Source organism: Meles meles, chromosome 1 (assembly GCF_922984935.1).
Source record: "Meles meles chromosome 1, mMelMel3.1 paternal haplotype, whole genome shotgun sequence".
Taxonomy (NCBI): Eukaryota; Metazoa; Chordata; class Mammalia; order Carnivora; family Mustelidae; genus Meles; species Meles meles.
Genome location: NC_060066.1, coordinates 108,725,185 through 108,831,518, shown reverse-complemented (window position 1 = coordinate 108,831,518; position 106,334 = coordinate 108,725,185). Strand labels below are relative to the sequence as shown.

The window sequence follows — 106,334 nt, the reverse complement described above, 5'->3', positions numbered from 1 at the left end:
GCCACTATTTTGTAATAGTTTATTTTGGGGGCATCTGGGTGGTTCAGTTAAGCCTTGACTCTTTTTTTTTTTTTTTAAAGATTTTATTTATTTATTTGACAGGCAGAGATCACAAGTAGGCAGAGAGGCAAGCAGAGAGGCAAGCAGAGAGAGAGAGGAGGAAGCAGGCTGTCCGCAGAGCAGAGAGCCCGATGCGGGGCTCGATCCCAGAACCCTGGGATCATGACCTGAGCCGAAGGCAGAGGCTTTAACCCACTGAGCCACCCAGGCACCCCAAGCTTTGACTCTTGATTGGGCTCAGGTCATGATCTCAGGGTCATAAGATGGAGCCCCGTGCTGTGCCTGGAACCTACTTGGGATTCTTTTTCTCTCTCTCCCCCTCCACCCCCCGAAAAAAAAGTTTATTTATTTTTTTTTAGTAATCTCTACACCCAACCTGGAGAATTCACACCCCGTGACCTATTTAGAAATTATTAATGAAATAGTTTACGTTCTTTGGAATCCATCTTTTCTAATTTGTTATTTTACACTTTCAACATATCTCACACTGTGCTTATCACAGTTCAGCTACTTAAAGCCACACGTGACCAGTGGTTACCATATGAGGCAGCCCAGGTCTAAAGGGAAATACAGATGAGTAAACAAGTAATTTCTGCAAAATGTAACAGAAGCTATGATGAGACAAGCATAAGGCACAATGAACATATACAAAGGGCTTAGTTCTTTCAGTTTGTTCCCAGATTCCACAATTCTCTGTGCTTCTTGGCATCCTTCTCATAGCCACTCTTAAGCCAGGCCAGCATCCTCTCTTTCTCAGACTTGCACAATAGCCCCCAAAATTGTCTAACTGCATCCACCCATGCGCCTTTCTGCAGCTAGAGTGACCTTTTAAACATATGCATGTGATCATGTCACCCTCCTGCTTAAAACCTTAAATACATGAATGCACAGTGAAGAAATGTGAAATGATGGACTTAAGGGTATCCAGCGCACAGGTTCTGCTCACTTAGTTCACTACCACTCCCTTTCACTGTTTCTGTCTCTTCCCTCTCTCTTTCCTTTTTCTGTCTGCCTCCCAGGCCCAGCCCCTCCTCCTCCTTTTATCACCCAATGTCTCTATCATCTGAATTTCTTTTTCTTTCTTACTTTCCATTTTCTTCTCTCCTTTCTTTATTTTCTCCTTCCTTCCTTCCCTCAGGCTTGATGCCCAATATGGGACTTGAGTTCACCACCCTGAGATCAACAGTCTCCTGCTTTTTTGGATTGAGTCAGCCAGGCACCCCTCTTTTTCCTGCTTCAGTAGAATTTAAGTGGGTTTGAAGAGAATTTTAATGGGATTAAAATTTTGTGCTATAGTTATTTACTTCTGTGTTCAAGTTCTTCACTTAAAAACCAGGAGAACTTGACCCTCTATCAGGATTAAATTCAAGTGCTTTTTTCTTTCTTTCATTTTTGAAGATATAGTTTGTTTATTTATTTATTTATTTATATGACAGAGACAGAGCTCACAAGCAGGGGGAGCGTCAGAGGGAGAAGGAGAAGCAGGCTTTCCTGGGGAGCTTGATGCAGGACTCTATCCCAGGACCCTGATATCATGGTGGGTGCTGAAGGCAGACGCTTAACTGACTGAGCCATCCACGTGCCCTGAGTGCTTTTTTCCCCCTCAACATGGTCTTCAGTTAACTCTTCTTATAGTTATGAGACTACTTCTCCTCCTCCTTCTCCTCTCCTCCTCCTCCTCCTTCTTCTTAATATTTTATTTATTTATTTGACAGAGAGAGAGAGCACAACTAGGCAGAGCGGCAGGCAGATGGAGAGGGAGAAGTAGGCTCTCTGCAGAGCAGGGAGCCTGATGTGGGGCTCCGTCCGAGGACCCTGGGATCATGACCTGAACCAAAGGCAAATGCTTAACTGACAGAGCCACCCAGGTGCCCTGATACGAGACTCCTTTTTTTTTTTTTTAAGATTTTATTTATTTATTTGACAGACAGAGATTACAAGTAGGCAGAGAGGCAGGCAGAGAGAGAGAAGGAAGCAGGCCCTCCACGGAGCAGAGAGCCTGATGTGGGGCTCCATCCTGAGCTGAAGGCAGAGGCTTTAACCCACTGAGCCACCCAGGCGCCCCCGATATGAGACTTCTATAGAAAAATACTTATCACCTTCTCCTTCTGGGAGGAAAACGATCCCTTTTCACATTTTGTAGAGGGGCAAAGTGGTGTAGCTACTTACACCGGATCATCTAGTGATTTGAAACAAGTCAGAAAAACCCAGGTGCTTGCCCACAATGGTTATCTCTTTTAGGTAGATTGCTGCTGCCTCCTGGCAGTAGGGCAGTAGGCAAATTAATTATTCAGTGTCTGGAGAGGTCAATAAATAAATGAAATCCCTACTTAAATATACCAGGGTACTGAGAGCTTATAGTTTCCTTAGCCTTGCACATTTTCTGTGGAGCACCATTTCTCTTGTTTGAAGGAACAGCCTAACCAAGTATACAGGCTGCCTCCCTTTTACTTCTGGGAAAGTGGATTTATGTGTCCAATAGAGACAACTCTGCCAGGTGCCAACATTCTTTCTACCTCCAGTGAGAGCAAGAAGAGATCCTGTAATTATGTAAGGAAGAAAGGAACTTATAATTCAAGAAAGACTTCCTGCTGCCAAGCCACAGTAGACACCAACACAAAACAAATGAGGGAGGATCTCATCCTGGAAAAGATGTGTTTCTGTACAATCAAGAACTCCCTAAAAGACTTGGGCATTCAGAGTCAGAATCAGCAAACATTTGTTGGATATCTTTCCACTATACCATTTAAATATTTTTTTTCCATTTTAATATTTGAATCTATCTTTTTACTATACCATCTATCTTTCTACTATACCATTTTTAAAAAGATTTTATTTATTTATTTGACAGAGATCACAAGTAGGCAGAGAGGCAGGTGGGGTGGGGGCAGGGAGCAGGCTCCCTGCTGAGCAGAGAGCCTGTTGTGGGGCTGTATCCCAGGACCCTGGGATCATGATCCAAGCTGAAGGCAGAGGCTTATTAACTCACTGAGCCACCCAGGTGCCCCTTTACTATACCATTTTAATATCTGAATCTAAGAGAAACTCTTCAGCTTTTTCCCAAATGGAATTTCATCCTGAAATGATATCCTGCAGAGTGAGGACGAACTACAGGAGTACTTTCATATTCATTATGTGCCAACTACTCACAAATTAAAAAAAAAAAAAAACAAAAAAAAACAAAAAAAAAAAACCCAGACTGGGGCACCTGGCTGGTTCCGTTGCTGGAGTATGCAAATTAATCTTGGGGTTGTGAGTTCAAGCCCCACATTGGGGGGCAGATTGTACTTAAAATTTAAAAATCTTAAAAAAAGAAAACCCACCCAAAATACTTTTGTATTAAGGTACCTCTGCAACCCGAAACATTTTGACCATTGCTCCATGAACATACAGACACTGTGTACCACATTCCATCTTAGCATGTTGTTCTTACCTTCTTACTACAAAGATGTACTGATAATATCTTTCTGAACAGAATTACTTTCATGAAAGAGTGGAAGCATGTTGTATTGGGATAATTGCTATAACAGATAGATCCAAATAAGGAAAGTGGCTCCAATACAAATCTTCCTTCCTTCCTTTTTTTTTTTTTTTTAAGATTATTTATTTATTTGACACAGAGAGAGAAAGAACAAGCAGGGGGAGTGGCAGGTGGAGGGAGAGAGGGAGAAGCAGGCACCTGCTGAGGAGGGAACCCGATGTGGGCTTGATCCCAAGACTCTGGGATCATGACCTGGGCCAAAGGTAGACTCTTTTTTTTTTTTTTTTTTTAGGATTTTATTTATTCATTTGACAGAGAGAGATCACAAGTAGGCAGAGCAGCAGGCAGAGGTTGGGGGAGTGGGGGAGCAGGCTCAATCCCAGGACCCTGAGATCATGACCTGAGCCGAAGGCAGAGACTTAACCCACTGAGCTACAGGCACCCCCAAAGGTAGCCTCTTAACCAACTCAGCCACCCAAGTGCCCCCAAATCTTCCTTTCTTTCTGAAGATTTTTATATATTTTTAAAAAGATTTTATTTATATATTTATTTGACAAAGAATGAGTGAGGGGGCAAGTGAGTACAAGCAAGGGGAGTGGCAGAGGGAGAGGGAAAAGCAGTCTCCCTGCTGAGCAGGGACACCCCCCAGACATGGGGCTTCCATCTCAGGACCCTGGGGTTATGACCTGAGTCAAAGACAAACGCTTAACCAACTGAGCCACCCAGGTGCCCCTAAAGATTCTTATCTTTAAGTAAACTCTACACTCAATGTGGGGCTCAAACCCATAACCCCAAGATCATCAAGAGTCATATGCTCTACCAACTGAGCCAGCTAGATGCCCTCAACTGTTTATTTCTTGCTTCTTAGGTGGAAGAGCAGCCCTTCTCCATGCAGACATTTAGGAACCCAAATTAAGGAAGGCCCACAAAAGGCATGGAGGAACACAAGTGGGAAGTTTTTGTGGGCCTAGAAGTAGAGTACATCTCTCAAAATGGGCTTTATGGACTGGTATCAGTTTGATGCAGTTACTGGGGTGTGACAGAAATGGCAACTAAGCCTTCAGAAAATTTTATAACCATTTTTGGTACTGTTTTATGTCTGCTGAATTTAAAAACTGGAGCTTAATTTATATCTTTCTGTTAAAATTTCATTTTTTCCAGTAACTCCAGCAGTGTATTTTATAAAAGCTTTGATCCACAATGAATGAAAAGAAAAAAAAGGAAAAAACCCCACAAAAATCTGATCTAGAAGCATGAGTGTACATTACTTCCCTTCATATGTCTTCAGCTAGAACTCAGTCTCATGTTCCTGTCTAACCACAGTGGAGGTTAGAAATGTGGTCTAGCTGTATGTAAAGAGAAAGGAGGGGGGAGGAGAAAGGGGGAGAACAAAGATGTTGGTGAGCACTAGAAGTCTCTGGCACAGTTAGCTTGCACACCCAGAAACACAGCGTAAAGTGTGAATTAGAAGAAAGAGAACAGGGTGCCTGGGTGGCTCAGTTGGTTAAGCAACTGCCTTCAGCTCAGGTCATGATCCCAGAATTCTGGGATCGAGTCCCGCATCGGGCTCCCAGCTACATGGGGAGTCTCCTTCTCCCTCTGATCTTCTTCCCTCTCATGCTCTCTCTCTCTCTCTCTCTCAAATAAATAAATAAAATCTTAAAACAAAAACAAAAACAAAAAAAGAAGAAGAAGAAGAAAGAGAACAAAGTCCTTGGGGTGAGGCTGAGCAAGGAGAGGTATATTGTCCTACTTTCGTCCATTGTCAGCCATTGGAACTACTTAATTCCAAAAGGGTTTGGCTGTGAAGGCCAGAAAGGGAAATGTTTTCTTTACTTACTGTGCTCATTTCTCTTACACCCTAACTTTTCTTTCCATCTTCTGGCCATGCTTTAGTTCATCATTTCTTAAACTATCAAAATAGCCTCCTAACATTGGTCCCAACCTCTAGCCCCACATTTCTCATCCCCATCTAATGTGAACCTTGCCGTGTTACTCTTCTATGATTCCCCATCACTTACAGGCTTAGGTTAGATTTTTATCATTAAAATCCCATAAGGTCATTCACATTCCAGTCCCTTCCTATCTGTGAGGCCTCATCTCATGGCCAGATTAATGAAATCATGCCTTTTGCTATTGTGTGACTCACTGAGACTTCCCAAAGGAGCCACCATCCATCTCACCCTCTTGTGGCCACAAGACTCACTCTGAGTTTTGGCAAAGAGTGAGGCGAAAGCCAGAGGAGGGACTAAAGTCAGCAGAGGGCTTAGCTTAGCCAATCTGTGGAATAAAAATAGGGTATTCAAAGAGAAGGAAGGCAGTTAGCAAGTTCAAGAGAACTATACTTAGCTAATTCCTGAGTCCCAAGTCCATCCCCAGACCTAGGTGTGTCAACCTCCCATAAAAATGAGGTCCAGAAAACTTCAGGAGGTTTATAAGACTTTTTATAATTTTTTAAAAATTATTTTATTTATTTTACAGAGAGAGGGAGAGAGCACAAGCAAAGGGAGCTGCAGGCAGAGAGAGAGGGAGAAGCAGGCTTCCTGCTGAGCAGAGACCCCGATGTAGGGCTTGATCCCAGGACCCTGGAATCATGACCTGAGCTGAAGGCAGACTCCCAACCACCCATGAGCCCCTGATAAGACTTTCTTAAGTATGGTGAAGGTCTCTAAAGAGAAGAATGGAAGACGGAGTCCCCTCCCTGAAGGATCTTGTCATATAATACATCCATTACAGCTATCAGAAGGCAGAATTGTGTATGGTTAAGAGCATGACTCTAGCAGTCTGGGTGTGAATGCTGGCTCTGCTACTTACTGTGTGACCTTGGGTAACTAACTTAACCTCTCTGTGTTTCAGTTTCTATACTTTAAGTAGGAGTGATAATGCTACCTACCTCATAAGATCAACATGAAGATTAAATGAGGTAATATTTGTAAAGTAATTAGAATAGTGTCAGGCATATAATAAGTGCTTCAGTGCTTTTAAAATAAACATGTGTAATTAGAGATTTCTAGATAACATTTAACAACACTCATCGTGTGGCTTAGTTCCATAAGAATTCAGAAAAGGGGGGCAGGTGCCTGGGTGGCTCAGTTGGTTAAGCATCCAATTCTTGATCTCAGCTCAGGTCTCGATCTCAGGGTTGCAAATTCAAGCCCCTTGTTGGGCTCCATGCTGGGCATGGAGCCTACTTAAAAACCATACAAAACAAGAACAAAGGGGGCGACTGGGTGGCTCAGTGGGTTAAAGCCTCTGCCTTCGGCTCAGGTCATGATCCCAGGGTCCTGGGATCGAGCCCCACATCAGGCTCTCTGCTCCATGGGGAGCCTGTTTCCTCCTCTCTCTCTGCCTGCCTCTCTGTCTAATTGTGATCTCTGTCTGTCAAATAAATAAATAAAATCTTTAAAAAAAAACAAAAAACAAGAACAAAAACAGAAACGGGAAAAATTACAGGGAAAAAGAAACAAAGAAGGGTTTCAATAAGGTAGTGAAACTTCAGAATGGGCAGATTTGGGAAGACACACATGCGGCCAGATCCAGATGAAGGCATGGTGGTAGAAACTGGCATGGTTGGGGCGCCTGGGTGGCTCAGTGGGTTGAGCCGCTGCCTTCGGCTCGGGTCATGATCTCAGGGTCCTGGGATCAAGTCCCGCATCGGGCTCTCTGCTCAGCAGCGAGCCTGCTTCCCTCTCTCTCTCTCTCTGCCGGCCTCTCTGTCTACTTGTGATCTCTCTCTGTCAAATAAATAAATAAAATCTTAAAAAAAAAAAAAAGAAACTGGCATGGTATACAGGTGGTGGAGAATGAGAAGAGATGGCAGGACAGCAGAGTTGCAGTTGGGGAACAGAGAGAGCTAAGGTTGACGCCTGATTGCATAAGACTCTGAAAGACTCTAGGAGGCAACAGAGAATTGTTGGCATTTTTCAGAGGGAAATGGCGTGGCAAAAGTGGTGTTTTGGGAAGATTCATTTGACAGTGGTTTTCTGGAAAGACTGGAGAAAAGATCAAGAGGGGGAAGGACAGTTAGGAGGTAGTTATAATAATTCCGACTTGAGGTAGTGAGGACCTGATTTAATGTTGTACTAGAACATAAGATGAGGGGAATTTGTGAGATGATTGGTTTTAAATTTCTTTACAGAAAATAAAAAAGTAAGATATGCTTAGAGTTAAAAAAATTAAATAGGACATAATGGTATAAAATGAAAAATAAAAGTCTCCCTTTTCTTTGCCACCCCTAGTCTGGCTTTACCAAGGTGAATAAGTTTTAAGCATGTACCTGTGTATAAATGGTTGACTCCGGTTTTCCTGGTAGTTCTGTTCTATAAAGTTGTCTCCAGCGCTGAACTAGCAAATACAGAACAATTGCTCTTGGGGAAACACAGGCATAGGTTCTTGCAAGTCTCTGATCATAACATTTTCAACTGATCAAACATAACTTTGGTTTTGTATGTTTCTGTTTAAATATACCTTATTTAACATGTATTGTTGATTCATTAACATTGAGCTCATGGGGCGCCTGGGTGGCTCAGTGGTTTAAGCCACTGCCTTCGGCTCAGGTCATGATCTCAGGGTCCTGGGATCGAGTCCCACGTCGGGCTCTCTGCACTGAAGGGAGCCTGCTTCCCTCTCACTCTCTCTGCCTGCCTCTCTGCCTACTTGTGATCTCTCTCTGTCAAAATTAATAAATAAAATTAAAAAAAAAACAACAACATTGAGCTCATGACCAAGAAGAGCACCATGATTCATGCCTGAAGGGAGCTTATCTAATGCATACTTTCTCTGAAAGGCACATCGAAGTCTTCTTGAGCTTGGACACACTAGATAGCCCTTCAGCACAACAGTTGGTGGCCATTTTAAATGGTGAAATCACCAACACCACCAAAAAAATGTGAAAAACATGACATTACATAGACCATGAGTAGAACACTTGTTTGTAGGATCAGAGCCAAAAGAGAGAAGGCAGAGTGTTCATTTGTTGGACCTCAGCTGGGAATGAACCTGCCCTGTGACTCAAATTGTTTGCTGCTCTGTACATATCTGTGGATGACTAAGAAAGTGTTATGAGTATTGATTGGAGGGCTACAAGTAACTTTTAGTGATTTGGCAAACTGACAAATATAGAACTCACAAGTAATGAGAATGAACTGTGTTTAGAGGGAAGCCCAGCTTCACAGCCCTATGACCTGTGCGGTCACACAGAGCTGCATTCAGTATGTCTATATATAAACACATACACTCAGCAGACCTATACCCACATTACATTCAGACACTATACCCACAGTAGCATTGCTGCTAAGCCAAAGGATACTTGTATTTCAGACAGTGATCATGATTGCCTTGTTGCTCTCTAAAAAGTTTGTACTGGTTTTCACTCCTAGCAAGAATATTTTTTGGGGTGCCTGGGTGGCTCAGTGGGTTAAAACCTCTGCTTTCGGATCAGATCATGATCCCAGGGTCCTGGGATTGAGCCCCACATCAGGCTCTCTGCTTAGCAGGGAGCCTGCTTCCTCCTCTCTCTCTCTGCCTGCCTCTCTGCTGACTTGTGATCTCTATCTGTCAAGTAAATAAATAAATAAAATCTTAAAAAAAAAAAAAAGAATATTTTCGAATGTCTATTTTCTTACAGCTTGCTAACTCTGTGAACTTCCAAACTTCAAAACGTTTGCCAATCTGATTGTTGCAGTTCTTTTAATTTGCATTTATGTAATCATGTGTGAAGTTGAACATGTTTACATATTAGTCATTTTTTTTCTCTTTTGTGAATTGCCTATTGCTATCCTTTGTTCTAATACTAAAGTTGTTTGCCTTTAGTATTCCTTTATATAAATTAATTAGCTCTTTCCTTATTATATGAGTTACAAATATACTATCCCTGACTTACAAGTCTTTTGATTTTATTTGCAGCATTTGGGGGGGGGGGTATTTCTTAATTCCTTTCCCCTATTTCTCCTGGTAACCACCAGTTTTCTCTGTATTTATGAGCTTGTTTCTGTTTTGTTTGTTCATTTGGTTTTTTATTTAAGATTTTATATATTTGTTTATATATAAATATAATATATATATATATATCTGTTTATATATTTGTTTATTTTTAAAAAGATTTTATTTATTTATTTGACAGAGAGAGAGACAGCAAGAGAGGGAACACAAGCAGGGGCAGTGGGAGAAGGAGAAGCAGGCTTCCTGCATAGCAGGGAATCCAATGCAGGACTTGATCCCAGGACCCTGGGATCATGACCCGAGCGGAAGGCGGATGCTTAATGACTGAGCCACCCAGGCCCCCCTAAGATTTTATTTTTAATAATCTGTACAATCTGTACAACCCAGGGATCAAGAGTCGCATGCTCCACTGACTGAGCCAGCCAGAAGCCTCCACTTGTTTTGTTTTTCAGATTGCATATACAGGTGAAATCATGATATTCGTCTTTATCTGTGCAACTTCTTTCCTTTAAAAAAAAATTTTTTTTTAAAAAAAGATTTTATTTTAAAGTAGTCTCTACACCTAACATGGGACTTGAACTTACAACCCTGAGATCAAGAGCCCCATGCTTTACTGACTAAGCCAGCCAGGCACCCTGCTTTTAATTTTTTAATAAACAACTTAAGAATTATTTCAGATTTACAGAAAAGCTGCAAAAATAGTAAGTACCATAAGAGTAAGTGCTCTCATCTACCCTACACCCAGTTTTCCCTGTTATTAAATCTTATATTAGTACAGTACATTTATCACAATTAATGAGCCAAGGGGCACCTGGGTGGCTCAGTCGGTTAAATCTTTACCTTTGGCTCAGGTCAAGATCCCAGGGTCCTGGGATTGAGTCCCCCATCGGGCTCCCTGCTCAGTGGAGAGCCTACTTCTCCCTCTGCCACACCCCCTGCTTGTGCTATCTCTGTCTCTGTCAAATAAATACATAAAATCTTAAAAAAAAAAAAAGATTCCTTTGATTTGGAATGGTTCTTTAAGTCTTTGTCTTAAAAAACAGAAACAAAATATTTTTAAAAAATGAGTCAATAATGCTATGTTGTTATTAACTAAATTTCATGCTTTAAATTTCATGCAGATTTCCTTAGTGTTTAAATCTCATATTCTGTTTCAGTTCCAAGACCCCATCCAGGATACCACTAAGTATTTAGTCATGTCTATTTAGGCTCCTCTTAGCCATGACAGTTGTTTCCTGCTTTTTATCATTGTCATCCCACATCAGTTCATGGCTAATGGGAGCATAACCCTCTTGGAACCAGCCATGCTCACCATTCAGAATCAGCTATTCAGAGATAGATCCCTATCTCTGCTCTCCCTTCTGCTTCCAGTCCCTTTATCCCGAGGCTCTCAGGCATTCCCAGCTCCCTGTACATTCACTTCAGTGCCCTGTGCATTCCTCATTTGCCCTCTGAATTCAACATATGGAAGGTAAGTCTTCCTTTTAAGTAAAATGCTGCTTTCTAGCCTTCTTTGCCAGAGGTTGGGCTCACCCTCACATACTCCCATAAGTTTGCTTTATTTGTTTGTGTGTGGTTTATTTACCCCCTTGTCAGGGTAGCTGGCTGGTTTTCTTGGTAGCTAGTTTCTGGTACCATTCTAAACAAGGAGTCTCTCCTTCAGATCCTGGAAAGACTGAGGACTATGGCTGGCAGAAACAAGGAGGTCGAGAAGAGTTGGTGAACTGGGGAAGTTAATGCCCCTGGTTTGTATGTGTCAGAAGTAAAGGTGAAATGTGCAAGCAAGCACAGAAGGCCTAGAGAAAGCTAGAAATACAGATTTGGTACACTGACAAGAGGTCAGTGTTTAAAATACTGCCTTTGAAGGTGGCAGTAGAAAGCACGGGAATGAGGGAGAAGAGCTGAGGGCAGAGGAGAGACAGCCTTGACTACAGTTAGGGGACTGGGAGGGGGGCCGGTGATGGAGACAGGGAAGGGGCTGGCACCCATGGAGAAAAGAGTGTGGAAGACTAGGAAGCAGATGAACAAGAGACATCCAGTAGAAGGAGCACTGAAAAGAGGTCTTTAGTTTCTGAGCCCAACTGTAGAGGGATAAGGGAACTCAGAACCCCTGAGTATAAACTGACACAGGCAATGGTGAATGGAAAGGAAAGAGATAGGGCAGCAGCTACAAATTGCAAAAGGAAGGGGATATGGTTCTCCTATACATCACTGAGGTCAGGAGGAAAGTAACTCTGAGAGTGAGTTAGTGAAGATGATAGAGGGGAAAGGAAAATGGGTGGAAGTTATGTTCTACTTAGGTTCTTGTAGTTTCCCTGCTTCACCAGAATGTAAGTTCACAAAGGCAAGGATTTCTGTGTTGACTTCTGCCATATTCCAGGAGCCTAGAACAGTGCCTGGTACCTGGTAGGTCTTCAGTCAACACTGCTAAAGAACTGAGAAGAACAGGATTAAACCTAGATACCAGGAAGAGAGACTGATTTTAGAATGAAGGCTAAATATGTCTCTTCCTCTTGGGCCATAGGGAAGATTAAGGAGCTGGGAGTAGATATGGAACTCATGCCTGAAGTCCTGGGCTGAAGGACATGGTACCGAGTGGAGATGGACTGCAGGCTTGTCAGGGAACTGAGGGCAAAAATCTCCCCCTGCTTCCATCCAGGGCAGCCAAGAGCTGGCATCGGACACCATCTGGGCTCCTTTCCCAGACCTTTGCATTTTAGCTGAGTCCCGTGCACAATGAAGAAAGGGAACTGACAGTGAAGTGACATGATTTACGTTAATGAACCACTGGTCACTTGCCAAGTGGATGGGAATTTGTTTTTCTTTCTGCCCACTTTTGTAGAAAATTTTTTTTATGAATGATTCATCTAGTCTCATTACCCAAAGTACAAATTTGTGAGCTGATAACAAGAGAGTAAAACCCAGGGAGAACATATTCACCCCCACCTGCACATCTACCTCCAATTTCTGGTGGATGGATATGTCCACTGTCTTGACTACAGTGAGGATTTCATGGGTGTAGATATAGAGATAGATATAGACATAGATACCTATCTCTATATATCTCAGAGTGATCAAATTGTACATTTACATTTATGTAGTTTACTGCATGTCAATTATACCCCAATAAAGCTGTTTAGAAAAAGGAAAACAGGAATCTCATATAAAATATTTTTATAATCACAGAGTTAGGGTATTTAATTTGTGCATGTTTACTTGTGTATATCAATTTACCTAATTTATCTTTGCAATCAAAGATAAAATCATTTTGAAATATTATTTTGGAGGGAAAAAGGACAACCAGGGAGACAAGCTACAGAGAGTGTCATTGCAGGAATCCCAGCCACACACCAGGATAAACTAACCATTTTCTGAAGTGTGGAGTGGGGAGGCAAACAACTGAAGAAGAGCGTCTTCCGTTAGCTGGGGTGAGAATGTTGTGTTCTTTTTGTAATTCCTTATCTAGCTGGCTGACTCCTTGAGACGATGCTCTCCTTGTCCCCACCAATATACATAAAAACCTCCCTTTTACAACCTAGAAAGATGTTTTCTTCCCTAGGGAAGCTAGTTGCTCTGCCCTTCTGCTGTCCCAGGGTCTCATTTCATAGGCCTACTGAGGCACTACAGAACTTGAGAGATGTGAGTACAATTCACTGAATGGATAGATCAAGACCTGGTTTCCCTGACCCCAGGACTCTGTGATGAATGGAATTCTTGCTGAGGCCCATCCACTTTAAACTTTTCTGAAAATTTTTTGGAAATTATGTCCATAGGAATCAAATTCAAGTGGCTAAGGATTTAATTTACTCCCATTTGGGGCACCTGGGTGGCTCAGTTGGGTAAGCGGTTGACTTAGGCTCAGGTCAGGATCCTAGAATCATTGGGGAGTCTGCTTCTCCCTCTGCCCCTCACTCTGCTTGTGCTCTGTCTCTTAAATAAATAAATAAATAAATAAATAAATAAATAAATAAAATCTTTACAAAATATTACTTCCAATTGGTCTCTGCTATTGCATTGCCGTCTTAGGGCTTTTATGCCAAACAACATGCATGCATCAGTGCTGGGTGCTATTCTTAATCCTAAAGAGCAGGTTGGTTCTTGATCTTGACCTGAAATTCAGAAAGGCTAGAGACTAAAATCCCTGGGGTAGGGGATGAAAACATGTAGTTTTTCATTTTTCTTTTTAACATTATTTTATTGCCTGAGTGTGTCAGTTTGGGTCCTTTGGGAGAAGAGATGCTGAGACAAAGTTAGGAATGTAAGTTTATTAAGCTAACACCTGTGAAAGAGGGAGGATGCAGGACAGAGCAAAGGAGAGCCTTCAGCACCATGCACATCTGATGTGGACCACCCAGGAGAGAGGCCTGGGGGAAACCACTAGTATAGGAATCCCACGCTGAGCAGAAATGACCAGGTCCTAGAACCCACTCATGCTCAATTATTGGCTGGGGTTGCCAGGGAAGGGCATGCTTTCAACTTGAACATAATATTGAATCCTGGAGGTGCTGCAGCTGGAAGGGGAGGAGGGGGAATGACTGTACTTCTGGCAGCTGAACAGAAGGTACTTTTTTTTTTTTAAGAGTTTATTTATTTGGCAGGGGAAAGAGAGAGAGAGAGAGAGAGAGAACACAAGCAGGGGGACCAGCAGAGGGAGAAGCAGACTCCCTCCGGGGGTTCTCGATCCCAGGACCCTGGGATCATGACCTGAGCTAAATGTAGATGCTTGACTGACCCAGGCTCCCCTCTCCTTTTTCTTTAAGATTTATTTTGAGAGAGAGAAAGGGAGCGTGTATGTTCTCATGAGCATGGGGTGGGGGGTAGGGGTAGAGGTAGAGGGACAGAGAGAATCTTTGAGCAGACTCCATGCTGAGCACCCAAGATCCTGAGATTAGGACTTGAGCCCCAATCAAGAGTTAATCAGCTCAATTGACTGAACCACCCAAGCATGGCCAGCTCCCCCCAACTTTTTTTTTTTTTAAGATTTCACTTATTTTATTCATTTATTTTGAGAGAAAGAGAGAAAGAGAGAAAGAGACAGGTAGAAAGTACTTTTTTTTTTTTTAAAGATTTTTTATTTATTTGACAGACAGAGATCACTAGCAGGCAGAGAGGCAGGCATAGAGAGAGGAAGGGAAGCAGGCTCCCCCCTGAGCAGAGAGCCCGATGTGGGGCTCTATCCCAGGACCCCGGGATCACGACCTGAGCTGAAGGCAGAGGCTTTTAACCCACTGAGCCACCCAGGCACCCTGAAAGTACTTTCTTGAAGGGACTCCAACTGGGGCCCTCCATGGCTGCTACAACCCCCTTCTTGCATCCTGTGGCAACAACATTTTTGTTTTCCATGGGCCTCTCTTCCTGAGGAGGAACTCAGAGGCAGGTTAATGGAATAAACTACTGTTTATTAGTCTCAGGGCTGCAACCGGTCCTCATTGTTTCCTTCCTCCCCACTGCAAATCTCCTTCACTCTCAGCCATTCTCTCTCCTGTTTTCAGTGGCCCAAATCCTGATTCCTGAGTAGTAAGAGGTCCCTTTGCAGGTTGGGGTTGCTGCATCTTTTCATTCATGTTTACAACTACACAAGGAAGGACCATGAAGTGCCTAGATAGGTCACCACACACTTTTTTACTGGGATGCTGGTGAGTTACCGGGATCTCCATCCTGCCCCAGCTTTGGAAGGGCAGTCCTAGCTCTTACCTGATCAGGATCCCTTACTCCTGGCATCACAGTAGTTTCGTATCCTGCCTGCTACTCCCTGTACACATATAAGGAGTCCAGCTCCTTATATGTCCAAAGGACAGCTGTAGTATGTAGTTTAATGTGATCCCTGTGGAAAGAGCGTGCCTCTTTGTGGACCAGAAGTTCTAATCCTGCAGAGCCCAGAGTAGAAGGAACAGGAAGCAGAAAGATCTCCAGTAGGTCACTGAGAGTGAGATGGTAAGTGGGTGCTTTGGCCTGAATGTTTGTGTCCCTCCAAAATTCATATGCTGAAATCATAATGCCTGATGTAATGGTTTTAGGAGGTGGGGACTTTGGGAGGTATTTAGGTCAAGAGGCAGAGCCTTCATGACTGCAGTTAATGTCCTTAAAAGACAACAACCAAGTAAAATCGCCTCTTCCTTCTGCCATATGAGAACACAATGAAAAGACAGCCTTTGGGCTCCTGGGTGGCTCAGTTGGTTAAGCAACTGCCTTCGGCTTGGGTCACGATCCCAGGGGATCAAGCCCTGCATCGGCCTGCTTCTCCCTCTGCCTCTGCCTGATGCTCCTCCTACTTGTGCTTTCTCTGTCAAATAAATAAATAAAATCCTTATTTTATTTATTTATTTTTAAAGATTTTAAAGATTTTATTCATCCATTTGACAGAGAGAGAGGGAGAGGGAGAAAAGACAAGACAGCCATCTATGTACCAGGAAGCCCTTACCAAACATGGAACTTGCTGGCACCATGATCCTGGACTTCTCAGTTTCTAGAAGTGTCAGAAATAAGTGCTTATTGTTTATAAGTCACCCAGTTGATGGCATTTTGTTACAGCAGCATGAGCTGAACAAGAGTGAGGCTACTTCATTCCTGCTCCAGAAGGGGCTGTCTTTTGTGTCACCGGGTATATGGGCCAGAGCAGTGTTTCTTGAGTGGCATGTGTTGTCTTCACAATGTGAAGAGGCCTGTCAAGTGCTGTGATTCCTTCTTTGTCCTAGGAGATGCAAGATATAGCAATTTTTCTTTGACTTTGGAGGGGATGTCCTGCCATGTTCTTAAACACTGGACTCCTAAAAACTTCACTGTGGTTTTGATGCAATAGGCCGTAGAATCTTCATGGGGATTATCTTTCACACTCTGGGGCATGTGTTTCTCCACAGAAGCTTATGGAAGCTTATAGTACACAAGCTGCTCTTGCTTCTCCTGACCGATCAGCATATGTCATCAACAGATCAAAGGGATGTTCTGCAGGATGGCCCAACAGTCCAGATTGTTTCTGACTAGATGGGCTGACTCCATTGTAAACTCATTGTAAACTCAGGATTCTATTTACTACTGGCTCTCATAAGCTCCACTCAGTGGGGGTGGGGAGATAAGATATGCTTCAGGTCTCCAGATAACAATGTCAACTCAGGTCCTGCATCCAACAGTCCTCAAAATGCTTGGCCTCTTCTCCTCTCCTCTGTTTACAGTCACCTGGGGAAAAAAGTCATAAGTCCCTTTGTGGAAAGACTGGGGAATTATTGTAGTATATACTTACCATGGTATTGCTAGTCTTGGAGACCCTGCCACCTCTTTAACCAACGCACATTAGGTCTTTTCAGACTCGAGTTGGGGAACTAGATAAGGAATCAGGATTTTTTTTTTTTTTATTGGGACTTCCATCCTTGGGTTCCTGCTTATTTATTTGTGCTTTCTTTCAATGACATATATTCAGTAATTCCTGGGCTTTGCCCCTAGGGATGCCGCATTCTATTAACTATCTCTACACCTCTGTGTCAAACTCCCTGGGCTGTCACTCTGACCTTGCCAGTCATTAGGATAATTGTAACCCCAGGCTTCTGGCAGTTAAGTTTAAGTGCTGCCGCTTGGCCTCGTTGCTTTGGGACTCCTTTATTTCTGTTGCTATAAAAGAGCCAAGCTGTGACAGCATCTCTTATTGGCCCTGGCTTGCAGAAGAAAGCCACACTGAGCGATGCTGGTACTGCCCTCACCAGCACATTCCTGATGGCCTTGGTAAATGGGTTCCTCTAGACTCGAGCATGTGCCCACTTCACCCAGCCATGTAATCCTCCTTTCTTCTCCCAATTGTCATGGCGATCCAGGCAGATGAACTTCACGCAGCAAGCGTTCCTCCCTGTTTCTAGGAGCCACTGGGGCAGGTCCTTACCAGGAAGTTAAATTCTACCCTAAGAGAGTAGGCCCCAGTGAGTAAACTGTCCCTTATCCAATCTTGTATTTCAGTCCCTTGGTCACAGATACTCCTCAGATCTTACCAGTACCTGCTGGTTAGTTCTTACGCAGCACATGCAGTGCTTGGGGCAATAGTCCCTTTCTTCTCTCATTAGGACCAGCACATTCTTGCTGTACTATACTGTAACTTAACCTTAAATAAGGTGTTGGCAGTCAGGAGAGGAGGTACAGGCAGATTCTGGCAGGGGGGAGGCCTCCATAGTGTCTTTTCACGTGGAGGGAGTGCTTGATCTTCATAAGGAGGTGAGGGCCCCTTCTTAAGGCTCTGAAGGTTCAGAGAAGTATGAGAGCCAAAATTTTGGGGGGGGGCACCACTTAGATACCTCCATTCTGTGTACCAGAGTCCTGGGTTTTCACAACCCGGGCCCTGACCTGGATTACCTATCTGCCTCCTGGAACTCTATTAAATCCCAAGTTTGGTCTTCAGCTTCTTTTGCTCTCCACCTGCTACAGATAAGGTCCTCTTTGTAACCCATCAGAGAGGCTATCTGCCCTTCATAGTTACTTTTCAATGTTTGGTAACTGCTCTCAGCTTTTCATTATCTCTTGACAGGGCTCAATGCAACTTAATAACAGCCAGCCAATTCCATTGTCTCTGTATTCACTACTACCCCTCTGCCTACCCTGTATGCCTGAATTGTTACACCACAGGAACATTCTCCCACTTCACCATTAGTGAAAGCAACTGGGCCACCATCTTGTCTCAGACTGTCTGTAGCCCACATACTCTTTGGGAGAGGTTCTTATTGTCAGCCAGGCAGTGAGTACTGCAGTTCCCAAACCCTATCTGATTGCCTGCTTTTTCAGACCACTCCTAGAACCAACTTGAGTCCGTTCAGGTAGCCTGGGAAGCACATGCTGAGGCAAAATTAGGAGTGCAAGAGGCTCCGTGGGTATTAATGCCTGTGAATGAAAAAGGGGAAGGAAGCAGGAAAGGGTACAGAGAGCTTTTAGATAGAATACAGATCTGACACCCCGAAAGGAAGCAAAACTGGGCAAGCCATGATGCCGGTCCTTCCAAACTCCAGTCAACTGAATGGAAAGCTCCAGAGCAGAGTGTCTGACAGAGGAGTCCAATAGTGGACAGAAATGGCGAAGTCCTGATCCGCATACCATGCCTAGTCCTAGGCTAGGGGCTGCCCAGGGAGAGGGAGGCCTTACCTCTGACACTGTAACAGATCCCCGAAGTGATGTAGCTGGAGGCCGACAGCTAACCAGGTGCTGGTAGATGAATGGCAGATTCTTTGTCACAAGAAAATCTGAGCCATACAATCTCCGTGGCTGCCACACCAGGTATTTTGTCTCTGATTTCAGTGCTCTGTCCACATATCATCTTCCCTTTCTCTGTATTTGAGGTACATATTAAAAAAAAAAAATTCACATAAAGAATCTAAGCAAATCTAGCAATTGGTGGGACCCCGTGGAAACTTCTTGCCATAACTGACTGGGAGAGAACTTGGGGCTTTGGAAATGTGTATACAGGTTTAGGCTGCCAAGCTTCTGCCTCCTTCACTGATGAGGAAAGGAAAGCAAGATGGGAGGGCGGAATCGGCTGTTGTTTGGGTGTGTGGAGGCAAGCTGGCTCTCTCCTCCAAACAGCATCTTAACAACTCAGAAAGAAAAATTATGCAGAAGAAATCTGTTCCTTTTAATTTCCCTTGGAATTGGAAATATGTAGCCTTCTTGCTCTTTTTTTTTTTCCTTTTAAATGATACTCTTATTTTGTATATCTACTGGAAACTTTAAACATACTGGAATTTGGTTGCTCAGAGTGTTAGAGGTGGGGCAGCTAGGAGCACAAATGGGTGAGTGAGTGTAGGACAACAGGAGTTTAGAGATGAGGCTCTCCCTTGTTAGGGAGTGACTTCTGATTAGACTGAAAGGTTGCTTGGAATTCTTTGTCCAAAACAGTTACCCTGTTACATATCAGATATGGTTACACTTACTCATGTTCCCAGCCCATGATAAGAGAGGGGCTGGGAGATAGAACATGACTTTTCTTCCCTAAAGAAGCTCTAAGGAAACAATGTAATTATGAAATCTGGGATCATTTTCTTAGTTTTTCAGAGGAAACTGAGTCCCAGAGATTTAGGAGACTTAACTAATAGTATGGATTTCCCAGAAGAAAAATGAGAATACAGATCTCTGACTCCTGACTCAGTGCTCTGCCTCAATGATGTCCACTTATAAAATCTCTGTGGAAAGACTGGAACACATGGGTCAGAAAAATGAAATATCTTTGGGGAACTCTTAGAGATCCCGAACCCAAATACTGGAAGAGTGTATCAAGTAAGTATGTAAAGTGACTCTTTCTTATTGTCTTCCCTAACAATTCCCATAACGGAAATTTTACTTAACCAAGAAAAGCTCCAAGCATTAGTAAATTGCAAGTTATCATTGCTCTTGAAGAGCAAAATACTTGTAAACAAGGCTCCAGAAAGACATGAGCAGTGTGCTAAGGGACATTAGGGTGAGTGGTCCCTTTCTTTCTCCCTTTGCCACAACTCCAGTGTGGGGAATGCCACCTCAACCAAGCTTTGCCACTGCATTTATCATATTGAGCTAGCTTAACCCTCTTGAGTACTGCCTCCTTCTCCCTCAAACCTTTTGATAGTTCTCCATTACAAATAAAGCCCACATTCCTTATTCTGATATTCAAGGCTTGTACAATCTATCCCAGAATCTGCCTCTCCGGTCTTACTTCCCACTCTGTCCTGGTCTCTTTGATTAGCCTGTAGGGGCTCCTTCCAACTCCTACAACAAACACTATGCTTTCCTTCCCCAGGACCTTTGCACAGTTCTGGTCCTCATTCCTCCTCTTCCTTCACTTAACTGTTTTCTGAACACTCAGATTAGATACCAGTCTCTTCTAGTTGAAAGGGAGGCTTTCCTGGTAGCATTTCATTTGAACCATTTATTTGGCACTTACTGTATTCTTCCATAGGTTTCTGAATAATTCCAATAGTTCCAAAACTGGTTTACAAAGTCTCTAGGCCTCAGAATCACCTTTCTTTTTGGCAGGTTGTGCAATGTGGTGAACTAAAGTGATCTGACTCCACTTTATGCCCCACTCCTTACCTGGTCTTCCAATTTAAGTTCCAGAGTACAGACTTCATCTTTTCCTCTATGTCTAGGCTTTGACTACCTGCTCACATTCTCTCTCTCCTTTGCTTCCTTTCTTTTTTTTTAGATTTTATTTATTTATTTGACAGACAGAGATCACAAGTAGGCAGAGAGGCAGGCAGAGAGAGAGGAGGAAGCAGGCTCCCTGCTGAGCAGAGAGCCCGATGCAAGGCTCGATCCCAGAACCCTGGGATCCCTGGGATCATGACCTGAACCGAAGGCAGAGGCTTTAACCCACTGAGCCACCCAGGCACCCCTCTCCTTTATTTCTTGAATCTTGCTCACCCTTTTGGCTTATTCTCAAAATATAACCAAGTCTCTCCTCCCTAAAAACAAAATAAAACAAACATAAAACTTCCCCTTTTACTCTGGTTTTCTTTAAGTCAAGTTACCTTTTTCCTTCTCTTTTCTTGATATACACTTCTGTTGTTGCAGTCTGAGCTGAGGGTCTGACCTCTGCTGAAACTTACACCTGGAAGATCAGCAAAAATTCAAAATGTCAAATTTCCATTTCTTCTCCTACTTCAACACCTCTCTTCCATGGACTTTGTCACCTACCTCTCCGAATCCTCCCTCTGACTTTTGTGTTTCTCCCTTCTGTCTCATATTTCTCAAGGTTTGTTCTTTGGTCCTCTTTGCAAATTTGCATATCTCTGAGGATGATTTTTAGATCTGTTTCCAGCCCTACGTCTCTTCTAAGCTTCACTTCCTACTTTGTGTGTGTGTGTGTGTGTGTGTGTGTGTGTGTGTGTGTATGTCCTGCTTACTTCTCCAACATGGCAAATTCCAAAGTTAATTTATTATGTTCTTCCTCTTCTGGGTCCTCCCCAAATCCCTTCTGTCTCAGGTCCTTTCAATCTCAGCCAATGGCGTCACCTTCTTCCAGTTACTTACCTTTAAATTACTCGTCCTATGCAGTCTTCCCCGCAGCTCCTCGGGAACTGGCCACAGATTAACAGGTGATTTTTTTTTTTTTTTAATTCTAAGTAGATTCTTTTTTTTTTTTTTTTAAGATTTTACTTATTTATTTGACACACACACAGAGAGAATATCAGCAGGCAGAGCGGCAGGCAGAAGGAGAGGGAGAAGCAGGCTCCCCTCCAAGAAGGGATCACAATGGGGGACTCAATTCCAGGACCCTGGGATCATGACCTGAGCCTAAGGCAGAGGCTTAACCCACTGAGCCACCCAGGCGCCCCAACAGGTGATCTTTAAGACAATAATTTCAGGGGCGCCTGGGTGGCTCAGTGGATTAAAGCCTCTCCTCGGGGGCACCTGGGTGGCTCAGTGGGTTAAAGCCTCTGCCTTCTGCTCAGGTCATGATCCCAGGGTCCTGGGATCGAGCCGCCTCGGGTTCTCTGCTCAGCGGGGAGCCTGCTTCCTCTCTCTCTGCCTGCCTCTCCGCCTACCTGTGATTTCTGTCTTTCAAGTAAATAAATAAAATCTTTAAAAAAAAAAAAGCCTCTGCTCAGCAGGGAGCCAGCTTCCTCCTCTCTCTCTGCCTGCCTCTCTGCTTACTTGTGATCTCTGTGTCTGTCAAATAAATAAATAAAATCTTAAAAAAAAAAGACAATAATTTCGGTAGAGTTGTTACGGGTGGTGGTGATGGCCTGGGAAACTCAGAAAAGAACAGAGGAAAGAACTGTAGGACAGGAATTTGGTACCAAATTCACTAAGTGAAAACTAATCCAATTTACCTAGAACTTACTCTTTTATACCATTTCGCAAAAAGTATAATTACCCACTTAAATAATTTATTCCTTCTTTCTGAATATTGTATTTGCTCTGCTTTCCTACCTTTGCCATACTTGTAAATTGGCCAATTTTTCCAAATTATAACATTTCTTAAGGAGAAGGGACCACAAACTCTGTAAAAAGACTTTTTTGGCGTCACCTTTACTACCTTTGCCTGATGATGGTGTCCTTCAGAGATTGAGTGCTTCCTGGAGAAATAGATGACACTGATGGTAACTCTGAGGCCCCCTGGTTTTTCTTGTAATCTGTGTCCAGAGTGCTCCGGCGTGGAGTCTTCTATACCATCCTAACTTCATATTTACTACAAACATACTAAATACCCTAATTATTAAGGTGTTATCCATGAGACTTTAGGTGTTTTCACTTTTCTAAGAGCGGGGTCAATTACCATTCTCCCATTTCCAAAAAAATTTTTTAAAAATTTTCCCACTTGTCCGGAGATAACACGTGGTGGAAAGATACTTCCTCTTCGGATCCCCACCCCCACACCGTTCTGCCGTTCTCTCCCCTAGGCACTGGCGGGCTTGATCACTCTAATGCGGGTATAGTGCTTCGCTTGGAATGCAGAGACTTTGGTTCCTAGGTAAGGAACTGGTAGGTGGACTTTATCCTCCAGGACCCACACCTTGCTTGGGAAGGATTGAAGGGCGGGGAGGGGAGGGTAAGGAAATGAGCGCTAGCTAGTGCACCCGACTGTCAGCTGCGTTTAAGATTCCTCTTCAACCCTAAATAGATACGTGGTAAGTATTTGTTGAGAACAATATTCAGAGTCCAGCAACATAAACTAATCTTTTTACGTATCTCAATGGTTAAAATCTAGGAAGCAGATTTTAACGCTGTTTAATCACAGCTAGCGTTTAGCTGGGGCCTGTGGTTCTCTGAGCAGCCCTGACACCAATTTACTCTTCTGGGACCTGGGATCAATTCCACCATCTTGGGGCGCCTGGGTGGCTCAGTGGGTTAAGCCTCTGCTCAGATCATGGTCTTAGGGTGCTGGGATCAAGCCCCACAAGGGGCTCTCTGCTCAGCAGGGAGCCCGCTTCCTCCTCTCTGCCTGCCTCTCTCTGCCTACTTGTGATCTCTGTAAAATAAATAAAACCTCAAAAAAAAAAAAAATTCCTCCATCTCTTGAAAGGCTAAAGTGGATTCACAATCTGGGGTTGAGTCCCCTTTTATTTATAGAGCTAGGGTCATTCCTATTCATTGTAAACGTACATCCCCCTTCAATGTAAACTTAGTCATTTACCCAATTCCCATTCATTCAACGAATTAAGCGCCTAACGTGTGCCCGTACCTGCAGTAGGGGTTTGGGAAAGCAGCGAACAAAACAAGAGATCCTTTCCCCGGTGGAGCTTGACATTGGACGAGAGACAAACGATGAATATGATTTTAAAAAATTGATGATGTAACTTGGAAAATGATAAACTACTACAGAGAAAAAGGTACCAGGCTGGACAATGATTTGTGGAGCCCAGAAGATAGGGTCTGCGGCTCAGGCTGGGGAGAAGTGACACAACCCGAAGTCGCGGAGCTCTGGCGTTTGAGGACCAGGGAGATACCTTCTGCAAAAGAACATCAGAGCTATCTGATTTATGCCGAGATGGGTGAAGGGGAGAAATCGTTCTAGACAGAGATTCCCGCTGAGAATCGCGGAGGCAGAGGGCTGCTTTCTAGCAGGGGCAAGAAGATGCCCTGGCAAGCGGCTCTGGGGCCGGGCGGGGGTGGTCACACACTGCCAACCACTACGCCCCCAAAATGGCCTCCCATTACCCCTTGCCTCCCCGCCCGCCGCGCTCCACAGCCGCCGGCCCACGTGACCCGGCCCCCTCCCGGCCCGCGACCCCCTGTCCAATTCCCTGCCGCGAACGGCCCCGCCCCCCGAAGGAAACGGGCCAACCGGAGAAGGGTAAGGCGGGGCGGGTGGTGACGGCCATTGGGGGTGGAGCTCCGGAGGGGAGTAACAGGTTGGTGGGGGGAGGGAGCGCGGAGGGACGGAGGGGGAGGGCCCAGGAGCGGCGGGTGCAGCTCAGCCCGAACGCGAGCCCGAGCCCGAGCGCGAACCCGAACCCGAGGCCGAGCCCGGGAGCGCCGAGCCCGGCTGGGGTGAGTGAATGCGGAGGGGGCAAGAGCCCCTGAAAAGGCAAGCGGGCCTGAGGGGCAAGGGGCGAGGCGATCCGAGATACCCTTCTCCTTGGTACAGGTGCTGCACTGAAGAGAGGAGGAGGGGAGCTGAAGCCAGGGTGGGGAGTACTGTTTAAGAGCTGGCTCCTACTCAGGTACCAGAGGCAATTGGCTGGGAATGTGCCAGCTGAGGGGCACCTGAGGCTAAGGCTACTCTCAGGACACGAAAGCGTTTCAGCGCCTCGTTATCTCTGGAGGTCAGACGCCGGTCCTAGGGGCAAGAATTTCTGTTGACCGCGGTGTTGGGGGGGGGGTAGTTAGTGTCAGTTGAACAGGGGGAACAGCTGCCTGAGGTTCATAGACGGAAGGGGGAAGGCGTCCAAAGGTGCTGTTTCCCTCGGGTTTTCCTCCTGGCTGCCGTTCTGAGCTCACGCTGGCACCTCCTTTCAGGCTTTGAGATGTGTGAGGTGTGGAGTTTTGCTCTAACCCTTCACCTACAGATGGAGATACTGAGGGACAAAACAAGAAGGAACCCCCATCTCTTTGCTAGGTGTGAAACTATTTAAGCCTTCAGTTTCTGTCAGCCTTTGCTTTAATGCCTGGGAGATTTTTTCCTTCTTCCTCTTGAGAGAGTGCTCGCCAAGAGAGGGGTATGAGGAAGCATAGATCCCTAGGCCTACAAAATATGTAGGAATACTTTCGAACGAGGCTTCTGGCTGGGGCTGATGTCGGACCCTCTCCCCAAGCACACATAGTTTATTCTGTGGTTCTAGATGGGGCCATTGGATGCAGTTTAGGAACCTAATCCATTCGCTTGATGCCTTCCAGAAGATCCCTATTACTCCATGAAACCCCACAAGGCGTCCCTGAGTCCAGGACCATGATGGCTGTCATACTGTCAGTAGGCACCAGGGGTGTGGGAAATAGGCAGGACTCCTTAGGAGACCGTAAGACTAGGGGAATTAGCACATCTGGGACTCCACACTGGACGAGAGCTCCATCTTGCTGCCCAGACAAGGCTTCTGAGGCAGATTTCCTTGCCTTAGGCAGGTAAGGGAACCAGAGCCAGCCTTAGCTTGGCCCCTTTGATGCCCTGCCCGAGGAAAGTTGTTGTAATTGGGAAATAATTAGCAACCGCTATGTTGTCCATAGGCTGCCTACACGTGCCTCTGCACCTCTTCTTTTATCCTTGATATTTTGAGTCGGGGGCTGGCTGTAGGGGACTGCTAATCCAGAGATTTGCCCTGACCCTAAGAGGATTCTGGCTTCCTAGAACACTTTACTCTTTCCCCAGGCTGACCTGCATGTTATCAGCCCTGTGGGAGGAGAGGAGTAGGTAGGGTTGTTTCTCTTGGTTGTTGCAGGGGAGGGGAGAACTAAGGGCCAGGGAGTTGGCCAAGGCAAGTGTGGGATGAGGAATGCAGCTTCCGGAACTTGAGATGGAGAGGTGGGGGACACAAAGTCTTCCTATCACATACTGGCCTGTCACTCACCAGGTGCTTTGTGCATCTGCTTCTCCCTGTTCCCTCCCCACCCTCTGCCTCCTTCACAGCCTTGGCATCTAGGCTGGACAGTCCATGCCCATGGTTTTGCCCCCTGCCTCCTCTGTGGTGTGGAGTTTCTCTGGTCTGCTTTATGAGCTGCCAGTGGAGTCTCTCTGGCCTTCCCCTTCCCCTCGCCTCTCAAACCAGTCCAGCCAGTTTGCAGGGCCCAGTTCATATTGTTTTTTTCCTCCACTGGCCAAGCTGCTCTAGCCTGGCTCTCAGGTTTCTGCTTTTTCAGGGGACTGGGCCAGGAGTCCACTTGGGGTTGGTTCTTTTTGATCCATGGGGAACCTTCTTATCTTTGTAACTCTTTCTGAGAAAATAACCAATCCATCAAGGTCACTGAGCTGTCCTTTTCTATTTTGGCCATTTACTTCTCTTGTTCCCTCTGAGGGGAGTCTAATCTCTATACCTCTCTTTCTTCCATTTTCTAAATCTGCCAGTTATGTAGCATCTAGTATATTGCCTGGCCCAGTATATGTCAGTTCTTCCTCTACACACCCCAAACTACCCCACCCCCACTTCCTGCCAGAAGTTCAGAGACTGTCACTCCTAGTTGGAAGCCAGATGCTTATGGCTGGGTGAGGTGACGGAATTGGGGCAGGGCAGGCTAATAAGTAACTGAGGGAGAAGTGGCTGTCTGGTACAGGTGCAGCGTATTCTCCCTCTCCTTACAGGCAGGAATGGAGAGGCAGACAGATTAAGTTGAATCAACCTGTGGCCTGGGCTCTTCCCAGAATACAGTTGATGAGGAGTGCCTCGGGCACATGCTGAGGAGGGAAAAGCAGGGGCAGGCTGTGAAAGCAAAGCCTGTGTACTCCATATTTCCTGGCACTAGATCGCTGTTTACCTGCCTCTGGCGCTTACGCAAGGCCTTAGAGCTGCTTGGCTCCCCTGGCCACGCCCCACTGTCCTCTGTAACTGAAGGCGGATAGGTTTCAGGTTTTCCATGTTGAATCATTTAGAGCTCTACTTTCTGACCCACCACCCCAAAGATCACATCAATCCTGCTTGCCCCTGACCCACTGTCCCAGGACTAACAGTCCGTTGAAGTTAGGGAGTCATTGGGACTTGGGGGCACATTCAGCACTGCCTCTGAACAACTTGGTGCTCTTGGGTGGGTGAGGGGCTGTGCACTCTGCTGGGCCTAGTCTGGGAGCTCCTCGATCTGGATCTGGAAGATCAGTAGATGTACTGACAGAGTAGAGCTGTGATATGAATAAATCATGGGACTTCTGAGAGCGGGCAGTCTAGGCACATCTGGTTCCAAAATTAAGACTGAATGGGGCAGGGAGAGGTCTTGTTAGGAGGGCACATGAGAAATGGCTGTGAGGGGGATCATTGGGTAAATCTCCCCACTGCTGTTTGAGAGTGCTTTGGTTCAGGATACAACCTTTAACACATATTTATCGATACATACTGTGTCACCAGGTCCTGGAGGCCTTGAGTCAGCTGAGAGCCATGTTCTTTGCCCTCCAGGAATGTATCATCTAGTGGGGGAGACAGACAGGAAGCAAATCACTCTGATAAATATATAAAAATAAACAGTGTCTGGCTGACTCAGTTGGTACAGCATGCTGTAAATTTGAGCCCCACATTGGGTGTGGAGATTACTTAAAAACGAAATCTTTAAAAAAATAATAAACTGAGGTAGATTTATTGAAGGACAACTACAGAACATATAACATTGTTCTTTTTTTTTAAGATTTTATTTATTCATTTGACAGAGATCACAAGTAGGCAGGGGGGGAGGCGGGGGGGGGGGAGCAGGCTCCCTGCTGAGCAGAGAGCCCCATGCAGGGCCCCTGGGATCACAACCTGAGCCCGAGGCAGAGGCTTTAACCCACTGAGCCACCCAGGCGCCCCATATAACATGATTCTGATCTAGTTTGTGGGACGGGGTGGTTGGGAAGGGCACTGAGGAAGTGACATCCTTCTGTGAAGCATGTGGAGCCAGGAAGGGCCTGTTAGAAGGAGTGCATGTATGCAGGGTAAATTTGTTATCAGCTTTGTGACAGGCATAGGTGCTGCTAGCTATGTTTCGTGTTTCATGTTTTGTCATTTTCCCTCTTTTTCTTTTTTAAGATTTTATTTGTTTGTAAGAGAGTAAGTGAGTGAGTGGGAGGGAGAGGGAGAGAGAATCTGAAGCAGACACGGTGCCGAGCACAGAGGCCAACATGGAGCTCAAGCCCCACAACCATGAGATCAAGTTGAATCCAAGAGTCAGATGTTTAACTGACTGAGCCACCCAGGCGCCCCTATTTTCCCTCTTTTTTTTTTTTTTTCAAGATTTTATTTATTTGACATCCAGAGAGGGAACATGAGCAGGGGGAGTGGGAGAAGCAGGCTTCCTGCCGAACAGGGAGGCTGATGTGGGGCTGGATCCCTGGACCCTGGGAGCATGACCTGAGATGAAGGCAGACGCTTAATGACTAAGCCATCCAGGGGCCCTTCCCAATTTTTATTTAAAAAAAAAAAGGAACCTAAGTAAATTAAATGCAAGAATCTGAAATGTAGAACATGATAACATTTTTATAGCTGTATACACATGTGATTATTATTGTCTAATTCTTACAAGTATTACCTCAGGAGGTATTATCATTATACCTGTTTACTGATGAGGAAATCGAGGCTCAGAACAGTTGTGATTTGCTCAAGGTTATATACATTCAATGAAGAGGAGGGCTAGGTTCTTTTTTTACCAGATGAGTGGTTTGAAGAACCTTTGCCTTGTAGCTTCTTTCCTGATCCCATTTCTTACTTGAATTCTAACAAAGGATCCTGCCGATTTAATATCCTTTTGTTTGGAGTATCTGAGGTTGGTTAAAGTCCTCCCCAATGCTGGAATGGTGGAAGGACAGGGGTCCTTTAGTTCAGGGTGGGCTTGGAGGTCTTCATGAACCTCTTGAGATTCTGTGGTAAAAGCTTGTGTGGACTGTCTTTTTGGGGAGTGGGTGCATTACTTCATTCTCTCAAATGGAGTCTGAGAACCTTTGCCATTAAGGGCTCCTCCCTCCAGTTCCTTTCCCTGGAGGGGCAGGGCTGGGAATGTTAGGAATGTTCTTCCCACCAAGCCCGTTCTCACCTGCTGCTAGGCCACTCCCTTTCCTGCTCACCCTCGTTTTTTGGGCTCCCTAGCAAGACTACAGTCCCTGAAGGGGGCCTTGTCAGCTTTCCTTGGCCCAGAGCTCCACTGGGAGATTGAGCTGGGTATGTTTTTATGTCTCTCTGGCTCTTCAGATACTCCTCCTCCAGTTTGGTACTAGGCTGTGGTGGAGATTAGTTGTAGGGCTGCGGAAACTGGAGTTGTTATTTGCTTCAAGGAGAAACTGCCCTCCCCAATTCCTGGAGCCAGAGCACACCTGGAATATATTCCATTTGCCGACTCTAATCTTAGGCTGATGGGTACCAGAGGAGTTGGCCTATGGGTTGTCCTGGCTCTGGCCCTCAGGTGGGACAAGTCTGCCTATCCTAGGGACCTTGGAATGGACATTCTTAAATGTTACTTAAATTTTTTTTTTTAAAGATTTTATTTATTTATTTGACAGAGACCACAAGTAGGCAGAGAGGCAGGCAGAGAGAGAGGAGGAAGCAGGTTCCCTGCTGAACAGAGAGCCTGATGTGGGACTCCGTCCCAGGACCCTGGGATCATGACCTGAGCCGAAGGCAGCGGCTTAATCCACTGAGCCACCCAGGCGCCCCTTAAATCTTTTTTTTTTTTGAATAAGCAATACATCTACATGGTTCCAAATTTAAAAGGGACAAAGATACACAGTAGAAAGCTAGTTACTCTTCCATCCTTGTCCTCAGCCCCCAGGTCCTCCAACCCAGAGGCTTCATTGCTATCATCCCAGAAATAGGATGGCATATCTTGTGTGTGGGGGGTAGTTTTGTGTATCTTAAATGAACTCTGGGAATAGAGGGCCCCTTTTCTCCATTGGGATAAAGGTATCTGTTAGGCGGAGTTTGGAATATGCCTTCATTGGGGTTGAAGGAGGCACACCATGCTATGGGTGTATGTGTGAAGATCAAGCAAAATTGTTGAACTCTTGACAAAGCCAGACTCCCTAGAACTGTATTAGAGGAAATGGATTCTTCTAAGTCAATGGGTCTCAAAACCTGGAATCTGGACCAGCAGTGTCAGTATCTCCTGGGAACTTGGTAGAAATTCAGATCCAGACCTACTGAATCAGAAACTCTGGGGACAGGGTCCAGTAGATACTTTCCAGATAAAATTGGAGAACTACTATTCTGTGTAGAAGGAACGACAAAGTTATAAGCCACACAAAAGCCGGACAGGTGGAGGTTTCTGGTTTTCTGCTTCCAGTCTCTCAGCTTTAACTCTTTTCTTGATTTTATAGGACCCCCTCCCATTCATGGAGCAGGCATCCACCATGGCTGAGCCCCGGGGCCCTGTAGACCATGGAGTCCAGATTCGCTTCATTACAGAGCCAGTGGGTGATGCAGAGATGGGCACCCTACGTCGTGGTGGGCGACGTCCAGCTAAGGATGCAAGAGCCAATACCTATGGGGTTGCTGTGCGTGTGCAGGGCATTGCTGGACAGCCCTTTGTAGTGCTCAACAGTGGGGAGCAAGGTGGTGACTCCTTTGGAGTCCAGATCAAGGGGTCCAACAACATAGGGGCTCTGGGAGCGCTGAGCTCTGACTCGGAATTCCCTGAGAGCTCCTACTCTCATGCCAAGGAATTTCCTGCCTGCTCACAGGGCAGTATGTCTGATGAGGAGCCTGGGGCCCATTGGAATGGAAAGCTACTCAGATCCCAGTCCCAGGCCTCACTGACAGGCCCTGCCCCTGTGAGTCCGAGTACCAGGAGCACTAGCCTTGTGGAGCTGGCCCCCCAGGGAGCTTCCCCAGGGAGCACCATTGACACTGCTCCCCTGTCTTCAGTGGACTCACTCATCAACAAGTTTGACGGTCACCATGGGGGGCAGGCCCGGGGGCGGACTGGCCGGCGCATGCGGACTCTGCCCCCTGAACAACGCAAGCGGAGCCAAAGCCTGGACAACCGGCTCCCAAGGGATACCGTTGAGGAACGGGAGCGTCGGTCCCCCAACCACTGGACTCCTAGCACAAAGCATGACAGCCACATGGGCAGCTCTAGGCAGTCGACCCAGAGCCAGAGCTCTCTTGGTGGCTTTAGCCGTTCCCATCAGACCCAGGACTGGGTTCTGCAGAGTTTTGAGGAGCCACGGGGGAGAGCTCAGGATCCTGGCATGCTACAGGTCAGACCCTATTCCTCTGTGGCTTCCGATCCCCAGCCCCGCAGCCCCGCAGCCCCGGGACCCTGGCAGAAGGTTTCTACTTTTGTCCTCCACTTTACCCATCTTCTAGATAGATGATATGCACATGTATGTGATGCTTCCATGGAAATGGAACTGATGTGAAATCAGCCTTCACAAGCGTGAGAGTCACTTGTTACTGCCTGGCCATGGACTCTGCTTCAGTCACTAGAATTTGCTAGGTCTGCAGCATCCATAAAGCAGGCCTGGTAATATGACCAGCTTCCAGTGCTCTGGTCAAAACTCCCAACTCTGTCTCCCACTCAGGAGTTTAAGTAAGTGGGGCAGTAGCTTCTTGGAGACAACATTAAGCCTGTTCATTTATAAGTTCTAGTACATTAACTGTCAGTAGTAACAGCTTACCACAGAGCTCACAGCTAGTTGAGATCTGCTTGTTTTTTTTTTTTTTTTTTTAAGATTTTTTATTTATTTATTTGACAGAGAGAGAGATCACAAGTAGGCAGAGAGGCAGGCAGAGAGAGAGGAGGAAGCAGGCTCCCCGCGGAGCAGAGAGCCCGATGCGGGGCTCGATCCCAGGACCCTGAGATCATGACCTGAGCCGAAGGCAGCGGCTTAATTCACTGAGCCACCCAGGCGCCCGAGATCTGCTTGTTAAGGAGAATCTGGCTTGCAGCAATAGTGAGAAGTGTACCCTGCTTGGACCTCTCCTGGGCCTGCTGCTCAGACCTCCGTGGTGTTGCCTCTTTTCAGCATGTGAGGCCTGTTCGGCATGCTGGGAGGGCCTCATCTCCCACCTGCTGCTTCTGCACCATCTGAACCCCACATGTGCCGCTGGCTTCATCTTCCTGTTTCTCTGGGTTTATGTTTTGCAGTTCAAATCAACCCCAGACCTTCTCCGAGACCAGCAGGAGACAGCCCCACCAGGCAGTGTGGACCATGTGAAGGCCACCATCTACAGCATCCTGAGGGAGGGGTAAGTGGGGGCCCTCCCAGCAGCACAGTCACACACCTCCCCTCTTTTCCTTCTGGCTTCCTTCCCCATCTTCCCTGTCCTTAACTCTTCCTTCTCTCATCTCTGTTACCTCTTCCCTCTCTTAGCCTTTGCTTCTGTCCTTTTATCCTCCAGAAGCTCAGAAAGCGAAACATCTGTGAGGAGGAAGGTCAGTTTGGTGCTGGAACAGATGCAGTCTCTGGTGGTGAGTGACCACCTCCGGGTGGGACCAGGAGGCAGGGTTAGGGCCTGTGGGGCCTGGATCTGGATGTGGACCCATTCCTTCCTGCCCTTTTTCTAGCAGATGACTTCTCCTGTGTCTGCTAAGGCCCTGGCTGGGCAGAGCGAGCTCACCCGAAAAGTGGAGGAGTTGCAGCAAAAGCTGGATGACGAGGTGAAGGTGAGGGGAGACTAGATGTGCAGGAGGTACATGGGGCACGGTGGAAACGGTGCTTGGGTTGCTCTTCCATGCGATCAAATAAGCACTCGTACATTCTGTGACACAGGAGACAAGAGTATGTGCTGGTCTGCACAAGGACTTCTGGGCTTCCCTGGAGCTTAGGGAGAAGAGCACAGTCATCAGAGCTCTGACTACCTTCCATTTATTTCCTTTGGAAATATATAAATATATATGGTGTTTTATATATATATATATAACACCACGGTATGTATATATATATATATATATATATATATATATATATATCTCATATATATATGTATATGAGAGAGAAAGCATGAGTGGGGGGAGGGGCAGAGAGAGAGGGAAAGGGACAAGCAGACTCCTGTGGAGTGTGGAGCCTGGATCCCAGGACCCTAAGATCATGACTAGAACCAAAGTCTAATGCTTAACCAGCTGAGCCACCTAGGCACCCCTATTGAGTATACTTCTTGTAGTAGGTACTGTCCTGGATAATACATAATAATTATAGTAATCTTATAAAGTAGATATTGTGGACCTTTTCATGATAAGAAAACTGAAGATCAGCCAGGTTAAGTGAATTGCTCAAGGTACTAAGTAACAGAGACAGAATTTAAAAATTCAGGTCAGCCTTATGTGAAAGTCTGTGTACTCCCTTTAAAAAAAAATTGTGGGGCACCTGGGTGGCTCAGTAGGTTAAGTGTGAGACTCTTGATTGCAGCTCAGGTTGTGATCTCAGGGTTGTGGGATCGAGACCCGTGTCGGGCTCTGTGCTGGTCATGGAGCCTACTTGGGATTCTCCCTCTGCCCTTTTCCCCACCCCACATTCTCTCTCTCTTAAAAAAAAAAAAAAAAATTTAAAAAGTTTAAAAAAATATTGCTCCCACCTTTAAGAGTATTGCCTTGCATGTAGTTAGTAGTTTGGATTGTAACTCCCCTTATTTCCTGGAAAGCAGTATAGTATACTGGTTAAGTGGTCAGCTGTGGAGTCAAACTGAGTTCAAATCCTGGTAACTGTTGGCTGCGTAACTGACTTCAGACATGTTCTTTACATGTACTAAGCTGCTATTTCCTTAACTATAAAGTGGGGATAATAATTGTACTCTTATTTATCTATGGCTGTGTAACAAATTACATCAAAACTCAGCAGTTTCAAACAGTCATCTCCTGGTGTCTTGAGGGCCCAGAGTCTGGAAGCACCTTAGCTGGGTAGTTCAGGGTCTGTTAGGAGTTTCCAGTCAAGGTGTTGGCTGGGGTTCTAGTCAGGAGAAGACAGTGGTTATTCTCTGGGGAACTCACTTCCTTGCTGTGTGGAACTCTTCATGGGGCTGCTTGAGTGTCTGCACAGTATGGCATCTACCTTCCCCCAGAGCGATCCAAGAGAGAAGGTAAGGAGGAAGCTGCAGTGCCTTTTTAGGATGCGTCGCAGAAGCTACACATCATTGCATCCTTTTTCTGTTTGTTAGAAGAGTGTTCTTAAGGGTGTCTGGGTGATCAGCTCAGGTCATGATCCCAGAGTCCTGGGATTGAGCCCCGCATCAGGCTCCCTGCTCAACGGGATCTCCTCTCACTCCCCCTACTTGTGTTCCCTCTCTTGCTGTCTTTCTCTCTCTGCCAAATAAATAAATAAAATCCTGAAAAAAAATTAAAAAATAAAGAGGGGAGACGCTTCACCTTTTGAAAGTCAGACAGTTAGTGGACATACTTTATACCATCCATCACAAGTCCCAAGGCGCGTTAGGAGAATTGAATGCAGGTAATAAACACAGGGTCCGTAGTACGGTGCCTGGCATGTAGTGAGTCAGTAAATGTTAGACATTTGCATTACTCCTGGTCCTCTGAGAGGCTTTCCCTTCTCTTCAGCTGCTTTACTCTCCCTGCTTTTTCCAGAAGCGACAAAAGCTAGAGCCATCCCGGGTTGGTCTGGAGCAGCAGCTGGAGGAGAAGGAAGAAGAGTGCAGCCGGCTGCAGCAACTGCTGGAGAGGAAGAAGGGGGAGGCCCAGCAGGGCACCAAAGAGTGAGTGCAGCTGATGGTGCACATGGGGCTGCTTGGGGATGGAGGCCAGAGTTGGAGGTGTCCCCTGGATGGGAGAGACGGAGAATCGAGATATCTAGAAGCTGTAAGGGGCAGACAGAGATAGTTTAAAGATAGTACCTTTCTCTTTGCTTTCTCTGTCAGTAATGGTGATCGTGCCTGAGTTGGGTTACCTGGATTTGCTTCTCTACTTCAGGCTCTAAATGTTATTAATGTTAATTAATGTTAAATGGGTTATTAATAGTAGCTACCTCACAGGACTGTTCATTTAGTAGATGTTTTTGCAATGAATACTGTTTGGCAGGCACTGATCTAGATTCCTGGGGTATACTAGTGAGCCATTGAGATGAGGAGCACTGCTGTCCAGAAGCATAGTTTCTTGAGTGTGTGTAGGGGGGGTTGGGGAGACAGACAGTAAATAGTGAGCATATTAGATAAGTAAATCTGTAGCATTTGAGAAGGTGATTCATGGAGTAGGTCAAAGTAGATTGGAGGGCCTGGTGTTGGAGGACCCAGTTTGTGTATTAAATAAAGTGGTCAGGGGGCACCTTGGGGCTCAGTTAAGTGTCTGCCTTCAGCTCAGGTCATGATCCCAGGGTCCTGGGATCAAGCCCTACATCAGGCTCCTTGCTCAGTGCAGAGCCTGTTTCTCCCACTCCCCCTGCTCGTGCTCTCCCTCTCTCTCTCTCTCTCTCTCTCTCTCTCCCTCCCTCTCAAATAAATAAATAAAATCTTTTAAAAAGAAACAAAGTGGTCAGGGAGGCCTCATTTAGATTGGAACAAAGAAGGAGGTTTAAATGAATTAATATATGTAAAGGGTTTAGAAAACTGCTTGACACCCAGTGCTTTATGATATTATTTGTTATTAATTATTAGGCTCCAGAACATGAAGCTCCTTGTGGATCAGGGTGAAAGGGTAAGACATGGGCTGGAGACCCAGGTGATGGAGCTGCAGGACAAGCTGAAACAGGCCCAGGGATCGGAGTCTGCTAAGGAGGCGCTAAGAAAGGTAGGGAAGAGGATGGCTCCCGCAGCCTCTGTTTCCTTTCAGCTAGAACACCCTCAGATCTGTTCACCTCCAGTTTCCCCACAGTATGGGCAGAAGATAGCTGATTATGGGTACCCCTTAGTGTGCTTTCAGACAGGTTTAGTGGTCAGGTGAGGGGTAGAGAAGGGTGGGCATCCTAGAGAGCAGAGAGCACCGGGTACTGAGCCTGACAGGTCCAAGCTGCTCAATAAATATTTTTGATTGACCAAATGAACGGACAGGCAGAGTCACCTCTTTACTTCTGTCTTCCTTTCCCCAGGACCTGTCAGAGACCCGACAGCTTCTGGAAGAGGTGTTGGAGGGAAAACAGCGGATAGAGGAGCAGCTGAGACTGCGGGAGCGGGAGCTGACAGCCCTGAAGGGGGCCCTGAAGGAGGAGGTGGCCTCCCGTGACCAGGAGTTGGAAAGCGTCCGGCAGCAGTACCAGCGAGATGCAGAGCAGCTTCGCCAGAGTATGCAGGATGCCACTCAGGCATGTTACCAGAGCGGGGACTGCTGGAAGAGGGCAGCCCCTCACCCCCAGAAGGGGCTGCCTTGAGGTCTCTTGGTATTTGGGGACTTTTCATGTCATAACTGGAATTCCCTCTGAAAGACAAATGTGAGATGTAATGAAAACCTTGGCCAGGAAACCTACAAGGGCAGAGTGAGGAAATGCAGGCCAGGAGTACCATGAGAGTGTGTGACCAAAGACCCATGGGGAAATAAATAGGGGAGGCATCCTGTCAGCGACAGTGGGGGTGGGGGACACTCTCACCTGGGGAGACTTTGTGCTAGCATCACATCAGGCACCCTGAGGTCTCACAGTGTGTCACTGGTGTGGTGCCCTCTGGTCCCGAGCCTCCCCTTCCACACGGTTAGACTTTGATCTGAAGCAAGTTCTTCCCTCTGAGCCTCCTGGTCCCCAACTGTCTCCTTCCCTAGGACCATGCTGCCTTAGAGGTGGAGAGGCAGAAGATGTCAACCCTGGTGCGGGAGCTGCAGAGGGAGCTGGAGGAGACCTCAGAGGAGACAGGGCATTGGCAGAGCATGTTCCAAAAGAACAAGGAGGAGCTTAGAGCCACCAAGCAGGAGTAAGGACTTTGTCTATCAGCAATGCTTATCCGTGTTTCCTATATCCTGCTGCTTTTCTACCCATGCTGTGCCCTTTACTCTGCTGAGAGTGGGTGCCCAGCCTGTTGGCTTCTGAGGAGGTGGTTTGCGTTGTCCCGCTAACCTTTCCCAGGCAGGTGGCCTGACCTTGTTCCCTTTTCCTTTGCATTCACCTGGCTGGGCTCAGACTCCTGCAGCTGCGGATGGAGAAGGAGGAGATGGAAGAGGAGCTTGGGGAGAAGATGGATGTCCTACAGAGGGAGTTAGGGCAGGCCCGGGCTGGTGCTGCAGATACTCGCCAAATGGAGGAGCTCAAGAAGGTACTTGGAGGGGCACCTGGCTGGGACTTGATCTCAGGGTTGTGAGTTTGAGCCCCATGCTGGGTGTAGAGATTACTTAAAAAAAAAAAAAAAAAGGTACTTGGAGTTGGGGTGTGGAAGAGCAGGTTGGGGTGATGGGCACTGACCTCACCTATCCATGAGGATCTCCAGACTAGTGGCTGCCTCCTCTGTGCTTGGTTTTCAGGACCCAACTTCGTGCTCAGCCAGCTCTTTCCCCTGTACATTCTCTGATGCAGTTGGGCTGCTCTCATTGAGTGTACAGGTTTCCAGTGGGAAGGACTCCTAGTTGGGTTCAAGCCAGAGGCTGCTGGCTGCCTCCCAAGAGACCTCAGGGGAAGCAGCATTTAGATGGATTTGTGAAACTTCAGGGTCATTTTTTTTTTTTTCAGGGTCATTTTTAAAGCTTTGAATTTGGTCCGCACAGGGAGAGTGGCTCTGTCTGGAGGGTTGGGGTGATGGGGAGTAGGGCAGGGGGGACGGACTCATTAACTATATCTATGAAACCAACATTTACAGTTAGAATGGCAGTTTATTAACTTGTAACGTGAAGTGTCATCAGACAGACTGGAATATTTGCATTGGCATGACCAGCTGACCTACTGGGGAAGCCAGATGGTATAGTGAAGGCTGCTTAGAGTATAGAATCTAGACGTAGGGATTTTATCATGCATGGATGTTTTATAAATGATAAGGTCATCAGATTGAAGCGAATACAGACAATTTTTTCATATTCCTGGTATTAGTTTTTGGAGGACAAGAAAGCATTTAATTATTTTGGATGATGTAGAAACTTAGAAAATATTTTGTTAGTATAAGGAACTGGCATTTATGGCCTCCTAAGGATCCTTCTAGGTGTATAGTTCTTTGATTCACTATGCTGGATATGTAGTTGGTGCTCATTTAACAAGTATTAATTAATCATTGCTTGTTTATCATGCCTTTGCCATAAGGCTGCCTAATTATAATCAAGTCAGTCATATTTATTAAATGAGTAAAGAAGTATAGCTGTAAGTGATGATTTTCCAGATAAACAAAAGTCTGAGCTTACACAAAATTCTTGGAGAAAAACATAATGAACGTTAACCAAGTGTACTTTTAGTGATTGTGAAATGAAAAGTGCTCTTAAATTTTTACTATGTTAATATGAAGTTAACAAATTATCAAGAATGTCTGAAGTCTGTTTGCTATATTAGTGGGCATTCCTCTGGACAATCTCAGTGACTATCATAGGAGATAAAGCTGAAAAGCTAAGAAGTAACTAGTGCTTGATTTATCTCATATATGAAGTGTATTTTATCAAGTACCCACTCAGACAACATATGCATTAGGAAAACAGACCTCATCCAGTATAGACCACATGCTGTGCTGTATTTTTCTTTGCAGTTAGCTTTGTTATTTTATACTGAAAACTCAAAGTATATTAAATAACCTTTCAGCCTAATTATGGAACTTTCTGAATTTCAGAAGTAGCTGATAGCTAAAGAACGATAGCACAAGAGCTCATATCTCAAAATTTTATTTTTTTTAATTTTATTTATTTATTAGAGAGAATACAAGGCAGAGCGGTAGGCAAAAGGAGAGGGAGAAGCAGGCTCCCCACAGAGCAGGGAGCCCGATGCAGGGCTTGATCCCATGACTCTGGAATCATGATCTGAGCCGAAGGCAGATGCTTAACCAACTGAGCCACCGGGGCACCCCCTCAAATTTTTCTTTAAAGATTTTTATTTTTATATTCAATGTGGGGCTCAAACTCACAGCCCTGAGATCAAGAGTTGCATGTTCTACCTACTGAGCCAAGCAGGCTCCCCAGTATTTCAATTTAAGAAAAAAATAAATAAATAAGAGCAGCACCACTATTTATTGTGTAATATGTTTTGGTTTTCAACATAGTTTATTTTTGAAATCCACACCCTCATCTACTCTCACTTAATGTGATTTGATTTTGTTTCACATACCATAGAATTTACCCTTTCAAGTGTATGATTTAATGGGGTTTTTGCTTGTTTGTTTTTAAAGATTTTATTCATTTATTTGACAGAGGGCACAATCAGCGGCAGGCAGAGGGAGAAGCAGTCTCCCCACTGAACAAGGAGCCCGATGTGGGAGTAGATCCCAGGACCCTGGGATCATGACCTGTTGCAAAGGCAGACACCCAACTGACTGAGCCACCCAGGAATCCCTTTGTGGTTTTTAGTATATACACAAAGTTACATGTCCATCATCACTGTCTAATTGGAGAACATTTTCATCACCCCAAAAAAGAACCCCATATCCATTAGCAGTCACTTTCCCCAGCCCTGGGTAACCACCAATCTACTTTCTGTCTCTATGCATTTGCCTATGCTGCACAATTTCATATAACTCGAGTCATAATATACGGCCTTGTATGTCTGGTTTCTTTAACCTAGCATAATCTTTTTGTAGGTTTACTGATGTTGTAACATGTATCAGTACTTTTTATGGCTGAATAATACTCTATATAGATATATCACATTTTGTTTCTCTGTTCACCAGTGGATGGATGTTTGGGTCATTTCTATGTTTTAGCCATTGCGAGTAATGCTGTAATGAATATTCACGTAAACATGTTTTTTGGGAACATGTTTTCAGTACTCTTGAATATATACCTCGGAATGGAATTTATATGGTCATTCTATGGTTAACTTTTTTTTTTTTTTTTTAAGATTTTATTCATTTACTTGACAGAGATCACAAGCAGGCAGAGAGGCAGGCAGAGAGAGAGGAAGGGAAGCAGGCTCCACGTTGAGCAGAGAGCCCAATGCGGGGCTTGATCCCAGGACCCTGAGATCATGACCTGAGCTGAAGGCAGAGGCCTTAACCCACCGAGCCACCCAGGTGCCCCTCTATGGTTAACTTTTTGAGAAACTATCAGACCCCTTGCCCAAGTAGCTAAAACATCTTTCATTCCCCCCCGCAAAACATGAGAGTTCCAGTTGCTGCACAGTCTGATATCCCAGGCCACCCCTGTGCCCTGTCACTGCCCCCCTTCCCTTCTAGGAGCTACGCCAGACCCAGCGGGAACTTAAGGAACTGAGAGAAGAGCAGCAGAGCCAGGAGGTGGCTGGGCGCCACCGGGAGCGGGAGTTGGAGAAGCAACTGAAGGTTGAGGCTGATCGAGGTCGGGGGTTGGAACAGCAGAACCTCCAGCTACAAAAGACCATCCAGCAACTGAGACAGGACTGTGAAGAGGCTTCCAAGGCAAGGGGAGTGGGCACAGGGCTTAGGAGGTGAAGACTGAGGGGTCTGGAGGGCAGAGGAGCCAGAGGGCATGGAAAATTACCTATCATGGGTATGTACAGACCAGATCCTTGGTCCTAGGTGTGTGGTGAAAAGTAGCTAGGATTGGGCGGGGGGAGGCAGGGCCACAGCATGGCTCTGTAGGGGTGGGATTCACAGGGGCACTACCACCGTTTAGGTCCAGTTCTCGTGGACAGTCTTCCTGGGGGTGGCTAGGGACTTGGAGCCCTGCGGTCTGAGCTACCACTCCCTGAACTGGCCGCAGGCTCAGACGGCAGCAGAGGCAGAGGTGGCAGTGCTGGGGCAGCGGCGGGCAGCCGTGGAAACCACACTTCAGGAGACCCAGGAGGAGAATGACGAGTTCCGACGGAGCATCCTGGGTCTAGAGCAGCAGCTGAAGGAAGCCCGGGGCCTGGCGGAAAGTGGGGAAGTGGTGGAGGCAAGGCTTCGGGACAAGGTGCAGCGGCTAGAGGTCAGTGCTTCTGCCCACATTGTTGGCTCCCTGTCTGCCCCCACCCCCCGGCCCTCTCTCCTCTTGTCCCTGGCTGAATAATACTTCAGCTAAATCATCAGCTATCAGTTTTATTTTATACCAAGTGTGCTTCGCCTTCCCAATCCAGTGTTACACTTGGGTTTATTTCCTGGAGCATGCTTTGCTGTGGATGTCTTGGCCCTTGCACTGTTACTTTTGTCTCTTATATCCCACCTTGTGCTTGTTCTCTGTGTCCTGATTTTTGCTTCCCCTGAGCCTGTTTTCACTGTCCACCTTTTTCATAAATCACTCTTCTACCCTCCCGTCTATTCCCCTCCAAGTGGCCTATGTCTTCCCTCTCCCAGGCTGAGAAACAGCAGCTGGACGACGCCCTGAATGCAGCTCAGGAAGAGTCGGGGAGCCTGGCAGCTGCCAAGCGGGTACTGGAGGCCCGGCTGGAGGAGGCCCAGCAGGGGCTGGCCCGCTTGGGGCAGGAGCAGCAGGCACTGAACCGGGCTTTAGAGGAGGAGGGGAAGCAGCGGGAGGCGCTCCGGCGGGGCAAGGCTGAGCTGGAGGAGCAGAAGCGCTTGCTGGACAAGACTGTTTGCCAGCTGAACAAAGAGGTGGGGCATGGGGTGTCCTGGACTCTCAGGAAGAGTTCCAGCTCTTATGGAAGCTTGCCTGGAGGTGGGGGTGGGGGGTGGGGGGGGGAGGGGGTCAGAATGTGTGGTGTTTGCTTGCCTCAAGTTCACTGCTGGGGAGGCCAAGGCCAAATCTTGAGAGATCGGTGTCCTTCCTACCGCTCCTCAGTGTTCATGTCCTCTTCCCACATCCCATTCCATGTGGTCTTAGTCCTTGGAGAATGTCTCCTGGGATTCTCCCTAAGAGAATCTTCATTAGTAGAATTTTCTGTTTGGGGTAGGGAAAGGAAAGTTCCATCATCTCTCCCTAGCTGACTTTAAGACCTAAACATAGGAATTTTTGTGGGTTGAATTTTATATTTGGGGGAGGGCAAGAAGAAAGGAAAAAGAAATAAATTGCATTTTTGCAGGTAAGATTGTCCCTGTAATCTCTTACTTTATAAGGCTAGAGCAAACATACATATTTTGTCAGTTCTAAAGTGCACATTGCGTCATCTCTGAAGTTGACTTGGCATCTTGTAACTATGGTATGTTAAGGTTCAGTTGGCAGGTTTTTCCTTCTTAGTGGTATATCTTTTTTTTTTTTTTTTTTTTAATTTATTTATTTGATAGAGAGAGATCACAAGTAGATAGAGAGGCAGGCAGAGAGAGAGAGAGAAGCAGGCTCCCCGCCGAGCAGAGAGCCCGATGCGGGACTCGATCCCAGGACCCCGAGATCATGACCTGAGCCGAAGGCAGCGGCTTAACCCACTGAGCCACCCAGGCGCCCCCTTAGTGGTATATCTTACGATCTATTGGCATCTTGGGTTTGTTGAAATGTGGTCATTTAAGGTTTACTTGGTATCAGACACTTTTACAAGTACTTTGTATCATTCATGTAATTCTCACAACAACCTTGTGATGTAGGTACCATTATTTTCCCATTTTATAGATGGGGAACTGAGAGCTAGAGAGGATAAGTAACTTGTCTGTGATCACACAGCTAATAAGTGGTAGAGCCAGGATTTGAACGCAGGCAACCTGTATATTACTACTAGCCGTACTATAGGGACCTAGGCCCAGGGAGAGCAAGGGAGGGCTGCTTTGGCAGTAAGGAGAATCTGGGGAGTCTGGGCTCGGAGGAAGGCCATAGGTATAGTGCTGAAAAGGTTCTTTTCTCTTCCTCTCAGTTGGAGCAGATTGGGAATGACTCTAAGCAGGCCCTGCGGGAGCTGCAGGCCCAGCTGGAGGATTACAAGGAGAAGGCCCGGCGGGAGGTGGCGGATGCCCAGCGCCAGGCCAAGGAGTGGGCCAGTGAGGCTGAGAAGAACTCAGGGGGGCTGAGCCGGCTTCAGGATGAGGTAGGAGGAGAAATGGCAGGGGGTGGGAACCTGCCCAATGTCCTTGGTTGGAAGGTCATTGCCTCTTTTTTTTTTTTTTAAGATTTTATTTATTTGAGAGAGAGTATAAATAAAATCTTAAAAAAAAATCAGTACCAAAAGAACCTCAACACTGCAATGTTATTGGAAGCGTAGTATCAAAACAGAGGCATGTCTTGAAATGTGATAGCTAGTTTTATTTTTTTAAAGATGATAGCTAGTTTTAATACTTCACAATCTTTTACAGCAACAATTTGTTATAATTTTCTGTTTTGCGATTACATTAAACCCTTTTGGTTTGTTAAAAAAAAAAAAAAAAGTCCCAGTACTCTACCTGGGTCCCATATCACTTAAATCACAACTCCTAGGGCTGGGGCCCAGGATCAGTTGTCTAAAAATGACTTAACTGATACTAATTTGTGTAGGGCATTTTAAAACAATAAAGAAAATGGACTAAGCTCCTTTCTGCCGGCTAGAGAGGATGCTGCCTGATTCCTGAATTGTTAAAGAAAGCTAACTAGATCTTCAAAGAGAAGAAAAGGGACTAAAAGTCGGCCTGCTTTTTATTACCACCAGGTTCTGGCAATTCTAAAGAATGTCAGTGATGTGACATTTCTCCCCACAGGGGCGGACTGCTCCCGCCCCTCTGCTCCCACCTTACTTCTCCAAGCTGTTGCATTTTCCCTCCTGCCCAGACCCAGAGGCTACGGCAGGCCCTGCAGGCGTCTCAGGCTGACCGGGACACAGCCCGGCTGGACAAAGAGCTGCTGGCCCAGCGACTGCAAGGGCTGGAGCAAGAGGCAGAGAGCAAAAAGCGTTCCCAGGATGACAGGACCCGGCAACTCAAGGGTCTTGAGGTGAAGGTGTGAGGGTGGCAGGGAGGGGGAGGGGTGTCCAGGTCCTGGCACAGGTGGGACTTCTGTGGGGGAAAGGAGCCAGGACATACCAAGCCCCCTTTCTCTGCTGGGTATTGAAAGCTGGTGGCCCACAGCTGATGGGTTTTGTTTGAGTTCAGTGTTTTAAATGACTGAGTTAATTGCCAGTGTTTAGAAATTTATACATCACTTATATCTTACCGATTTCTGGCTCCTTCTGTACATGTGGAAAATATGGTCACCCTGAGCTTCTAATCCTGAGTTGTCTGCATGGCAACAGTTGGCTGGAACGGAGCAGAGGCATCTCCCCTTTAGAGCGAATAGAGGTCTTCAGTTTGCTATATTTGGCAGCAATAATAAAAACAGTGACAAGGGACACCTGGGTGGCTCAGTCAGTTGGGCCTCTGCCTTTGGGATTGAGTCCTGCATCTGGCTTCCTGCTCAGCAGGGAGGCTGCTGCTCCCTCTCCTGCTCCCCTGGAGCAACAACAACAACAAACAGTGACAATAGCAGCAGCAAACACAGATTATGCCATGTGCTGGGCACTGAAGACTCATTTAATCCTGAGAAAAACCCTGTGGGATAGGTTCTCCATTTTATAGATGAGGAAAACAGACCCACAGAGAGGTTAAGCAACTTGGCCATGGCCCTTCTGCTAGGAAGTGGTAGATCTGACTCCATCCGAGCTTTGGCTTGGACACTTTGGTTTCTGTCTGTTATCCCATTAGGGAAATCGGGCTGCCCCACTGAGGAATCGATTCGGGGGTTTGTCATCCTGCCAAGGGCCAAGACTAGAGCAGGCGCCACCACCCTCTCCCCTCAATGCCACGCCTGGTCAGCAGAGGGTGCTAGCTCCATGGTGGCTCTGGGCAGGGGCGAAGACAGCTGGTTGTGGGGACATGGGAGACAGCAAGGTCTGTGGAGGCTGGGCTTTGGGAGGGTCCTGGTGGGGGTTTGGCATTCTGGTGTCCAGCATGTGGGGCAGAATGAACCTGTTGCTTCTGTGCCGCAGGAGAAAGTCTCACGGCTGGAAGCGGAGTTAGATGAGGAGAGGAGCACCGTGGAGCTGCTGACAGAACGCATGAATCGTGGTCGGGACCAGGTACCCCCTTCCTTAGCTCTCAGCCCTCTCAAGAACACCTTTGCCCACCCATGTTTCATAATCTGGGGAATTCTGGCTGTTGAATCTGTGCGGGGCTGGTGCTACTTCAGGGTCTTCTCTCCTTTAGGATGGGTGGAAAGGAGCCAGGGATCTGACTGGAAGAAGGAATCCTGATGGCCTGGGATCCTCTCTGACCTGAGTCCAGGCTGCTTCCATTCAGAGGGGATGCTGGTTCCTGGCAAGATGGAGGAGGCCCTGTTTAAATTCTGTGGCTCCTCCCATTTGAAAAGACTGTGATTTCTTAGTTGCCTAAGAATTGTGGGGATTCAGAGAGCATCCTACAGTTTTCTCTGCCTCACATGGTTCACCTGGCTGGTTCATTGTTAGGCCTGCCCAAATCTGGCTCCTCTCATCCATTCCCACTAGGTGGACCAGCTGAGGGCAGAGCTCATGCAGGAGAGGTCCACTCGACAGGACCTGGAGTGTGACAAAATCTCCCTGGAGAGACAGGTAAGCAGGGGAGTAAGGAGTCTTGGGATACCAGGAAGCAGGTAGAATGACCACAGGAGGGATCAGAAGTGGAGAGTGACCACAGAGACTTTCTGTCCCTCTCAGAACAAGGACTTGAAGAGCCGCTTGGCCAGCTCAGAAGGCTTCCAGAAGCCCAGCGCCAGCATCTCTCAGCTTGAATCCCAGAATCGGGAGTTGCAGGAGCGGCTGCAGGCTGAAGAGAGGTGATGTGAACCCATCCTCCCTCTTTCCCTCTGGGCTCTTCTCTGTTTTGCATGCAGACATGGCCACCCTAACCTGATCTTCAGGGGCAACTTTTCTCTTGGTAAAGAGCAGAGGGAGCTGTAGAACTTCTGAAATGTGAATGACCTATTATCTCCCCTGTTGTTTGGATCTGCCCCTAGGTCCTCCCTAGTGTGACATGACTGAGAGGAGTTCATGGAGGCTGGAGGGAGCCAAATAGGGTTTCCTTTAGAAATGGCTACAGCCACAGACACCCCCCTACCATACCCTCCTAGGGAGAAGACTGTTCTGCAGTCTACCAACCGAAAACTGGAACGGAGGGTTAAAGAGCTGTCCATCCAAATTGATGATGAGCGGCAGCACGTCAATGACCAGAAGGACCAGGTAAGGACGGGAGCCAGGGACAAGAAGTCATATGGTAAGCATATACTGTGTGTTTGCTTGAGGGCAAAGGGAGACCCCATCTCATAGGTCTTCCCAACTTCAACTCTCTCCATATAGGGATGGAGACTAGACTGAAGGCCCTGGATTATAACAGTCATAGTAAGCACATGCATTGAGTGTCTGTGATGTGCTAGGTTCTCTTTCTGTTGTACATGTGTGAGCTCATTTCATCCCCAAAACAAACCTGTGAAGTTAGGGAACTTGCCCATGGTCACGACATTTTTCTAGGGCAGTGATTCCTTGTCAGAATTGGGTCCCAGTCCATGGTCACAGCAGATGCTTTTCTAATATGGGGACTTTGTATCCTGCCCAGCTAAGCCTGAGGGTAAAGGCTTTGAAGCGGCAGGTGGACGAAGCAGAAGAGGAGATTGAACGACTCGATGGCCTGAGGAAGAAGGCCCAGCGTGAGCTGGAAGAGCAGCATGAGGTCAATGAACAGCTCCAGGCCCGGATCAAAACCCTAGAGAAGGACTCCTGGTATGGGCTGCTTTTCTTTCCCTCTCTTCTGAACACCGGGAATGGGTTCTCCTGAACTGAATAGGGAGGAGGATCTCTAACATGGGACCTCTGCAGTCACTCCTTTCTGGCTGAAAGCCTGTACAGTTATTCTTTAGCTCAGCCCACTGTCTATATATACCCCATCTCCCCAGATCTCACATAGGTGGGGGAGCTTGTACATTGAGGCCTTAGAACAGCTGGGAGTTTCCTTAGCATGAAAAGCATGGTTGTCTCAGTCTGTCTCCTTCCTTTACAAGTATTCCTCTCTCTTAGGCGCAAAGCCTCCCGCTCAGCTGCTGAGTCAACCCAGCATGAAGGGCTGAGCTCAGATGAGGAATATGACAGCGTCTACGACCCTTCTTCCATTGCATCACTGCTTACGGAAAGCAACCTGCAGACCAGCTCTTGTTAGCTTGGGTCCACGAGGGACGAGAGACCACACTTGCAGGCTGCCCTGGCCAGGCCTGCACTGCTCTGCCAAGCCTTGAATTCCTCATTCCTGGATGGGGAACCCAATTATTCAGCCCTAAGAATGGGAGGGATATGTGTGATGGTGATAAAAAAGGCATTGGCACTAAGCAGGTGAACAGGCTTTCCCTTTCCTCTGGAGTTGCCCTTCTCTTAAGTCTTTTTCTTCCCTCACAGCAATAGGATGGTCAGCATAGAGGCTGAGGGGGATTGAGCATGTTAGGAAGGGATAGACATTGCCACATATATAAAGCTTTATTTCTTCAGCCCTTAACCCTCAGGCTCAGGGAAATACCTTTGTGATTTTTGCTCCCTTGACTCCTGCAGTATGTTTTTCCTCCCACTCTGGAGCTGGGTGAAGGGAACATTATGGATAATAGACACACTGGGGTGGCTCTATCCAGCTCTTGGATGCTCCTCTTTGCACAGTCATGGGACCCATATCGTAGTCCCCACCCTTTTCCACTCCCTTATATTTTGTCTTCCCCAAGCCAGTGGATCCAAGGGATCTGTTCTCCCCTTCCTGTCTTCATCATTCCTACCTTCCTTTCCTTTTGGTGCCTTAGACAGGGTGAGGAGATAAGGATGTTCTTCTTGCCTTCTATACTTGCACATTCATACCTCTCCAAGGACCAGTCTTTCCCCCACCAGGGCCCTCAGCTTCCCTGGCTGCCCCAGTCTAGAGAGCTATTGGCTCCTCTGCTGATGAGCCCTTGGGGGAGGGACTTTGGTAGGACCATGATAAGGTTGTGGGGCTTGGTTCTGCTCAGGGTTTTCATGTTTTCTCCTGTCTTTCTGCAACTATGGATGTGTTTATAAGGGGGTTGCATCTGGGAACCCTGATAACTGTCTGCATGAGTTTGAAAAGCAGAGGTCTTTCTTGTGGCTTCTCTGACCCAGATGTGCCCAATCTCAGTAGGGAATCAGGGGATCCTCATTATCTCAGGAGCTTGGACCTGACACAGGGCTTCCTGCTTAGGGCTAAAGATGGACTCTTTGTAGAAATGGGAAGAGGCAATGGAAGATTTATTCCCCTCTTGGGTTTTGGGAAGAGCCAAGCCCTGGTAGGGAGGAGGTAAGGGAGATGATTTACCTTATTTCCTGAGCAGGTTTTGTAAGAAGCTTAGGGGAGGAAGAAAGCTGTTTTCACCAATGACTTGTAATTTCATGATTTTTTAAAAAATCTTCTATTCTGCAAATTAGAGATTTTCTCCCAAACCAACCCAGCCTTGATTTTATTTTAAATATTAAAATTATATATCTATACTGAAATCCTTGACTTCTCATTCTTTTTCCTGGCTTATTTGGATGTCTGTTTTATGCAGAAACCCTTTTAACTAGAGAACTTAGAGGCTGAAGCTGGGGTTTGTTTTTTTTTTTTATCTCACTTTTTACAGGCTCTTTACAGCAGATTAGATGGACCCTGGGGAACGTGTAAGTGTTTATAGCACCAGCATTCTCTCCTAAACAACCTTCTGGGAATAGAAAGGCCAGTAAATGCTGTATCTGAGGGTTAAAGGAGACAGACCAAAACTGGGTTTTATTCCTTTGGGGCACAGGGGTGTCCCCAGCATTCACCTCCCATGTACAAAGACATTTCATTCCTATCTGGTATGGGACCCTATCTTTCAGTCCCTATCTGGGGAAGTAGAAAAATTTCTGTTATTCTTACTCTTGTGTTGCCTTGATGAGGGAACTCGCTGTTCATCAGAACCATTGTCAGATTCAGGGACACTGCCCACTCAAGAGTGGGCCAGACCTCCTGCCTGCTTTCCAGGTGGACCACAGCCCCGTGGAGTCCCCAACTTGCGGTGAAAAGCCAGGCTGGAGAGACTCCATCCTTGGGGATCCTCTCCTGAGGGCCCTTAAAATGGTAATCTGGGTTTGGAGATGCCATTGGAGAAGTTGAGGCTCATCCTTCCTCAAGAATACAAAATCCTTTTAAGGCAACGTGTCCCGCCTCTCCCAACCATATAAGGGCAGCTTTGGTATAATAGCTTCTACAAAACAAGCCCCACCCAAGATCCAAGCTGGCTTTGACTTTGGCCTGGGCTTCCTGCCCGGACAGGGCACCTGCCAGACTGGCTTAGGCCAGTCTGAGTGAGTTGGCTTCTGGTGCCTGCATTTCTACCATGCTCAGTTCCACAAAGGTGGCCTACATAGGGAGAGGAGAACGTATGGAAGCTTTTTTCAAACTCATCCTCTAAGGGGCAGGTAGGGGGATTCTCTTCCATCAATACTGACCTTGGAATTGAAAAGGGAACAGCAAGATTAACGAAGAATGTTTGAGACGCAACAACACACACTGGACAAAATTTGGGTTAAGCAGCCTCAGATAGCCTCCCAGCCCCACCTTTAGGTAAATCTGAGCTAGCGCAGATGGGCGTGTCCTGATGGTTCTCGGTCACGCCCATCCTGCTCTTTCGCTCATTGGCGAACGGAATTTTTGGGGCGTGTTCAATCGGCGGTCACCGCCCCCCCCCGACGCGCCTATAACAAGGGGGCGGTTCCGCGCACGCCTGCCTAGTAGGCGCAGGCCAGCAGGTCTGAGGCTAGTCCTCCGCGCTGCGACCCCCGCGGAAATAAGATGAACGGGACACAGAACTGGTGTACCTTGGTGGACGTGCACCCGGAGGGGCAGGCCGCGGTAAGAGAGGGTGGCCCACCGCCTCCCCAGCCTGGTATTCTCGGTTTCCCGTTCGGTCCCTCCCGTGCCCCGCGCCGAGTTCGCTGACATCACCTGGGGCCGGCTTGGGGCCGGCTGGGTGCCGCGGGCTCCTAGCCGCGCTTCTCTTTCTCTTTTTCTACCGCCGAGTGGCTGGCAGTGGGGGTCCTGGGGAATCGCGGCAGGACTGCTGTTCCGGGACTCGGGCCGTCCCTGCCCTCTGGAAGGGCACTGCGGCTCCTGCCCGGGACCCCCGCAAGTATCCGGTGCGCGCTACTCAAGCGTCCTGTGGGCAAGAGATTGCGTCGTGGGAGAAATGAGCTCCTGGAACGGGGTCTTTGCGCTCTTTGTGAGTCCCCGACGGGGAGATTAGCCTTTTCTGTGGGTCCTAGTGTTCTCAGAGGCCCTTCAGATAACTTAATGGTGCTCTGGGTGATCGGTAAGAAGACAGGGTAGAGAGTCAAATCCCAGGGCTTGGACCAAAGGGTGGGGTGGTAGGACTCTAGGTACACCGACATTGGCCAGGAACTCCACCTTTCGCTTGAAGGGATAGGGCTGTCTGCTTGGGGGACACCTCTCTGCTCGGATTTCTCCTTCCCCTTGCAGTCCTCCTGCCTCCCCTTCCCCCATCGGCCAGCCGGTGGCTTCCTGGGACGGTTTCTTCACTTTGTTTCCGGGTCCAGCTACCAAGCCCTGGGCAAGTGGATGAAGGAGATGGCAGAACCTAGGCTGGAAAGGGAAGGGAAGTGACCCACGCGAGAGCTTCCGGACGAAGTGAGGTTGGGGGAGGTAGGGGCGTTCTCCAGCGCTAATACATCTGCTCTGCTTCCCTCACTCCCTGGCTCCCTGTCCTTGTTCTCCCCACGGCAGGTGACCAACCAACCATATGATTTTTTCTCTCCAGAGGCAGAGGAAGGTAACTTGTGGCTGAATGTTTCTAGGCTTTGCTGGGGAACTTGACCCAGAAAGGGTGTGTACTGTTTCATGGATTTTCAAGCTATTGTGGGTGAGAGTGAAATGGGAGTCCAGATGATGGGGAGTTTGTATCCCTCCATTTCCCCTCCCTCCACTCTTGTATCTGATTCCCTTTCTGGGTTCCAGTCTCAGCATGCCCCCTGGGGGAGCTAAGCCAGCTGCACCTGGATTATGGCTCTTCAAAATAACTCAAAATAATTCGAATAGTTTCTCATTTCAAGTTTAGGGTACAGATAATCACTTAATTTGTTCACAGTCCCTTCATTTCTGTCCGGTCTGTGAGTCTTTCTGCCCACATTACAGATCTTGCTACTGCGCAACCCTCCACTCCCCCAGCAGTGCAACTCTGAATATAATAAAGAAATCCATCCTCTATTATGTCAGCCCTAAGACCTACTATGTGCTCTTACTCACTGTCTTGGAATGGTTGAGGCAGGGAAAAGGGTATGAGGAAAATAAAGGAGAGGGGTGTTGGGCTTCTTTTTGTTTGCTGTAAAAAAGAGATCAGGAAAGATCTTAAGACCAATGTATTGGTACTGTTGAGAATGGTTTGACACACTCTTCTGTCCCTTGATATTTTGTTGCTTGCCTCGTGAGGAAGAAAGAGTCCGTAGAATAGTGAGCAAGGAATTCAGTCAGTATCCAGCTATGGATTAGTTTAAACCTAATCAGAGATCTCTAGAACAAGGGGAAATAGAAATTCCATTTATTCCCTCTTCATAGGCTGGACTTTAGAGATATTTTACTTCAAAGCTGTGACTGAAATAAGCATTGCTGGAATCTCTTCTTGGAGACATTCCTGAGCTGTTAAGGAGCTGGGAGGAAATGGAAAACAATCAATCAGTCAGGACATAGGATTTGTCCCTGGATTCCTCTCCTCTGAGCCAGCCTGAAAATAGACTTTATGGCTCTGGACAGTCCCCAGGAAGCTGTAGAATATTCACACCATCGGGTGAGTGCTCAGTGCATGCTCAAAGTGAGTGAATGAATATGCAGATAAACAGATGTTCCTCCTTGGTGTCAGGGGTATAGACAATTTAACCCGCTCCTCCATCCTAGTGGGAGTGAGGATCCTGGGACTCTGTTGGTGTTTCTCTACCAGGCAGGCTGAGTGTTGGTGCATCATGCTTGGATGTGGAAATACAGCTAATACCTCTCTGGTTTATTTTTATTGTTGGAGGCAGATGCAGCAGGTAGGGTGAGCCAATGTTTTTCATACTGCAGATCATGACTACAGCGGGTCTGAAGTCAACTTAGTGGGTTCGAGCCCTAGTATTAGAAAAGAAATGGATTCCGATTACATGGCATTCTGGACTAGGCAAAACTGGGGGGACAATGAAGAGATCAATGGCTGCCATGAGTTTTGAGGATAGAGGGGAGAGAAATAGAGCACAGAGGATTTTTTTTTTTTTCCCTAACCCACAAAATGTACATTATTTACTTTACTTGAGTGAACTGTAAGGGGATCCAGGGGCTTTGGGTGATTAAGATATGTCAGTGTTGTTTCATTCTTGGTAACAAATGTGCCTTCTGGTGAGTGAGGTAGGTAATGGAGGAAGCTATGCCTGTGTGGAGTAGGGAGTATATGAGGAATCTCTGTACCTTCCTGTAGATTTTGTTGTAAATCTAAAACTGCTCGAAACAAAATAAAGTCTTCAAAACAAAAGAAATAGAATTAGCACTATCAGTGTTAGGGTGGACATTTTTAGCAAAGATGTGGTTTCAGTTAAATGTATATATATATATATATATATATATATATATATAGTATATGTGTGTGTGTGCGTGTGCGCTTATTAGATCTTGAGGTAAATTTTTTAGCTCAGAGGAGTCTGCAAGCTACTGTAGTAAGTTATACTGACAGATGGAAGCACAAAGTAACCTCAAACATTTTTATAAGACATTCCATTAAGTTCCTTTGGTTATAAGCAGCATAGAGGGACTCTAGCTAACTTAAGCAGAAGAGGAATTTACTAGAAGGAAATGGGCAGTCAGAGAATTTAAGGGAAAGCTTAAAAAGTGTGGACCAAGGCTGTTTGCGTTGGCAACACATGTACTAAAATTGAATGGATACAGAGAAGATTGGCATGGCCACTGTGCCAGGATGACACTCAAAAGTTGTGAAGCCTTCCCTGTTTTTCAGTGCTGCTATAATAGCAGTGTGTGGTGACAGATGGTAGTTACACTTTCAGTGAGCATAGCATAACCACAGAGTTGTCAAGGCATTAAGTGGTACTCCTGAGGCTAATGGAACATGTGTCAGCTGTACTTGAAGGGTCTTGGATCTGGCTAAATGGAAGGGACTAATGGAAGGTTTCTACATCTGGGTGAATTGGTTCCCGGTGTTTTTGCCATTCTGTCCAAGATTCTAAGGAGAGGGTTTCATGGGCCCCTCACCTCCCTTGGCCAGGGCAATAGAGTATTCCCTGATGGACAGGCCCACCAGATTCTCCTGTAAAGGAGGGAGATTGTGCAAAGCAAACCCCAAGTGCTCTTACTGGTAGAGGAAGATGGAAGCTGTGTGGCAAAAGCAACAGAAGTTTACTACAGACTTCTGTTTGAATAATCTGTTTCTGTCTTTTTCTTTTAAAAATAAAAAAATTTTTTTTTTTAAAATTAAATAGGCTCCATACCCAACGTGGGCTTGAACTCATTGACCCTAAGATCAAGAGTTGCATGTTCCACCTGCTGAACCAGCCAGGTACAGGCACTCCACCTTTCCTTCCTTCCTTAGATTTTATTTATTTATTTTGAGAGAGAGAGTGTGTGAGTGAGTGGAGGCAGAGGTAAAGGGAGAGAGAATCTCAAGCAGATTCCATGCTTAGTGCAGAGCCCAACATGGGGCTCAATCCCAGGACCCTGAGATCATGACCTGAGCTGAAGTCAGACACTTAACCAACTGAGCCACCCAGGCGCCCCTCTGTTTTCTTTATAAATCATTTTTCAATCAAATATATGTGCATGATTTTTAAAAGGCTAATATTATCAAAAAACTTTTTAAGAGAAAGTAGCAAGAAGTTTCCTACTCCAATCCCTGCCCCGTGGGAGAGACCACTTTCAACTTTTGGCACTTTTGTTAGGTGTTACCCCCATGTTTCTAAATACTTCTTGACTTAATCAGTTTTAGATATCTATTGACTTCCTGCTGTAGGAATTACAGGAAAGTTTATACTCCCACCCCTTACATACTCTATTTCCCTTTTCCCATCCTCCCAGTGTATTTACATCACAATTTTGGGCTAAACTCTGATTTCTGTTAATAGCATTGTGGTTAAGAGCCTGGTCCTGGGCCTCTGACTCTACAGTGGGGTTGTAGTCAGGGCTTTGAAGTTGGCTTTGCCCAAGATCATTTCAGTAAATTACTTAATCTTTTCCATCTCAGTTTCCTCATCTGTAAAACAGGGATAATAATTGCACCCTTCTAAGGTTGTTGTGAGGTTTAAATAAAATAATGTATGTGAAGGGGCGCCTGGGTGGCTCAGTGGGTTAAAGCCTCTGCTTTTGGCTCAGGTTGTGATCCCAGGGTCCTCGGATAGAGTCCTGGATAGGGTTCTCTGCTTAGCAGGGAGCCTCCTTCCTGCCCCTGCCTGCCTCTCTGCCTACTTGTGATCTCTGTCAATAAATACATAAAATCTTAAAAAAAAAATGTATGTGAAACATTAAGCCCCAGGCCTGGACCATGGTAAGTGCTCAGGTGCTAGCTGTTATTTTCTGTTTGCTCTTCCTACTGGCTTAGATGAGACTGTTTCAGCCTCTCGTGAGACCCCTGCCCAAGGGGTGGAGGAAGAATCTGGGAACTCACTGGTCTGGTCGAGGTGTGCTTCTTCTCATTATGTTCACATTTATGCTTCTCTGTTCCTTTCCCCTTGCCTCTGCCAGTGGAGGGTCTTAAGGAGGAGAAGGGGTCCGTAGTCGGCCTAGAGTAACCTTTGCCAGCCACCAGCTCAGCCAGGATGGGTCTTGGAGGAGTAATGGTCAGGGATCGTATTTTGGTATCCTGCTCTAGGCCCCTTTTCTCTTCCTCCTCTTTCTGACTCATGGCTGAAGTAGCTGATGTCCCATGATGCTCTGGACTCTTTGGTAAGGTGATTGCCTTTAAGTAATCTATCGACATTACCCTTCCTCAGAATATTTACACTTTCTTCATCTCTAATTTTAAAGAAAGATTTTATTTATTTATTTGAGAGAGAAAGAGAGAGAATGAAAGAGAGAACATGAGAGGGGAGAGGTCAGAGGGAGAAGCAGACTCCCTGTTGAGCAGGGAGTCCGTGGGATTCCATCCTGGGACTCCGTGGGACTCCATCCTGGGACTCCAGGATCATGACCTGATCCAAAGGCAGTTGCTTAACCAACTGGGCCACTCAGGAGCCTCTCTAATTTTTTTTGTCTTGATCAGTCTTGGCCAGAGAGTTTCTCTAAACAACATCTGGGTGGATTTGGAATTTTTTCATCAGCTACAGCCTGAGCCTTTGTCTTTACCCTGGAATAGGTGCTATTCCTTTAGGATCTCAGAAGCTGAATTAGTTTAATATCAAGTCTTTCCTGAGTTCCATTCCTTTAAAATTTTGGGGGCAAGGTGGTGCCTGGGTGGCTCAGTCATTTAAGTGCCTGCTTTCTGCTCAGGTCATCATCCCAAGTCCTGGGATTGAGCCCCACATTGGACTCCCTGGTAGGGAGCCTGCTTCTTCCTTTCCCTGCCTGCCCCTCACTCATGCTCTCTCTTGCAAATAAATAAAATCTTTTAAAAATTTTTTTAAATTTTTAAAAAAGATTTTATTTATTTATTTGACAGTGAGAGAGAGACAGCGAATGCAGGAACATGAGCAGGGGGAGTGGGAGAGGGAAAGAAGGCCTGCCCCCCCAACCCCCCCCCCCCGCCCCGCCCATCAGGGAGCCCGTTGTAGGGCTGCGGTCCCAGGACGCTGGGATCATGACCTGAGCCACCCAGGTGCCCCCCAAATTTTTCTTAACTAAAGCTATGATTTATTGAAGGTTTACTCTGGGCCCAATTTTTCTGTAACTACTTTAATGAGCTATAATTCATAAACTGCACAAATACATTTAAAATGTATATATTTTGTATATATATACATTTTATATATATATATATAATATATATATATATAATATATATATATAAATGTATATACATTTAAAATGTATAATTCAGTGGCTTTTAGTGTCATCACTGAGTTGTGTAGTCATCAACACAATCAACTGTAGAACATTTTGTCTAGCTGTAAAGAAATCCTGATCCATTAGCAGTCACTCCCCATTTTCTCTTAACTGCTCCCCACCCTCCGCCCAGCCCTAGGAAACTACGGGTTTCTTTCTCTGAGATTTCCTGTTCTTGGTATTTTATGTAAATGTAATCATATAATATGTGATCCTTTGTGACTGGTTTCTTTCAATTAGAATGATGTCCTTATGGTTGATCCATGTTGTAACATGAATTGGGATTTCATTCTATTTTATTTTATTTATTGAATTTTATTTATTTTTATTTTTATTTTTAAAGATTTTATTTATTTATATATTTGAAGGAGAGAGATCACAAGTAGGCAGAGAGAGAGAGAGAGGAGGAAGCAGGCTCCCTGCCAAGCAGAGAGCCCGATGCGGGACTCGATCCCAGGACTCTGGGATCATGACCTGAGCGGAAGGCAGAGGCGTAACCCACTGAGCCACCCAGGCACCCGAATTTTATTTTTTTAAGATTTTATTTGAGAGAGAACGAGAGAGCACAAGTAGAGGGGGAGGGGCAGGGGCAGAGGGAGAGGTATAGGCAGGCTATCTGCTAGCAGGGAGTAAGACTGACTGACATGGGGCTTGTTCCCAAGACTCTGGTATCATGACTTGAGCTGAAGGCAGATGCTTAAGCGACTGAGACACCCAGATGCCCCTGTACATCATTCCTTTTTAAAGCTCAATGATATTCTGTTATGTGGATATATTATCACATATGCTCGTCGGGGATAAGTGTTCATGGACATTTGGGTAGTTTCTGTTTTTCGTCTATTCTGAATAATGCTGCTGTGAACATCAACTTAGAAGTTTTTATATCGACATATATCTTAATTTCTTTTGGAGAGACAAACCTAGGAGTGGATTCGCTGGGTCAGAATATTTGGATTTTGAAAGAGAATTCACTGATACTTACTCCAAAGGAATGAATGAATTCTAAAATGGTGAGAGCCCTGCCTCTGTGACACCTGGGAAGAAACTCCTGGGCAGAGGAACTTTTCAAGTTTGGTGACTGTCTGTCTGCCTGTTCCTTCCACTCAAGCTCAGCCCGTAAATTCCTCCTCATACCATTCCAGCTCCCCAATTCATTGCCAGATTCTTACTTTCTAGTGCACGACAGCTGATGTCTCCAAGCCTGCCAGGGATTTGGGGAATCCTGAGCTCTGCCAGAGGATCTGGGATTAGGAGGCTTACCCAATCACCTGGCATTTGGTGCCGGCCTTGGTCATATTTTTCTGGGGTGGGGGCTGGGGTGTTCACTCAGATGGTTTCGGTTCCAGACACATGTGCTCAGAGCAGGTGAGGCGAGCTTCCCCGCCTGCCTGTAATTATGGTACATGCCTCTTTGGGTCACAATGCAGAGTCTTGTGAAATCCTTTTTTGTTTCTTAGGGGTGGGGAGGTTTAGTTAGGGGAATAGGTATGTACCAGGGAAGTTGTTGGCCTAGATTTAAGCCTGGCCAGCAGGGGCAGGAAGAGGAGAAAAAAAATACAGGGTCTGATGGAGTTGGGTAGATGAAGGAAGAAAAAGGAAAGGATCTTCTAGGGTCTGGGGCCACGAAAGCAAAAAATGACAAAATGACAAGAGGGAGGAGGGGCACTGCCCCTCCATCCCAGGCTGGCTGGGTACCTGGCAGGTTTCCTGGAGAGTGGCTAGCTCAGCAAAGGATGTCTCCTTCACATTTGAGAGCATTCAGGAGACCCCCTCTTCCTTATACACATTCACTATTAGGCCTCTTCTGCCCTGGTGGATGCATGTGCCAGATCTCTAGGTGATGAGAAAGGCTGCCCCATTTAGAGTGCCACCCCAAATCCTTTTTCTCATTTCACCTCCCAATCACCCCGGTCAGCCCTCTGCATAGTGCTTGTCCAGCCCATGCCTCTGGGCAGGTAGCCAGACAAAAAGCAGACACCTGTTTTGTTGGCTAATCTGTGGGGAGAGGAGGAATAATTCTTTGTGTCATACTTAACAAAGGGCCATCTCTGGCCTAGAGAGGCCAGAATGAAGGCTGTCCAAAACCTGAGAGTGGGGTGGCAGCCAAGAGAGGATAAGCCCCAACCACCCCATCTGGCCTTGTGCTGGCCTCTTGGGAGCCAGTGTTTCAAGGGGCTGGCTATTCCTGTTTCTCAGAAGGGGAAACTTGAGGTGGCTGTTGCAGCTGTTTGAGAGACCGCGTACGTTTTGGGCAGGAGAGGGGATAGGACTGAGGGACAGAGTGATGGAGGAATGAGTTACGCAGTGAAGATGAATTAAGGATGCTGGTTTCCAGCTCAGGGACTGTCTCTACTGCCCTTACTTCCTAGAAATAGCCTCAACCCTCACCTGCCGCCATGCTCATGGTCCCCATAGCAGCCTGGGGAGTGCGAGCAAGGGAAACATAATTTCCCATAGATCTGCTCTCTATCACGTGAGTCCAGGGTGTGAGAACCTCTGGGGACTCCCTCTTTATCTCCCTATCATTTGTCCACAACGTCTCGATCTCTAACCCCTCAGCTATGTGTTTATTCCCTCCCGGCTGTCAGGAGTGATTCACAGCTGGAGATTTGTTTGAACAGAAGCGAGAGGCTGCCTGTAATTTGGAGGTGGCTGGGCTTCTCCCCAAGAATGTTTATGAGGTTAGAGGCTGCTTACCTTGTGATTAGCTGCTACTTTTTCCCTAGAGAAGGTTCTACTTCTTATCTTGCCTTTCAAGGAGTCTCCCGTGGGACTTCCCTGCTAGACATTTTGGGGTATTCCTAAAGGTCCCTGGAGCCTTCTCCTAGCCCTGAGATGAGTCCAGCTCCAGAAGACAGCTAATGGCACCAAACAGAGATGGGCCTGGGTTTCCCTCCTTAGCTCTGGGCTGCAGTGTAGGTTGAGATTCATGGCCTTGCAGACTGGATTCTCTGGTTCTGGAGGCTGAGGTGGCAGAGAATTTGTTCACTAGATTTGTTCACAGGCTTCATTTAGACAATTTGGCTCACCCACCCTCCTCCCCGTGTCTTCCTAGAGCTCCTTGGGAAAGTAATGCTGTCTCGCCTTTGTGAAGTGATTTATGGTTCGCTAAGCACTTTCACACTATCCTACCATCTCTACCTGTCCTGCCTTAAATAGGCAAGGTACTATTATCACTACCATTTTGCAGATAGAAAACAGGCCCTGAGAGATAAAGTGATTGCTCAAGGGTTAATAGGTGTTAGTTTGACTCAGACCCCACCTCCAGCTCCAGCACTTTTTCTTGCCTTCTCTTAATTTATGTGTTTCACTAGACCAGTGCGGAAACACATTTTCTGTTCCTCAAGTTTAAAACACTGTAGAAGCATGGACTGAAAGTCCCTTTACTCCTTTGTATTCCTCTTGTTTAATGTGTATACATTCAGTGCCTTTCCTATTCGCTTACATTCTAGAAATGCCCTGTGGCATGGTGGCTGGGAACACAGACTCTAGAGCCACAGGGCCTGGGTTTGAATCCTGGCTCTGACCCTTGCTAGTTATATGGCCTGGGGCAAGATACTTAAGTCTGGACTTTGGATTTCTCCTCTATAAAATAAGCATGTTGATAATAACATTTGCCGTATAATATTATTATAAGGATTAAATGAGTTAATATATTTAAAGCACTTAGCACAGAGCCCAGTAGAGCTCAGCACATAGTATTTGTTATATATAGGAATTGGCAATTACTATGAACATATATGTGTGTGTATGTGTGTATATATATATATATATATATATACTTAAATAAATAGGAAGTCATTTTTTTATGACTTAGTGCCTTGCTTTTTTCCTGCTTTATCTTGGAGATCATTTTCTGTTAAATAAATAAAAGTTTATTTACCAGCAGTGTAATATGCCACAGTGTGGATGATACTGTACTTTATTCACTCGTGCACCTACTAGAAGGTAGTTCTGCTGTTCCCAGTTTGTAACTATTGTAAACAGTACTGCTGTCAACAGTTTTATACATGTATCTTTGGGATTTTCATAGGGCATCTTCCTAAAAGTGGAATTACTGGGTCAAAAGGTTTACAAAATATGCAGATACTTTTTATTAATATTGCCAAATTAACTTGAATGAACTTACATTCTCTCTAACAATACATGAGACCAATCCTGGACTTCATCAGTATCTTTATTATTTTTTTTTAAAGATCTTATTTATTTATTTATTTTGTGAGAGAGAGCATGAGCAGAGAGGAGGAGGAGGAGAGAGAGAGAGAAGCAGGGAGCTCGATGTGGAGCTAAATCCCAGGACCCCAGGATCGTGACATGAGCTGAAGGGAGACGCTTAACCAACTGAGCCAGCCAGGTGCCCCAGTATCTTTAATATTTGCCAATTTGTTGGTCTACAAATGCTATTTCTGCAGGATTTACGTGAGGAAAAGTCCATTGCTTTACTGAGAGCCAGAAAGAAGGCTTGAGTATATGGGAAGTTTTAAAGCAAAGCAATGAAATGGACAGCTGTGCACTGAACACCCAGCGTAAGAAATAGAACTTTACCAATCTTTCTGAAGCCCCTGGGGTCCTCCTTCCTAGTTCATAATGCTCCTTCCTCTGCAGAAGTGATCACTGTCTTGAATTTTGTGTTATTTCATTGTTCTTTATTATACTTATCGTACATAGACTAGTGATATTGTGCTTGGTTTGGCATGTTTTGAACTTTATATTCATGATATTCTCTATATTCTCTAGCTTGGTTTTTTTTTTAATTACTTAATTAATTTCAGTAATGTCTACACCAAATATGGGGCTTAAACTCATGACCCTGAGATGGAGACTCGCTTGATCTTCCAATTGAGCTAGCCAGGTGCCCCTTCTATAGCCTGCTTTTTTTTTTTTTTTAAAGATTTATTTTTTTTTTGACAGATAGAGATTACAAGTAGGCAGAGAGGCAGGCAGAGAGAGAGAGAGGAGGAAGCAGGCTCCCAGCCAAGCAGAGAGCCCGATGCGGGGCTTGATCCCAGGACCCTGGGATCATGACCTGAGCCGAATGCAGAGGCTTTAACCCGCTGAGCCACCCAGGTGCCCCCTATAGCCTGCTTTTAAACTTACCACTAATTTGGAGATTCATTCATGTTGATACATGAAGCTGTAATTCGGTTATGTTCACAGATGAATACTAGTTCATTGTACTAATAGGCCAGACTTTATTCATCCATTTTGTTGTCAGCGATCATCTAGGCTGTTGCCCAGATGCTCCTGCGAGCATACATCTGCTTGTTTCCTCTTTATGCTTTTTTTTTTTAATTTTAATTTTTTATTTATTTTAAAAATATTTTATTTATTTATTTGACACAGAGGGAGACAGAGTGAGAGAGGGACCACAAGCAGGGGGAGTGGGGGAGGGAGTAGCAGACTTCCCACTGAGCTGGGAGCCCAATGGGGGGCTTGATCCCAGGACCCTGGGATCATGACCTGAGCTGAAGGCAGACACTTAACAACTGAGCCACCCAGGTGCCCCCTCTTCTTTTTTTAAATTTAAATATTTATTTATTTATTTTGGGGCGGGGGAGAGAGAGGGGAGAGAGCATGAGCAGGAGGGGCAGAGGAAGAGGGAGAGAGAATCTCAAGCAGACTCTGTGCTGAGCGCAGAGCCTGATGCAGGGCTTAATCTCACAATCCCCAGATCAGAAACCAAGAGTCAGACACTTAACTGACTGTACAACCTAGGCACCTCTCCTCTTTACTACTGCTGCTACTACTACTACTATTACTATTTTTGTTGTTGTTCTTTTTATTTATTTTTTATTTTTTTTTTAAAGATTTTATTTATTTATTTGACAGATAGAGATCACAAGTAGGGAGAGAGGCAGGCAGAGAGAGAAGGAAGCAGGCTCCCTGCCAAGCAGAGAGCCTGATGCGGGGCTCGATCCCAGGACCCTGGGATCATGACCTGAGCGAAAGGCAGAGGCTTTAACCCACTGAGCCACCCAGGCGTCCCTGTTGTTGTTCTTTTTAAAAAAAGATTTATTTATTTGAGAGTGGGAGAGAGAAAGAGAGAGCATGAGTGGGAGGGGCAGAAGGAGAAGGAGAGAGATTCCCAAGCAGACTCCAAGGGCTGAGTGCGGAGCCTGACATGGGGATTCATCTCAGGACCCTGAGATCACCTGAGCAGAAACCCAGCATTAGAGGCTTACCTGACCGCACCACCCAGGCACCCCTACACTTCTTAAATTTACAGTTTAATGAAATTCTCCCCAAGATGACAACTCCTTATTGTTTTATAGCATTTCCTTAATTACTGATGAGGTTGAGCATCTTTCATATATTTTTAACTTTTACATTAAAATTTTTTCCAATAATAGATTTTATTTAACCCAGTATATGCAAAGATTATCATTCCAAGTGATCAGTATAAAAAGAAATTGTTCAATTTTTTGTACTATGTCTTTGTACAGAACATCTCTATTTGGACTGGCCACATTCCAAGTGGTCGATAGCCACATGTGGCTAATGGCTACCACATTGGAGAACATAGTTCTTGATAGTGAATGCTGACCCAACTCCCTATATTCAGACCAAACCTGTCCTTTTTTTTTTTTTTTAAAGATTTTATTTATTTATTTGACAGAGATCACAAGTAGGCAGAGAGGCAGGCACAGAGAGAGGAGAGAAAGCAGGCTCCCCCGTGGAGCCGAGAGCTGAGAGCCGGATGCGGGGCTCCATCCCAGGACGCTGGGATCATGACCTGAGCCGAAGGCAGAGGCTTTAACCCACTGAGCCACCCAGGCGCCTCCCAAACCTGTCCTTTATCTATCAATCCATATGACCCTTCTGTCTACCAACTGATTTATTTATACATTAAACTTTAAATTTTATTATATCATTATTTTTAATTGGATTATAATCGACACACAATGTGACATTAGTTTTAGGTGTACAACAGAGTAATTCAACAAGTCTATATGTTATGCTGTGCTCATAAGTGTAGCTACCTTCTGTCTCCATGCAGAGTATCTTTTCATTAGTCTATTAGCTACTTATATTTCTTCTTAGAGTTACCTTTCTTAGACTTTGCTCATTATTTTTGTTTCCCCTCTTTTTGTGTTTGCTTTTTCCAGTATTTCCTATTGCTTCACTACACTGAGAAGTTTGAGTTTCTCAAAAGAGAGGGAATTGGGGAGATCCTTGGTCTCATCATCTGGAATTGATGCAGTGTGTATTTTTTGAGAACCTACTTAGGTCAGACACTGTGCTAAATAAGCTTATGACTTTACTGGGGGAGATGCATACATAAATAGTTATAAGGGGTATGTATGCGTGAGTGCAGAGAGCAGGCTCTGACTGAGGAGTGCTGGGGCGAGACCCATGGAGCAGGGATGCCTGAGCTAAGAATTCTCCAAAGAGGAAAGGGAGGGGAAGGGACCCAGAAAGAGAAAGCAACATGTGCATTCATGGGGAGGTGAGACACATATTGCATTGCAGGACTCATCAACTGTAAGAGATTTGAGTTTGGTTGCCTTCCTACTATTAGATCGGGAAAGTTTGGGATAGAGTGTAGGGTACAAGTAGGGTAGTGGGTGGAGTCAAGACATTATATGGTATAGACAGTGATAAGCCTAATTCTGAGGGGACTTTAATGCCATGGGGAATTTTAATTTTTTTAGGAGATTTTATTTAACAGTGACATACATACAGAAAAGTGCATGTACATAAACGTACAGTCAGTTAATTTCACAAACTGGACATATTCCTCGACCCAGCATCTAGAGGAAGAAACAAATCATTAGCACCACAGAAACCCCTGCTTCTAGTCATTATCCCCTTCTAGTCAGTATCTTCCCCCATCTTCCACGAGTAACCACTATCATGACTTTTAAAATATATATTTATTTTGCTTGTTTTTATACTTTTTAAGTAAGTGGAATCATATAGTATACTTCTGTGTCAGAATTCTTTTACTTGGGGAGCCTGGGTGACTCAGTCGTTAAGTGTCTGCCTTCAGCTTAGGTCGTGGTCCCAGGGTCCTGGGATCATCCCACATCGGGCTCCCTGCTCAGCAGGGAGCCTGCTTCTCCCTCTGCCTGCTGCTCCCCCTGGTTGTGCTCACACTGTCTCTGTCTCTGACAAATGAATAAAATCTTTAAAAATGGGGCTTTAGGGGTACCTGGCTTAGTTGGAAGAGTGTGTGACTCTTGATCCCAGGGTTGGGGGTGTAGAGATTACTTAAAAATAAAATGTTCAGCGGCCTTTGGGTAGTAGAGTTGGTTAAGTGTCTGACTCTTGGTTTCAGCTCAGGGCATGATCGATCCCCGTGTCGGGCTCTATGCTCAGCATGGGGTCTGCTTGAGATTCTCTTCTCTCCCTGCTGTCTCTCTCTCTCTCTCTCAAATAAATAAATAAAATCTTAAAAAAATAAAATAAAATCTTTAGGGGGTGCGTGGGGGGTGCAGTTGGTTAAGGGGCTGACTCTTGGTTTTTGACTCAGGTTGTGATCTCGGGGTTGTGAGAAGGAGCCCCATGTTGGAATCTGTGCTCAGCACGGAGTCTGCTTAATACTCTCTCTGCCCCTCCCCCACGTGCTCACTCTTTCTAAAAATAAATCTGGAAAAAATAAAATCTTTAAAAAAAGAAGAAAAATAAATAAAAATAAAGAGGCATCTGGGTAGCTCAGTCAATCGTCTACTTTCAGCTCAGGTCATGATCTCTGGGTCCTGGGATTGAGTCCTGCATTGGGCTTCCTGCTTAGTAGGGAGTCTGCTTCTCTATCTCTCTCTCTCTCTCTCAAATAAATAAAGTCTTAAAAATTTTTTTTTGGTTTTATGTATGTATGTATGTATGTATTTAAATAATCTGTACATCAAATTTTCGACCCTGAGATTAAGAGTCACATGCTCTACCAATTTAGCCAGCCAGTTGCCCCTATCCTTTATATTCCATTTGGATAAATTCTGGAACATTTGGATAAATTCTAATTTTTGGCTATTAGGAGAAATGCTACTGTGAATAATCTAGTATCGTTTTTTATGGGTAGAATTTATTTGTTTTTAGGGGGAACATAGGTATACCTTTCTGTTGAGTAGATAAATGGGATTAGAATTACTATGTTACAGGGTTTGCAAATGTTCATCTTTGGTAGATGTTTCCAAGGAGATTATGGTAACGAGCAATCTCACCATTAGTATAGGAGAGTTCTGATTGTTCCATAGCCCCCAACACTTGTTTTTTTGTTTTCATTTGTAGTCATTCTGATGGGTATTTTGTAGTGTTGTCTTGCGGTTAGTGTCTACCTCTTTGATGATGATGACTAATGAGACTGAACCCTTTTCAGATGTTTATTGACCATTTGGATAACCTCTTATGTGACTTGTCTTTTGAAGTCTTTTGCCCATTTTTCTGTTGGGCACCTGTTTTCTCTCCCTTTCTTTCCCTCCTTGTCCTTTCTCTCTTTTTATTTATTTATTTATTTATTTATTTAATTAATTAATTTGACAGAGAGAAATCACAACTAGGCAGAGAGACAGGCAGAGAGAGAGAGGAGGAAGCAGGCCCCCTGCGGAGCAGAGAGCCCGATGCGGGGCTCGATCCCAGGACCCTGGGATCATGACCTGAGCCTAAGGCAGAGGCTTTAACCCACTGAGCCACCTAGGCGCCCCGCCCTTTCTCTCTTTAAATATACTTCTTATTCTGGAATATTAAGTTTTTAGGAAAAGTTGCAAAGATATTACAGAGAATTCTCATACAATCTTTGCTCAGTTTCCTCCAATGTTAACACTTTACATAATCATGGTGCCTTTGTCATAATTAAGAAAATTAATGTTGATACAAGACTATTAACTAAAGTACAGGCTTTATTTGGATTTTGCCAGTTTTTCCATTAATGTACTTTTTCTAATCCAGATCCAGTCGAGGATGCCATGTTGTTTAGTCTTTTTGTTTTATAGGAATTCTTAATATATTCTGAATATTCTTTGCCAGATAAATACAGAGTGAATACCTTCTCTGTGGATTATCATGTACTCTCTTTTGAAAAACAAAAGTTCAAAACTTTAATGTAGTCCAACTTACCCAATTTTTTATAGGGAAGTTTTTGTTTTGTTTTGTTTTGTTTTTGCTTTTTACATTTAACTCTACAATCCAGGGACACTTGGGTGGCTCAGTGGGGTAAGTGGCTGTCTTCAGCTCAGGTGGTGATCCTGGGGTCCTAGGATGGAGCCCGCATCAGGCTTCTTGCCCAGCAGGGAGCCTCCTTCTCCCTCTGCGTGCCATTTCTCCTGCTTGTGCTTGCTCTCTCTTTCTCTGACAAGTAAATAAATACAGTCTTTAAATTAAATTAAATAAATAAGCAATCCACTGGAAATTGATATTTGTGATATGGTGTGAGGTAGAAGTTAATTTACATCTTTTTCCAATGAGAAACTTTTACTTTAGCTTATAAGCATATACTATGGCAGGTATTTTGAAGAGGAGCATTACATCAAATTTTGAGGAACTGAAACTTTTGTTTATCTGCGTGTTTTTTTTTTTTAAGATTTTATTTATTTATTTGACAGAGAGATCACAAGTAGGCAGAGAGGCAGGCAGAGAGAGAGGAGGAGGAGGAGGAGGAAGCAGGCTCCTTGCTGAGCAGAGAGCCCCATGTGGGGCTTGATCCCAGGACCCTGGGATCATGACCTGAGCCGAAGGCAGAGGCTTTAACCCACTGAGCCACCCAGGTGCCCCATTATCTGCGTGTTTTAATCACTGTGTTTTCACTTAAGCATCATACTGCCCATCTTACCAACTAATAAGGGGGAGAATAAATCAATACATACAACAAATGAAAGCCAGTGTCAGTGTTTGAGCACAAATCCAACTATTCCAAAGGTGGTTCTTTTTCTACAAAGAAGAGAGAAAACCAACTGGGCTTGAGGGGTAATGGACCAGACAATAAATTTGGTGGTGATCTAGGTACTGTTGTGTATCATCTTGTTCTAACTGTCAAAAGAAAACATATTTTCTGAAATAAAAAAAAGACATGTAAGAAATAAAAAGAACTTGACAGTAATCTACAAAAGTGGGGGCAAGGGAAGGAGCTTAGTTTGAAGTTTATTTGGTTTAATCTATTCAGTGGCATACTAGTGGCCACTAAAAGCCAATGTTGAAGAATGTTGAGTATGATGGAAATTAACAATGAAATATGAAAGGGAAAAAGCAGGTATATAACTTTGTATAGTAGTATGTTTTTTAAAAATTGTGTAGAAAAATTATAAGGAGTATGCTAACATTTTAATAGTGGCTATTTTGAGGTAGTAGGATTATAAGTACTTATTTTCTTCATTATAGTCCTCAATTTTTGTCCCTGAAAGTATTAATTAAATTTTTATTAGATAATTATAGATTCACATGCAGTTATAAGCAATAATAGAGATTCCCCATCCCATCTTGCAAAACTACAGCATGCTATCACAACCAAAATGTACTTCATACAGTTAAGATATAGCATATGTCCATCACTACAAAGACACTTCACATTGAAACTCACACATACTTCCTTTTCACCCATCTTCTCTTTACCTCCTGGCAACTACTAGTCAGTTCTTCATTTCTATAATTTTTTCATTTCAATAACCTTAAATGAATGGAATCATGCAGTATGTAACCTTTTGGGATTGGCTTCTTTCCCTTGCATAATTCTCCGGGAATTTATGTATGCATCAATAGGGATGCATACAACAATAGGAAACAAACAATAATTTGTTCCCTTTTCTTGTTGACTAGTAAGTAGTCCATGATATAGATACACCACAGTTTATTGTCTGCATTGAAGGGTACTTGGGTTGTTTCTAGTTTTGTAGTATTACAGACAAAACTGCTATAAACACTAGTGTACATGTTTTTGTGTTAATGTAAGTCTTTATGTACAACTGCTAGGTCATATGGTATTTGTATGGTTTTTAAAGAGGCTGCCAACCTTTTTGTTCTGCCCCAGAGTGGCTGTCACTTTACATTCCCACCAGCAGTGTGTGAGGGATCCAATTTCTCCACGTTGTCAGTATTCGGTGGTGTCACTGTTTTTTGTTTTGGCCATTCTGATAGGTGTATAATGGAATCTCACTGTGGTTTTGATTTGTATCACCTCAGTGACAGTGAACATCTTTTTATGTGCTTATTCACATCTATATATCTTCTAAAGTGAAATGTATTTTCGTGTCTTTTAGCCATACTCTAACAAAATAATAAGAAACAGAACTTTATGTTCATGAGAGATACTGGTCTGTAATGTTTGTTTTTCTTTCTTTTTATTTTTTTTCATTCTATTTTTTTTTTGAGATTTTATTTATTTATTTGAGAGAGAGAGCATGAGAGGGGAGAGGGCCAGACGGAGAAGCAGACTTCATGCTGAGCAGGAAGGTGGATGTGAGACCCGATCCTGGGACTCTAGGACTATGACCTGAGTCGAAGGCAGTTGCCTAACCAGCTGAGCCACCCAGACGCCCCTACGTTTCTTTCTTTAAAAAAAAAATTGTCTTTGGTCTTTTCTGTGTTAAATTTTATTCGTTTCTTCTCTTATCTTTATTATTTCCTTCCTCCTGCCCGTTTTGGGTTTAATTTGTTGTTCTTTATCTAAAAGTGAGAAGCCTACATTGTTGATTTGAGATTTTTTTCTTTTCTAATATATGCATTTATTTATTTTTTAGAGTAATCCATATGGCCAGTGTGGGGCTCAGACTTATGACCTTGACCAATCAAGAGTTGCGTGCTCAGTGTGCCTAGGTGCCTCAGTCAATTGAGCATTCAACTCTTGATTTCCACCTGAGTCATCTCTTGGTAGTGAGATCAAGTCCAGCATGGGACTCCTGCTCAGCAGGGAGTCTGCTTGAGATTATTTCCCTCTGTCCCTCCTCCTACTCCTGTGCTCTCTTCTCTTTCTCTCTCTCTCTAAAATAAATAAATAAATCTTAAAAAAAAAGGAGAGAGAAAGTTTCATGCTCTACCGATTAAGCCAGCTAGGTGCCCCTTTAATGTATGCATTTAGTGTTAGGTTCCCTCTCAGACTGCTTTATTTATTTTTTTTAAAGATTATTTATTTATGAAAGAGAGAGCAGTGTGAGTGTGAGGGGCCGAGAGAGAGAGGGAGATGTAGACTCCCCACTGAATAGGGAGCCCAATGCGGGGCTCAATCCCAGGACCCTGGGATTATGACCCAAGCCAAAGGCAGATGCTTAACTGACCGAGCCACAGAACTGCTTTAGATATGTCCCACAAAGTTTGACATTTTGTGTTTTCGTTTTTCTTAAGTTCAGTGATTTTAAAAATTTCTCTTGAGACTTCCTTTTTTTTTACATTAGTATGTACTGTTTTCTTTTTTATTTATTTTTTTAAAAGATTTTATTTATTTATTTGACACACACAGAGAGATCACAAGTAGGCAGACAGGCAGGCAGAGAGAGAGGGGGAAGCAGGCTCCCCGCTGAGCAGAGAGGCCGATGTGGGACTCAGTCCCAGGACCCTGAGATCACGACCTGAGCTGAAGGCAGAGGCTTAACCCATTGAGCCACCCAGGTGCCCTATTTTTATTTTATTTATTTGAGAGTGAGAGAATGAGTGAACACAAGTTGGGGGAGGGACATAGGAAGAGGGAGGGAAAGAAGAAGCTGACTGCCTGTTGATCGTGCAGCTGGATATAGAGGTCAATCCCAGGACCCCAAGATAATAACCTGAGCTGAAGTCAGACACTCAACCACTCTTAAATGAGTGGTCTCCCCCCTTGAGACTTCCTTTTTGACCAAAGAATTATTTAGGAGTATGTTGTTTAGTTTCCCAGTATTTAAAATTTTCATTTTCTCTTTCTGTTACTTCCAATTTGATTCCACTATGGTCAGATAACATGCTCTGTATTATTTCAGTTCTTTCAAGTTTTTTGGTTTGTTTTATAGCCAAATTATTGTATATCTTACTGTATGTTCTATAGGTACATACAAAGAATGTGTTACTCTGCTACTGAGGGGAGTGTTGCATAACTGTTGATCAAATGGTGTTGGTTGGTGATGTTGAACTCTTATGTATCTTTGCTCATTTTGGCCTAGTTCTATTAACTGCTCAGAGATGCATGTTGAATTCTCCAACTATAATTGTGGGTTTGTGTATTTCTCCTTTTAGTTCTTTAGTTTTTTTCTTCATGTATTTTTCAGCTTTGTTGTTTGGTGCTTATCCATTTGGGATTGCTATGTTTTCTTTGCGTATTGACTCTTTTACATTATATGACACTCTCTTTCTCTGATAATTCTCTTTTCTCTGACATTTACTTTATCTGATACTGATATAGCCACTCTTGCTTTCCTTTAATTAGTGTTTGCATGATATATCTATTCCCATCCTTTTGCTTTTAACTTGCCTATATGTTTATGTTTAAATGTTTTTTTTAGACAGCATGTATTGATTCATGTTTTTTAATCAACTCTGCCAATCTTTTTTAATTGGTGTATGTAGACCACTTACATTTAATATAATTATTGGCATGGTAGGTCTGCCATTTTATTTTTGTTTTTCGTTCTCTATTTTTCATTTATCTGTTTTATTTTCCCTGCCTTCCTGTGGGTTACTTGAAAGCTTTTTAGGATTCCATTTTGATTCACTTGTTGTTTTTGAGTGTTATCTGTTTGTATAGACTTTTTAATGATTGCTCGAGGTATGACTCTTATATAAATAAAACTTTTCACATTATACCAGTGTGCCATTTTACCAGTTGAGTATAGTATAGAAACCTTACCTTCCTTTATCCTCTCCCATTCATAATATAATTAATTTAAATATTATCTTTATGTACTTTTGTTTTTTCTTTTTTATTTATTTTTTTAAAGATTTTATTTATTTAGAGAGTGAGAAAGAGAGTGGGAGAAGAGACAGAGGGAGAGGGAGATAGAGGATCTCAGGTAGATTCTCCACTGAATGTGGAGCTTGAGTGGAGCTCCATCTCACAACCCTGAGATGGTGACCTGAGTTGACATCAAGAGTTGGAAGCTCAGCCAGCTGAGTCACTGAGGTGGCCCCTCCTCTGAGTACATTTAGAACTGAATCAGACATTGTCATAATTTTATCTTCAACCATGAAACGTATTTTAGAAAACCCAAGAGAAGAGGAAAACCTATTGTATTTAACGATGATTTTGCTATCCATGTTGTTTTTATCTTCCTGATGTTCCAAACTTCCTTTTGTATTGTTTCCTTTATGTTTGAAGACCTTTTACACAACCATTCTTTTTTGTTTGTTTGTTTGGAGAGAGAAAGGGGGAGAGAGCTCTGGAGGCAGGGAAGGGCAAAAGGGAGAGGGACAGAATCCTAAGCAGACTCTGTGCTGAGTGCAGAGTCTGTCATAGGATGCCGAGCCCACATAGGGCTGGATCCCAGAACCCCAAAATCATGGCCTGAGCCAAAATGAAGAGTCAGCTGCTTAACTGATTGAGCCACCCAGACGTCCCACTTTTTTTTTTTTAAGATTTTATCTATCTATCTATCTATTTATTTATTCATTCCAGAGAGAGAGCATGGGGGGCGGGGAGCAGAAGGAGAGGGACAAGCAGACTTCATGCTGAGAGCACAGAGCCCAATGTGGGACTTGATTTCACGATCTCGAGATCATGACCTGAGCCAAAATCATGAGTCAGACACTTAACCGACTGAGCCTCCCAGACTTCCCTTTAGCCATTCTTTTAGTGTAGCTATATTGGTAAGAAATTCTCTCAGTTTTCCTTTACCTGAGAACATCTTGATTCCCCCCCTCATTCCTGAAGATTTTTTGGTCATAGGATTGTTGATTAAGAAGATTTTTTCGGTCCTTGAAACTAGTGTGCCATTTTGTCCTGGCCTTCCTGGTTTCTGATGAAAAAATCTGCTTTTTATTCAGGGTGTTTTCCCCTTTCCCAGGGTGTTATCTTTTTTTTTTTTTTAAGATTTTATTTATTTGACAGACAGAGATCACAAGTAGGCAGAGAGGTAGGCAGAGAGAGAGAGGGGAAGCAGGCTCCCCGCCAAGCAGAGAGCCCGATGTGGGGCTCGATCCCAGGACCCTGAGATCATGACCTGAGCCGAAGGCAGAGGCTTAACCCACTGAGCCATCCAGGCGCCCCAAGGTATCTTTTTTTTCTTTTCTCTGACTTGAAAAGATTTTTTCTTTGCCTTTAGTTATCAGAAGTTTAATTATGATGTGTCTTGGCATGATTTGCGGGTCCATCCTGTTTGGAATTTGCTCAGCTCCTTGAATCTGTGGATTTATATCTTTTGTAAAATTTGGAAAGTTTCAGCCATTATTTCTTCGTGTACTTTTGCAAGTTGCCTACTTTCTCCTGTCCACCTGGAATTGTGATAACATGTATGGATGAGGTAACTTTTCATAGGCTCCCATCTAGCCTAGTTGTCTGTGCTCTTTCAATTAGAATGCCTGGGTTCATAAAATAAACCAGACTTGATGATCTTCATTAGCTAATAATGACCTCTTTATTTTGGCTGAGGGATGCCCCAGGTTTCCCCATCTGCCTCCAGGTATGGAGAGGATGTTATAGCCAAAGTACCTGTCTGTGTCCTGGGGAAAAAGAGTTGGCAGCCACTCTGGCTATTTTGAAATCATTTCTTCTTTTTTCTTGTGTAATGTTCTCTTGACCTAGATGTCATGGAGTACTCATATGCATTCAGAAAATACTTCCTTTTGTAAAGGACAGTGGCAGACAGCAGCCCACAAGGAGTTAGCAGAAGGGACAATTCCTCCTGGAACATGGCATTGGTGGTTCAGTGGTAGAATTCTCGCCTGCCTCCTGGAACATGACTAACTGAGAGGCAGGTGCCATGGGAGGCCCAGTGATGCTGAGGGAGCTCGGGGAGGGGAGGGTATGTTTCCCACTGGAGGTAGGGAAGTGTCATGGAAGATGTGGCATTTCAGTGTGAACTCTTGAGGGCCTTGCGGATGTCCCATGTGAAGATGGGAAGAAAGGACATTTAAGGTGAATGGTGAAAGCAAAGTCACCAAGGTGGAAAAGCCTGGGATGTATTGGACTGGGGGCAATGAGGAGCAGTAACAGAAGAAGTGAGTTGACCCAGGCTCTGGAGGGCCTGAAATACCCCCACTAAAAATCTAACTTGTATTTGGTAGGAATTAAGTGTTTTTGTAAAAGCAGCTACATTGCTAGGATTGGGAAGCCCAAAGAGCCATGTGGGAGTGTCTTCCATCTGTCCCAAATTTGGGTTCATTTCCAGAAGTAGGAGGAAGCTAATATTTGAGTACCTCTCTCTCATGTGGTAGAGAACAACCTCCATACACTTTCAGTTAATTTTCAGCAAAACCCCTCTAGTAGTGTTGGAGGGTAGTGTTGCCATTTTATAATGAGAACACTGAGAATTAAGTATCTGACCACAGAGAGAGATTTCTTTTCTCCCAAGTTCTCTTCCTTGCACAGGAAGGACTGTTCCCTGCCTAGAGAAGCTTCTCCCAGCTCCCTCCATGGAGCACATTCTTTTTTCCTCCTTTCCTTCCACCAGACATTTGGAATGTTAGGAGGGTTCCTTAAAACCGTATTAAGGGCAAGATGGCATTCATACTCCTGGACCTCAACGTCACTGTTGTCCTCCGGTAGCTCAGCATCCATCTTCCCATCATTGCCTGGGGGAAGCATATACTCCCTTTTCATGCTCTCATGGTATCAAAGCTGGGAGGAACCTTAGAGATACTTAGTCCAACTCCTGATTTTTCTGGTGCAAGCCAGAGGCCCAGCAAGGCTATATCTCCCATCCAGCTCTACACAGAATGCAGGTGACTGGCCGGGTTGGGTCCTCTCTGCCTTTCTGACCCTCTCTTTATTTAATGTTATTTCCCCAGATCTCTACCACCTGCTTTTTCCTTTTACCATAGGATTTCCCTCTCCATGTGTTCTATTTGACCCACGGTTTGTGTTTTAAACTTTCTTTGAGTTAGGCAAGAAAACCTGCTTCTTCTTTTGAAATTAGACTCATCTGTAAATAGATATCTATTGTCTTGCCTTCTTTCATTTGGATAATTTCTGGATGCCTTGTAAAAGCAGGGGCTTAGGGTGCCTGGGTGGCTCCGTGGGTTAAGCCTCTGCCTTCTGCTTGGGTTATGATCCCAGGGTCCTGGGATCAAGCCCCGCATCGGGCTTTCTGCTCAGCAGGAAGCCTGCTTCCCCCTCTCTCTCTGCCTGCCTCTCTGCCTACTTGTGATTTCTCTCTCTCTGTCAAATAAACAAATAAAATCTTTCAAAAAAAAAAAAAAGTAGGGGCTTGGGGGTGCCTGGGTGGTGCGTCAGTTAAGCCTCTAACTCTTGGTTTCAGCTAACGTTGTGATCAGGTGGTGAGATGGAGCCCCACATTGGGCTCCGCGTTTAGTGCTGAGTTTGCTTAGGTTCCTCTCTCCCTTTCCCTCTGCCCTCCAACTCTCTCTCAAATAAATAAGTAAATCTTTTTAAAAAAGGAGGGGGATGGGGCATCTGGGTGGCTCAGTGGGTTAAGCCTCTGCCTTCAGCTCAGGTCATGATCTCAGGGTCCTGGGATCGAGCCCCACATCCGGCTCTCTGCTCAGCGGGGAGCCTGCTTCCTCCTCTCTCTCTGCCTGCCTCTCTGCTTACTCGTGATCTCTCTCTCTCTCTGTCAAATAAATAAATAAATAAATCTTAAAAAAAATGAGGGGGAGGGTTTGGATTCAGCTTCTGTCCCATAGTTTGGTTTAGGAAGGGTATCCTAGGCTTGTAAAGTGCGTCGGTGGCTTCCTGGTTGGCTGTCAGGTGCGGGAACCGTGGATTGGGTGTGTCTTCTTCGAGGCTGGGAAAACGGCAGTCGGTGCAATGTGCTATAATCTGCGGATCAGGGTGGCTAGCCCCTCTGGAGCTCCGTGGAGCAGCGTGCTGGACAGTTTCTGGTGTGGCATAAAGAGCACGGTTAGAGGACCCAGGGACATCCTGCCACCCAGGAGTGACTGCTCTTAGGCAAGCTAATGTCCCCTTTCCAGACCTCAGCTTTTCTGTCCAGTGGTGCTGAGAAGGCCCACTCCACAGGGCTGGCAAAAGCATCCCTGGGCCAGTCCCAATGGTGAAGGTAAGGGGTTATTGTTGCTGTCATTGTCATTATTAGGGCAGCGTGGACATTCTCAGGCTGACTCTACAGAGGGAACTGACAGGAGATGAACTTGAACACTTAGCCCAGAAGGTAGGGAGGTTTCTGGTGGGGTGAGGCCTCTCCCTCAGCCAGTTCTCTTTCCTTGCTGCTGACTTCCCGCGCCAGTGCTGCCGGGAGCCAACTCTGCTGCTGCTCAGGATCTCCTTTCAGACACACCACCTGACCTCAGCGTTGCGCACGGCTTTGGGGCGAGGGGAGACCCCACTGAAAGTGAAACTAACCTGCAATTTCTGCTAATTTTCCCCGTCTGGTGTTGCTGCTGTGTGGCTTCTGGTAGAGGTTCTGAAGTGAATTTTATAGGGGAAATCAGACTAACCCTTTACATCTTCTGAGGAGCAGGTATTCTGCATTGGGCAAGGGGCACATGTTCCAGGCTTGTCATGATTTCTGAGCCATTTTTCTCTCTCCCTTTCTGGCAGGCGGGCAGGAAGACCTATGCCATGGTGTCTGGCCGCTCGACCAGTCATTCCCTGGCCTCAGAACTGGTGGAGTCCAATGACGGACATGAGGAGATCATTAAGGTAAACTTAGTTCACCTGCACTCATTCTCTCTCCTCATAGGCCTGTGAAAGAGAGCAGCTGACTTTGCCACAGGGTTTGACTAGGAGGAACCAGACCTGGAATGCTAGCTCCTGGGTATTTTCCTGCAAAGATCTTAATTAACACCAGGAGAACACAGTCAGTGTGTGGTGACTTTGGTGCAACCCAGCCCCAGGCAAGAGAATGGGTGAGAGGACCTTTCCAGGTGCCTATCCCACTATCCATATTTAGCTGCTGGAGGTTGTGAAGATAGGTGGGAGATGTGTTTAGGGAACTTACTATTTTTTTTAATAAAGCAATTTTTGTTTTTTCTTTTTAAAAAGCAGCTCTTTGAGGTATAATTTATATACCCTACAATCGATTCAGTTAAGGTGTACAATTCAGGTTTTTAGTACGTTTACAGAATTGTGCGATCATCACCGCTCTTAATTCCAGAACATTTTCGGTCACTCCTTTCTGCTTCTGGCAGTCACCAATCTATTTTCTCTGTCCCTGTGGATTTGCCTCTTCCAGGCAGCTCATGTAAATGGAATCCTAGAACATGGGGCCTTTGTGTCTGCCTTCTTTCACTTAGCATAATAGTTTCAAGATCCAATCATGTTGTAACATATATCAGTACTTAATCCTTCTCATGGTTCAGTAACATTCCCCGGAATGGATATATCACATTTTCTTACCCACTCATCAGTTGATGAACATTTGGGTTGTTTCCACTGTCTAGCTGTTATGAATAATGCTGCTATGAATATTCAAGAGCAGGTTTTTATGTGGATGTTTTCGGTTTTCTTGGTACACACCTAGGTGGAATTGCTAGGTCATTTGGTAACTCTGTATTTAATCTTTTGAGGACCTACCAGACTTTTTCTCAAAACATTTGTTCCATTTTGTACTCCCACCAGCAAGGTAGGAGGGTTCCAGTTTCTTTGTATCCTTACTGATACTTGTTATTATCTGTCTTTTTGATTATAGCCATCCTATTGCACTTGAAGCCATGTCTTGTGGTTTTCATTTGCATTTCTCTGATGACATGCTTCCATATGCTGTTTACCTATTTGTGTATCTTCTCTAGAGAAATATTTATCCAAATCGTCTGCCCATTTAAAAATTCAACTGTGAGGCACCTGGGTGGCTCAGTCATTAAGTGTCTGCCTTTGGCTTAGCTCATGATTCTGTGGTCCTGGGATCAAGCCCCACTTCAGGCTCCCTGCTCAGCAGGAAGCCTGCTTCTCCCTCTCCTACTCCCCCTGCTTGTGTTCTCTCTGTCACTGTCTCTCTCTGTCAAATAAATAAATAATCTTAAAAAAAAATTCAATTGTGGGGATGCTTGATTGGCTCAGTTGTTAATGGTCCACTTTTGGGTCAGGTCATGGCCCCAGGCTCCTGGGATGGAGCCCTGCATCAGGTTCCCTGCTAATGGGAGGCCTGCTTCTCCCTCTCCCACTCACCTGCTTGTGTTCCCTGTCTCGCTGTGTGTCTCTCTCTGTCAAATAAATAAATAAAATCTTTTTTAAAAAATAAATACAAATTCAGTTGTGTCTAAAGAGTTAATATGTAGGTGCAAGTGACAATGTGGCTACACTTTCTCCATGGTGTTATCTTTGCTATTTTTGAATTTTTAAATAGCAGTGAATTGTCCAAAAGACTTGTAATGATGATTAATTAAATTGGCCAGAAAGGGTTTGGATATATGAATATTATAAATAAAACATTGTCATAGTTGTTAAAAGAAGTCAATTGTGTTTTAATTTTCTAGATACAAGGGTTCCTTATATATTCTGGATAATAACTAGACTCTTATATATGACTTGGAAATATCTAAAAAAATTTTCCCATTCTTTGTTTTGTTTTTTACTTTCTTTTTTTTAAAGATTTTATTTATTTGACAGAGAGAGAGAGAGATCACAAGTAGACAGGGAGGCAGGAAGGCAGACAGAGGGGGAAGCAAGCTTCCTGCTGAGCAGAGCTCGATCCCAGGACCCTGAGATCATGACCTGAGCTGAAGGCAAAGGCTTTACCCTCTGAGCCACTCAGGTGCCACTTGTTTTTTAACTTTTGTAATGATGTCCTTTGAAATAAAAGTTTTTAATTTGATGAAATCCAATTTATGTATTTTTTTTTCTCTTGTTGGGTTTTTGGTGACATATCTAAGACAGTTTTGCCTAACCCAAGGTCACAAAGATTTATTCCTATTATTTTCCTCAAAGAATTATAGTTTTAGCCCTTTGAATAGGCCTATAATCCATTTTGGGTTAGTTTTTGTATATGGCATAAGGAAGAGGTCCAATTTCATTCTTTTCATGTGGATCTCCATTTATACCAACATCATTTGTTGGAAAGACTATTCTTTCCCCATTGAATTGTCTTGGCATCCTGTCAAAAATCAGTTTAGGGTATTTTTATTGTGTTATTATTGTTTCTGGACTCTCAGTTGTATTCCATTGATTTATGTGTCTCTCCTAATGCCAATTCCACACTGACTTGATTACTGTAGCTTTGTTATTTTTGTTAACATTTTGTTAATACTGAGGCGCCTGGGTGGCTCAGTCCATTAAGCGTCTGCCTTTAGCTCAGGTCTTAATCTCAGGATCCTGGGATCGAACTCCGCATTGGGCTCCCTGCTTAGCAGAGAGTCTGCTTCTCCCTCTGCGATGCTCCCCCTGCTTGTGCTCACTCTCTCTCTCTCTGACAAATAAATATCTTTTTTTTTTTTTTTTAAGATTTTATTTATTCATTTGACAGACAGAGATCACAAGTAGGCAGAGGGGCAGGCAGAGAGAGAGGAAGGGAGGCAGGCTCCCTGCTGAGCAGAGAGCCCGATGTGGGGCTCAATCCCAGGACCCTGGGATGATGACCTGAGCCGAAGGCAGAGGCTTTAATCCGCTGAGCCACCCAGGCGCCCCAATAAATACAATCTTTAAAAAAAATTTTGTTAATATTGATTAGTATTTGTAATTTTGTTATTTTGCAGGATTATTTTAGCTATTCAGAGTCCTTTGTGTTTCCAAATGAATTTTAGGATCAGTTTGTCAGTTTCTGCAGAGAAGCTAGCTTGGATTTTGATAAGAATTATGTTGAAAGTATAGATCAATTTGGGGAATATTCATCTTTTTTTTTAATTCCACATATAAATGAAATTGTATGCTATTTGTCTTTCTCCAGTTGACTTATCTCACTTAGCCTAATACCCTCTAGTTCCATCCACATAGTATTTTTTTGTTGCTATTGTAAATAGAATTGTTTTTTTTTTATTTTTTTTTATTTTTTTTTTTTTTAGAATTGTTTTTAAATTTCATTTCAGATTGTCCCTTGCTAGTGTCTAGAAATACAGGTTTTTGTTTTTTTTTTTTTTTTGTATATTGATCTTATATCCTACAACCTTACTACAACCTCTAATAGTTTTGGAGTGGCGTATTCTATATAAATGATCACTTCATCTGCAGATGGAGATAGTTTTTCCTCTTTCTTTTCAATCTGAATGTCTTTAATTAATTTGTTTCTTATTCAAAGTCTCATTCAAAGGCATGGCCCTTAAAGAAAGCCAAACCACCCCATAATTCTATCAATGTAGTCATTGTTGTTATTACTTTGTTGTGTATCCTCTCAGACATTTTTCTTCATGTGTGTATTTTTTCAAAAGTTAAATTGTATCATATATATTCTGTCCTACAATTTGTTTGCCCCCCCCCCAACACTTTAATGCTTTAATGTTGGTTTGTAACATCTTCTGTGTCCATGAGTGTAAATGTCTGGTATTCTAATGGCTGCATAGTATGCTATTATAGACATACCACAATTTAAGTAATCCCCCATTGTGGGACATTATGCCTGTTTCCATTTTTGTAGTCATAAACAATATTTTGCTGAACATGTTACTACATTTTGGATGTCTTTTATAATACAGGTAATAAATATTTTCTTAATTGTGAGAGTCAAGCATGTATAGAGAAAAATGTGTAAATCTCTTTTTACAACTTCCTTTGCATAAATTTGCATATATATATATATACATATATATATATATATGTATATATATATATATATGAGTGTTTATGCCAGTTTGGCTAAATTTATTTCCTTAGGATAAATTTCCAGAAGTAGATTGGGTAGGTCAAAGAGTCAGTATCGTTCTCAGCCTTCTGATTTCAGTGGTCGAATTGGCACGCAGAAAGGCAGTCAGTTTACCTTCCCAGCAGCAGTGTACGAGCCTACCCATGTGCCATGAACTCACCAGGGGGTTCCGTAACTGAGTGGTGCTGTTTTCCTTATTGCAGGTGTACCTGAAGGGGCGGTCTGGGGATAAGATGATCCATGAGAAGAATATCAAACAGCTGAAGAGTGAGGTGCAATACATCCAGGAGGTGGGCCCCCCTCCCTCTGTGGGAACCTCCCATGTTTTTGGCTCCTTTCTTTTGTTGGGTCTGGTTCTCTCCCATCTGCTCCCTTCATCCCCAAAGTGCTACCAGGGCCTCTGGTGTTAGGTATCATTTCCCGCCCTTCCATCAGTCAGCCAATCCATTCACCAACAGTAGTTATCGACTACCGTGTGTGCAGTACTGTACTACCCCAGACATCGTCTCTAAGATTGCCCCCACTTTTCCTGACCCTCCCCTATAGCTCTTGTTGGCTCCTTGGCCCTTGTCATCATGTAATAACATATTACATGTTTCATGTGTTTGCCTTTCGCGTTGTGTGTCTCTGCAACAAAAATGTTCGCTCCGGCAGGCAGGGTTTCCTGTTTGTGTAGGAGGGACTTGCCTGGGGTCCCTCCTGCCCCCAGTCAGTGCTGAGGGCATGACCTGGCTCACAGGAAGATGGGGCAGGGATGGACACAAAGCTGGGTGAGGTGGTACGCTCTCTTTCCTTTTCCCAAAGCTCAGGCTTCTTGCCCTCCCCTCCCAGGCCCGGAACTGCCTGCAGAAGCTCCGGGAAGACATAAGTAGCAAGCTTGACAGAGATCCGGGAGATTCTCTCCATGGACAGGAGATACAGGTAACATGAAATGGTTGATGGTTGGATCCTCATGGAAGAGGTTGTTCCGGGGAGTCCCTTTTGCCAGTGAAGTCATGGGTGCGGAGTCTCCCACCGTTGCCAGGAAAGGCGCAAATACAGGCAATGTTGGCTTTCTCAGAGCACTCACGACCTTCGTAGTGCTCTCCAGCTGGTGGGCACTGGTGTTTACACCTATCAGCCTATAACAAGTATACGTGTTCCCAAAGCAGTGTGTAAAAACAGAACTTATGTAAATAAAATTAACATTAAGTTATTGATGAAAACCTCTTCCCTGCGAGGATTCTGTGATCGGTCTTTTTGCAACACGGAGTCTCATGAAGCAGACACTTGCTTATAAATGTAAACTTCTCATAAGTCGATCTTGCTTAACTGGGGTGGCACCATGGTGTGAACTGGAGGTCTTGGTCCTTGTGTGTTATTTGTGTATGTAGCTGTCTCTACCCAGGCCCAGAAGCTCCCTGAGGTTAGGGTTCACCCCACCCCGTGTTTCTGTAGCCCCACATTCAGCACAGGGTCAACAATGCAGAAGGTCATCAATAAATGTCATACTGAACCTATTGGAGAGGTCTTCTTGAGATGTATGAGTAACCCTGTTACTCTTGCTTTTTGGCTTTTCTAAAATTGGAGGCTAGAAGTGTGCTCAGGAGAACAGACCCGTCTCTTCCATTTCACCCTCATCCTCCTTTAGATGTTGAGTTGTATATCCTTCATCTGTGTTTTGTTCGGGGAATGGTGGGGGGTAGTCTTTCTCCAGCAGCCCCTGCCCTCATTCTTCTGAGGGAAACAGTGACCTGGAAGCTAATGGCAGCAAGGTTCCTCTCTGGCGTGAGCATGGACAAGGCTTGTGTGGTGTTTCTCCCTAATTCATTTTGCTGTGATAGAAGGTAGGACTTTCACTGCTCGAGCTCACATCTGGCAGCTGGAAGGTGCTTTTTGAGGTGATTGAAGAGCCTGATGTGCCCAGAGACAGGCCCGAAAGTCCAGGGCCCTTGCTTGCACAGACCAGCAGTCATATGATGAATAATCATGCTTTGGGCTGGAAAGGATTACAGCAAAGGCCGCTTTGCCTTCTGCTTTGTGCTTCATCAAACCTTGTCAGGATCCCTGAGGGGCAATGGAAGCTCTTTGTTGGTGGCAGGCAGCTGCATGTATTTCCTGGGCTTCCAGGAGTCAGCCTGCATGTTCTTCTGTGTGCTGAAAGGTTTTAGCCTGGGGTTCCCCTCATCCTCCCCACAAGGCTAGGTAGAGTATTCGCTTCCAAGGCCACACACGTTTCTCTACCGCCTTGTCCTCTCCATTTTCCACAGAGCACTCAAAGTCTTTTTTCTCTTCCTGCCTGCCCTCCTACTCGCCTTCCTTCCTTTTCTTCTTCCTCTTCCTCCTTCACTTCCCCTTCCTCTTCTTTCTCTATCTTCTCCACCTCTTTCTTTTATTCTGAGATTTGAGTTCTTCGGATATTAATGTTTCAAAGTTGGTTGTTTGGGCTGTTTTAACTACTGATTTTATTTTCCTTTGAACAGGTGGTGTTAGAAAAGCCAAATGGATTAAATCCAAGCTCCACGACCCAGTATAGCGGCCCACCTGAGGTACGTAACAGGGAAAATGGTAACTACTTCATTGCCAGGAGGCAGGATAGCTTCCTCCCTGATCCCCTTGTTACCACTCTTCCTCTCTCACTAAAGGTAAGAGTAAAGTTTCTGTGAAAATTCAAACAGAGAAACAATACAAACTGGAAATTCTCCTTGCCCAGTTCCACTCCTTTGAAGGATCCACTGTTAACAGATTGAAGTGGGTGGATCCTTTTAGAGCAGTGATCTTGGCCTTTGCTGCTGATTGAAATGGCCCTGGGAGCTTTCAGGAGACAAGCCTGGTGTCAGCCCCAGAAATTGTAATCTAATTGGTCTGAGACATGGACTGGGCATTGGGACTTGAAAAAGCTCTTCAGGGGGAGGCTTGCTGGCTCAGAGGGTAGAGCATGCAACTTTAATTTTATTTAATTTTCTTTGTTTATCTATCTATCTATTGAGGGGGGAAATGGAGAGAGGGAGTGGGAGAGAGAATCTTAAGTAGGCTCCACAGTCAGTGTGGAGCCTGACTTGGGGCTTGATCTCACAACCCTGAGATCATGACCTGATTGGAAATCAAGAGTTGGAGGCTTAACTGCTTGAGCCCCCGAGGCACTCTGAGCATGCACCTTTTGATCTTGGGGTTGTGAGTTAGAGCCCCATGTGGGGTGTGGAGATTACTTAAAAATAAAATCTTAGAAAAAAGAGAATATATCTCTTTAGGGGATTCTAATGTCTAGCTAAAGCTGAGTATGTTTTTCTTTTCTTTTCTTTTCTTTCTTTTTTTTTGTAATCTCTGCATCCATTGTAGGGCTCGAATTTGCAACTCCAAGATCAACTCCAAGATCCCGAGTCTCGTGCTCTTCTGACTGAGCCAGCCAGGCACCCTCTAGTGTATTTTTCTATACATAGACCACCTTATCTAAATAACATATGCCTGTTTGTTTGTATATATATATTAATATATTCATACATACCATTGACACATGTATAAGTACATTTGTATAATATACACATACTTTGCACAGATTCAGGGTCATGATAAATACATTATTCCTTGCTTGCTTTTCAATTTTTTTTGAACTGTAGCTTCCATCAACTTAAAGTTTATTAAATTTATAGCCTTCTCTCTATGTTAGTACATGTAGATCTACCTCCTCCTTTTGAATAATGACATAGTGGTATTTCTTTCCATGGCTGTCCTTGTTTATTTATTAAAATTCCAGTATAGTTAACATACATTTCACAACATAATTTCAGGTGTATAATATTGTGACTCAACAATCCTATGGATTGCCCAATGCTCATCCTGGCTATCCTTTTTGAAAAAAATTATCCCCCAGCTTTATTGAGGTATAATTAAGAAGTAAACATGGTTATCATTGTTAGAAAAAAAAGGGCGGCGGGGCCTTTGTTATTACCTTTTGTGATTATGTAATAAGATATGCTTATCATAGAAAATTTAGGAAATTCAGAAATAAACGTGAAAGAAGAAAAAAAGTCATTTGAATCTACCCAGAGAAAAAAACAGTTTTTTAAAAAAATTAACATATAATGTATTATTTGTTTCAGGGGTATGGGTCTGTGATTCATCAGTCTTGACACAATCCACAGCACTTACCGTAGCACATACCCTCCCCAATGTCCATCACCCAGCCATCCCCTCCCTCCCACACTCTTCCCTACCAGCAATCCTCAGTTTGTTTCCTGAGATTAAGAGTCTTTTATGGTTTGTCTCCCTCTCTGGTTTCGTCTTGTTTCATTTTCCCCTCCCTTCCCCTATGATCCTCTACCTTTTTTCTCAAATTCTTCATATCAGAGAGATTATATAATTGTCTTTCTCTGATTGACTTATTTCGCTTAGCATAATACCCTCTAGTTCCATCCATGTCGTTGCAAATGGCAAGATTTCATTTTTTTGGTGGCTGCATAGTATTCCATTGTGTATGTATATATAGCACATCTTTATCTATTCATCTGAAAAACGACGGTTTTAAATGCAAAAGTGTATTACAATATCGAGATTGTACTGTATATGGCATTTCTTTCTGTTTGTTTGTTTTGTTTGTTCTTGATTTTATATGCAGAGCTTTTTGTTTTGTTTTGTTGTTGGATTGTTTTTGTATGGCTCTGGAGTGCAGGTCTGAATCAGATCTACCCATTCATTAGGGCATATTATCATCTCTGGTCTCATAATGACCTTTTACTTTTTTTTTTTTTTTTGATTCTGCCTACCCTGCTAAAAGGTATACATTCTAATATATTCAATGTATGGCTTAGATATGTCCGTGTTTTCAATTTTCATAATGAATTTTGTTTTCCTTTTTACCCAACACCATGTTCTTAGGATTTATCCATACTGCTGTACTTAAATCTGGTGTGTTTCTAACTCCTACATGCAGAGTTTTGTAACTAACTTTTTTCTCTTCATATTATACCATGAACATTTTCCATGTCATTAAATAGCCTTATTAGAACACTGTCTGAAATAAGCACATAGTGGTTTGCTCCAGGAGCTTTTAAATTGTTTTCACCTGCTCAGCAACTTAGGTATGGATTGAGGGCCATGAACTGGATAACTTCTTGATGGCTAGAGTTTGGCATGTTGTGATTCTAGCTGCTCACTCTAGATGTGCAGTTTGAATTTTTTCCCTTCCCCTGAATCACCATAGTTGGCAACAGGTTATAATAACACCGGTACTATTTGTTCAGCTTTTTCTCCTCACGAGCTCTAAGCCCTGCTGGATATTATCTTATATTTGAGTCAGCCTGTGAGGCAGGGCATGGTAAGGCGTCTTCTCACTGCTTCACAAAGGCCCACTGGACTCAGTGATGGTGCAGCGACTAGGGCCCTGCGGCCTGCCTCCCAGCTGAGAGCTCCGTGCTTCCTGAAGTGCAAGACAGGGAAACATTTTTCTGTCAGACTTGCTGGGAGCTGGTAACTGGGGGCAAGACCCCACCTGTCAGCACAGTGCTAACCACCAACCCACAACTGGGTGTGTCTGGGCGAGACTTGTGGTAACCTCGATGAAGAATCGAATCAGATTCCTTGTAGTTGGTTGGGCGTTTTTGCTCTTAACCTGCCCATCCATCAGTAACCCTCTATGTGCTGGTCTCTGTGCTAGCTGCAGAGAAGACCAAAACGTGTGCCTTTGAGGTGCACCCCTCCTGGTGGGTGTGGCCCAGTCCCTGCCCTTGGGGCACTGTAGTCTAAAGGGGAACACGGTCCCCCCTTTCAGAGAACTCGTCTGATGGAAGCAGGACCTACAGGTGAGGATGGCAACAGCCTACCTGTTAATCCATTGATACCTATATAAAAATTACTGGGTGTGTCCTAAAATCATCAGGTGAGTTGAGGCTAGTTGAGTTCCTCAGGATATGAAGAAAGAGTGTTTTCGTGTGAATAACTCGGTGATCTGGACAAGAGGGCCCACCTGTGTGTTGCAGGGGACCTCCTCTTACACAAACACAGGGCCTTCACCTTCTTTTCCCTGCTCTGACTGTAGGTAGATGCCTACATAAGCGAAGATGCCGAGAGCTTGAGGAAGACTGTGCAGGACCTGCTTGTCAAGCTGCGGGAGGCTGAGCGGCAGCATCAGTCAGACCGAGTGGCTTTTGAGGTGAGATTCGGGTTTCGAGGAGAAAGTGCCCCAAGGGTTGGGCTGCTGAATATAGGGGCCATGACTTAGCATGAACTTCATGTCTTTCTGGCCATGTGCCAGCCCCTAGAGAGGCCAGGCTTTGAGGCCTGGGCACTTTCCTGTCTGCTTTTCCATTCCTGGGCATTTATAGTTTTTGGTGTTCAAGTCGAGTCCGTGGTTTAAAGGTTGGCACTTTTTTCTCTGCTGAAGTTGAGTGGTAGTGCTGGTCTGGGATAGTGGGTAACTCAGGGGCCGTTACTCTTAACCACAGTAAGAATTACTGGGCTCTAGGCAGCTCACAGGCAGGGACTGTTGCTGTCAAGGTCACCCATGTCTGGCATAACATCTGACGTAAGGTGGGTACCTCTTCAATGTGGACTGGATAAGTGGGTGAAACAGTATGGCTGTAGAAAGATCTGTGCCCGTGGAGTCAGAGGACTTCTTGAAGTCAAGTCTTGATTTTATATGCAGAGCTTTGTGATCTGGAATGAGTATTTCAATTATTGTTACAAAAGTAATACTAAATTATTATGGAAGATTAAAAAAGTACAAAAGTCTGTTGAGAGTGAAAGCCCCCCACATAAAAGTGTGTGAGGGCTGCCATACTTTTCAGTAAATTCTTTGAGTATAAAATGAAGTACACTGGTAAGACACTAGGCTTTTGTGTGAGATTAACCATCTGTTATCTGCTACTGTTCATCCACATGTAAAGAATTTCTGTGTCATAAATATGTAATGATAGGATGTGCCCTGCCCAGGCATGCCAGGAGCTGGTTGTAGGAAGAAGACTGAATGCTTCTCTTCCATGGGACTGAGAGAGAGAATTTTTAAGAGGGATATTGAGGGGGAAGAAGAAGGCACAGGGCTAATCAATTGCCTTTAGAGATGATCAATTATTTGAGCAAGTAATTTAACCTAAGTATCAGTTCCAAATTATGTAAAAAGGGGTCATTTTAAGTATACAAGTGTGGTCTGTGAATTGAGAGATAAGACATGTAAGCATATTTATTGCTCCGAAGGATTTTAGAAACATAAGATAACCCTGTATTTTTCTTAGTGATCAATTTAGTTAAGCGGGTTTTGCTGACTGGAGCAACAGGGACAAATGTGGCAGAGGAGTATGTTTTTTTCCCTTTGTGATCACACGGCAGAGTGTGAGGATCAGCCCATGGCCCATTAACACTGTGCTCCGAGGACACACCAACCTGCGTGCAGTGTTAGGTACAGAAGTGAGAGCTTTTGTTTTTATGTTCCTGTCCGTGGGGCTAGCCTGTTCCAGGCTAAAAAGGGACCTTTGGAAGCTTTTCTCCGTCTTTGCTAGTAAATGAAACTCTCTGATCTACTTTTCTATAAAGGGGGTAGCAAGGGCAAGATTGTCAATTACCGTGAAAACAACCTGCCAGTGAGCATGGGTTTTCCGTTCCACCAGCAGCAGCCTACTGTCAGGAAGGGTTCGCAGAGAGTTGGCTCTGCACAGGGCTGGTGTGCAGCATGGATGTGTCCCATCCCACGTCCTCCTGGGCTTTGCTTTCTCTTCCCTGAGTCTGACTTGGGGAAGGGTCAGACAAACTGGCGATTTTGGTGTTCTGTTTTCCCAGGGCTGCGTGGACTTTTGAGAGGTTATGTGGATTCTTCTGTAGCAACTGACTGGGGAGTCAGTGTGGGGTAGCTGGGAAGAATTGAGATGAATAATGAAGTCATTGTGTTCTAGCATTGGCTCTGTTATTCCCTAGCTCTGTACGTTGGGTAAATCAGTTGACCTTTAGTTGCAAAAGGAGAGGATTAGACTAGATGAGTACCAATTCTTCTCATGACATTAGCAAGCAGTAACTGTGTGCTAGGTACCAGGCTGAGCTCTGGAAATGTAATGGTTCTTGCCGATGGCCCACTGGGGCGTGCACACAAGTGACACACAAGCAAAATCCCCTCAGTGCTCTAAGAAGGAAGGCCACACAATGGAAGGACTACTCACTGGGTATGGAGGCTTTTGGAAGAAAGGATATCTAAGCTGAGACCTGAAGTTGGCATGCGGGAGGAAGGGAGGCAAGTTCTTCCTTAATTTTTCATTCTAAAATTCTGCTTATTTCTCTCCCAAAATTGGCTGTCATCTTGGAAATGAAACAATTCTTCCTGGTGCCCTTCTAGGTGCTATTTTGGCCTTTTTTTTTTTTTAAATTTATTTATTTATTTGACAGAGAGAGATCACAAGTAGGCAGAGAGGCAGGCAGAGAGAGAGGGGGGAAGGAAGCAGGCTCCGTGCTGAGCAGAGAGCCCAATGCGGGGCTCGATCCCAGGACCCTGGGATCATGACCTGAGCCGAAGGCAGAGGCTTTAACCCACTGAGCCACCCAGGCGCCCTATTTTGGCCTTTTTATGCAGGCTGCGGTATTGCTTGATGTGAGGGTGAGGAAGAGTGGGAACACAGAAGGAAGGATGTGGAGATATGCTCCCCTGGATTCTTTGTGTTTGCATTTATAGGAAAGTCACAGCCCTGGGTTAATCTTGGGTGGCACTGGCCAACTGGGGGCGGGGGCAGAGGAAATGTTGACAAAGTCTACCATCTGGAAAGCGCTAATGGGTTCCAGATGTCACTCTAAAGTAGAGCTGGATCAGGGGGCCTGGGTGGTGCAGTCAGTTAAGTGTCTGACTTGGTTTCAGCTCAGGTCGTGATCTCAGGGTCATGAGATCGAGCCCAGTGTCCAGCTCTACACTCAGTGTGAAGTCTGCTTAAGACTCTCTCTCCCTCTCCTGCCCCTCCCCACAACCCCACCTCTTGCATGTTCTCTCTCAAATAAATAAATCTTTAAAAAATTTTTTAAAAATACAGCTTGATCAACTATGTGCCAGTGAACCCTGGAAGTGGAGATACCTGCTGGTTTCCCAAGTCATCCTAGAACCATGAATGGGAAAGAGGGGGGTGCCTCCCTTCCCCCATCACTGTGCCCTGGGCCCTGGGTCCTGGGTTCTCTCCTAACGTTTTTATCCACGTTTGCTCTTTCCCCTCTATCCTCTTCACCCATCTGCATCCTGTCTTAGGTCACACTCAGCCGGTACCAGAGAGAAGCAGAACAGAATCAAGTGGCCCTTCAGAGAGCAGAGGACCGAGTGGAGCAGAAGGAGGCTGATGTTGGAGAGCTCCAGAAGCGCCTGCTAGGCATGCAGGCGGTAATAGTTGGAGTCCTGCCTTCAAGGCCTAACTCCTGCGCTGGGAGAAGGAGGGGGTAGTCCTGGGAATAACTGAGACCACTGTAGTCTGCTTTTCTGAGCAGGACCAGTAAAACACACTTCACCGCTTCCTCAGCAAATACCTTCGAGAACCTTTTTAGCCTTTAAGGAACAAGAGGTCTTTCTCTCTGCTAAGCTCAGCCCTTGCTAACTAGAATTGTTTCCATTTCAGTTGGGTTCTTGTAGAGCTGCCCTTTATGGGCTTGTGAAGTGTGCTGAAAAGAAAAGAAAAAAGGAAAAGACGGGACTGCTCTTAAGGAGCCACAGGGGCTGGTTTCCCAGGGACTGGCAGCCATAGCTGCCAGATGGGCCTGGATAACACAGGGCCAAGCTCTCTGTCCAGGGAGCTGGGTGAGGCTGGGAAGTTTCTGTGTGCTGAGGGTGGGAAGGGTTATCCCTGACAGGGGAGGGTGCCCCAGCAAACCAGCTTGGCCTGCTGCTCTTTGGCAGCTGTCCCAGGCCCAAAAGGGGCTGAGCCCCAGCCCTCAGGCCCCTATCACCCTAAACACAGAAACCGTTGCTACCTCCTTATCCTAGATTTTCTTCCCTTCGGCCCATTCAGGAGCATCAGGCCTTATTGGTGAAGGTCAGGGAAGGGGAAACAGCCCTGGAGGAACTTCGGAGCAAGAACACTGACTGTCAAACAGAACGTGAAAAGTAAGGGCCCATGTTCCCCGGGGAAGCTGGGGTGCAGGGAGGGGAGGGCACGCCATGCAGCCTGCAGCTCGGTGGTGGCCCGGCCTGGGGAAGAAGCTGGAGCTGATGTCAGATCTTCCAGCTCTGACTCACGGTGTGGCTCCTCTGGGTGGGGCCCTGCCCAGGGAGATACTGTTTGGGAGGCTGCCATCTTGGGGGAGTTCATTTTCCACAGAGTAGGAGCCTAAAGAAAAGGCTTCCACGGTGTTAGCGCCAAAGTCAAGTGGGAGCTGGTGAAGTTCCTGCTGTTCTGGCACATCATTCCACAGGCTGTCACATGGGACGCGCCTGTGGTGGTATTGCACCACAGTTTCCGTCCCTCAAAACAAAGGCTGACTGGAAATTATTTGAGGGCAAATCAAATAACTTCCTCACAAGTCATGCTTCGAAAAATACAATGAGCAGCTTCATGAAGAGATTCGGAACTTCCTATCCCTTGAAGCTACTCCAGCTGAGAACCAGGGGTCTCTGGGATCCTTTCCGCTCCAAGGTGTTTACAGATTCCCTCTGATCAGAGATCCCAGGCCCTATCAGTGAAACCTACAGAGCAAAGAATAGGCCATTTTGTACCTTTAAGGATTTGGAAATTTTTTTATGCTGCTGGCAATTAATAAGTAAGACCTCAAATGGTAAATCAAAGTTAACATCAGCATCTTGGGCCTACTCTCCATGGTGTGAGTTGGATTTTTTTTTTAATTTTTTTTTTTTTTTTAAAGATTTTATTCATTTATTTGACAGAGAGAGAGATCACAAGTAGGCAGAGAGGCAGGCAGAAAGAGAGGAGGAAGCAGGCTCGCTGCGGAGCAGAGAACCCGATGCGGGGCTCGATCCCAGGACCCTGAGATCAAGACCTGAGCCGAAGGCAGCGGCTTAATCCACTGTGCCACCCAGGCGCCCCTGAGTTGGATTTTTTAAATTCAACAGACATCACCTGGAGGGCCTTCTAAGGCATTTCAGGATGAACAGATATGATCTTTTTTCTTTTTCGTTTTAAAGATTTTATTTATGTATTTGACAGAGATACCGCATGAGAGAGCAGCACAAGCAGGGGGAGTGGGAAAGGGAGAAGCCGGCTCCCCAGGAGCATGAACAGCAGCAATAACCACCAGGTGGGCCTGGATAAAGCAGGGCCAAGCTCTCTGTCCAGGTAGCTGGGTGAGGCTAGTAAGTTTCTGTGTGCTGTCAAAGAGCACACAGAAACATCTTACTCCATGGAAAATGAACTCCCCCAAGATGGCAGCCTCCCAAACAGCAGGGAGCCCGATGTGGGGCTCGATCCCATGGTCCTGGGATCATGACCTGAGCCAAAGGCAGATAGATGCTTAATGATCAGAGCCACCCAGGCGCCCCTACAGACACAATCCTTGCCTGCTTGAACCCCACAGTCGGTGAGGAGTATCTTCCCTCCTTCGGGATAACCTCAGTCCAGGCATGGGAAATGCAGAGACTGGGCTCTTTTTTTGGGCTCAATGTCATCACGGAATTGTTTAAAATTATTCAGCACTCCTTCTTTCCCAGCAGTGGTGCTTATGGGCAGGTGACTGAGAGGAAGCATCAGGAGAAACAGAAAAGACACAGATAATCCAAAACTGAAGCTTAGGAATGGCACAAAATGGCTATGCACCAAAAATGTTAGTTTTCTTAGTAAAAGGAGACTGGTCAGTAGGGCACTGGAGAGCTGAGGGTGGACACTCAGACTGTGTGAGGCTTAGGGAGGATGTCGGGGCTCAGAGTGCATTAAACTCCACCCCCATCCTCACCAGGAGCCCTGCCCTCCTGCTGCCTCAGGCGGGAGCGGAGAGAGATGGGTGCTAGCAGTTTGAACTCCTGGACACCCTGCCTGGTCGCTGGACCTCTGGGTATCTTGGCCCAGTTGAGAAGATGCAGAGAATATAGCAGTCTCTGGAAATCAGGAGATTTAGGAACACACTTGAATCTTATCTCCCTCTTTTTTTTTTTTTTTTTAAAGATTTATTTATTTATTTGTCAGACAGAGATTACAAGTAGGCAGAGAGGGAGAGAGGAGGAAACAGGCTCTCTGCCGAGCAGAAAGCCTGATGCGGGGCTCGATCCCAGGACCCTGAGATCATGACCTGAGCTGAAGGCAGAGGCTTTAAACCGCTGAGCCACCCAGGTGCCCCTCTTATCTCCTTCTTGACACAGAGTCCTCTCCAACAGCTTGATGGCATTGGGTATCATACTCCCAGCTCCCACCCAAATCTTTCCAGGAATGAGGAGCTCATTACACCTGAGGCAGGGCATGTTCTGACAGCTTGAATGCTGAGAAAGTCTGTCCTGTGTTAGCATGAGGACTGCTTCCCTGGACATCAACCTGTCGGTTCTATTTGTACCTTCTAGAACTTTCCAGAATGACTTATCCATTCTTACCTCTCTGAGTGGCAGTTCCCTTGTTCAGACTAGCTGACCTCTAGCGAGGCTTCCACCGCACTATTCCAAGGTGTCCCAAGCAGCTCCTCCTTGTGGCAGACCACTGGGGCATCAGGCAGAGGGGATCACGGTCATGGATGCCCCCCAAGCCCCAGGTTCTTTCTGTGACTGGGTAGAGAAGTGCATCTTTTCCCCCTCGCCTCAGCTTTCTGTTCTTCCTGCCCAGGGCTGCCAACCTGGAAAAGGAAGTGGCCGGGCTGCGGGAGAAGATCCACCACTTGGATGACATGCTGAAGAGCCAGCAGCGGAAAGTGCGGCAAATGATAGAGCAGGTAAGCAGCGCCCGCGTCACCCCGTGCCACCCACCCTCTTGGGAAGTCACCACGTGGGGCCCGGCCCTGTTTTCCTGTCAAGTCTATGCCTTTGCTGTTCATGCTCCTGGGGAGCTTGGCTAATAGTCCTTATATTAACACATTTATGCGGCACCTGGGTGGGTCAGTTGGTTACATGTCTTCCTTCAGGACAGGTCATGATTCCAGGATCCGGGAATGGAGTCACAAGTTGGGCTCCCTGTTCCCCCTGACTCATTCTCTGAATTTCTCTTGCTCTCTCTCAAATAAATAAAAATTAAAATAAAGAACAAAGGAAAAAAAAAAACAAGAAAAACATTTATGGCTACCAGTTACTAGGTTCGAGTGATTGGTATTTGCTTTTCTCCCATCTTTCCCCTTTGGCTTTAGTCATTTGCCTTCTGCTGGGAAGGAAGGAGAAGGTTAGTCTCTCTTAAACGTTGAAGAGCACTGGTAAATGAATAATGAAGTCACAATAAAGTCACTTATCTGGGTGCAGATTATCAACCTTTGAGCCCCACAGCAGATTTTCTGCCTTCCCTGACCAAACTCAGGATATGGTGTTTTGCAGAATAGTCTTGAGAATTTAGAACACCCTAACTGGGAGGGCATATTTGCTGCCTGTCAGCTCCACGAGGACTAGGATTTTTCTCGTTTGTTTCCTGCTATTTTCTGGTGTCTAGAACAGAGCCTGTCACATAGTAAGCACTCAAGAAATATTTCGGGTTTTTTTCTTTTTTTTTTTTAAGATTTTTATTTATTTTAGAGAGAGGGAGCACAAGTGGAGGGGAGGGATAGAGGGAGAGGGAGAAACAGGGTCCCCGCTGAGAAGGGAGTTCTATGTGGGGCTCTATCCCAGGACCCAAAGGCAGATGCCCAACCAACTGAGCAACCTAGGTGCCCTGACAGTTACTTCTTTTTTTTTTTTTAAAGATTTTATTTATTTATTTGAAAGACAGAGATCACAAGCAGGCAGAGAGACAGGCAGAGGGAGAGGAAGGGAAGCAGGCTCCCTGTTGAGCAGAGACCCCGATGTGGGGCTCGATCCCAGGACACTGGATCATGACCTGAGCCGACAGCAGAGGCTTTAACTCACTGGGCCACCCAGGTACCCCCTGACAGTTACTTCTTGAATGAATGAATGAATGAACAATGTGTATTTCTCAACATCAAACGGAGTGGGTTTTAAGCCATCCCTGATTTTGGATCATCAGGATGGTGTTCTCACCACCCCTCCCCTCACACCCGGGATAATCAAGAGCTCAACATGGACTGAAAGGAGGCTTTTCTCGAAAAGCTAAGAAAGTCATGTAAGAGGTGCAAAAGTCTGCCTTTTGCTTCTTCTGGCTCCCCAACAGCAGGGGGAGGTTTGACAAGCATATACTGAGTCATTTTAAAATGAACCCCGTTGTCTCCCACATCTTTGCAGCTCCAGAATTCAAAAGCTGTGGTCCAGTCAAAGGATAACACTATCCAGGAGCTCAAGGAGAAAATCGCCTACCTGGAAGCAGAGGTGTGTGCACTGGGCAGCCCTGGGAAGGGAGCAGGATTTTGAAGACAAGACCGTACATAGGGAGGGAGAGAGATTCTGGAGGGTGTCTGCCTTGCCTGGCTGCTGCTCCGAAGTGAGCATCTGGGATCACTGTTGTGGAGTCAGTGCTTTCTTGGTGAAACCTGTCCCCACTCTAAAGGGACCCATCATCCCGTGTCATGAGCTTAGTAGAGGAGGAGATGGCGGAGCTGGGCTGTGAAGGGGGAGGCCTTCCATAGGAGGGGGTCTTGTGTTCTCCACAGCTAAGGTGGTGGCCTCGATCAGCTCATGAGTTCTTAGTCTAATTCCCCCCTTTTCTGAGAGCTGGGGAGGACAGCAGGGAACGATCAGTGTCGCACAGAATTCTCGAAGGGAGGAAGCAGAGCGAGAGCTGGAGGAAGAGGGTGGTCAGGCATGGTGAAGATGAGGGAAGAGAGTAGAGGGTACCCTGGTGGTGGCACACATGGCAGGGGTAGTGGGGACTGCAGCTTAGACAGAGGTGCAGAGACAACGTTGCAGCTGACTGACTCTGACCCCACAATCTGTATTATAGAATTTAGAGATGCATGACAGGATGGAACACCTGATAGAAAAGCAGATCAGTCATGGCCATTTTAGCACCCAGACCTGGACCAAGACCGAAAACTTGGGCAGGTGAGTGGGCGTGCCCATGGTGGGGCCCGGGTGAGGAGTATGGGAGGAGGGACAGAGCTGTGGGAAGGAAGGCTTTAGTGCTGAGGCCAAGGACAAGGCTCTTTTAAATCCTGCTTCTGCTCCCAGTGTCTAATCTGACCTGTTCTGCACCTGAACCATTTTCTAACCAGGTCGGAGTAGAGCCTGGTAGCACAGCCCCAGGGAGGCTCACAAAACAGCCTCTGGATGCAGATGGACCCCCTGAAATTGTTTGCAAAAATCATGGAGGTGTAGCAAAGTGTGTATTTCTAGAGAGACCCTTTTGTTTCCAAGAGACTCACAGAAAGGTCCCAGATTTTGAAATCAAGATCTTGAAATCAAGAATCACAGCTAGACCCACTTCTCAGCTATTGAACTACTCCCTGTTTTTCCGCCACCCCTGTTCCCCAGCTAGCAGCACCCCCCACCCCTTCTCTTAGATGCTGCTGACAGTTACGGTTCTGAAGTCTGAGAACCAAGAACGCAGCTGGCACTGATGTGTGGAACCCAGGGCCGGGTGGGGGGCCAGACACGGGAGGTGGCTGCATGTGGAACAGGCGACAAGCAGCACTCAGTGTTTGCCACTTTCTTTCAGCGTGAGGATATCCAAGCCCCCCAGCCCTAATAAGCCCATGCCTCTTATTCGAGTGGTGGAAACATGAGCAGAAGAGCGGGACGCTGCTGTTGCCACCGCTTCTCGCCTGCGGAGAAGCCGTCGCCCCTGTAGGCTGCTCGCCCCGATTTTGACTTCCTGACTGATCCCTGGCTACATTCAGGGCTGGGGGTCCATGTGTCTCACTGTTTCCAAGCGCCTGTCCCCTGTGTGCTGGGCAGACAGAGGATGCACACCTCTTCTGGACACTGCAGCCCTTGGAGGACGTTCACCCACCAGCGAGAGCCAGGGTAGTATCCTTATTCCTGTAGTTACTAGTTTTCTCTGTAGTAGAGCCACCCTTCTCTTGTAGGCTGGAGTTCAGCTGCCCCAGGATCCAGGCCCTCACTGGGTCGGGAGTGGTGGCAAGATTTCCCTCACCCAGAGAAGCTGGAGGCACCAAGGTGTGCAGCGAGGGGAGGGTGTCCGGGGAAGGCGAATGAAGTTCCCTCCACAAACACAGCTCAGTTCTTCACAACTCATTGTTTGTTTTTCCACTGGCTCTGCCCTCAGCCCCTGCCGACCCGGGCCTCTTACAGACAGACCTAGGGCGACCTGTCATGGCCTGGGGCAGAGTCAGTGAGCTGCAGCTTTGACTGGCCAGCCTTGTCTTCCTGGGAGAAGGAAATGTACATTCCGGGAGTAGCTTTTAGTGGAAAGGTTCTGTGGGGCCACAGGGAGTAATGTGTGACTTCTCTCTCTGGGGAGACTCCCAGCATCTCTTAGGGTTTCCCCCTAAGATGCAGTGCAAGGTACACCTCAGTCTTTTTGACTCAAGAGCCTAAAAACTGTTTTCACTGGGTTACATTGATCTCAGTGAAACTCTCATTATATTTATTTTGCTAAGTTATTGGTGTTTTTCCCTACATCTCACATTTGATTTAATACTAGAGTTTTATAGCCTTCTCTTGTGGTCTTTGGATTTGCTCCGTGCTGAGAAAAATGTGTTCCCACTGGACTTGTTGATTTCAGAAGTAAATCTCTCTCTTTTCCTTCTACCTGCTTCTTTCCCTTCCTCCTTCAAACCTGATTTGAACCTCAGGGGGGGCATGCATATTTGTCCTGAGGCTTTGGGGTCTGAGTGTGTGTTGTTTGAGGGAAAGGGGTAATCAGGACTCTTTTGGGGAGGGATTGAGTTCTTCCCCTCAGCCCTCTGCACCCTCTGCTTCACAATCCATCTGTTTCCCTGGCTCTGAACGACTCTGACACTCATCGTGTTTTCTTTAGGGCTCTTCCTGCAGCCTCAAGGAAGAGATATGTGTCAGAATGTGGTACTACTGTAGTGCACAGAAACATTCAAAGTCAACATGGGTTAAGTCTTTAGGTCCTCTTTGGCTCAAAACCAGAAGCCTGAGCACTGTGTTTCTGTGTGCTGGGACTGGGTGGACAGGCCGGGGCTGTCCAGAGTGCCATGCTGGTATTCCTCATTCACTTTCCTCATTTGTAAAATGAGGGGGTCCGGATAATCTCCATGGGCCCTCCCAGTTCTGATGTTTTTTTCCCGTGGCATAGTCTTTGTATGGCAAACTTAATAAAATATGTTAAATGTGTCTCTTTGAGCTGCTGGCCTGTTCCCCCGCTGCCCCACCCCACTACCCCCAGCTTTTCTGGGAGGATGAAAAAACATGATTTTAGTGCCTGTTGAAGCTGGGCCCCCAGTTGTCCACATCTGGAAGGAACGGGCCAAGCCACCCAAACCCTAAAGGACTGTGGCATTCAGAGGAGTTAGAACGTTCCTCTGAAGCAGCTCAGCTTTGTGGGCTGGGTCTACATTGTAGGAGATGGCCCCCAACTATGGCCCTGTCTGAGGTGGTGGCTTTGTGGGAACCCTACAGTTAGCCAATATGTGTCCTCCTCGATGGGAGAGAAGAACTGGTCACAGCGGAGATTCTGTGTTCACTTAGAGATTCACCAATCAGCATGGGAGGAAGTGGGAACCACTCCAGGCCCTTTGTGGAAACGCCCAGCACTCTGGAAATGCTGACAGCAGCCATTTAAGGATTCCCCGTTTGGCTCTCTCTGGGCATCGTTCAATTAGTCCACTGATCTTTTTCTTTCTCTCTGTCAAGAATGTATTTGACTGCAGAGCCCCTTGGGGCATAGCCAAGTTTACACAAATCTTTCCTAGACCAAAGAAACTAGAAATGCAGCTGCCTTTATTCCCTGGCCCCTTCCCTCTAGTTCCCCTTTCTCCTTCACTGGGAAGCATGGAAATTTTTCTCTTAGGACGTTTCTTCCCCCTTCTACTTGTCAGCGAATTCACATCCCAGGTTTCAGAATGCACTGGAAACCTTCCATTGCAGACACAGGTCTGTGCTCTGATGGCCCAGGGTTCTCTTCTTTCTTTGGCAGTCTTGCTTGACCTGGGTCTATCTAGACTGTGCTTGTTCACAGAGTAAGAAGAGGGTGGAAGCCGGGTGGGGTTGCCTGTGGTGCCAAGACTTGGAAGGCTGGAAGGCAGGAGTGAGTATACTGCCTTACAGGAAAGGGATGCTCTCACCCAGAGCCTTGAGAGTTTTGTGGGATGTGCAGAGACTTGGATTGGAGATAAAGAAGTGGTCCAGAGACTAGAACTGGGGCTCTGTGAAAGTCCTGGGACCAAACCGTACCTTCCTGTATATATTTGCCCCTGTCTACTTGTCTCACCATTGAAAAGGAGCAGGGGCTTACTCCCAAGGCTAAGGAGGAACAATGGGAAGACAAAGCCGTGGGAAAGCGAAAGGTCATTTATGTCTTAGCAACCTTTCCAATGGAGAATGAGAGAGGGGAGGAGGACATGGAGCCCAGAGCCTGAGGGTGTGGTGAGCAAGCTGCTCCTTGATTTCAGCAACCTGTTTATTGCCTGTGTTAGGTCACTGGTAAGCCAACTCTTCTGTGCGGCCTGATGATTTTGTGGAGGGAAGATTGAATCTGCCCACCCGGGACCTTTGCCATGAAGGCCTGTTTCTTTGAGCTGGGTGCTGAGAGCTGCCCGGACACGCAGCCGTCCGCAACCAGCTTCTTACAAACCTGGAGCATCAGCCCCAACATGGGAAAAGCAGCTTTGTAGGAGCACTCCTCGGCTCCCGCATCCCTTCACGTGTACCCTTCTGCAAACAGAAAAGAGCCCAAGAGGGACATGGTATTGCAACCAAGAGGTGCATGGCAACTTCTGGAACTTTTATTTCTTTTAGTTTTTATTTAAGTTCCAGTTAATACACAGTGTAATAGTAGTTTCAGGCATACAATTTAATGATTCAACACTTGCACACAACACCGGGTGCTCTGCATTTCTTAATCCCCATCACTTATTTAACGCATCTCCCCACCCACAGCAACTTTTTTTTTTTTTTTAAAGATTTTGTTTACTTACTTGAGAGAGAGAGACAGTGATAGAGCATGAGTGGGGAGGAGAAGGAGAAGCAGGCTCTAGGGGACTCGATCCCAGGACCCCAGGATCTTGATCTGAGCCAGAGGCGGACACTTAACCAACAGAGCCACTCAGGCGCTGCTCGGCAATTTTTTTTTTTTTTAAACTAAATTTCTAAAGCCCGGGTGCCTGGGTGGCTTAGTGGGTTAAGCTTCTGCCTTCCACTGGGCTCGGGTCATGGTCTCAGGGTCCTGGGATTGAGTCCCTCATCAGGCTCTCTGCTCAGCAGGGAGCCTGCTTCCTCCCCACCCCCACCTGCCTCTCTGCTTGTGATCTCTGTCTGTCAAATAAATAAATAAATAAATACATTTCTAAAGCCCAAGTTGGTTTGGTCCTGGGATTGGGTCCCTCATCAGGCTCTCTGCTCAGCAGGGAGCCTGCTTCGTCCCCCACCCCCACCTGCCTCTCTGCCTGCTTGTGATCTCTGTTGGTCAAATAAATAAATAAATAAATAAATAAATAAATAAATAAATTTCTAAAGCCCAAAGTTGGTTTGCGTATCTTCATCTCTATTTAAAAGAATCTTCACTATGGGGGCGCCTGGGTGGCTCAGTGGTTTAAGCTGCTGCCTTCAGCTCAGGTCATGATCTCGGGGTCCTGGGATCGAGTCCCGCGTCGGGCTCTCTGCTTGGCGGGGAGCCTGCTTCCTCCTCTCTCTCTCTCTCTCTCTCTGCCTGCCTCTCTGTCTACTTGTGATCTCTATCTGTCAAATAAATAAATAAAATTAAAAAAAAAAAAATCTTCACTATGAAGTGTTCCAATATTTACTCTGGAAAGATGCTCTTGATAAGATATGGCTTAAAACAACTTAATCTGACCAAGGAGGGCAGTGTTCCTTGGGGAACTGAAGAGGCCTCGCGTCTTTAATGAGCTCTTCAGGATGTGTTGCTGTTTTCTGTGGGGCTTGTAATAATCCCCTGGGCTCCCTCATTCCTCAGAGCCAAGCATCACAGAGCTTGGGCCTGAGCTTGTTCAGGCTCTGACCCAACAGCAGATGTTAGCCTAGGGCCCTTGACCTCTTTTCCATGCTTCGATTTAGCACTCTGGCTTTACAAGGAGAAAGTGTGTCCTGTCTTCCCTGTCCCAGTTCTGAGCACCATGGCCTTGAAACTCAAAGTTGGAGACCTAAATAGTTCCTAGACCCTCCTCCAGGCTGAGGACAAAGGAGATGTTTCTTATAGGTGAGTGATAGCTCTGTGTGCTCTGCAGGTTGGCAATGAGACTGCTTTGAACTCTCAAATGTGTGTGGCCTTCCAGCTGCAATCTCTCTTCCACTGGAGCCTCCTGGGACGTGGGACTGAGGGTGGACCGTGACAGGATAATGCAGTTCCTGGCAAGGTCTTGGTCACCAAGTTGTAGGCCACAGGATCTCAGACAGCGGAGGGAAAGAAGTCACTCATCCCCATCACTTAATCTGCTAGCTGAGTGCTGCTTACACACCTAGGCCTTTCTTCCCTCTCCCCGGTATTCTGGGTACTGTGTCTGCAGGAGTTTGGGGACCCTTATACCTCTTCTATGTGTCTCTCTCTGTGTTTGTGTGTGAGCTGCCTGCTATGGAAAACCTATTGTTATGGGGGAAAAATCTGAAAAACTCTGTCGTTTAGGAAAACCTCTGTTTTCCACCTACGTTTCCTCTGTACTACTCCCATAAGACACTTCACTTCTGAGGCTCCTGGTCACAGAATGGGTAGGCTTCCCCATCTTCCCCACTGAGGACCCCCGCTGGGCATCCTGCAATTTAACCTCATTCTGTCACCATCTGCCCAGAGACACCAGCCTCTCCCTCAGGGTAAGGGCTCAACCCACAGGACTGCTCCCTACGTCAGATGCCAATCACAAGTAGCAGCTCCCCAGGTTCCCACAACCGCCTTTTAGCTTAGATTAATTTGCTACAGTGGATCGCAGAACTCAGGGAAACATCGAAGTTTACAGTTTATTACAGGACATGATAAAAGATACAGATGAACAGCCAGATGAAGAGATACCGAAGGCGAGGTCTGGGAAGGTCCCAAGTGCAGAAGCCTCTGTCCCCGCAGAGCTGGAGGAGGGGTTGATGCACGCCACCCTCCACGTGCGTACGTGTTTGCTGGCCTGAGAGCTCTTGGAGCCCCATATACTATTGGAGGGTTTTTGGAGGCTTTCTCAAATAGGCATGGTCAGTTATTAACTCCCATTTCCAGGCTCTCCTCTCTGAAGAATTGGGGATGAGACTGCAAATGCCAAGTTTCTAATCACGGCTTGATCTTTCTGGGACCAGCCCTCGCCCAGGAACTTGCCCAGAGTCACCTCACAAGAACAAAGATGCTCCCAGTGTTCTTCTATCACTTAGGAATTCGCAAGGGTTAAGGGAGCCCTGTGTTGGGAACCAAGGCCAAAAACCAAATATGAGAACAAGAAATGTTCCCAGTGCTCTTATCACTTAGGATATTACAAGGCTTTTAGGAACTCTGTGCCAGGAACTGAAAGCTGAAACCAATATGTATATATATTTTTCTGTTATCTCACAACTCGTCTATATTACAGACCTCTCTTCTTGGATCTATTGTAATCTCAGGGTCAAGAGGACAGAAATTGACTACCTTCCCAAATAGTGCTACCCCGTTCTCTTTCTCTTTGTAAAAAGAGTCACTCTCTTCAGTGAGTCAGGCTAGAGACTTTGGGCTGTCTTTGACTCCTCTTTCCATTCCTTCATCCCTTGTGTCCAGTTGGTCAATAAGTCCTGACGCTTCCTTGTTTGAAAAATCCCTCAGACTTGCCTCTTCTTGTGTCCACAGCCTTGTCTCAGTCAGCCTTAAGAGCTGGATTGCCTCAGAAGCCAGTGCTTGCTGGTTTCCTACCTTCTAGTCTAACCTACCCCAAGCCCATCCTCCTTACCACCATCATTTGAATCTTTCCCAAATACTAGGTTCATCCTATTAGCTGAAGGTTCATCCTTCAGCTAGGATAAAAAAAGACTAATGGGAAACAGGACAGTCTCTAAAGATGAAAATCTACCTGTAAGAGGAGGGGCAGATTTACTCCATCTGGCTCCAGAGGGCAGAACTTGGGTCTGTGAGTGGTTTTGGCGGGAGACAGCCAACAAATGAAAGAATGCATTGACAAGGAGAGAGTCAACTGGACTGTCCTGCCAGTTGGCAAGATTCCCTGCAGACACCAGTAATAGCACAATTTGAAAACACCCTGAAGTATAAAATACCTAGAAATTGGGGCACCTGTGTGGTGCAGTTGATTCAGCGTTGGACTCAGTTTCAGTTCTGGTCATGATCTCAGGATTATGGGATCGAGCCCCGCAATGTGCTCCGCGCTCAGCAGGGAGTCTGCTTGAGTTTCTCTCTCCCTCTCTCTCTGCCCCCTGCCTTGCTCACTCTCAAGTAAACAAATAAATCTTTAAAAAGATACCTGGCAATCGCCTTTATCGGAAATGTCAGTGAGTGATGTGAAGACAATGACCAAATTTTGTTGAGAAATATGGGAAAAGTCAATGAAGGAAAACTTCCCTGACTGGCAAAGTTAAAATTGTGAAGATGTCAATTCTTTTTTAATTTATTTCAGGCTTTGTGTAATTACAGTGAAAATCCCAATAGAGTCCTTTTATAATTGGCTATAATTATTTTAAAATTTATCTGGAAGAATAAATAGGGGAGATAGCAAAGAATATGTTGAAGACAGAGCTTAATTGGAAAGAGTATTAACCTTGGCAAATAGTAAGACATTATATAGCTTATACATCAATTTAATAGACTGGCGAGGCAAAAATAGACTCAATTTTATATAAGCCTTTAAAAAGAACCATGGGGGGCTCCTGGGTGGCCTAGTCAGCTGAGCATCTGCCTTCAGCTCCAGACCTGGTCACAGGGTCCTGGGATCGAGCTCCACATCGAGCTCTCTGCTCAGTGGAGACCCAGCCTCACTCTCTGTCCCCTCTGCCTGCTCTGCCTGCCCCTCCCCCTGCTTGTGCTCTCTCTCTCTCTCTCTAACAAATAAATAAAATATTTTTAAAAAATAAAAAGAACAAAGGGGAGAAAGGCATTTGAACAGTTGGTTAAAATTTGGGACATGGAAGCAGGTAGAGGACTCTATCCTTAAATAGTACAACTAAATAAATTCCAGGTAAATGAAATATTGTAAGTTAACTGTAGGCAGAAATATAACTTAATAACTCTGAGAGGGATCCATTTAGAATTTTAGTCCTCAAGGTCATGAAGGTATATGTCAATTACACCTCAATAAAAATTTTTTAATTCACAAAAATGTAACTTCTGAATTAAACTAAAGGCCAAAAGAATGAGGAATTCTTAGTGACAAAGATGAAAAAAATAGTCACATTTTTACTGGTAAGCTCAAACAAAATGATCGAAATACTAAGATCCCCTTAGACCACTGGTCAATATGAGGATGGATAATTCCTACACATGTTTATTAAGCTCCCACTCTATGCAAGCCATGTAGCCTTGGTCCTAGGATTCCCCTAGGGTGACCAAGGGAGACAAGTGTGTTGAGGGGGAGAACGTGGGTTGCAAGTCCAATGGGCTTAAGCAATAAAGGGTCAGTCTTATGGTTCAGGTGACAGGAAAGTCAGAGATGCTGTAGGCCCAGGCAAGTGTCCATAGAGTACTCTGAGGTCTCTCTAAAGACCTGGGTTCTCCAGCAAGGCTGCTTCCCACGCTGCCTTCGGCTCATGCAGGGATCAGTCTTGTCTTTGTACATTTTCCGCTATTGGTTCCTTCACCTGGAATGCCTTCCTCTTTTGACCTATTAACCTGTTAGACATTTACTGATAATCAACACAAAGATATTTGTGGAATGTATGGAAGACAGTGTACAAGAAAACACTTTGTGTAGAGCTTTACAGATGTTAGTTTTTATCATGAGGAAATCAAAAAAGGGAAGTGGGAATGAAGGCTCATCCCAAAGAGGTTGATGACACAGATTGAAAAGGTCAAGGCTGGTGGCAGAGACACAAATTAACAGACTGTTAGGGCACCTCCAGGCATGAAGTAATGAGAGACTGACCTGGGCTAATGGCCACGGAACTGGAAAGTAAGGGACTGCTGCGATAGTCATTTGGAAAGATGGGATAGTCCTGGTGCCTGACCAACTGAACGCAGGACATGGGGAGAAAAAAATCAAAGATAACATCAAAGAAAGTCACTCCTGCTTCAAGATGGCCTGGGTTCCTCTGCCAGGAAGGCTTCCCAGAATTCTCAAGCTGTGTGTTCCCTTTCTGAACTTAACACAAATAATCTGTATCTCCCCATTTTAGGGTGCAACATTATAATCCAGACTTTGCAAGTGTTTGTTTCCCCAACTAGACTGCAAGCTTTTTATTTTATTTTAAAGAATTCATTTATTTGACAGAGGGAGACACAGCGAGAGAGGGAACACAAGCAGGGGAGGGGGAGAGGGAGAAGCAGGCTTCCTGTCAAGCAGAGAGCCTGATGCAGGGCTCGATCCCAGGATCTTGGGATCATGGCCTAAGCAGAAGGCAGACACTTACACGACTGAGCCACTCGGACACCCCTAGACTGCAAGCTTTTAAAGGTCAGAACTATCTCCCAGCCCCTCAATGCCTGCCCTTACTACTGCTGCAAAGTAGATGCTCAGTAAGTCTTTAATGATTTAGAAGAGACCTGTGTTCTCCTCCATGCTGAAGAGGGTGCTTTACTTCCATTTTCTTTTTTGTTCTCTTTTCTCTTTTTCTTTTTCTTTTTTTTTTAAGTTATTTTCATCTTTTCTCTTAGTTGGTTCGAGGGAGTGAGGAGGAGGCCCATCATGAGTACTAATACATTCCCCATGGAAAAGTCAAGGGCCAACTATTGGCATTGCCACCAGCAATGAGGAGTTTTATTCATTCATTAGTTCTTATATGGGCTTAGTCATAGGGGAATGGTGTAGCATAGAGCCGAAGCTCAGCATGGGCTTTGGATCTTGCTTATAATCTTAGATCTTAAGTCTGTCATTTACTGGCCATGCTGGTTTGGAAAATTTATTTAATCTATCTTCGCTTTAATTTGCTCATCCATAAAATCAAAATGATAATGTCCACCTCACAACATCTACCAAGAGCTAACCGTGTGCCAGGCACTGCCATTTGAGTCCCATTTTACAGATGAGGAAATGGATACGCAGAGAGGCTGACCATGCACAGGTAAGAAGTGTAGAACCGTGAGCGGGTCCTAGGCCATCCAATCCCACAGCTCCTGTGCTTGGGCTGCTTTTGAATCTCAGAGGTGTGACCGTAGTCCCCACAAAGCCATATGGAAGGATCATGTGCCACAGGTCTGGCACACAGCAGACACTGGATACACTAATGTTGTTAACATTTTTGAGCATCTAACGTGTCAAAGGAATAGGCTTAGGCTCTGGGAGTGTGACCAGGAAGAGACACACTCTGCCCTCAGGTTGCTACCAATTTGCTGCTGCCACTAGATATTTGTGGGCCCAGAGGCAAAGCGACAATCATGAACTCTCACTGCTGAAAGAAACCACAGAGCCTAGAACTGCCTCACTTTACAGGTGAGAACACTGAGGCCCAAAGTGGGGGTGGGGGGAGTCACTCAAGGTGGAAGCTTGGACGAGAATCCAGATCTCCTGCATGGGAGCGCTGGGTCCTTGGCCTAAAGAAAGTGTCCAAAAAGGCAGGAGATGGTCCTTATCCAATGTCGGGGTGCGTTTCCAAAGCAGCTTTCCTTGGGGAGCAGAAGATGGGGTTGGGGTGTCACAGACAGATGGAGAGAAGCCCATCAGATCTTCTCTGCTTGCCTGGCTCACCAAGTCTTTAGTATCGTCCTGTCTTGCTAAACTTCTTTGAATTTTATCTCCCTCTTCCTGCCTGGTCCTCTAATGAGGATAGCCAAGTGACAGAATCTCTCTGATCCTTGGGTTCCTTCTCTTAAAAAAAAAAAAGCCAAAAAAGTGGTGGTGGACTAAGGTCTCTTTCAGCTCTAAAAGGGCGTGAGTCTTGTGGGGAATGCTTTCAGAGCACATTTACTCAGTAAACCTGAAAAACAGAAGGATTTTTTGTTTGCCAAGTGGAGGTTCTGCTATACTGCAGGTTGCAGCCACAAGAGGGCAGCAGGTCCTCGAGCCCCTGGGCAGATGGCCCAGGTGGGCCCCGCAGGAAGAGAAGAAGCAGGCTCTCTCCAGGACCTTGCCTGGGATCCCAGAGTTTTCCAGCTGTAAATGCCAAACTCACTTCTTTAGCAAAAGGCAGCCAGCAAGCTTAGGGTGAAACGAGGGAGCAATTTTGCAAATTAAGTCTAGCACCAAAAAGATGAAAGACCATGCCTAAAAAGAAATTGGATTCTAGGAAAGTAAATATTTTATGAAATATTGAAAATGTATCCCTGTCCTAGTTTAAGTTGCCTACAGCTCACATCATCAGAGGCAGAGCTTTGAGAAGAGCTGGGAGCATTTTACAGGCTGATAAAAAGTATGGCAGGCTTAAAGGTGGTTTTAAAAACTTATTTGTGAGATACCACCTCACACCAGTCAGAACGGCTAAAATTAATCAGTCAGGAAATGACAGATGCTGGCAAGGATGCGGAGAAAGGGGAACCCTCCTACACTGTTGGTGGGAATGCAAGCTGGTGCAGCCGCTCTGGAAAACAGTATGGAGGTTCCTCAAAAAGTTGAAAATGGAGCTACCCTATGACCCAGCAATTGCAC

General features: G+C 45.5%; 2 protein-coding genes and 1 non-coding gene across 11 annotated transcripts; all 3 read left to right on the top strand.

Annotated features, from left to right (window-relative positions):
* The first annotated feature begins 24,297 nt into the window (after nt 1–24,297).
* CGN (cingulin) lies at nt 24,298–48,302 on the top strand. 5 transcript variants are annotated; one of them, XR_006819665.1, is made up of 22 exons: nt 24,298–24,412; nt 30,336–31,217; nt 32,108–32,208; nt 32,362–32,431; nt 32,528–32,626; nt 34,538–34,665; nt 35,560–35,692; nt 35,991–36,203; nt 36,653–36,801; nt 37,008–37,140; nt 40,180–40,380; nt 40,685–40,891; nt 41,257–41,514; nt 42,702–42,872; nt 43,586–43,747; nt 44,778–44,867; nt 45,294–45,377; nt 45,483–45,601; nt 45,896–46,004; nt 46,378–46,541; nt 46,836–47,841; nt 47,950–48,302. XR_006819665.1 is itself a non-coding variant. In XM_046012696.1 (21 exons), exons 2-21 carry the CDS (start codon nt 30,351–30,353, stop codon nt 46,972–46,974), a joined length of 3,588 nt encoding a protein of 1,195 aa, XP_045868652.1. In that variant the 5' UTR covers nt 24,298–24,412; nt 30,336–30,350; the 3' UTR covers nt 46,975–48,302. The 5 variants fall into 5 exon arrangements, 4 of the variants coding, with proteins under 4 accessions (XP_045868652.1, XP_045868635.1, XP_045868642.1 ...); XM_046012696.1 differs by having other exon boundaries at nt 32,531–32,620; nt 46,836–48,302; XM_046012679.1 differs by having other exon boundaries at nt 32,531–32,626; nt 46,836–48,302.
* A 1,182-nt stretch (nt 48,303–49,484) lies between these two features.
* TUFT1 (tuftelin 1) lies at nt 49,485–98,649 on the top strand. 5 transcript variants are annotated; one of them, XR_006819571.1, is made up of 14 exons: nt 49,546–49,677; nt 74,943–75,017; nt 75,407–75,508; nt 79,799–79,885; nt 80,427–80,516; nt 82,058–82,123; nt 85,609–85,722; nt 88,780–88,908; nt 89,531–89,625; nt 92,279–92,384; nt 93,832–93,915; nt 94,487–94,587; nt 95,201–95,508; nt 98,109–98,649. XR_006819571.1 is itself a non-coding variant. In XM_046011073.1 (13 exons), exons 1-13 carry the CDS (start codon nt 49,618–49,620, stop codon nt 98,140–98,142), a joined length of 1,143 nt encoding a protein of 380 aa, XP_045867029.1. In that variant the 5' UTR covers nt 49,505–49,617; the 3' UTR covers nt 98,143–98,649. The 5 variants fall into 5 exon arrangements, 4 of the variants coding, with proteins under 4 accessions (XP_045867044.1, XP_045867029.1, XP_045867036.1 ...); XM_046011073.1 differs by lacking the exon at nt 95,201–95,508 and having other exon boundaries at nt 49,505–49,677; XM_046011062.1 differs by lacking the exon at nt 98,109–98,649 and having other exon boundaries at nt 95,201–96,808.
* Nucleotides 52,705–52,810, top strand: LOC123928225. The gene has a single exon (XR_006815646.1). It is a non-coding gene; the product is annotated as a U6 spliceosomal RNA (small nuclear RNA).
* Nucleotides 98,650–106,334: the final 7,685 nt, after the last annotated feature.

What these genes read in the sequence shown, in the direction of transcription:
- CGN (XM_046012667.1), top strand. Translation starts at nt 30,351, where the DNA reads ATGGAGCAGGCATCCACCATGGCTGAGCCCCGGGGCCCTGTAGACCAT. An exon ending in TACAGCATCCTGAGGGAGGG is followed by an intron (nt 32,209 to 32,361) that starts GTAAGTGGGGGC and finishes TTTATCCTCCAG; the next exon opens with AAGCTCAGAAAGCGAAACAT. An exon ending in TCAATGACCAGAAGGACCAG is followed by an intron (nt 46,005 to 46,377) that starts GTAAGGACGGGA and finishes TATCCTGCCCAG; the next exon opens with CTAAGCCTGAGGGTAAAGGC.
- TUFT1 (XM_046011062.1), top strand. Translation starts at nt 49,618, where the DNA reads ATGAACGGGACACAGAACTGGTGTACCTTGGTGGACGTGCACCCGGAG. An exon ending in AGTATAGCGGCCCACCTGAG is followed by an intron (nt 82,124 to 85,608) that starts GTACGTAACAGG and finishes CTCTGACTGTAG; the next exon opens with GTAGATGCCTACATAAGCGA. An exon ending in CAGACCGAGTGGCTTTTGAG is followed by an intron (nt 85,723 to 88,779) that starts GTGAGATTCGGG and finishes ATCCTGTCTTAG; the next exon opens with GTCACACTCAGCCGGTACCA.